Source organism: Euprymna scolopes, chromosome 2 (assembly GCF_053919585.1).
Source record: "Euprymna scolopes isolate OS-2025 chromosome 2, ASM5391958v1, whole genome shotgun sequence".
Taxonomy (NCBI): Eukaryota; Metazoa; Mollusca; class Cephalopoda; order Sepiida; family Sepiolidae; genus Euprymna; species Euprymna scolopes.
This window is the reverse complement of record NC_136483.1, coordinates 127526251-127670429: the sequence shown is the minus strand read 5'-3', so window position 1 is coordinate 127670429 and position 144179 is coordinate 127526251. Positions and strand designations below refer to the sequence as shown.

At 36.3% G+C, this 144179-nt stretch overlaps 3 protein-coding genes across 8 annotated transcripts in view; 1 reads left to right on the top strand and 2 right to left on the bottom strand.

The window, feature by feature from the left end:
* LOC145295994 (hydrocephalus-inducing protein-like) overlaps positions 1–12694 on the bottom strand; it is an 865028-nt gene extending 852334 nt beyond the window's left edge. For all 4 annotated transcript variants that reach the window (XM_080141978.1, XM_080141990.1, XM_080142009.1 and 1 more), the window contains exon 1: positions 12582–12694. The gene's annotated coding sequence lies outside the window, so the exon portion shown is untranslated. The remainder of the gene's footprint in view (positions 1–12581) is intronic.
* A 40014-nt stretch (positions 12695–52708) lies between these two features.
* On the top strand, positions 52709–114773 carry LOC145295991 (peroxisome assembly protein 26-like). Its single transcript, XM_080141963.1, has 5 exons — positions 52709–52948; positions 66753–66893; positions 70036–70340; positions 72862–73005; positions 114103–114773. The coding sequence occupies exons 1-5, from the start codon at positions 52740–52742 to the stop codon at positions 114174–114176; spliced, it is 873 nt and encodes a 290-aa protein (XP_079998089.1). The 5' UTR covers positions 52709–52739; the 3' UTR covers positions 114177–114773.
* A 6956-nt stretch (positions 114774–121729) lies between these two features.
* Positions 121730–144179, bottom strand: part of LOC145295982 (E3 ubiquitin-protein ligase RNF123-like) — a 911347-nt gene continuing 888897 nt past the window's right edge. For all 3 annotated transcript variants that reach the window (XM_080141948.1, XM_080141929.1, XM_080141938.1), the window contains one exon: positions 121730–130300. In XM_080141948.1, coding sequence (XP_079998074.1) covers positions 130156–130300 — 145 coding nt within the window. In that variant the 3' untranslated portion in view covers positions 121730–130155. The remainder of the gene's footprint in view (positions 130301–144179) is intronic.

The following is a 144179-nucleotide window of genomic DNA, read 5'->3' as shown; positions in this document are numbered from 1 at the left end:
TCTTAAGTACATTAAAAAATGATATAAACTGTACTAGAAATAATTAAAAGATTGAAATTATAAATAGAGAATCGAGCCCTCGATAAATCCAAAGCCTTTGATAAGGTCTAGTATGAAGGACTTCTCACAAAAATTAAATCTTATGGTATTTCTAGATGGCAAGATCATAAAAAGACACATTAATTGCCTAAAGAATCCGTACCCCCCTCCCCCGCCAAATGTGCAGGATTTATCTTTCATAACAAATTTTTATTTGGTTAATTGCCCTAAAACCCTAAAATACCCAGGAAATATGGGAGCATTTTACATTGAATTTAGATGGGTTAGATGCATTTTCTTTTCTGCAGTCATTTGTATCATGAGGCATTTTTTGTATTTAATTCTTTTGCACCTTTTTGTATCATGTGTTTCAATTTTGCAATTTTGACACCATTTTTTCTTTTGTTGATATGTGTGTATTTTTACATTCAAAGTTTTAATTGTCCAGCTTTAATGTAATTATACAATCATACCTTCTTTCCATTTCTAGACTGTACAATTACTTTGGTGGTGGTGGTGTTAGCACAGATGCTTTGCAGGTTTAATAGTTAAATATCTTTCATTTACAAGTTCAAAGCTGATTGGCACAGGTACGCAGCTTACCTCCCAACTTGCCCAATCATACGTCATGTCTTATGCGAGTTGAACACTAAAAAGATGACTAAAATCTATCAGGATTTAACGAACACACGCAATACAACATTTAAATATTCTGTCAATTTCTTTCTTATAATATAAAAAGCAATGAACACTCTCTTTAATTATTTTTAATTAAGACAATATAATTCATATAATTGAGTGGAGAAATTTTGATATTGCAGACCCATGCGATGCATGGTACTAAAATATCAGAACTCTTCTATCTCGATTAAAGACTCCTTTGCTCTACAAGAACTCTTAATATTCATGAACATTCTATTCCTTCTATTGTTGTAATCCTCTATTCCTAAACACATAAATATTTCTTGTGTGAATGTATGCCTCTTTTGGGTTATTTTTTGCTCTTTTTGTGTAACATGTATTTTTTTAAATTGTTGTGAACGCTAGAATATTTCGATTAAAAGTCAAATATGAACAGGTAAAATTATAGAGGAATAAAAGGAGAATCAAATGAGGTATAGGTTGTTTAAACAGTTACATTAAATTTAGCTTAAATTTGCAGTTTTTGATAAAATTACAGGTGCGGACTTTCTTTTTGCCTGCACTGTATTTGTTTAACTAATTTGCATAATTATTTTTTAAACATTGAAAACATTGTATACGTGCTATAAACACGCTCGTTTTATTTTTAATTCAATTATAATTTAAGTAATTTGGAAACAAAAAATGAATTACCAAAACACACATACACACACAATGACAGATTCATCTCATGTTATCATGAATAACATTAATTCTGTATTAAGTGCGATAATTCTAGGTTTATTGTTTTCAATATAATGATTTTTCCATATTTCCTCCCCCGCAAATTTCCTGTTATACTTTGCACTCTTGTACTAGTATTGCAAAAATCTTGGCATTTCTTTCATAGTATTGTTTATTTAAGATTAAAGATAGCTATTTTATAGCGGTTTGGATTATAGCTGTCTGGATTTTGACTTGGTTTGCTAGTGGTGAAGAAGAAAAAACAGGTCAGCAAGTTCCATATAAAAATTGTAAAAATGAAAAAGACAAGAGTCTCATTCTAACATTTAATAATTTTATTGATTATCTTTGTTAGTATGAATTGTAAGAAAAAGGGTTAGTATTGGGAAGAGTTCTTGCATAGAGACGTAGATGAAAGATTAGATAGACCTGTTGAAAGAGAGTTCATAGATTTGTGTCAAAGTTAGTAGAAGTTTGTGTCCATGTATGGATGGAGACAAGAGATTAGACAGTCCTTTGTAAGAAGGAGAGTTCATGTATGCATGGTTGAAGTTATCCTTTGGCAGTAGCCACGATGGATTCTTTGTTTTCTTATCTTAGTCAAACCCTGGGCCCGAAGGCCTGGTTGGGTTATGTGGCATCCCAAGAGAGTAGTTGGGAATTGGTCCATATCACATGGAGATTTCTTCAGTCTGAAAGCCAAAGAGAGAGTTTCTGTGGTTTAACCTTTATGCACTTCATCGCCAAAGAGATAACATCTGATTGGGCAAGCCAGAAAGGAAATTGACTGCCTCAACCAATCAGCAATCATATTATAAAGCAAACATATTAACAATTTTAAGCCACAAGTATATCTGCTCTTGCTGCTACAAAATGCAAACATCTTATCCTCCTGTATATAATATTTTGATTGCAGAAATTCCCCTCTGGACCAAATTACTGTAGGTTTGCAATAACAGAAGCCACATACAAATTTACTATAAATTAATTTACTATTACCCATCATCTTATGTAACTTTTGAATGCCATTGCATACACATTCAATCGTGTTATTAAAATGCTACATTCCATCCATGGAGAACAACCATCACAATCGCAACATTATAAGAGGAAGGGAGTCCCTACTTTTCTCTCTATATATTAAGTCCTACCACTGCTACCATTCTATGATTCTGCATTTTTTTACCACAATGAGATTACACCCTGCATAACTGGAAGATCACTATCATAGATATAACATATTTCTTCCTATTTCCGCATTAAAATTAATAAATTCTCCCAGACAATTTTTTCACCTTTATGATTGGCTAACACCAGACATTCTCATATTCCAGAATGAAACGAATTCTTACATTAACAAACACTTCCATAAGTTGACAAACATGGCATCACCCTCCACAGGAACTAACATTAAAATGACCAGCATTTACCAATTATTAATCACACAGAATCAGACATTTACATATTGCTAACCTCATATAATGCCACAGACATTCACAGGTAAAACCTCGCATAAATACAGTCAGATTTTTCTACATAGATTACCTACACTTCTCTTGCTATCCACAGGACACATTAATGAGCACTAAAAAAAAAGAAAGAAAAACAAAGGTTTGTCTTTCTTCTTTTTATTCTTCAATAGGTTAGGAGATTAAGTATATTTGCATAGTGCCGGGTGAACCATCTGATAAAATGTTGTAGCTGACCAAGAGAAATTTCTGGACGTAAATTAAGCAGAACTTTAACCTTTTCAAGAATGGGTAAAATATCCTTTGAGCTTATGACACAAAAATACAATACTTGTGATGAAGGAGTGCTAGTTAAAATCAGGTTTATTTCACAGAACAGAAACATAGGAATACAAGAATGTAAAGCAAATTAATTTGGCAGAGTAAAACGTAATTGAGTGCTGGTCCATTTTGAGTCTATTCCTTCTTCTTGTCACTATTGATGAAAGGCAAGAGGAAGTGCCACATCTATCTACATTGACATCACTACTGGAACTATCTTCATGCTAATGAGGTGGGTGGAAATTTAAAGAGGTGAAAGTCGTACATTTGCAGTAATTGTTAGATATATGTAAAAATGTAGTAGGCAAAACAAACAAAAAAAATACAACTAAAAACAGACGGAACAAAAACTCGCTTCTCGCAGACACGTGGGTCGTAACAAGCACAATCTACTCGCCAGAATCACCTACACACAATCTGCAGAACGCTCCCTCTCCTTTCCAGTGTCCTGCCTACATTGATTTTGCGGTCTTTTGACCCACATGCGATCTCCAACCTGGTAAGAGCTGTCCTTGGGATCTGCGGACATAGTTGCGAGATTGATCTCCTTTACTCGAACTTCGTATCGCTAAATCCTGTTGGCAGACGCAGTGAAGGGAGATGTGTCGTCTCTTGGAGTGATGTTATACCAGTAGACAACTTCCTGTATGCAACAGCGCATTCTAGCCGCTATTCGTTTCACTGTACGGTGACATCGCTCCGCTATGCCATTCCCGGCTGGAGCGTACGCACAACGGAATCGCAAGTGAACTCCCCATTTATGTGCAAATGCTTGGAATGCGTTGCTCCAGAAAGCCGTGTCATTGTCTAAAAGGATTTCATGTGGCGAGCCACGCTCGAGGAACACTGTTTCCAACTGATGGATCACGCTTGCCGAGTCCTGCCTTGCCAATTTCCTCCAAATGGAGAAACACGATGGACCATAGTCTGTTAGAGTTAAAAAATGGAAGGTGCCATAATGCGTGATATCCATTCCAATTCTTTGCCAATTCTCGTTAACTTCCAGCTTTCCCTTTTCCCACCTGACTGGCGCTGGGTCAATGGACTGACATTCCTCACATTTCCATATGACCGTTTTAACAGTTGCTTTTGTCGTGGTTGGGCAACTTCTCCTGACAAAATAGGTAGTGCGTCGCACCCCCCGGATGTCCACTACCTTTGTGAATAGCCATGATTTGACTCTCATCCAGCTCGTCTGTGTGAACCGTGCCTATCACCGGGTCAAGCCTGTTTTTCTTTTTCATTGCCTCAAACCATGTCTGTGGTACTCGTGTCAATCGGTCAGCAATGTTTCGTGCTGATAGAACCAGCGTCACGTCCACTGTCAGCCCGTACTCTTTCACAAGCTCCTTTAGAGTGCTTAGTCGCCTCCTAATAAGCATCTCGCTCGCTGCTTTGGTGCGTACTCGCGCCTTTCCAGTTAGCGTGTCCGAGACCCAATGGTATACGCAGATAGAATCCGTCTTTATGTGTAGCACTTTGCTCTGCCACTGTAGAGCCAAATTGATACCTTTCAATACGGCATCCAGCTCGGCTAAGTTGATATGTTGCGAGTCACCTTCAGGTCGCAGCCAACATGCATCCTCCAACACAGTTTCGCGCATCTCCAAGGCTACACCAATTGCTAGGGAGCTAGCATCGACCCATACATTCAGCTCTTTGCCATCCACACACCAATTTCCCCGGACCGGATCGTTCCGCTGCACAGATTCCAAGGTTTTGAACATCATACGATGCAGTACGGCGTCCCTTGCTTCATCATCCCAGCCCTTCGTTATTGAACTTACTCTCCTTCTAAGTATTCCACAAGCCACACGAAGCCAACTGCACACCGGAAAATGCCCGACAAGTCGATCATACAGGGAAGACATTGTGCGTCGCGTAACAATGCTGGGAGCCCCTGGAATTGCATTTCCTCGCTTCCACCGTAGTTCACTGTGTTCCATCCAGACCGCCAATCCAAGCACCCGTACACCATCCTTCAACCACTCCGGGTTTTTGCACTCCAACCCGAACTGCGCTAGGTGTTCTCTTACATGGGTCGCGGGCACCACGTTGACAAAAATGTCATCGATGTAAGCAGATGCTGCGCGGCTTACAACTTCCTCCTGAGACAATACTTCGCTGACAATTGCTCTCATGATCAGGGGAGCCACATTCAAACCGAACCCCAGACGGGTCAGGCAATATTTTTTCCCATCGATTTCCACAGTCTGGTATGGCCACAGTGTCTCATGGACCCGGACTTGTAGGTATGCTCTCCTGAGGTCCAGTAGAGACATGTTAGCACCTTTTTGTCTCCATTCACGCAGCTTAGCCGCACAAACATCTGCGTTGGCCGTAAACGCGTCTACGTAATGATTTAGCTCCTGGTAGTCCATTACCGGGCGCACTTTGGCTTTGTTCTGCTGCATCACAGCCATCAGGGGAATTAGGCCTTTGGGAGGTCCCAATTTATCCTCTGGGTACGGCACGAGCCAACCATTATTTATCCAGATGCGGAGCTCCTGCGTGTATTCTTCACGGATTTCTGCCGGCACTGGGTATTCTGACACTCGATTGTTTAGTCTTTCAGGGGGGGGGGTCCTCAGACCACTTCCACGATGCAGTCCATGTTCGGTTTTGATGATCAAAGGTGGCGGTGAAATCTGGTTCATTAATAGAAATGGCTGCGCGTTTAATATTTTTCCTGTCGCCCAGCCGCACTGATCCTGTAGGGTTAACAACGACACCGCCCAGAGATTTTATGGCGTCGATCCCTAGAAGTAAGTCAAACCCCAACGGTTTGCCACGCACCACCAACACATCGATTCTGGCAGACACACCTTCGTCAGTGGACACAGAGACCGCTCCAACACCACAGCACGCATGGGACATTCCACCAATCGTTTTGACATCTATGTTTGTTTTTCTCCAAGACCGACACCGGTCTGCATGTAAAATAATCCTAGAGCATCCTGTACCAATAAGCGCCAAAAATCGCGTCTTGTCAACATGGATGCTTATCACCGGGAGCGTCGTGCTTGCATCTTGGTGGGGAAGGAGACTGGCGCTTTTGCGTCCTCCCCGTGCTCATTTCCCGAGCAATTCCGAGCCCAATGTCCACTCTCACCGCAACGGTAACACCTTGTTCCACGTTTTCAACAGTCCTTTGCAAAGTGGCCTTTTGTATTGCACTTGAAACAGGTCAAACTAACAGGAATATTCTGGGCCCTGTGGTTGTTGGGTGAGCGTGTGGCTGCAACCACGTCCTGATTGTGTTCCCCAGTTGTCGTCAAAATTCTTGCTCTCGACATTAGTTCCACCATGGTCAGGACTTTGATGTTCGGCACCTGTTGAAGAGCAATTGAGATAGCGTCAGGGAACCCAGTGACGAAAATCAATTTTGTGAGTCTCTCTAAGCCATCTCCTGTAAATCCGGCCAATCCAACCAACTGCCTGATTTTGTTGGCGTAAACATCCACACGTTTGCCAGCCCATCTAACCATAGTTATTTTTCTGTATGCTGCAAACGCGTTGTCGGTAAATGCCTCCTTTAATCGGGCCTCAATCTGGTCTATTTCTCTTTAATCGTCCTCCTCCATTTCCATATAGAGGGCCAGTTCATCACCTTCCAGATATAAAGGTAGCAGACTCGCTACATCATCCACCTGCTGAAGTTGTGCGACAAGTCTCACTTTTTTCAGCCACGCTACAACGTTTCCCTCACCAGAGAACGGCTTGATAATATCGCTGCTTATCCGCACCTTTGCCATAGTCGGGCCGAAATAGCTTGAAACAAAAATGTAGTAGGCAAAACAAACAAAAAAAATACAACTAAAAACAGACGGAACAAAAACTCGCTTCTCACAGACACGTGGGTCGTAACAAGCACAATCTACTCGCCAGAATCACCTACACACAATCTGCAGAACGCTCCCTCTCCTTTCCAGTGTTCTGCCTTTATAGCGGCCGGGAACGACATATTTGCATAATCACGCAAGAGCAGACGTGATTCAACGATAATTACATTGGGTAAACGCTAATAAAAGCCCATGGACGCCATCTTGGAACTCTCTCTTTTGCTCAGCCCAAAACAGACGTATCCGAGGTAAGCTCTCTATTTCTCATTTTGGTTACTGCTAATTCTGCTACACTACGCAAATTTTAACATACCTGTTTTAGCCAACCAACCTACAATTAACCATTAACAATTAACAGAGATTGCATGTAAATATAAAAGAAATAGATCTCAGTCATGTGACTTATATAGGTCCATGTTCTGCCCTTCACTTCTATATTTGAATCAATTGATATATGACAATTTTTGAAAACGAAAATATGATAAAACGTTTATCTCCTATAATTTGAAGTATTTATTTTTCTCCACTGAAATAAAATTAATTACATCTGATCCACTATAGTTTGTTAAAATCATTCATTGTTGGATGTTTGGAATTGATATGAAAAGCAAAATTAGGTCAAATAATTGAAAATATCTAAGCATATATGAAATAGTCAAAATTTATTCTGGATTAAGAAACGTGAATTAGGCAGATTGATACACAAAACATATTGGAAGCAGCAGCAACAATAGTAGTCCCCTATATACACATGCACAGTAGAATTCTTGAGAACAAGAATAGATTTTGATTTACACAAAGAAATATCAACACATGTAGCTTTTTTAGTAAATCATCCTTTATTACATCACATTGTTTTTGGCAGCTACCACTCACTCTTATGATGTCATCTAGTTCTTTAAATGAGCATGCAAATAATAAGCATGGATGGTTAAGAAAACTTTATATGGCCTTTTATTTATTGAGATTGTCAGACTGACTTCCTCACCTTGGTTGTTATAGTCATAACGTTTTGCCCGTTTTGCCTGTTTTGCCCTCTGGCCTTCATCAGGTGTTTTGTATCGAACTGGGGAACCGTTTGTTAGGAGTCTTGAACCCAACCCTTTATTATTATTACAGGGGTACTGTGTTCGGACTCCAACTAGGCTCTGGGACATACTTGCTGATTCTCTGTTTTGAATGTTACTTTCAGGATTGAACTCAGCACCTTTGGGTAACTGTAAACTTTGATACAATGTCTAGGACCACTCGGCCATATGTCACTAGGACAATTCTTAGTTGGTTTTTGTTAATGTTAAACCTATGTTGTTATTCTCTCTATTAGAGGTGTTCAAATTGCATTCAGCTCTACGCTTGGTTTGCTCAGTAGGTTGTTATGTCCGAGCATGTGAGCTGTTTCTTGAAGTTTTCTCACTTTCCAGTGGGTCTCTCTGTTTATTATTTTTACTTCATCCCATAGGGGGCGATGGTCCCCCCTCTCCATCCAGACATGGTTGGCTATAACCTAACAAACGGTTTCCCAGTTTGAAACAAAACACCTTATGAAGGCCGGAGGGCAAAACGTCCAAAACGTTGTGACTATAACAACCAAGATGAGGAAGTCAGTCCGACAATCTCAATAAATGAAAACACCTCATCTCAGAAATACAGACAATTACTTTATATGGCCTGTCCATCATCATTCCTGGTTTTTTAATCTGAGGCCACACTTAGAAGTTTTAGGCAAATAATAATAAACAACTCAATGCTTCTAATATATTTTAGTGTTGCTCAAGAACTCCATTCACATTAGAGATCGACTTGCTTGTTTCTATCTTTTCACTAGAAAACTTGTATTAATAAATTTAAGAAAGCAAAGCTTACAAACCTTATCGTTTTTAAATGTTTTAAACCTTTAGAGATTTTTTCAAATCATCTCTGTCCACATCTATTAATGAAATTAGAAATAAATGAATAAATGTTTCTAAAATGCTGCGAAGACATTGTAAGAATAGCAGCTTATAGAGTGAATGTGGTATTGTAGTGATTGTAAATATGAATGTTCTGAATTTAATATAGTATTGTCAGTATGCATGGATCAAGAATGTCAGAACCTCCCCATTTAATAGTCCTATATATTTACAATAATATAAGCAAGCTGCCTCACATTCGAACTTTTTTTTTTTCATTACATTTTCACCCCAAACAAGGCACAGTGCCACTTGGATGTAGGGGGCTACTACCAACGACATGAGTTGCAGGGATACTATGTAGGGAGTTGAGCAAAAAGATATCTGTTCACATTGCACTTGAACTTATGCATGTCAATACAGTTGGGAAAGCAGGAAACCGGAAGGGAATTCCAAAGTCTACCAGTTCTGGGGTAGAAGCTATTAGAGTAGAGGGTTTTCTTACATATAGGGATCTCTACTGAGTAGGAATGGGACTTTGTTGCTTGTCAGGTTTGTTGGGGGTATTTACGTTGAGTGGGTACAAAGACTAGTAGTTCATCGGAGCATCCACCATTAAAATACTTGTAAAACAGCCAGAGGGATATAATATTTCGTTGATGAGACAGAGGTTCAAGCTTAGATGACAGTTCAAGACCTATCAGGTTGGCGACTTTTGAATCCTATCCAGGAGATTAGTAGCAGGTGCACCAGCCCAAATGTGACAACAATACTCCATACATAGGCGAATGGTGGTCTTGTAGAGGTACAGGATACTTTCAGGCGTAAGTAACTTTCTAGCATGGTAGAGAGAGCTCACTTTCTTTGCAGCAGCCTTGGCAATGCTCTTGATGTATCTGTTCCAACTCATGTTCCCTGTGAACATTAAGCTGAGGAGTTCGAAAGAAGTACTTTCAAGTAATGTATCTTTAGCCATAGCTAATTTCTTGTAATTATTAAAAGAAACAAGCTTATTCTTGGCAGTATTAAATGTGACCATCCATTTTTGTCCCCATTCCACTACAGATTGGAGATCTTCCTCTAGGGTTTCTGCCATTGCCTTAGATATGTGTTCATTTGTTTTCCCCTCGTGTCTGTTATAGTGTGTGGTGTCATCAGTAAATATACCAATTTAAGAGCCAATTTTATCATAGAATTATTAATTATAGGAATAATAAAGTTACAAGGACCGATCCCTGAGGTACACTCGCATTTATATTATATTTTTTAGCTGTACGACTATCGAGGACAACTTGGATTCTTCTCTTATTCAAGAAGGATTTAATTATGTAAAGTATTCATCCAGTGATACTGTATGATCTGATTTTCCTGAGAAGACCATCATGCCGTACCCTGTCAAAAGCCTTAGACATATCTAGGACTACTGTTCTACCCTCCCTGCTTTGTCCAGTGTATGGTATATATGTTAATAGATTACAGTAAGGATATCTGCTGTAGTACGGGCTTGCCTAAATCCATATTGTTGGTCAGTCAGAAGTTTAGCAACTGTAAGGTGATGGACTAGAGCTTGATTAATTATGGACTCAAATATTTTGGTGAAAAGAGGGAGGAGGCTAATGGGGCGATAATTTAATGGGTCAGTTCTTTTGCCAGAATTCTTGTAAACTGGTACCACAGAAGCAGTTTTCCAGCAGACAGGAAAGCAAGATTCATTTATTGTAAAGTTTGGAGAGGACTGGAACAACCTCAGTGGAGCATTTTTTTAATAGTACAGCCGGGATGAGATTGGGTCCACATGCTTTTGAGGTGTCTAGGTTTTTATGATATTATGCACCTGAGAAGGAGTGATTTTCAAATCATCTAGTGTAGTGTCAGTCTGCAAAGGAAAATCAGGGAGGGAGTGGTTTGTTGGGTTTAATGTAGAGTTTGAGGCAAACTGATGGGCAAGCATGTTAGCTTTCTTAGTTGCCATACAACAACCTCATGATCATTGAATAGTGGGGGAATTGTTGATTGCCCATTATTTACTGTATCGTAGATTTTCCAGAAATCACGAGTTCCTAATTTCTGTGCTTTGATGCGTTTTCTGGTGGTTTCAGTGTGTTCTCTCTTAGCTGTCGCTATTTCTTTCTTACAATTACTTTTAGCTTCAATAAACTTTTATCTCTTTGTACTAGACTTATTATGTCGGATAAATCTGTGGTATGTATGCTGCCTTTGAGCAATGGCAGCTGCATAAGTAGAAGTAACCCATTGGGGGAGAGTGGGGTTTGCTACAGAACTTCCACGTGGGAACATGAGCTTCAATTGCAACTTTGAACCATTCAGTGATCTCATTTGTGGACTGTTCTGTAGGAAGAGAAAAGATATTTCCCCATAGGGCATCTCTGGTAAGATCCCTGATGGCTTCCTAGTCAGCTTTCTTAAAATACCTTGTTGTAAAGTGTAAATTGTTTTGTTAGAGAAAAAGAAATCTTTCTCAACTGTGACAAATTTTATTTTGTCATATTCAGAATGCCCCTTTTGAGATAAACCAACCCTGTGTTACATCCAGCCCTCGTGGGAGGCAGTAAAAAAGGAATATACAAAGCAAACGAATTTTCTTTAATTTCAAATGGTTGCAATTTTTGGAGACACATGAGATGAATCCTTCATTGTGATTGGTGGTGGACAATAGCGGGCATATAAACTGCTGTCACCATAATTTGAACATTAAACTACTGACTTCATGCCTCCATTTATGGGGGACTATTTTAACATTTCACAATTTAATATTTGGTGCTTGCTGTGATAGAAGTGACAGATCGATTTTTAGAAATATTTCATTTTAAGCAAAAAAGTATTTTTCAAATCGAAAATAGTACTATATCAAAAAATTATGAAAATTCATCTAGTAGAAAGTTATTTGTAGTTAAAAATAATTTTTTACGGAAAATTGGGAAAATTTCCATTTTTTGTATATATAAAGTAGACAGTGAAGAGTTAATATGCAAGGGACATAACTCGGGACGCATATTTTAGATTATATGTTAATGGCATGCAATATTTTGTTGCCAATAGCGATAGACTTTTTTTTTTTTTTACTAAAAACACAATAGCAGTTCTGCTCGATGAATTTTCGTGATTTTTGGATATATTACTGTTTTCGACATAACAACCGAGTATTAATATTGCTTTTGTTTAAAATGACATATCTAATAAATCCATCTGTCGCCGCTATCTCAACAATCACCAATATTTTTAATTATGTATATTTGTTTTAAATCAGTAAAATAATTTCGGGCAAGTTATGCTGAAACTCTTAAATAATTTATCGACGGAAATAGGAGTTAATCAAATTATATAATTATAAAATTATATAATTATAAAAGAAAAGCAAAACACTGGCAGCAGACTTTTTAAAATAACTTAAAATTTAAAGACTTGAAAGAAAATATGATGATTTTTCAACGGTTACTATTCAATAATTTGAAGCACTAAACGGCAAGAAACTTTGTCGTTGTAAAAAGTAAAAAAAAAAAAACTGAATAAACGATATAATAAAAACAATTACTTAGAAAATGGAACATATGATAATTCTTTTACATGTTTTCTTTAATGCAAAGATAAATAAGATGAAACAAGAAAAAATACAAGTTTAAAAAAAGAGAATTTACCTTATATTTGAATCACGGCCATGTTGTCATCTCGACAACGATTCAGTTGCTATGGGCAACCGATTCAGGGGAAATAAGCACGAATAATAAAAATTAAAAGTAAAAATAATTTCTTAATTCATATATTTTCTTCTTAAGTCATTTCTGGACCTTCGGCTAGGATTGAGGTGTAGTTTTAGTTATGTCTAGAAAAGTAGGAAAATTTATCATAATAAAGATTATACAGGAACCGTGTTCTTAAAATTACATTATCGACGCTTTAAAAAAAACAACGTTACTAGTGACGTTTTTTATTGACACACCAATGTTTTAAAAATCTAGCAAAAATCAAATTATTATTTTCCTGATATTTTCGATATTTATTTATTGTTAAATAAACTTACATAATAAAAGTAGGTTTCGTTAAAAAATATTAGATGAAATATATATTTTTTATTTGGGTGTTTTACCCCCCCCCCCCATTTCATGTTACGAAAACTAAACAAAAATAAATGTAGGTTGATACAATTTTCAACATCTTTTAAAGCTGAAAAGATCGAATAATTAATATATATATATATATATATATATATATATATATATATATATATATATATATATATATATATATATATATATAATAAAAATTACAATAAGTTTACCAAGGTAATCAAAATGGTAAACTTAAAATATATTATAAATATTAAAGAGTTAATATTTACAAGTAAAATAAACTCAGCCAGATGTAAAAGCTCAATAAAACCGAAAAGGAAATAGAGCTTATAATATGAACAAATGATTAATAAAACATGTTAAAAGACATCTTGAAAAAGAGTTAAAAACATATTTAATTTTAAAAAAGGAAGCACAAGATAAGTGGATAGTCCTTAATCCGCGGAGTTTCGAAGAAATACTCTCCTTCTCATCTGTGCCAGTTGGCACAGTTTAATATTCAAATTTAAAATCGTTAAATACAATCTAGGCGCACAGTGCAATTGATTGTTTCGGCGCGTTAAAAAAATGAAAAATGACACCCACGCAAATTCCAGCGTGACCTTTATATACCAAAGGTGCGGACCTAGTTGAAAGCACCCCATGTGATATCTTCCGTCCAATGGAATTCCTCCTAGGACACATTTTAAAACTGATTTTCTAGAGCTCGTTTGGAGCCGATCAAATCGAATATAAACATGCACAAACACAAAATCTATCTCTTTAGTCTCTCAGCCTTTCGAGCATTCTTTCGTCTCTTTAAACTCTTCCGACTCATTCAACGCTTTCTCATATGGACTTACCACGCGTGCAAACATCAATTATTTCATTTCCACTGCTCCACGCATTAATACTCTCTTTTAACAGACAAACATTAATATTGTCAATGTTACATATTTGAACATTCAGAGAACACAAAAAAAGAGACTCTCCATCTTTCATATGAACTCAAAAAAAAGAACTCTGAAATAATGAGAACTATGTTTTAACTTGTTATTGTTTGTTATTTCTATTCCGAAAATAAACCTCCGTTTGTGTTGCACATAAGATTTCTTATTTTATTTTTATTTTTATTATTTGTGGAGGAAGTCAGTTCCCAAAAAAAGGCCAGGCGACCCCCACAAGTTGGTGACCCGACGCAGAAATCATATGCACAACGGAATCTTATAAACTATTAAACAACCATGACTCAGCGGAAAAAGCAACAATTTTTTTTCGACCACAATTTCAAGCTCTGCGTCATCGGAAAAAGTCAGTTGACAGTTTAAAGGCTTTGAAATCACTATCGAGCAAAGAAAACAAACATGGAACCTTCCTGTGTTGAAAAACCTCTGGCAACGTTAACGGTAAATATACCAGCATTTAATCCTACCAACATAAAGACCTGGTTTATCCAAATCCAGGCCCTTTTCGACGCAAAGCGGATAACGTCTCAATGAACCAAATACTGTTACTTGGTGGAAAAACTCCCGGCAGACGTCGTCGAAGAGGTGGCGGATTTATTGGAGAATGTGCCTGAAGACAACCCATATGACGAACTTAAGAAGGCCATCTTACGACGGACAGGCTTTTCAAACGAAACAAGGTTACGCAATCTTTTCACCCAAGTAGAATTGGGAGATCGCACTCCGTCACAACTTTTGCGATACATGCGTACATTGCTAGGGGACAACAAAATGTCCGAAAATATAATGAGAAGTCTGTGGCTGGATAAACTTCCAGACACAACAGTACAAATCCTAGCACCCACAACGGAAGAGACAAATATTGAAAAACTCGCCAATATGGCAGATCGAATCCATGAAAATCTGAGGCACCGCAAAGTAAACTCAGCACAAGCACAGCAGAAACAGACGTGCGATGACGATATATCGGGACTAAAAATGACGGTCGAAAATCTCACTCGACAAGTGCAGGAATTAATACAAATAAACCATCGTTACTCATTTAATAAACGACCGGACTACCGAAAATGAAATCTTAGTAGAGGTCGAAGCAACACACGGGAACCAGCAAACGAAATCTGTTTTTACCACAAAAAATTCGGCACACAAGCTCGGCGTTGCACTTATCCTTGTTCTTTTAAAAACAAGAATCAGGGAAACGAATATTCCGGCCAGTAGAGACGATGACTGTCGCTGGATTTTCCACTAAAGGTTGTCTATTTTTTATTCGTGATAATAATCATGGATATAATTTCTTAATAGACACTGGAGCTGAAATCAGCGTGATACCACCTCTATGTAAACAAAAAGCTATTCCATGGCCTTACCACCTCCAAGCAGCTAATGGCACACAAATACCGACATACGGTGAAAAATATTTAGACGTCAATCTCGGCCTGCGCTGCACATTTCCGTGGATTTTTACCATAGCCAACGTGACGACACCAATATTAGGAGCAGATTTCCTAGCACGGTTTAATCTATCGGTAGACATGACTAGTCGCACACTGACTGATAACCAAACAAAAATCGTAATTAAAGGTATCACCACAAGATACCAGTCTACTGGGATTAGTTCTGCCTTACCTGAAGAGACGTACATTCGTCGGCTGTTTCAAAAATACCCACAACTTACTCAGCCATTCAAAGTCACGGATAATATTAAACATAATGCAAAGCATTATATTAAAACGAATAGACAACCCGTCTACGCCACCCCCAGACGTCTGAAGCCGGATAAGTACAAGATCGCAAAAGACGAATTTCAACGCATGTTGCAACAAGGAATTATCCAACCTTCCAAAAGTGCGTGGTCATCTCCTCTACACATGGTACAGAAAGCAGACGCGACAACATGGCGTCCATGCGGCGATTTCAGGAGATTAAATGCACAAACTGTACCGGATAGATACCCTATCCCACACATTCACGATTTTGCAATCGGACTGCAAAATGCCACGGTATTTTCCAAACTGGATTTAGTAAAAGCGTATTACCAAATACCGGTGGCGGATGAAGATATCCACAAAACAGCACTGACCACACCATTTGGACTTTACGAATTCGTCAGAATGCCATTCGGACTTAGGAACGCTTGTCAAACCTTCCAAAGGTTAATAGACGAAGTTTTTAGGGACCTTCCATTCGTATTCGCTTACGTGGACGATGTCCTAATTGCTAGTAGAAACCTCGACGAACATAAACAACACTTGGAACAAGTTTTTCAAAAACTGTCCCATTACGGTTTAAAAATAAACTTGGACAAATGTATTTTCAGTCAGCAAGAAGTAAACTTCCTTGGACATTCAATTGATAAGGATGGTATATCACCATTACCCGAGAAAGTAAGCGCCATTACGGATTTTCCACAACCTACGTCTGTTAGACAAGTTCGTCGCTTCATAGGTATAATTAATTACTACAGACGATTTTTACCCAACTGTTCCACAATCCTTGCACCGTTAACGCCATTATTGAAGAACAAAACGAAAAACCAACAATTAAAACTGGACGGATCAGCTTTAAAAGCTTTCCATCAAGCTAAAACTGCCTTAGTCAATTTCACAAAATTGAATTATATTAAGGACAGCAAAGAATCGAAGCTTACACTTACAACAGACGCGTCAGACATAGCTGTAGGAGCAGTTATACATCAACTGACAGGGGATACAATGACCCCTATATCGTTTTTCTCAGCCAAACTGAGCAAGACACAGACAAAGTACAGTACCTTTTCAAGGGAACTATTAGCAATTTATTTGTCAATTAAACATTTTAGACATCTGTTAGAAGGAAGAAACTTCTGTATTTACACTGACCATAAACCGTTAACATATGCACTGCATACGCATGTAGATAAATATGGTCCAAGAGAAATCAGACACCTTGATTATATTGCCCAATATTCCACAGACATCAGATACGTCAAGGGGCAAGAAAACATCGTGGCAGACGCATTCTCACGAGCTGCAATAACTTCACTAAATTCCAGTTCGTTAACTATGGAATTAATTGCACAAGAACAAAAGACGGACAAGACACTCACTGACGTACAATAGAAAACGTCTTTGCAACTGAAGGAAATGCCCGTACCTTTTAGTGTAACAACACTTTATTGTGATACAGCAAAAGAACAACCGCGTCCATACATACCGCCAAGCATCAGACGACATGTTTTTCTACATTTTCACAATATGTCGCATCCAGGCAAACGAGCCACCGTAAAAATAATAACAGACCGCTTTGTTTGGCCGAATATGAATGCAGATATTCGAAATTGGACCAAGACGTGTGTATCCTGTCAGAAAAATAAAATACACAGGCACACAAAGTCACCGCTGGGCACCTTCAGTGCGCCTGATGCCAGGTTCACCAATATCCATGTTGACTTGGTGGGGCCATTACCGCCCTCAAAAGGACACACCCACATTCTCACCATAGTCGATAGGTTCAGCAGATGGCCAACAGCCATACCCGTGAAAGACACATCGGCAGCGACAGTAGCTGGAACAATACTAAAAGACTGGATAGCAATTTTTGGAGTACCGTCAATACTCACAACGGACCGAGGTTCGCAATTTCAATCAAAACTCTTCGCAGAGTTCAACCAATTGTTGGGAACAACCCACATAAAGACTACTGCTTATCACCCTTGCTCAAACGGCCTCGTCGAACGCTTTCACAGACAGCTAAAAACTTCTTTGGCCACGAGTCTTAACAACGCGGACTGGTCAGATAATTTACCATTAATCCTATTAATGATCCGAAACACAATAAAAGAAGACTTACAAAGCACACCAGCAGAGCTAGTTTTTGGATCCGTAGTCACACTACCTGGACAGTATTTTAATGCATACACAGATATTTCACCCACGGCTACATTTGTGACGGAATTAAAGAACAAAATGTCTTCTCTCAAATTTACCCCCACCAGGAGGGCTGACAAACAAACATATATACCGAACGACCTTAACACATGCAAATTTGTGTTTATCAGGAATGATACGGTCAAAAAGCCATTTTGTCCAAATTACACTGGACCATACCAAGTTTGGGACAGAAGTGAAAAATATTTTACTGTCCAACGGAAAGACAGGAAAGACAACATCGCGATCGACCGAATTAAACCAGCATACATTGAGGAATACCCTCAGACAATTTCCCCACCAGAACAAATTCCCTTAGAACATGGGAGACCAGCAGAAAATGACGAGGACACCAAACCCACGACAAAAACGGGTAGGAAAGTTCACTGGCCGAAACATTTCAAGGAATACATTACATATTGAAAAAAACTTTTTTTTTTTCCAATCTGGGGGGAGTATTTGTGCCAGTTGGCACAGTTTAATATTCAAATTTAAAATCGTTAAATACAATCTAGGCGCACAGTGCAATTGATTGTTTCGGCGCGTTAAAAAAATGAAAAATGACACCCACGCAAATTCCAGCGTGACCTTTATATACCAAAGGTGCGGACCTAGTTGAAAGCACCCCATGTGATATCTTCCGTCCAATGGAATTCCTCCTAGGACACATTTTAAAACTGATTTTCTAGAGCTCGTTTGGAGCCGATCAAATCGAATATAAACATGCACAAACACAAAATCTATCTCTTTAGTCTCTCAGCCTTTCGAGCATTCTTTCGTCTCTTTAAACTCTTCCGACTCATTCAACGCTTTCTCATATGGACTTACCACGCGTGCAAACATCAATTATTTCATTTCCACTGCTCCGCGCATTAATACTCTCTTTTAACAGACAAACATTAATATTGTCAATGTTACATATTTGAACATTCAGAGAACACAAAAAAAGAGACTCTCCATCTTTCATATGAACTCAAAAAAAAGAACTCTGAAATAATGAGAACTATGTTTTAACTTGTTATTGTTTGTTATTTCTATTCCGAAAATAAACCTCCGTTTGTGTTGCACATAAGATTTCTTATTTTATTTTTATTTTTATTATTTGTGGAGGAAGTCAGTTCCCAAAAAAAGGCCAGGCGACCCCCACACATCAGAGGGCAGAAATTAGCAAAATGCAGGATCGGATTTTGCATATAAAAGTATTTAATGAAACTACAAGTAAGTCACAGATCTTACTTGGTTAAAAAAAAAAGGGTGAGGTAAGGAGGCAAAAGAAAAATGATAAAAAGATTTCACAGGAATGGATAGTCCGGTGAAGGGTAAAAATCCAAAAATGGTAAATCCAAAACGGTCGAATTTAAAATTTCAATCCAATGGGTAAATTCCAAATGGTCCAAAATAATCCAAAAGGCAGAGTTCCTTGGAAAAAAGCGCAAAGGGAATGAATTCCAAATCATTAAAAGAAAAGCACTGGAGATAAAATTTAAAACACGTCTGTCAAGGCTTGATGAATCAAAAAAATTAAGGTTTAAAAAAAAGAAAGAAAAAAAAGAAAAGCGGTGAAAGTTTAAATTTGAAAAGCAAGGTCAAACTGACCCAGACAAAAAGTGCGAAAGTTAGCGTTAATAATTAGGTCAGCTTAGATATGTACGTGAAAGTCCCAGAATTAAAATAAGAAAACTGATCAGAAGAACAAATAAAGGGCCAAGTTTAAGAAATGGGGCGTCTGTTATATATATATATATAAAAAAAATGTCTGCTTGTTTCATTGTCTGGGGTGAGACTTTTTATCTTAGAGTGGTTGTATATAGTGCGTCTTGGTTATTGTATTGGGAAAGAGTGTTTTGACTGTAATGTTTGGCTTATAAAACGACGGTTGCGGTAGTATCGCTGTTCGCTTGCATTTTCCACTTCGTATAACCGACCAGTCAACCTTTTCCTTACCATGACTTCCTCCCATTCTCTTGTGTGAGGTCTTCCAGTTCAGACCCAGACATTGCTTCCCAAGTTGGCTCAGTTCTCTGCCTTTGCCCTGTTGCCTCAGCTTTTTATCTTCTTTCTTTTGTGCCTGATGATGCGAGTAAGCATAATTGGGCTTCAGCAAGGCCTCCGTGGTTGGTACTGTTGCCTTTGTCCGTCGTCCTAGTAGCCTTTGTGCTGGGCTAGTATTGAGACCCTCAGTTGGTATATTTCGCATCTTTAGTAGCCCAAGTAGTAGATCCTCTCTCAAGGCCTTGCACTTCCGCATTAGATGCTTCATTAATTTCACAGCCGCCTCAGCAGCACCGTTTGTTTGACTGTTGCGGGGGGGGGGGGATATTGTTTCATGAGTAAACGCCAATCTTTTGCAAACTTTCGAAATATGTTAGATGAGAATTGGGGTCCATTGTCAGAAATGAGAATGCCTGGTATACTATACCTAGCAAAATGGCCTTTAAAACGACTGATCACTGTAGGTCATCTCGTCAGCATCAGACAAGGCCAGACTATTGTCCAAGAACTTTGCAGCTAATTCTATCCTATGCAATGAAGGCCATCAACTCCCCATATTTTCTCCTATAACAGACAACATGCTATGCATACAAATATCTGTGCGCGAGGTCACCAAGCTATTCAAGAACCTTGATTCCAGTAAAGCAACTGGCCCTGACAGCATTCTAATTATAATGTTGAAAATGCTTCAACCAGAACTTGCTCCCATACTTACAAAACTGTTTAAGCGTTACCTTAAAGAGAAGTGCTTCCCAACACCCTGGAAAACCTCATCAGTATGCCCTGTATGTAAGAATTCAGGTGATAAGTCATCTTCTTCTCGGTACATAAGTCTCCTGTGTGTCATGAGTAAGTTGCTGGAATTAATATTAAACAGAGAAGTAGTCAACCACCTCAGCAGAAATAACTTTCTTAGTGACATGCAATATGGTTTCTGTTCTGCCAGATCTACAGCAGACATGCTAACGATTATATCTCATAGGATTAGTGAATCTCTCAACAAAGGCTTCCTTTCTAGGGCAATTGCTCTTGACATATCAAAGGCCTTCAATAAGGTATGGCATAAGGGCCTACTTCACAAGATTTCCAGCTACAGTATAACTGGAATCATTAAATGTTTTTCTCTCTGATAGGCTTATAAGAGTAGTGGTTGATGGGCAGAAATCAGAGGCCCTCAGTATTAATGCTGGAGTCCCTCAGGGGTTCATCCTGGGCCCAACTCTCTTCCTGATCTACATCAATGATCTCCCAAAACACATACTTAAATCATTCGTTGACATCTATGCTGATGACACGACCATCTATGGCAACACATCAAAGGCCAAAAATGACAAAGTTTTCTCTGATTCTCTCTCCTCTGATCTCGAGCGTGTGGTACAGTGGGGGAAGAGATGGCTGGTTACTTTTAATGCATCTAAAACCAAGCTCCTATCTTTTACATCATCAACGCTCTTATTCCCATCTGGCATCAATTGAAATGGATGGTTCTCGTCTAGGGAAAACTCCATGTTTTGATAAGCTTCTGGGCTTGAGATTTAGTCCTGATCTGAAATGGAACACGTACATCAAGTCAGTTGCCAAGGTCACTGGAAAAATAGTAGGATTCTTCTACCGTACAGAAGATATTTCACTGCTGATACAATTCTCTATCTATATAAGAGCAAAATACGTCCAAGGATAGAGTACTGCTGCCACATCTGAGCAGGAGCTGTTAAAAACAGCCTATCCTGCCTTGACAGAGTACAAAATAGACTTCGTGGCTTAGTGGGGGATGCCCTTTTCTCTTCCTTGCAACCTCTCTCCCACAGGAGAGACATTGTGAGCCTGTCTTTATTTTATCGCTACTTCCATGGCAAGTGCTCGTCTGAGCTTCAATCTCTGGTTCCCCCTCGCCAATCTTTCACGATAAACACCCGTCTAGCTGAAACCACTGTCAAAAATTTTCCCCACTCTTTATCTGTGACTAAATCAAAATTCCATGAACAAAGCTTCTTTCTTAGAAGTGCACACCTGTGGAACTCTGTTCCGGTTGCCTGTTTCACACCTGACTACAACCTGGATGTCTTCAAGTCCAACATAAACAAATTCCTGATAAACCGCCCCCCCCCCCGCCTCCTTAAGTAAGACACTTTATCAAATCTCCAATACTAACATACTGTACATGCAATAACCCTTATTCCCGAGTGGCTTTCGGGCCTTGATAAATGATGACTACCTTGTAAAAAAAAAAAAATCTGAAGTTGAAGTGTTCAGTTTGTTCACTTAAAAAAAAAATGCTATGCTGATCCATCGTGACTTCCACCCCATGAGAGAATGTCAACAGCAACTCGTTGCCCGGGTCTCTTTGGTACTTCTGTGATCATGAGTGGCTCCGCTGGTTGATGATCTGTATATGTTGCGCAGATGGCACAGGCTTGGATGCATTGGAGTATTTCAACAGACATATCTGACCAGAATAACAGCTCCCTTGCTCTTCTGAAACAAGAGTTTATGCCTAGATGGCCACTGTGATATTGTTTCCATTTCCGATATCATAGAACAAAGTATGACGATTCTTTGTCCTCTTAATATTAGACCATCTTGTGCTGTTAATTCATCCCTGTAGTCAAAGAAGGGTTTTACTTACTCAGGCAACAGTCAGATTATTCACCGCCATGAGTTCTCTGCTTTTGGTTTGTCTGTAGGCGCATGTGAGAGGGTGTCTGCTTATGGGATTTCTTTTCCTTGCTTGTATCTAATAGAGAAATCATAATGTCAAGCCTGTAGCAGCAAGTTTTGGGGCAAGTGCTTTTGCTAGTGGTTTCTGGCAGATCGACACAAGTATTTTGTGGTCAATGAGGACATTCACTTTCCTTCCATGCGTATAATGGTGAAATTTTTCCAGACCATACACCACTGCAAGCATCTCTTTTGCAATTTGGACATATTTTCTTTTGGCATTCTATAGGGAATGGCTTGCATAGGCGACTGGTTGCCCTTCTTGGATCAGAGCTGCTCCCAACCCATACTCACATGCATCATTTTCAAGTGTGAATTCCTTAAGTAGGTTGCAGCAGAAAAGCACTGGCATGTTGCTTATCATGTATTGAAGGCCGATTGCTGTGCCTTTGACTACATTCATGTGACATTTTTTTTTTTGTTAAGTCCTGGAGGGGCTTTAAGATTGTCGTGAGGTTGAGGATAAATTTCCCTAATTTCCTGATAAAAAGTTTATCATCGCAAAAAAAACTTTTTTTTTAATCCTTAAAAGTTTTGTAAATATTTAATATTAAAAAAAATGTTTTGTATATTTGTATATTTTTTCTTTTAAATCTTAAAAAGTTTTGTAAATATTTAATATTAAAAAAATGTTTTGTATATCTATATTTTTTCTTTTAAATCTTAAAAAGTTTTGTAAATATTTAATATTAAAAAAAATGTTTTGTATATCTATATTTTTTCTTTTAAATCTTAAAAAGTTTTGTAAATATTTAATATTAAAAAAAATGTTTTGTATATCTATATTTTTTCTTTTAAATCTTAAAAAGTTTTGTAAATATTTAATATTAAAAAAAATGTTTTGTATATCTATATTTTTTCTTTTAAATCTTGCTCATGAACATTCGACCATGTCTGCTATTTGACGTGTTTACAAACAACCAACGGCAATGTCAAGGTCGAACAACCGGTGTCACTTGAAATGTGCGCCAGTTTTCGTCTTCTGCTATGGGATATCTATTCTTTACTTGGTCCCTTTTTTTTTGAGGATTATTTGGCTGACCCATGGAGTAGGTTTTTTCATTGGCTCAATGACTTCCAGTTTTGTCAGTCTGTTAAGCTCTTTCTTAAGTTCTGGTCCTCTTGTTGAACATTTTAGCTGGAATAGCATCTGGCTTGGGCTGCAACTCTTGATAGCTTTCCCAATTTTCCATCAAACACTTCTTGAAAGTTCTTATCTATGTTAACCGTTGTGGCACAGTGGAAATTCTGCTGTTTTATCTCCACTAGACCCATATGTCTGCTTATAGGTAGGCCCAGAAGGGGTTGACAGTTGTCTTCATCTTTGAATATGACAAAATCCACTGAATATGTTTTGCGCATCTTAATATTTTTAACATTTTTGTGATACAATCCTAGTGGTTTCATAAGGGACTTGTTCCACATTGTCAGAACCCCATTGTATGGTTTTATTTTATTTGCAAACTTTGCAAGGAGTGTGTTGATGGTTGCTCCTGTGTCGATCTAGAAGACAATTTCCTGATTATTGAGGAGCATGCGACATTGGCATCTCTTCTTTGGTTCTTCTTTGACTTCACTACATTCACCCAGTGAGTGTATTTACCCTCATCATCCTCTGATGAAGTGTCGACATGGCGCACATGTGGTCATGGTGCTGTGTCTTTTTCTTTGATGTGTTGCTCCACTGTTCAATAGCTTTTCTGAACTTGCTGAGGTACTTCGACTCAAAATGGCTCATCTCCATACATGCGTTACATCGTTTACCAAAAGCTGGACATCTGCTGCACTTTGCTGCATGCAAGTAGCCACAGACAGAGCATTCTTTTTTTGGAGCTGGTTCCTTAGCTCTACTGGTTTCGTAGACCTTCATTATCTTTCTGCTTCCATGTCTTGACTTTGAATCGAGACCTTTTCAGCTGCCCTGCAAATATCTAAACTCTCCTGCAGGGTAAGGTTTTGGAGTTTTAGTAGGTCCTGCTTTGTGTTTTGACTCCAGATGCCTTCCACAAGTTGATCCCTTAGCATCGACTCATATTATTTCGAGCAAAAATTACAGCTCCCTGATAGGAGTCTTAAGTCATAGAAGAAGGCGTCAAAGGCTTCGCCCTCCTCCTGCTTCCTCTGACGAAACACAGACCTCTTGTAGGTTTCGTTGGTTATTCCAACAGTGTATTCAAGGCCTGCAGTAAATTCTGAACAGTGTCGTTTGCATCCAGGGTGTCAAACTTTATACTCTGGTATATCCTCATGGCTTAGTCACCTAAACAGTTTTTCAGTAAGACAACTTGCATCTCTCTAGGTTTTCAGTCAAGTCGGGTTAGCAGCGCATAGAAAACATCTTTTGAAAACCAAGTTCCATGAATCTGCCTTGTTCCCACCGAATACCAGTCTTTCAGGGGCCCCCACGTGTAGGCCAGCCATGTTACTGGACAGGTTAGTGACATTAGTAGTGTCTGTTGTGTCCTTGATAGACATCTTAACAGTGTGGGCAAAATAGGCAAACAGTCACAGCAATAAATTAATTCTAGTAAGCACGAGAAGTAAATGAACAGTCAGCAAAGTAAACCAAACAATGCTAATAAACATGGATTTTGCTGTTCTCACAGACGTAGAAATAGACAGAGAAAAACTAAGTTAAAAAAACAGCTTACCTCAGTTTTATGACGACCTGTAATTCTGTTTTTGTAGTTGAGAAGGCATGTTTTCATTTACCAAAGCTGCCACCATATTACGTGTGTAGACATTGTTATAAAATGGACAACCAACACAGAGCTAGGTAGAAATCAAATTTACTTTATTGTCGCACTCCCATCTCCAAGGTGAGTTACCCCAACCATGGGAAGTATACCTCTACAAGGAGAGTTACACAGACAAGAGACAGGTGTATTGTTTATATACGTAACAGTATGGACTGGAGATTGTGATCAGTTCAAGTAGACAGGATCAGGGCAGCTGATAAAAAAATATAAATGATAAGTTTTAAATAATAATAATAATAATAATAATAATAATAATAATAATAACTAGCAGAACCCGTGGAAATTCCACGGTAGTTAAAATCTTTTAAAACACATCAGTAAGAAATTCCTTATTGTTATATTACAAAAATGAACGTATGGAAGCAAGTAGAACAAAGAACTTTAGTTTAAACTTTTATTGAAGGTCAATGCGATCGTAACTGATGCTGTTGATATTGTCAGGAAGTGCTGGTGATGATTGAGGCGGTGACAGGGACGTCGATCAGCTGCTTGAAGTGAGAATAGTAGTCAGTCAGCAGGTTCTTGGGAGTCAGACTGTGAATTAAAAAAAAACTGTGTGACATTGTTGACATCGATTTTGTGCAAGTTCTGATGACCCCAAGTTGTTTAATATTTCAGGACATTTTGGATTACACGTGTGAGTAATGAATAGGTCACAGAAAACTGCCATTGCATCTTGATGAAGCTGTTATAGATTCCTAGGACTTCCTGTAAATGTAGATGGTAGAATAACTGGTACACCAGAATAACCATCTTCATTCCTTGATAAATGATCCATTAAGCCAGACTATCGAGCAGCTCTTGGTTGACTTTGATAGCTTTTAATGAAGTTAAATAAGCAACCGTCAACTTTTACATATGCAATAGACTTTTCTATTTATTTTTAATTTTATTCAATGAAGATTTGGAAATTCACAAATATTTTTAAGTCGAATTATTGATATAGATTTCAATTAATGCATCACAACTTCCTGATAATATAAATAGAACACTTTGAATTTTCTGTACAAAAGTTTTTTCCATAAAAACATTGTAATGTTATAATATTCAGATTCTTGTGTGCATAGAAAATGAAGTGTTTCTGTAAAACTTATGAAGTACAGTTAAATTTTGATTTTTTGATAATCAAAATTATGTGAGGTAGGTTGTACCTATCAAATTTATGTCAATGTTATATAATTAAGTAAAGTTAAACAAACTGTACACTACTTTTTCATCAAATTCTGAATTTTAAATATATGGAAAGCAATTAAAAAATTTTTTTTTTCCAAAATCATATTTACATCCAAGTTAATTTTTAGATTCCATAGCTGTTCCTGATTGTTTTCATAACACTTCACGGTAAACAATATTCTTAGTATATGTTACACCACACTTTCTGCCCTGATTATCATCTCTATGCAGTTGCATTACCTTAAATTTCACACTGTACTTAGATCGAACTCTTGAACATGCCACATACAGCTGACCATGAGAAAATACAGGTTGTTGAAGATATATACCAACCTTATCCAAAGTTTGGCCTTGTGCTTTATTGATGGTCAGTGAATATGCTAATCATATTGGAAACTGTATTCGATGAAATGCAAATGGAACATTTGTATCACTTGGCTTTAACTAAATTCTTGGAATGATAACTGTGGAACCTCTATTAGATCCATTAATTAAAATAGCAATGATGCTGTTTTGATGATATTCTTTCATTTTCATCCTAATTCCATTACAAAGTCCTTGATTTATGGATAAATTTCGCAGTCGCATTACTATTGCCCCTATTTTCACATTGTCAGTGAGGTGACATTCCAGATGGAGTTAATGGATTTATGAACTCGATAGGATAATTTTGAAGTTCAGCATCATCATCGGAGATGTAATCTGTACTTAAATATGTATTTATGCCTCCGGGAAGATTATTTAGAATTTCTACATTTACTGTTAAACATTCTGTATTTTTTGGAGTCATGATGATTCTATTTTCCATTTCTTGAGGGTTGCAATCAAATATTTCTGAGATTAGAGAACCATTACATACTGAATCATCACGAACATCTATGGCATCTACAGGAACGACATTAAGACTGATCGTTAGTGTACCATTACCAAGATGAAGGAGCCATCTAGAAAACTCCTGTTCATTTATGTTAGTTCTGACGTTTTGTGTTAGTTGTAATTGACTGAAATGATGCCACAATGGGCATCTTTTATATAATAGATGTAGGTGATCCATGTGGCACTACTGCCAAAATTTGCCTGAAGTCACCTCCAAGTATGAGAAATTTTCCACCAAATATTTTATCGTTACCCATTATATCTTGTAAATATAGCAAGCAGTGCATGATTAAGTATCATAGAGGCTTCGTCTATGATGAATACCTTTACCTTTCTCAAAAAAGAAGCATGCTCTGATACAGGAGAAACGTTACAGACACTGGTTTCTGTCAGAGATACAGGTAGTTTGAATATACTGTGGCGGTTACAGTACTACTGGAGGTGAAGTAATCATATAACATGTTGAATAAAAAGGTTCTTCCTGATCCGGCTGGGGCATCTAAATAGAAGCAATTGCTGTGTGGGGCTACTTTTTCAGTTGCCATGACAGCCTTGATTATAGTATTAAAGACCTCTAATTGTTCATTGTTTAACAATTCAACATTAGGCCCGTTTGTATTTCAAGTCATATTATCTATTGGAGGATCCCCTGTTGGTTTGGTCAAGATCAAAGTGTAGTACCTGTTCTGATACCTACATCGTGCGAGGCAGTGCTGTTCTGGCGACACATTCTCGTGCCCGGAACACCTGACAAGCTTATTGGGTCGCGTTCTGTCCGCACCCCCACTTTGTCTGTCTTTCTCTGCTCTCCCCCCTCCCCCACGGGGGGGGGGGGGGTCCGAGCTGATAATTTACGACCTTCCCGCGAGGGAGGGTCGGAAACACCTTCTCTCTTCCCTCCACTAACTTCCCACTCCCTCTCTCAGTCCTATCTCCCCTCTTGCCGCCTTTTGGCACCACCTCTTCTTGGCGCCAAAGTCGGCTCCCCACTTTGGACGCTGATTCCACGTCACTTTTTTCGGTGAATTTTTTTAAAAGAGGGACCCAAAACGGACACCCCCAGCCCGGGGGCCACCAATATGGATACCCTCAGCCAGGGGCCCACCAATATGGATACCCCCAGCCAGGGGGCTACTGCTCCCCAAGAGGACGAATCCCCAACAGGAGAAAAAACAACTGCTGATGGGGCGTACCGCCCGGGTATGACACCATTGGACGCTCCCCAGGAGGGGGAAAATTTAACAACAGCTCCCCCCGAGGGCGACTCCCCCCAAAGGGGAGCAAAACCAAAATCGGTCGTAGCATCTCACTCAAACCACAAAAAGGAGGAGGTGCCAGACCAAAAGGACAATAAAGGGGACAGCGCTCCCCAGGAGGGCTGCTCTCCCAAAAGGGGAGCAGTTCAAGAAAATGAGGGGGCATACCGCCTGGACCTCACAAACGAGGAAGGGGCAGATGGCCTCAAAGTACACAAAAAAGATCATGCTCCCCAAGAGGCCGACTCCCCAAAACGGGAAGCTACTCCCGAAAAAGACACTAAAAAGGGAGCCGCCGCCCAAAAATGTGACACTCCCACAAAAGGACTGACCAAGACATCTGGGGAGGCAGGAAGCGTCGCCAATAAACAGGCAGGGGCGACCTCGATAAAAGACCAAAAACGGTCTAACCCCACTAAAGACCCCATACCAACATCAACAAGAGGGTCTGCGTGGAGGAAGACCGTAGAAAAACAACTGTCCCCTCAAGAGTATAGAGACCTGTACCTGACAAAGTACAGACAATACATAGAGGGGGCAGATATAAAACCCATACCAGGTGCCTGGGAGGCGATTGAGGGCAGAGTCCTGTCCTTTGCCATTTCCGATATACCGGAAAACCGCCTCCTAGGGATGAAGAAGGAAGACATGGCGGGGCTCCTCTACAAACTTAACATCCCAGTACTATACCTGTACCAGAGGAACTTCGCTGTGTGGGACATCCTCCTACCCACCAAGGATGATGCGGAGAGACTCTCCCTCCAAGAAATAAAGCATGGGAGAGTCAAACTAATTCCTGAATACCAGGGCAAGAGAAGGACTCGGGTGCAGGTATTTAATGTGCCAACCCAAATACCTGCGGAAGTATTAGGATGCCTCTTCAGCCAGTACGGTGAGGTAGAACAGGTGACCCCAATACGGTCAAAAACTAGGACTCACCTGGGCTGCTACACAATAGCAATGAGGCTGAAGAGGGAGGGCGTTCGAGCAATACCACCACTGCTGACATACAAAGACGCCAGCATAACGGTAGTGGTGGAGGGCCGTCGTCCACACTGTTGGTTCTGCCAAAAGCAGGGCCACATGGCTAGGAGTTGCCCCCAAAGGGTAACCCCTAATCAAACAACCCAAAAGGCGGTCACAACCCCTGAGACAACGCCCACACTAAAACAGGCGGCAACAACCCCTGCAACTGCAGCACCAACCCCAGCTCCAAGGAAAACCCAAACCACCCAGGAGGCCAAGGGGGAAGAATGGAGCACGGTAGTGAGACAAAAGCGGAAACACATAATCCCTTCTGCCACCGTCCCACCACCAGCCCAAAAATCGAGGCAGGAGCCTCTGCAAATGCAGCAACAACAACAGCCACCGCAGCCAATGCCGCGGAAACAACTGCAGCAACAACTACTGCAGCAGCAAAATCAGCAAGTGCAGCAGAAGCAGCAGCAGCAACGACACCAGCGAGAGCAGCAACAACAAAAACAGCTGCAGCAGCAAATAGAGGAGCAGACACAACCAACGGTCCCCACACCAATCGAGACGGGGATCAAGCAGAGAAAAGACTGCTCCTCTGAGGATGAATCCGCAAGTGAGAGGGAGAGAAACTCAACCTCACCTCTCCCCGGTTCATTCGAAAGAATGAAAAAGAAAAACAAAAGAAGAAAAGAGGAAGAAAAGGTGGCCCCCACTCCCTGTGAACATACACTACCCCTAACAACAAAATCCACTTCCACCCCCAAACCACACACTGCACCAACACCAGACACCGCACCAACACGAGACACCACACCAACACCAGACACCGCACCAACACTGCACCAACACCAGACACCACACCAACACCAGACACCGCACCAACACCAACACCAACACCAGACACCGCACCAACACCAAACACCGCACCAACACCAGACACCACACCAACACCAACACCAACACCAGGCACCACACAAACACCCATCCCCACACCAAGGCAAACTGAGCCACTACCCCAAAAAGAAAATGAAAAGAATGAACCGATGGAGAGGAGAGACTCCTCTGCCTCTTGCAGACCAAAGGTCCTTGCCCCTGAGGAACTATGTAATGTAGACCCTCTATCTGTGGCCACAGACATTTCCCATCGGCAGAGGAAAAACTTAAAACCTCTGCTTGATTACAAACAGATAGAGGGGAAAGATGTAAATATCCCCTCAAATTTCCCGGACGCCCCACTCCTAATAACTTTTGTCAGAACTCCAGAGGCCTGCAAGACCAACTTGTGGACAAGGCTGCAGGCCGCTGAAGGGGCGTTTCCGGGAATTGAACTGGTGAAAAAAAATGACCCTTCTCTTGATGAACTGTCAAAACAATGCAAGGGAAGGGTCCCCGTGTTGGTCCATCCGTCACTCTACAGGGCCATAAAATTAATTTATCCTTTGGACGTCGGCGGCATTGCGAGAGAAGGTCAGGATATGAAAAACCTGACCACCTTGAGCATGGCACATAACGTCGGCGTCCTCTCCCCAGCTGACTTCGGAGTTGAGTGTGACACACCCTAAGGTAGGTACCATGGCTTTGAATTTGGCTAGTTTGAATGCGAGGGGCTTGAGATCACTGGGCCGGGCGGCTCGCCTCCGGCACGACCTCTTGTCCCTGGGAGTGGATGTGGCTGCGATTCAGGAGACGCATTTCGTTTCCTCTGTAGACTGTCAGGTGCTGGCCAGAGATTTTGAGGTTTTCTCAGCATATGGCAGCCCACGGGGGAAGGGAGTTTCCGTGCTGGTTAAACGTACCCTGTCGGCGACGGTCGACGTTGTCCATAGAGATGCGGTGGGCAGGCTGGTTGTGGCCGATGTTGCCGTAAAAGATTCTGTGTTTCGGGTGACTGCGGTTCATGCGCCCAGCACCGCTCGTGAGAGGGTTTCATTCTTCAGTCAGCTTGACGCGTTTGTAGATTGTCGGAAGCGGGTAGTGCTAATAGGAGATTGGAACGCCATCTTAGACCCCGATATAGATAAGGTAGGAGGCGATGCTAGAGGATCGGAGAGGTGCGAGTCCAGCCTGGCTGATCTGATGGCTAGATGCGGTCTGGTCGACAGGTTTCGGTTCGAGCATCCAGGGCGGGAGATGTGGACGTGGACCAATAGCGTTTCCTCCTATCCAAATACCTATTTGGACAGGATGTTAGTTAGGAGAGGCGAAGTAGACTTCTTATCTTGTCCCACGTTCACTTGGCTAGGCCAGACGGACCATAAATTAGTTATGGCCCGGCTGAAGCTAGGAAATAGGCCTAAGTTAGCGGGGTACTGGAAGTTAAACACCTCCCTTCTGGAGATACAAGACTTCCAAGATCAGTTAAGAGAATTGATTAAAAAGGTACTAGTGGGGGCGGTTACCGGGAGTAAGTGGTGGTTAGGTCTCAAAGCCAAGATCAGAAGCTTCTCCGTCAAGTATGCCCAGCGCCTCACACTAGATAAGGCCAAGACGAAGAAGCAGCTAGAGCAGAAACTAGCCCAGGCCACGGGAGAGGGTGATAGGGTTAGTCAGGAACTAGCTAAGCAGGACCTTCTACGCGAGACTAGCGAGCGTTACGAAGGCCAAGTAGTTAGAGCTAGGCTTAGAAAGATAGGCAACGAAGCAGTCAATTCTGATGCAGACGTGTGCCGTGAGGTTTCTAGGCGTGGCTCGGACAAATATTTTGCGAAAGTCAAACATCCGGATGGACGCACCCTGGAATCGACTCAGGAGATCTGCGAGGGGTTTCGAGAACATTTCGAGAAGCGTTTTATGCAGCAGCCCGATCTTCCGGTCCTTGAGTTTAGCGACTATTTGGCCGACTCTCCCCGCCTCGAGGCGGCTAGAGCAGCTGGTTGCGAGGGCCGGGTGACGGAGCGGGAGGTCTTTACTGCGCTGAAGCAGGTCAGCTGTGACAGATCGCCAGGACTTGATGGTCTGCCATACGAACTCTACTTGAGGCTGTCGCCCATGTTTCTGCCTCTTCTGACGGATATGTTCAACCATTGGTTTGCTCAGGGATCCATCCCAGGGCAGGTGACCAAGGTAGTGATCACATTGCTGAAGAAAGGTGACGGGCATGGAGGGGAAGAGTTAGACGACTACAGGCCCATAACTCTGCTAAACACAGAGTTGAAGATTTTGGCCAAGGTCCTGTCGAATCGGCTGCAGGTTGTTATCGACGAGTTGGGTGAACCGGAACAGAACTACGCTGTGAAGGGGAGATCGATTCAGAACAACTTGCACCTGATCCGCACGATCCTAGAGGGGGGAATAGATGACAACACGGAAGCCGCGCTGATCAACTTACATCAGTCCAAAGCTTTCGATAGGGTCGACCATCGTTTCCTGGCATCTGTCTTAGAGGCCGCCGGTTTTAAACCAGACTTTTGCAAGTGGATCTCCATAATGTATCGACAGCCCATGGCTGTCGTGCAAGTGAACGGAAAGCGCTCGAAACCCTTTGTTATCTCTCGGTCGGTTCGTCAGGGTTGTCCATTGTCGCCCCTGCTTTATGTCCTGGCTTTGGAGCCTCTTCTCCGCAAGCTGAGACATGGGGAGGCAAATTCGGCCCTGCGCAGAATGGCTCTGCCTGGCGGCTCAGCTGCCAAGGTATCCACGTTCGCCGATGATGTCACGGTCTTCGTGTCGGGCTTCAGAGACATTGAGGTCGTGTCAGAGGCACTCACACAGTACGAAAGAATCACGGGGGCCAAGATAAATCGCAACAAGTCGGTAGGACTGCGGTTGGGCGCATGGAGTGGCAACGCAAACCTCCCTGCGCCCTTCAGCTGGACAGATGGCCCGGTCCGGATCCTCGGTGTGTGGTTCGGACCGGGTCTCCAGCTTGACAAGAATTGGTTGGAGGTACGGTCAAAGTGGGAGGCTGCAGTCAATTCGTGGCTTCCTAGGAAACTTTCCTTAAAGGGTAGAGCTGAGGCGTGCGCCACTTACGTCTTTCCTCTCATCCTTTACCGACTGGCCGTACTTCCCCTGCCTGCACAACACCTAAAAGCTCTTGTCGAACTCTTGTCCTCGCTCCTTTGGGACAGAGGAAGACATTGGGTGAGCAGACAGGTCTGTATTCAACGTCCGTGTGAGGGAGGCTTGGGAATGCCGGACTTGAAGTGTCATCGAGATGCTGAGAGGCTGGCCTTTCTGAGCCACTATATGCAGGATGACCAACCGTGGCACCCCGTGGTTACTGCCGCCTTCCCCGACCTCGTTCTCGACCCTTCCATCGAGAGCCGTCGCAGGCCGCGGGGAGAATCTGCCTACATGAAAGAGTGCCGAGCCGCGCTGAAACGACTACCAAGGTCCAGTGACCTTGTGACTGCTACCCATAGGGACCTCCACAGGGATCTAGTGAAGGGGGCCGCTGACGACCCGCTATGCGCGCGTTTGGAGTGGCAGCAGAGTGAGATCCGCTCCGCGTGGAGCTGGGCACCAGGTTCAAGTCATCTGAACAATTCGGAGTTCTCTCTGACCCGGCGATTGGCCCGAAATGCACTTCCACTCAACAACATACAATGCAGTTCCGGGTTTTTGGAGTCGCCTGATTGTCCCCGTTGTGGGACAATGGCCGTAGAAACTACGGATCACGCTTTCTTCGATTGCCGCGAACTCCGCCAGTACTGGTCGTATGTCAGCGGAGTGACGGCTCGCATCGATCCTGAGCATCCTCGCCCAATTACTGTATCCAATGTTGTGGACAACATGAGGCCGCCGTGGGACCGGGAAAGACAAATGGTCTACGTTACGATCCTGGCCGTGGCGAGAATGGTGATTTGGACGTCGCGTCTGCAAGGTTGCCGGGGGGTGTTGTCTTTTTCTGATCAAGATCTGATCGTGTTTTTTAAACACCAACTACGGGTGAAGATCAGATGTGATAGAAGAAGGCTGCATCGCGCGGCATTTGACAGAAGATGGATACATGTGGCAAGTCTGTGTGTACGAAGAGGAGCCAAATTTGAATACGTGTTCCCCGCCTAGGTGTGGAACGTGCAGTTCTGTAAAGTAAAATTAAACAAGTAGTCTCTCAGCTAGCTGAGTGTGTGTTCCATCCCTCCCCGATTAGGAAGCCTCCAAGATCCCCATCCCCTCTTACCTGCAATTTTTGTTTTCACCCCTTCCTCTAAATTTTACCCATCTTGGAGAAAAAGAAATACAAACTAACCTCCATCCCTTACCCACAAAAATTTTCTTTTCTCCATTCACCCCCATCTAGAGGGCATCCCCACCTAGAGACTGACTCGCAGAAGCGAGGTTCCTTTTACAAACCTAGTGGAACGGGCAGTCTATCAATTAGACGGGGTTGGGAGGGTCCTACTAATCACCTTTTGTTTTTTCTTCCCCCGCCCTCGACACAAATGAATTATTGTTACCATTTTATTGTTATCTTTTTTGTTTTTACACGTCAATAAAAAAATGTTTTAAAAATTGGGAGTTAGTAGGACGTCTCCCAATATGAAAGGGTGAATGCGGTATTATGGTGAAAGAAGATACTAGCTGGGAGAAACTTTTGACTTTGTTTAGTTCTGGAGTGACAAGGATGACCAACGACCCCCCAAATCCCCCCTTTTGAGTTGGCCATGTGCCTAAGTTTTTTGTTCATCGTTGATTTTTTTTCTGTATTTTTTTAACATGAATAAAAGATTTAATATCTCAAAGTGTAGTATCTGTTCCGGCAGATGCTGCAAGCTATGACTAGCAAAGACCAGATGTGGGGGCAACCCCACATGCCTGACCTTTAACCAGCTCCCATTTCCCACCTCTCGGGAGCTGGTCCCCTTTTTCCCTTCCCCCTCCCTTCACTCCTCACATTAAAAATCGGCCTTGTGCCTAATTTGCTCGGTGGGGGAGCAAATAAATACCATATGTAAAAAATAAATGGCCGACTGGGGGGGGGGTCCAGAGAAAAACATGCAGTGTTTACCGATGTATTGGAAAATTCTAAATGGCGCCCGACTCTCTCTCGGAGAGGTAAGCTTGGGAGAAGGTATTATAAATAATAAACTCACATGCTGCCAGCTGACGGAGAAAATGGACGGGGGGGGGGAAGAGAGAGAGAAAACGCGAAAAATAAATGGCCGACGGGGGGGGGGAGCAGCACCCGCGCCAAATACAAGTTTCCAGAATATTTCAACACGGAACTGCTTGAAAAATTTATTATAGCATTTCTCCGTAAAATGACGTCACATGCTGCCAGCTGACGGAGAAAATGGACGGGGAAGGGGGGGGGGTCCAGAGAAAAACATGCAGTGTTTACCGATGTATTGGAAAATTCAAAAATTATTAATGGAAGGAGGGTTTCTGCATTTCGGTTTGGTACACTCACCAAAAAGCCCTCCTTTTCAGTGGGGTCGTAGCCACCAAAGACCCAGACCGGTTCTAAAATTCTTCCGACGTTATATTTGCGTCGGTTAAACAGAGTTTCGTCTATTTCAACTGTACGGCCTGGGCCCCCTATCTGCCGGGGGTTTCTAACAAAATGATCCTGGCAAATGTCTCTGAGAAAATTTTTCCAATCCGTGATAGTGTGTGCGGATTTTACACCACATTCGCGCTGGAGGTCTTTTTTGCCTGCTCGCTCAAAGGCCCACAAATAAATAATTTTTATTATGCAGGCTATTGCCAACTTGGACTTGGCAAAAAATGTCCCTGTCCGTATGGATAACCTCCGTTGGCATATACTTGCTGTACATCTCCAGGTAAATCTATCCATTTCTTATTCTTTTAATGGCTAATTTCGTGAATTTGGCCTTTTTTGAAAGAGAGAGTCGGGCGCCATTTTGGATTTTCCAATACATCGGTAAACACTGCATGTTTTTCGAGCTGAATAAACATGTAATACAAACCCTTATAGTACCTATTTACTATGCCTCCCCACGGGGCAGAGTTAGACACCAGGGTCGTTTTTTAACGTGGAGAAAAGGTACAAAAATAAAAATTGTCTCAGTCGTGAAGGATTTCTCCTCCACCGAAAGAGAACAAGAAATAGAAGTGCAGCATCTGAAGAACAGATACTACACCTTGATCTTGCCCCGAAGGCCAAGTAATATTGGTCTTAAGAAAATGCTATAATAAATTTTTGAAGCAGTTCCGTGTTGAAATAATCTGGAAACTTGTATTTGGCGCGGGTGCTGCTCGCCCCCCCCCCCAGTCGGCCATTTATTTTTTCCATTTTCTCCGTCAGCTGGCAGCATGGCTTATGTGGAGGCAAACATTTGGTGGTAACCCGTTTGTCTCCATATTAACTCATATAGCTGAAAGCTATCCCGTGAACTAGCTTCTTTTTATGTCCGTTATCTTTTCTGCCCCATACTTTGTAGTTTCATGTCGTCCAATAGTCTGAGGAAATAAATTCCTAAGAAAATGATCCTGGCATCTATGGCTTTGAAAATTATTCCATAAATTATATTTTTTGAAAAAAAAGTGAAAAGGTCATTCCTTTTCTCATTTCCTATGAAAAGGAAATTCATTTTACAAAAAAAAACAACTTTATTTGAAAAAAATTAAATTATATTTTTGTGAAAAAAAGAGTGAAAAGGTCATTCCTTTTCTCATATTATTCCATAAATTATATTTTTTGAAAAAAAAGTGAAAAGGTCATTCCTTTTCTTATTTCTTATGAAAAGTTCGGGTTTGTATTACTGTACACATATATTCGAAAAAGTTGTCAAAAAACAAATATAGAACAAATAAATGTTATCAAAGGCAAGATAAGTTACTTTTCTACCTAACTGGATATATTTTTTGTGTTTTTATTCAGTGTAACATGTTTATTCAGCTCGAAAAACATGCAGTGTTTACCGATGTATTGGAAAATTCAAAATGGCAGCCGACTCTCTCTCGGAGAGGGTATGTTTGGGAAAAGGTATTATAAATAATAAACTAGACAAAATACTGTTAGAAATTCGCTCAATATATGTTACCGTGACATAAGTTGACATGTATTCGTTTGTTTTGTTATAACCGTGACAGATTAAGTAAATAAAATGAAACGAGATTACGAAGGGAGTTTTTAAAAATTAGAGATAATTGAATTGGGATAAAATAGTGTAGTGTTACTTGATAAGGGCTGTCCCCTTTTCATGTAAGTATAAAAATAGAGAGATTTAGTTAAAATGAAAATGAAATAGCAATAGACAAAATTCGAACCTCGTAATTTAGGTTTAGAAATAGATTACGTGTGAGAATTAGAAAAAGGAATGTAAAGCAAACGATTGTTTAGAATAGAGATAAAATATTTCAAGAAAAGAATGTGCACTGTCAATTTTGTTATGAAAATTTAATTGAAAGAATGCAGCTATAAGATAATGTTTTTAACATATTGGAAAAATAGGTTACTGAGTATAGGTTAAAATTCCTTTTGTAAAAAAAGGAAGTTTTGGACACGCATGTCCAGAACACGTGAAAGAAGGCACATGTTTTAACATGTGTATGACGTCATGGGAAATAGAAAGTTCTAGAGATAGTTAGAAAAACTTTAGAGTTAAGCAGACAGAAGCAGAGTGAGAAACTCAGAGAGGGTCTGGGAATTTGAACGTCTAGAAGCGAGACGGTCACTTTGAAACTTAATATGTGAAGCTTTGAATTCTTGATGATGAAAACCACGGCCGGTCGTGAGAAGAAATAAACCATCATGAGTTTTTGTAAACGTCGTCTTTGTGTTGTGATTCCAGCAAAAGGTAAAGTGAATTGTTATTATATGTCTATATGTCTGTGTTATAAAATGTCTTGACATACACATCTCATCTACAATGTGAATCTACATCTCATATCTACACTAAGACTGTCTGAACAATGTCTCCTCACTCAAAGAGCTTCTCATATCAACACTATTAAGTAATGAACATTTAATAAATATGAATCGTCATAACACGAACACGGAACGCAACGAACAATCTCTCTCTTACAACAACAATCTCTCTCTCAACATCCCTCTTAATAAATATCTCTCTTACAACAAACTCTCAATAAGACTCTAAGACTGTGCTTTTAATAAAACTCTCTCTAAGACTCTCTAAGCATCACTTAATAAAACTCTCTCAATGAACCCCCTATATAATAGTAGTAACTTTAAAAAATGGCGTCTTATTTTTATAAGAATAGGAGGTGATAAAATGGAGTCTAAAAATAGACATTGATAAAATAAAATACTGTAAATAAATGAAAAAAATAAAATAAAATGAAGTGAAATTACGAATGGATTTTTCCAAAACTAACTGTTGGTTTTTGGTTCAGTTTTTTAACATGTCCGTTAAAGGTGTGAGTAACGTGAAACAGTTAGGCAAAAAGCGTCGGCAATAGTTAATTATACCTACAAAACGGCGTATTTGTCTGACAGATGTCAGTAGAGGGAAATTTGAAATGGCACTTACTTTTTCAGGTAAAGAGGAGTTTCCATCCTTGTCAATTAAATGTCTGAGAAATTGACACTTCCTGGTGGCCAAAAACACATTTATAACGATGTACGATCCCGATACCTTTTATAACGTTGTACCGATCTGACACATTTATAATGTTACCGATATGTGGCAGGTGTCCTTTGATCGTACCTTGTCTCGTTACAAGTTGGCCTGTTGATCGTCCTTACCCACTGTGTTTTCATGGAGGGGCGCTTTTCCTCTCGATCGAATCGTCTTTCTTCCATGTGTAGGGAGTCTCCAAGTACCTCAATCACTCCGCTGGTCCTTGCGGTTTGCTGAAAAAATCAAGAGTCCTCACCACAACAAACAGAACTCCGGATTATAACAGTAACAAACTATTTATTGTTTTCATTAATTCATAACAACTACTGTCTAATTTGAGGTTACTGACTATAGCAGTGAACGATGTAAGACCAGACCAGTAAAGTCACAGAGTTCCCATTAACACAGGCTAGTTCCCATCATAACTTCAGGCCCTGAAGGGCTCCCCAAATCGGGAGCGCCTGACAAGCCCAGCCGCTCGGTTTGCTGGCTATGACTCCTCTGCTTAGAAATCCTTTTTCTAAATCTAACCCCTTTTTCCCCACCTCTCCTTCAGAGAGTGGTTACAAACACCTTTCTTTCTTTCTCTTAGAGTTTATCTCTACCAAAACTCAACACCCACCTGCACTGAGGTATTTACTTATTACCAATTAGGCGTGATTAGTCACCCCAAGTCGAACAATGCTTGGCGGCAACCCCTGCCCTTGACCCCCATTCTTCATACCTATCAACAGAGGTTTTTAAAAACAACCTTTTCGTTGTTAACAGATATATAACAGCCATGAGATAAAATAATTATCATTTGTTTTTTTTCTTTCTGACAAAATCCCATAGACATTTCTGTTTAAACAACATCAAACATCATCATCATCATCATCATTAGAATTCAGCTGTGCAAATTCCTCTGAATTTGTGTCGACTAGTAAGGTCACTTAACCCTGGTCACCAAACCCTGGACCCTCCACACGACCTTTTACTATACATGGCCCGCCGGGAAATGCTCTCCTCGAGTCTAACAAGATTCTCCGACCAACCTAAGGACTATAGAGTCTGGAAATCGTCTTTCCTGAACACTATCTCGGGATTGAGACTTTCTCCTCGGGAGGAGATGGATATGCTGGTCAAGTGGCTCGGCATACACTCTTCAGACCAAGCCAACAGACTAAGGACTGCTCACTTCAACCAGCCTGAAAAGGGACTGTATGAGATATGGAGGAGGCTCGACAAAAGCCGTCGAAGTCATTGAGGACTCTATTTTCAAGAGACTCGAAGTGTTTCCTAAAATTACAAGGGACTACACAAAGCTCAGAGACCTAAGCGATCTTCTTGCAGAGGTTCAAGCTCTGAAGGACGATGGGGATATACCCGGCCTCGCCATCCTGGACACTGCCCGCGGCATCCGGCAAGTAGTGGAAAATCTCCCACCTTCTATAGGAGACAAGTGGGCATCGTATGGTGCCAAATACAAACGACAACACCAAGTGTCCTTCCCCACTTTCTCTGTTTTTGTCGGTTTCATAGAACAGCAGGCAGATGACCGAAATGACCCCAGCTTCTATCGGACAATGGATAGTCAATCCCCTAAAGGGCACGAAAAGACGAGCTGTGGTGAGGTCTCCGTCGATAAGATCGAGGTGGAAACAAAAGACTGCAACCGAATCTGTCCCATCCATAAGGCGCCTCATCCTCTCCAAAAATGCTGGGCCTTTAAGAAAAAAACCCTTGTCCGAAAGGAAAGACATCCTCAGACAAAATGGGATGTGTCTCCGATGCTGCTCCACCACAGACCACATAGCGAAGGAATGCAACGCCATTCTAAAATGCACAGAATGTGGCAGCGACAGTCACGAAAGCTCGATGCATCCACACCCGATACCCCAACCAACCAATGCTAAACCCATGCCGTTGCATGGCGGGGAGAAGGAAGAAGTCTCGGCCAATTGTTTACAAATCTGTGGAGACAACCTAAATGGACGATCATGCTCCAAGATTTGCCTGGTTAGCATATATGCAAGTGGATAAGAAAAGTCGCTTAAGGCATATGCTGTGATTGACGAGCACAGCAACAAATCCCTGGCTCACTCGGAGTTCTTTGACTTCTTCAACGACCGGGGCCCTACCTCAACATACACCCTGAAAACCTGTGCCGGAGTCAAGGAGGCTTCAGGAAGAAGAGCACTAGGATACAAGGTGGGGTCTCTCGACGGGAAAACCACATACACCCTGCCAACCTTGATTGAGTGTAATGAGATTCCAGACGACCGGTCTGAGATACCGACACCCGACGTGGTGCGGAAACTTCCCCACTTAGCAGTCATCGCAGACGAGGTGCCTGCCCTGGATCCGGATGCACCCATCTTCTACTTCTGGGACGTGACGTCATTGAAGCCCGCAAGGTCCGGAGAACGATCAACGGTCCGCGCAGTACCCCCCATGCCCAGAAACTGGATCTAGGATGGAGCGTGGTGGGCGAAATTTGTCCTGAAAGAACGAAAAACAAAAAAGGGGTTGGTCAGAGATCGGGTATCATGAAGAAGCAGAACAATGTTGGACAATCACGGTCTGTCACTTCTGCAGCCGATACTGCGGGTCCAATGCGATCAAAATCTGAAAATTCTGGCCTCAGCACCAGTTCAACTTCGACAGCAGACCAGAAGCCAACAGGGACTCCACCTGGGGAGCAATATCTCAGTAAAAGTCATGAAAATCTTGCCGTGCATCAGAAGAAACTCTCTCTACTGACAGATCAATCCAAATCGAATACTAATACGGCTGCGACTACCAATACTACTACTACTGCAACTACTACCACCACCACTAGTACAAAGACGGATTCCATAAAAACTAGTAACGAAGAAGAGGTTCTGAAGGAAAAAGACAAAAATGTCGTCTTTACAAAACCGTCAAAGGTTTTAAAAGGTTCTACAAACAGCACCATCCAGAAAGCGTCTAGCTCCAAGAATTTAAACAAAAGCAGTGCATCCAATAAAAATGTGTCGCGTGGAACGAAGATTCAACCCATGAAAAAAGCTCACAACCCACAGAGTGTAACCAAAGACAAATCATTACCAAAGAGGACGTCGGCACCAGCTGGTGCCATGGCCTATGATGCTGAATTACTCGCTAATTTCGAGCGAGAGGAAAAGGTCGAAGATGGTCGGGTCTCTGAACTGATCCGTATCACAGAAGGACAAAGAGCCGAAATTGAAAAGTTAAAATATGAAATTAAAACCCTAAAGGCAAAGATTCCCCCCTGTGATCTAGAAGAGGAATTTGACCTTCTACAACGTCAAAAAAAATCCTTCCAAGACCGATTAAAAGACTGGGGGATTCCAATGGAGCCCTTGCCTGCACACTGATGGTGTATTATTAGTGCGATTTCATAAATGACAATTGGACGGGGAGTGTTCTGTCTTCAGACCGGGCTCTTTTTTAACAAGGGACACACACTTTAAGAGCACCGGTGCCTTGTGCCTCTTTTTCATTCATCTCGGTGCGAGTTTGTTTTTTATACAGTTTTCTTTCTTGACTCTTCCCTTCCCGATCTTTCTTTATTGAAAAAAACTTAGCCGTTTAGGCTTTCCAAACAAAAAAAAAGAAAAGGCAAAATTCCATGTCGCCATCTTTCGAAAACTCCGAGTTCCCACACGATCTCGTCTTAGTCTCGTTTTGCGATTCTGTCCTTCCTCCTTTTCACCGCGGAATTTGAAACGATACTCACGGACTTACTCGACTCCATGAACTGGGCTTTCCCCGTTCTAAACCATGAGGTATGTTCAGAACATCCCATTATTCCTTTACCTGCCTATTCCTTCTATGACGAACTTGAAACCCTATTTATGTTTAATTAATCTAGTGTGTGACTTCTATATTCAATTGGAGAAATTCTAATTTATTCTTTCCTTCTTCGCTCGCACAGATCTTATATCTTTTCTCAGACTTCTATTCCTATTTTTATTTCGTGGGCGCTGGTGTAGTTTATGCGCCGTACTAGAATAGCAACCTTCGTAAAAAAAAAAAAGAAAAGACATTTTCTAACCGCTCCATACTTTCACCTAACGATTTAATAAAAAAAAGGAAAAGACATTTTCTAACTGTTCCACACTTTCACCTAACGATTTAATAAAAAGAAAAAGACATTTTCTAACCGCTCCATACTTTCACCTAACGATTTAATGGAGAAAAGACACTTTTCTAACTGTTACGGACTTTCACCTAACAGTTGAGTGAAAAAGATAATATATCCCAGAATTTGTTAATTTGGAAGCCTGTCCAAAACATAATTATTTTCATGTATTATTTCCTTTTGTTTAATTATGTTTTCTCCTTTTAACTATTTGTCTTGTTTTTGTTTCAGATTTTTTTACCTAATTAATAAAGTGTTTTCAACATAATAGTTGTTTTCGTTATGTTAATTTGAGTTTATTTGTCTGCCCAACGCACGCTTTCTAAAGTTTGACTGCTGAACGGTATTGTAGGTACCTGAAAGCAAGATTCTGAGGAATAACTGCCGCGAGTTCCTCTTCTGCGACTAGAATTTTAAAATATGCCTTTACGAGGTCCAGTTTGGAGAAAATTGTGGCGCCTTGGAGTCCATTGGCGAAGTCATGGATATGGGAGATAGGATCTCTATCCAGAACTGTTTTTGCGCCATGTAGTGTTGTCAGCTTTCTGTACTATGTGGAGTGGTGATGACCAAGCATTTTTCGAGGGCCGTATTATTCCCATGTGGAGTATGTTTTGAAACTCAGATTTTGCTAATTTGTATTTATCCGGTTTCAAACGTCTGGGGGTTGAATAAACGGGTGGTCCTGTGGTCTTAATATAGTGCTTAGCGCTATGCTTGATGGGATCTGTGTTTTATAACGGCTGGGAAAGTTGAGGAAATTTTGGAGTAACCGGCGGACATGTAAATCTTTGGGTAGGGCAGTGCTCATTCCGGTGGTTAAAAATTTCGAGGTAGTTCCTCTCACCGAAATCTTCGTTTCGTTGTCTGTCAATGTGTGATGAGTCATGTCTACAGACAGGTGGAAATGGGCTAAAAAGACCGCCCCCAAAATTGGAGTGGTCACGCTGGCTATGGCGAAATTCCATAAAAAATTCCTTCGCATTCCAAGGTTTAAATTTAAAGTTTTCTCGCCAAAAGTGGGTATTTGTTGATGCGTTTGAAGTGCGTCGGCTAGCTGCTTTGAAAGCTTTTCAACCGCAGACTTTAATTCTGCTAATTCCTCGTCTCGGGTTTGGTCAGGTTGCCGAATGTTTAATGCCATGGTTTTGTTGTAGGAGTCCGTCTGTTGAGGTTCCATTTTTTTTTTGTTGAAATTTTTATATTTCAATTTCTTGTGCGCGGTTTGAAAATGTTCCTCCTCGTGGTCGACAAGTTTGTTTGCTTTTTTGTTTTTTTTTTAGAGAAAAATTATTTTTCTTGCATGCCGTGGATTTGTGTGGAAGAGTTTAGTTTACACCGTTCAAAAACATTCATTTCATTTTAAAATAACGGGGTCACCATCGTTTGTTGAAGGCCAGGATATAAATACCATAACTCGCTACAAAAGAAAATAATGAAATGAATGGAAAGAAGGAAACAAAAGTCAATTGTTGGATACAATAAACATGTTGTTTATTTTCTGTCGAAAATAAAAGGTTTAAGGTGGAACAAGTGTTCATTCAGTCGTTGAAAACTACACACGTGGAAAAGAAAGGAATGTAGTAGAGGATGAGAAATGGTAGTCCCGCATGTAGAAAGGGAAAGAGAAGGAGAGAGTGTTGGCCTCAGCAAAGCCGTGCGTTCATGATAGCAGTCGTCCACGTGGAAAAGTCTTCAAGCCAAGAGCTGTGGACGCGAACTTGCCTGGTTGACGAACCAAGGCAAAAAGGGAATAAAAAAGGAAGTTGAATGGTGTTGTTGACTTTTATATCGGGGTGAGCGTTCTGACTGCGCATGTCTGGAATTCCTTTCAGGGGAAGTGACGTTTCCCATGTGTGCATACATGTGCATACATGTGTGTATGTTAGCGTGTGTGTGTATGCACATGAATGTGAGTGTATATACGTGAACGTGAATATATGTACGTGTCTGTGCGTATGTGCATGCGTACATGTGGGTGTGTATATGAGGATGTGTATATACGTGCGTGTGTGTGCGTATGTGCGTGCGTACATGTGGGTGTGTATATGTGAGGAAAAACATGTTCGAACATATTTAAGCTAAAACATACTTATCCAAGTATTCTTATGTACATCTATATCATAAACACTTGTAAACGTTATTTTTTAATTTTTTATTTCCATACTTTGTGGACCAGGCACGAACGCAGACACCACAATTTTAATGAACCACTGTTCTGCCAGATCAAACATACCCATTCCTGTGTCTCGATACATCTTCTATCATTATATGTAATCAGTTTTTTAAAATAGTCGACCATATAGGAACCTATTCGTGACCAGACACACACATACACACACAGGCATTCAGCTTTATATTATAAAAGGTATATATCTCTATATAAATAAAATGAACTCATTTTTTCCCGTCGGATTTTGACCTTAATAGGATTAAAAATCAAGATATTTCATGCAAATATAATATGCACAAACGGCAGAACAATATCTGAGGTGTGTTATAGGCTTATTATTTCTCAAATTCCTCGATAATCTTAGATTTCTATACTTTTTCTGCTGAGAAGTCACGGCCAAAATCGGTTAAGATCAATGGAAGTGGTAAAATATTTTCTCTCTAATAAATTCCTCCTCCCCCTGCCACCACTTAACACCGTTTGGGGATCGTTCACAAGGAACAGTTGAGAAGAGAACACCGGTTTGGCTTCGTAGTTCTTTCATGTGAAGTTATTTAAAATCACTAAACTAAGCTGCAGTGCTCTGTGGCGTAGTGGTTAGCGTGCTGGACAATTCACATTATATTTTCACGTTCGCGCCGACCTACCGTAGTCGTTTTTTTTTTTTTTTCCTAAACAACTGGAATGGACTTTTCTTGGTGGCCGAACTGTTAACGTTGCAGATGTTTTTTTTTTGTTTTTTTTCACACTTTATTTTCCTACTTTTACTCATGACTCCGGGTTTGATTCTTCCTACTTACCTACCATAACATTTTTTTAAACTACCCCCCCCCGTCCCGGAAACAAACACTCGGGCAACGCCGGGTACCCCCGCTAGTATATATATATATTAAAAAAAAAATCCATTCGTAATTTCACTTCATTTTATTATTTTTTATTTCACTTATTTACTGTATTTTATTTTATCACTCTATTTTTAGAATCCATTTTATCACCTCCTATTCTTATTTTTAGATGCCATTTTTTAAGTTACTACGCTATTTTATCCCAATTCAGTTATCTCTAATTTTTAAAAACTCCCTTCGTAATCTCGTTTCATTTTATTTACTTAATCTATCACGGTTATATTTCCAGGCGCAATCTTTTAAATCTCTACGATATTTTAACTTTTAGACGTAATCCACTATGCTAGTTTACTCTAATTTATTTTCTCTCATAAAATGTATATATGTACATAGACATCTAATTTATACAAAAAAAAACAAGCTGCTCCCCCCCCCATCATTATATATAGCCCTAAATCTTCCGACTCTCTCGTCAATGACCATCCCTCTTGAAAAAGCCCGCATAAATTGGGCGAAACGTTGAGTATTCAGAGTCCTTTCACCTCCATTTTATTTCATATATATATATATATATATATATATATATATATATATATATATATATATTGTAATGAAAAATAAAGACCTTTTAAGATATTAGAAAGGTTTTATTCAACATAAAATTCAGCAGGTACAACAACATGGTAGGTAACGAACGACTAAGCTGGGAAAAGGCGCCAATTTCGTTCTATTTGTAAACATCTGGTGCGCATGCGCACTAGCGCTCTAAACTCACAACACTCTCCACCACATTTTATTTATATTTCGGGTTGCAGGTGATCTTCCTTCCCCTTTTTGTAGCTTCTGGAGGAAATTTGAAAACGCCCTTCTTTGAGTCAGACTGTTGCTGCTGCTCTTCTATTTCTAAACACTTTGTTTTGTCAACTGAAGAGAAAGACTCTCCATTTGGTGAGGTATTATTCTTTGGGGTTTCCTGTTGATCAATCAACTCTGATTTGCGGATGTTTGATGGAGTAGTAGAATCTGGTGATGTACCATGATCAGGGGAGACAGGAGATTCCAAGTTTGTAGAGGAGGGGTCAGTGACAGGAGTGGGGGCTAGATCTTCTGTTGAGACTGTTGACTGACGGCCGTCAGGGAAACGAATTCTGGCAAAGTTGGGAGTTGCAGATATTATATCTACTGGTTCCACTAGGGGATCTGACTTGTGTTGGCGGACAAACTTCCTAAGAAGGGCTGGTCCTCCTTGCAGCCACTCGGGTAAGGTATATCCGGTGCCCGACCTTCTGGAAAAGTTGAACATTCTCTCGTGTGGGGTTGAGTTAGTTGTTGTACAAAGTAGCGATCGAATAGAGTGCAAAGCTATGTCGAGTACTTCATGCCAGTGACGTTCGTCCAATTGCCTGGTTTTGAGTGCAAGTTTGATCGTTTTCCAGATTGTGCCATTTACTCTCTCGCATTGTCCATTGCCGATTGGATGGTATGGAGTTGAGTGGGTAATCACAACTCCATGTTGCCAGAGAAACTCTTTTAGTTCACATGAAATAAACTGACTTCCTCGATCACTATGGATGGAATCCGGGCAGCCAAAAAAGGTAAATAAATTCTGGAGACAATTCATAACAGTTTTTGTTGATATGTCCTGACATGGATAGACAAAAGGATAGCGTGAATATTCATCTACAATCACGAGTAGGTATTTGAGATTATTCGTAGATGGTTTCGGTCCCATGAAATCTATTGAAAGACGTTCAAAGGGGGATCGGGAATGGATTAATCGACCTGATGGAGGTTTGAAGAACCTTGGTTTTAATTCAGCACATATTTGACATTCAGCGTAGGTGCACTTAGCATCTTCCATAGAGAATGGTAGATTCTTCTGCCTCACAAAGTGATAGAGTCTCGCTACTCCAGGATGACAAAGTGCTGCGTGTAGGTCCTTTAGTGATAATGAGCGCGAAGCAGAGCATGATCGAGAAAGGGTATCTGCAGAGTTATTAAGAGAACCTGGTCTATATACTATCTCATAAGAATAGTTTGAAAGTTCAAGTTTCCACCGAAGCAGCTTATCATTTTTAATACGATTTGGTGTCTGCGTGTTGAACATAAATGATGCAGCCTGTTGGTCAGTAATAATGGTAAAGTGTCGACCGAGTAAGAGGTCACACCATTTACGCACAGATTCTACAATGGCTGCCGATTCACGTTCCACTGCTGAATGTCGACGCTCTGACTGCATTAGGGTTCTGGAAAAAATGCTACTGGACGTCCATTCTGGGAAAGGCAGGCTGCTAATGCTGTCGCAGATGCATCAGTTTCTATTGTAAAAGGAACTTCATCCTCAATGGCTGCAACCGAAGCCTTGCAAATTTCATCTTTCATGGCTTGAAATTGATTTTTGAGTTTCTCAGTGATAGGAAAGGACGTAATGTTTAATAAAGGTGAAATCCGATCTGAGAAATTCTCTATCCATGGTGAATAGTATGAGAAGAGACCTAGAGCCCGCCTGAGTGACTTACTGCAGTTCGGAATCGGTAATTCTTTTAGTGGTGTAAGTCTGTCTGGATCAGGACTGATTGTTCCATTTTCCAATAAGTGCCCTAGAAACTTTAGTTTGGTTATACCATATTCACATTTTACAGGGTTTAGTTGCAAGTTAAGACGGTTGATAACCTTTCTAAAAGCTTCCATATTTTCGTTTAATTCTTTATTAGTTTTTCCTCTGATGACAATGTCATCAATGTAGGCAAATGTACCTTGGAGTTCATGTTCTTGAATCAGATTATGCATAATACGTTGAAACACATCTACTGAGTTCGTTAGCCCAAAAGGTAACCTAGAAAACTCGTATAGTCCTCCGTCAGCTTCAAATGCTGTGTAAATTCTCTCGTCTCTACGTATAGGGCATTGATAATATGCAGACTTCAGGTCCAACTTATTGAAAATTTTGTACTGTGATAGTTGGCGTATGATATTCGAAATTTTGGGAAGCGGAAAAGCATCCAAAAGTATAAACCGATTTATAGTTGCAGAATAGTCAACGACCATGCGACGCTTATGTCTTTCATTTCTAGTTACTAGTACTTGGGCTCTCCATGGGGAATTCAATTTGATTATGATACCTTCTTTTAATAATTTTTGTATCTCATTCCGGATAAATTCGCAGTCCGATGCTGAGTAGTTTCTGCTTTTTGTTGCGATGGGTTTACAATTCTTTGTTAAATTAGCAAAAAGAGACGGTGGCTCAATTTTCATCTGAGTGACGTTACAAATCTGTAAAGATGGTATCTTTCCGTTATAATGGAATTCCACCCGGTTATGCAATTGCATGAACTCTTGTCCTAGTATAATTGGAGCATACAAGTTGGGAAGGATAGATAGACGCATATTAGTGTAAATTTGTCTATTAACAGCGATGGATGCAACACAGTGTCCTAAGGTTTTGCTCGTGAGATTCGAGGAAGCCATGCTTACCGTATCATTAGAAGGTAATATACTAAGGCCGAGTGATCTCACAATGTTCATTCGTATAAAGTTATGAGTGCTTCCACTGTCTACCATAGCTTTCAAACAAGTACTATTAATTGTTGCATTTACTACAGAATATTGTGTGCATGGAGTGCATTGGGATGACGCAGTGAGGGCAATATATGCAGAACTAGTCCTGGTATTATAAGTTGTTTGTTTTATTTTACATCGGCAGACTTTAGAGAAGTGGCCCCTCTTTCCGCATTTAAGGCAGTCAGCATTCCGAGCTGGGCAAATATTTCGAGAATGATTTTCTCGTCCACAGAATTGGCATCTGGCGAAGTGAGTCGCCTGATTATTTCTGGAAACAGCAGCACATTCATTAGTTAGTTCCAAACTAGAGTTATTTTCAGATTCATCTGCATGAATAGATGCCTTTGCTACAATTGATGTGTCATAAGCTGCTGCATTATGTTGGGCCATTTCTAGACTTCGTGCAGTTGCTACGGCATGATCTAGGTTAATTTCAAAACTTTCAAGTAATCTCTGCCTAATAGTTGAGGAAGTGAGACCTGTGATAAATGCGTCACGTATCGCTAGCTCCGCATGTTGAGAGGCAGTAACATCTTCAAATTTACAATCCTTAGAAAGATTCTTTAGTTTTAGGAGAAACTGATCAATAGATTCACCTTGATTTTGTTTCCTAGTGGCGAGAAGGTGACGAGCAAACACAGAATTTACCGGTTTTACATAGGTTGTTTGAAGGATGCTAATAGCCCTCTCGAATGTTGAACAGTGAGATATAAGAGAATAGACCTTCGGTGAGATGAAATTAATCAGAATACTTAACTTATTCGGAGGATTTTGAGGATGAGCGACTGTGAGAGAGTCGATGCAGTTGATGAGGGTACGATACCAATGATTCCATTCGTCAGCGGTTGTATCTGACGATCCTTCGAATTTACCAGGTCTCAGTATAGCATCCATTGTTGCTGTTAATTTTTAATTTTATGTTGAATAAATTGTAATGAAAAATAAAGACCTTTTAAGATATTAGAAAGGTTTTATTCAACATAAAATTCAGCAGGTACAACAACATGGTCGGTAACGAACGACTAAGCTGGGAAAAGGCGCCAAATTTCGTTCTATTTGTAAACATCTGGTGCGCATGCGCACTAGCGCTCTAAACTCACAACATATATATATATATATATATATATATATATATATATATATATATCATAATTTAGGAATTTAAAATTTGTGATTTGAAAAGGTTAAATTTCAAATCTAGAAATTTTATTGTATGCAAGACAAAGAATACAGTATAGTAAAATATATTTCCTTAACCCATGAATTTTAAATGTTTATACATCTCCTCGGAGGAAAAATATTAGCAAATATTATAAAAGGTTTGCTAAAGGTAATAAATAGAGAAAATTGAATTAAATGTTTTTAATGTTTTTAAATCATTTTAACTACATAGAATAATGGATGCAGCAAAAAAGGATATTTAACTTCAAATCGAAAGTGTTCGCTAAATCCTGTAATGGAAGCTCTTGGTGTTCGGCAGATTAAAAGATCCAAGGTGTATTGTAATAAATCCAAGGAAGCTGGTAACAATCCAATATGTACATATTTCCACAGCTTTTTTTCGTTTGATTGGATATCCGGCAAATCTTTGATTATATCAATCCGGTAAAAAATTTTTCCGTACATCAGTTTCAAAATTCAGTTCAAGTTTTCAATCAATTTGCAAATAAAAACAAAAAGATATCCATAGACAGGCAAATAAAATTAAATTCAATCAAATGGAGTATACTGAAAAAAGCTAAATGATACACTGTAATTGTAATCTTTGTATCTCCGAAGGAGTTAATGTTATGACTTTCCCTAAACCTATAATAAATGCCAAAAATGAGTTAGTTTCTAGATGTAAACACTTGAGCCCCAGGCTAAACGTGAGTACTACAAGCTACCATGGCGACCCCTCAAACATTTATTTCCATGTGCAGTACGCTAACGAACTTTCTTTATCATGCTAAAGAACTGCTCTCGTCAATACACCGACACACACACACACACACACACACACACACACACACATCCTTTGCTCCGTCTTTACTATCAAACGCACACTCCCATGACAACATGTCAACACGCTGAATGCTTTTGCCCTTTCTTTCTCCTTTAACCGTCTTCCTCCGTCTCAACAACTACTAGCTATAAACATGTGTAAATAAAACTGACCTATTCTCTCCTTCAACCAGCCGGCATGATATTAAATCTATCTTTACACAAAAACACTTCAACCTACTAACCCGTTTCTCTCTTCTACTACTACCACTAATGAAAATGACAAATAAAGTTGCTTATTAAATGTTAAAATGAGACTTCCTTTCGTTGTCTTCATAATTAACTAATATATATATATATATATATATATATATATATATATATACAATTATATAAATGCAAATTTGTCTATGTGTGTGAGTGTGAGTTCACCACTCATAAATTAATTTTTTTTTTTCATTAACTGCAAAAAATTTTATAAGGCTTGAAAATTTGTTTTTTTTTTGTTTTTTTGCAAAACATTAAGAAATTTACGTGTGAAGTTTGAATCTATATTCAAACTTCACACGTAAATTTCTTAATGTTTTTTTTTTTTTCATTAACTGGAAAGGAGTTTATATAAAATAATTTTATAAACGAAACAGCAGGTTTTCTAGAGTGCAATGTAGAATAACATATATTTTGGACTAAGTTACTGCATGGAGGCATGTGAAGCTTCCTCCCGGGCGATTTCACGGATTTCGATGACAATAAATATATATAGGAGTGTGAAATATTCATTGATAATCATTCAATCCCGGGCAATATCGGGTCTCCCTGCTAGTATATGATAAGCTGGCTTTCAAACCCCTATCAATTTCCACTTTTAAATTGCACATACCTAAGAGGCGGAGATTTACAAATAAGGGACATTTTTCCTCCATTCACCGTTTCGTTTACAACGTGAAAAATGATGAGCGATTTTCGACCGCTTTCTAATCTAAACTTCGCAGATGACATCGAACGTGATATGTTAGAATGGGACGAAGACAGTTTATATGAACAATGCAGCGAACTTTTACATCAATCCCGGACACATTTGATGTTAAGAGAGTTTTCAGAATGTATAAACGTTTGTAACCAAGGAATCCGAGATTGTAGCAAGCATTCGCCCGACAAGTAAGAAGAGAAAACTTATTTACTTTAAAACTTAAGAGCCATTTCCGGTTTGTTTGTTTTGTTTTGAAGTTTCTGTATTTGGTAAATTATAAAAGAAAAAAAAAAAAAAAAAAAAATGCACAGCCATTGATCAAATTGAGTGTTTAAAATATATTTTTAAACTTGAAATAACATTCTAATTTACTTTTTAAGAACTTAAAAATTTAACATTTGTGGTCATTATTAAATTATCAACGAGGTATGGTCCTAGGCATATCTTGCTTTGAAATTCATTAAATTGCAATTTTGGTGCTAGTGCACTTACTGATCCGCGGTATTTTTTAAATCGTATTTCCAAGTTTAATTAAAGTTCTATGATTTTTTTATTCAATTAGGTATGTGAAAATGCCAAGGCTTTTGCGAGGGTTAAGTGGCATTGGTAACTTGAGTAAGCCGTAATTCTGTGCACTGAGGTATGTGTCATAAATTGGCCCCTACCACCTATATCCGGGGGGTTAACTACACCGCAGGGATACTGATGAGGTAGCACACATGTTTCGCTACATGCTGGTATTTGAATTATTTCCATACGTTCAGTAGAAGTGTAAAAAATTTTGAAGTGAAGTTTTGTGTCATTTAAATCATCATTATTAGACCTGAAGGTAAGTTGTAATAGTTTTGAAACTATATATATTCGTTAATATAGATATTAAACCTTATTTGTGCGAAATATGAAGCCTATATGACTTTACCTTCATTGGTTTTGAGTTTACCTAAAATGTGAAGCCGTTACGAAAATTTTCAAAATTTCACTAACGCCATATCGTTAACCTACGCACTTTGTTTACAAATATTTTCCAACAACGGCAATGACGCCAAACTACGGCTGGCTAAAAAAATTCTTTTAAATTATTAAAATTTATTTCAGCATAATGAACTTTTAGGATTTAAATTTTACTTTCTTTAAACCAAAACATTTCTTCCCGGCAAAATGTATTTTTTTCTATTTTATCATTTTATCGAGCTGCTTTTTTTTTTCTTCCATTTTGTTACTTTGCTTTTTTATTCTATGATAAACTAATAAACAAATTTACAATTAAAAAAAATACAAGAGTTATTTTTAAAATTAAAAAAATAAAACTTTCATGAATATATTTTTTATTATGCACATTTTGCAAACTTTAAATTCTAAAAGTTTTAATAATTTAAAAGAAATTTTGGGTTTGTATTACTGTACACATTCGAAAAAGTTGTCAAAAAACAAATATATAACAAATAAATATTATCAAAGGCAAGATAAGTTACTTTTCTACCAAACTGGATACAGTTTTTGTTTTTATTCAATGTAACATGTTTATTCAGCTCGAAAAACATGCAGTGCTTACCGTTGTATTGGAAAATTCAAAATGGCGGGCACTCTCTCTTAAACACGGTAAGTTTGGGAAAAGGTGTTATAAATAATAAACAAGACAAAATACTATTAAAAAACACGGAATATATGCCAACTTATGTCACGGTAACATATAATGAGCTAATTTCTAACAGTATTTTGTCTAGTTTATTATTTATAACATCTTTTCTTGAACTTACCGTGTTAAAGAGAGTGTCGGGCGCCATTTTGAATTTTCCAATACATCGATTAACACTGTATTCGAGCTGAATAAATACACGAAAAATATATCCAGTTAGGTAGAAAAGTAACTTATCTTGCCTTTGGTAACATTTATTTGTTATATATTTGTTTTTTGACAACTTTTTCGAAATTTTAATTTATATGCTAAAAGAAATTTTAATAATTTATATGCTAAAAGTTCATGAAAAATGTAAAAAAATATTATATTTATTGGTGTTTGTATGATGAGAAATAAAAAAAACGGTACTTCTGCAGTTTATTTTGACATAAAAAATCAGCATTAGCAGTAGACTTCATATGCGGGGATGTAATATTGCCATAGTAATTGACTGCATCTTCCGCCCCAGCATCCCCTTTCACCTCTTAATCTTGTAAATTATTCATTAATAAACTTTCAAAATATATTTTTCTTGTTCTCCATTCAATAAGCTCTCCAGTGATATTTGTCTTTTTGAAATCGGACAAGAAATAAGAAAGCTATGACAAAATAACTGTGAAAAATCTTGATATCGGTCACAACTTTGTTAAGGAAATCCATTGATTCTATTGTCAAAAATTAGCCTCAAATTTCAGCTTTAGAATTGTTGTAACTTTCTTATTATTTGTCCTACAGAGGTGGTTCAAGTATCATTAGAATGGTCTCTGCATACTCTTTCTGCTGAGCTCTTCCATTTTGAGATATGTTAACTTTGAAATTTTCTTTCACGTACCTAATTCAATTGTACAGAATAGGTACAAAACACCTTCCCCTCCCGACGCTAAGAATGGCTTTTTAAATAATAACATTAGTATTTCTGCATGGATCAATAAGTGCACTGACTGCACTAGTACCGAAATTTTAAAATGTTGAAGAAAAAAATCAACCTTCTTCTGCCAATGAACCATAAAAAAATTGGTAAATATTCAGATACGTTACAACAGAACACCGACCACTCTAATTTGTTTTAAAGGGGTAATCGAGGTCGCTGACAACGAATCTGATACTCAAACCGGGGGCAAATTTACAGTTTGCATTGTATTAACCCCTGAATCCACGAACTACTTTCCGCCATTTTACAGCTTTTGCGGCAGCATAAACGACGTCTTGCTTCAATTACCTAGCAAACTGCCTTCTCACATGGCGTACCAATCTTTCGCGGAAAATTTAAAATTAGCTGAAAAAGAAATAAAGCAAGAAAAGAAAAGCACACCAAGTTGTGCGTGTGTGTGTAGGGGGGGGGAATATAATTTAATTTTTTTTTTTTCCAGAACATAGAATTTTCTAATTTTCAAAAATACATTATACCACTTTTTGGGTGGAAAATTTAAAAGTAGCTGAAAAAGAAATAAAACAAGAAAAGGAAAGCACTCCAAGTTGGGGAGAGAGGAGGGGGGGGGGAATTGTTTTTTTTTTTTTTTTTTTTTATCCTGGACCATAGAATTTTCAAATTTTCAAAAAGTAACGCAGAACGCACCGACATTTACCGATTAGAACACCTTTAACATTTTTCGAAGATTTTACTACATTTTACTACCCCCCCCCCCGCTCGAGCCCCCAATGTAAACAGTAAAATCTTCGAAAAATGTTAAAGGTGTTCTTATCTAGGTGTATCAGAATTTTTGTAGGAATTTTTGACACCCCTAACACGAAACTGCGAATAAAATATAAAAAACTCGTAATTTCTCTTTTAAAAGTGGGTTGTTTATTTTCTTTATGGATTATACTTCCAAAATAAACTATTAAAGTTGTTTTAAAAGTAATAGAAATATTATTTTTTATTTAAAAAAACAAAAAAAAAAACAGTAATGAAATTAATTGAATTTTACGAGTTCAGTATTTTTCAATGTTTAAACTTTAAAAATCTATCAAAATTTTTCTATTGATTCTATTTTTACGATATTTTCAGAGTCAATGTGAAATTTTATGCTCTTTCTAATAAACCGAATATAATATTTTAGACAAGCTTTTTCTTTTTTAATTCACGCCACCCTATTTTGAAATGTCTATTAAAAAGTAAATAATTAATTTATGTACCAAAGTTTTATATATCACAAATTGAAGATAATATATTCTAATTTAAAACAAAACAAAAAAAGTTTTTTTGAAATTTACCTGTAAAGTCCGAAGTTTAAAACTTTTTTGGGGTTTGTATTACTGTACACATAGATTCGAAAAGGTTGTCAAAAAACAAATATATAACAAATAAATGTTATCAAAGGCAAGATAAGTTACTTTTCTGCCAAACTGGATATATTTTTTGTGTTTTTATTCAATGTAACATATTTATTCAGCTCGAAAAACATACAGTGTTTACCGGTGTATTCGAAAACACCCTCTTTAACACCGTAAGTATGGAAAAAGGTGTTATGAATAAAAAACTATACAAAATACTATTAAAAACCCGCCGAATATATGTCAACCTATGTCACGGTAACATATATTGAGCGAGTTTTTAACAGTATTTGAAACAAAAATGTAGTAGGCAAAAAAAAAAAAAATGTTCTGTCAGCAACAGTACAACTTCAAAATAGTCAATATCGCCCACCTCCAGAAGAGAGGGAATTCCTGTCCGTGATAACCGTGGTAAAAGAAGACACACTCCAATCGCCAGAAACACCCACACACAATTTGCAGGACACTGCCGACTCGTCTCTAGCCTCCTGCTTTTATAGTGGCCGGGAATTATCCATTTGCATAATCACATGAGAAAGAAACGTGATTTTCCGAGAGTTGCATGGGGTAAACGCTAATAAAAACCCCCGGACGCCATCTTGGAATTCTCTTTTCCCCCCAACCGGTGACACAACAGACGTACCCGAGGTAAGCTCTTTTTCCCCTCATTTTAGTTATTGCTACTTCTGCTACACTCCCCCCTGATCTCATGATCACAAACGGGGCAGGGGGGCAGTCGTCTCTGTCTGGTACATCCTCCTCATCGCCATTATTGCCACCAGTCTGCTCCATAGGCGGTGTTTCACAATCAGGGCAGGGGGGCAGTATTCGTCTCTGTCGGGTACTCCTTCGTAAAGGCAAGACGGGTGGTCCTTCCTCCGCTTCTTCAGTATGTACATTATATGGCTCAAAATCCTCTCCGTCATCCTGCATCATACTCTCTGTCTTTTCAGAAGACATCATACTGTCTGAATCTCCCTCTTCCTCCGATGTAACAACATAATGGCGAGGGCGCAAATCCTTCACGTGACGAGGCACACCGTCCACCAAAATCGACTGAGGGCTGATCACCTTGGTCACCTCACCCGTGCCGAACCTCGTGGTACATCGATTTTGCGGTCTTTTGACCCATACGCGATCTCCAACCTGGTAAAAGCTGTTCTTGGGACCTGGGGACGCAGTTGCGAGATTGGTCTCCTTTACTCGAACTTCGTATTGATAAATCCTGTTGGCAGGCGCAGTGGAGGGAGATGTGTCGTCTCTTGGTGTGATGTTATACCAGTAGACAGCCTCCTGTATGGGACAACACATTCTAGCCGCTATTCGTTTCACTGTACGGTGACATCGCTCCGCTATGCCATTCCCGGCTGGAGCGTATGCACAACGGAATCGCAAGTGAACTCCCCATTTACGTGCAAATGCTTGGAACATATTGCTGCAGAAAGCTGTGTCATTGTCTAAAAGGAGTTCATGCGGCGCGCCACGCTCGAGGAACACTGCCTCCAACTGATGAATCATGTTTGCCGAGTCCTGCCTTGCCAATTTCCTCCAAATGAAGAAACGCGATGGACCACAGTCTGTTAAAGTTAAAAAATGGAAGGTGCCGTAATGCGTGATATCCATTCCAATTCTCTGCCAATTCTCGTTAACCTCCAGCTTTCCCTTTTCCCACCTGACTGGCGCTGGGTCAATGGACTTACATTCCTTGCATTTCTGTATGACCGTTCTGACAGTTGCTTTTGTCGTGGTTGGACATCTTCTCCTGACAAAGTAGGTAGTGCGTCGCACCCCCGGATGTCCACTATCTTTGTGAATAGCCATGATTTGACTCTCATCCAGCTCGTCTGTGTGGACCGCGCCTATCACTGGGTCAAGACCGTTTTTCTTTTTCATTGCCTCAAACCACCGCTGTGGCACTCGTGTCAGTCGGTCAGCAATGTTTCGTGCTGATGGAACCAGCGTCACATCCACTGTCAGCTCGTACTCTTTCACGAGCTCCTTAAAAGTGCTTAATCGCCTCCTAATAAGCATCTCGCTTGCTGCTTTGGTGCGTACTCGCGCCTTTCCAGTTAGCGTGTCCGAGACCCAATGGTATACGCAAACAGAATCTGTCTTTATGTGTAGCACCTTGCTCTGCCACTGGAAAGCCAAATTGATGCCTTTCAATACGGCATCCAGTTCAGCCAAGTTGATATGTTGAGAGTCATCTTCAGGTCGCAGCCAACATGCATCTTCCAACACAGTTTCACACATCTCCAAGGCTGCCCCAATTGCTAGGGAGCTAGCATCGACCCATACATTCAGCTCTTTGCCGTCCACACACCAATTTTCCTGTGCCGGATCGTTCTGCTGCGCAGATTTTAAGGTTTCGAACATCATACGATGTAGTACGGCGTCCCTTGCTTCATCATCCCAGCCCTTCGTTACCGAACTTACTCTCCTTCTGAGTATTCCGCAAGCCACACGAAGCCAACCGCACACCGGAAAGTGCCCGACAAGTCGACCACACAGGGAAAAGATTGTTCGTCGCGTAACAATACTGGGAGCCTCCGGAATTGCATTTCCTCGCTTCCACCGCAGTTCATTGCGTTCCATCCTGACTGCCAATCCCAGCACCCGTGCACCGTCCTTCAACTACTCCGGGTTCTTGCACTCCAACCCGAACTGCGCAAGGTGTTCTCTCACACGGGTCGTGGGCACCACGTCTTCATTGAGAAAAATGTCATCAATGTAAGCAGATGTTGCGCGGCTTATAACTTCTTCCTGAGATAGTACTTCGCTGACAATTGCTCTCATTATCAAGGGAGCCACATTCAAACCAAACCCTAGACGGGTCAGACAGTATTTTTTCCCATCGATTTCCAGTCTGGTATGGCCACAGTGTCTCATGGACCCGGACTTGTAGGTATGCTCTTCTGAGGTCCAGTAGAGACACGTTAGCACCTTTTTGTCTCCACTCACGCAGCTTAGCCGCACAAACATCTGCGTTGGCTGTAAAGGCGTCTACGCAATGATTTAGCTTCCGGTAGTCCATCACCGGGCGCACTTTGGCTTTGTTCTGCTGTATCACAGCCATCAGGGGAATTAGACCTTTGTGGGGTCCCAATTTATCCTCTGGGTATGGCACGAGCCAACAATTATCTATCCAGGTGTGGAGCTCCTGCGTGTATTCTTCACGAATTTCTGCTGGCACTGGGTACTCTGACACTCGATTATGCAGCCTTTCAGGGGGGGTGGTCCACAGACCATTTCCACGATGCGGTCCACGTTCGGTTTTGATGGTCAAAGGTAGCAGTGAAATCTGGTCCATCGATAGAAATGGCTGCGCATTTAATACTTTTCCAGGCGCCCAGCCGCACTGATCCTGTAGGCTTGACAACGACACCTCCTAGAGCTTTTATGGCGTCGATCCCTAGAAGCAAGTCAAATCCCAGTGGCTTGCCATGCACCACCAACACATCGACTCTGGCAGACACACCTTCATCAGTGGATAGAGACCGTTCCAACACCGCAGCACGCATGGGACATTCCACCAATTGTGTTGACATTTACGTTTGTTTTTCTCCAAGACCGGCATCAGTCTGCATGTAAAATTGTCCTGGAGCATCCTGTATCAATAAGCGCCAAACATTGCGTCCCGTCAACATGGATGCTTATCACCGGGAGCGTCGTGTTCACATCTTGGTTGGGAAGGAGACTGGCGCTTATGCGTCTTCCCCTTGCTCGTTTCCCGAGCAGTTCCGAGCCCAGTGTCCACTCTCACCGCAACGGTAACACCGTGTTCCACGTTTTCGACAGTCCCTTGCAAGGTGGCCTTTAACATTGCATTTGAAACAGGTCACATTAACAGGATTATTCTGGGCCCTGTTGTTGGGTGAGCGTGTGGCCGCAACCACATCCTGATTTTGTTCGCCAGTCGTCGTCAAAATTCTCGCTCTCGACATTAGCTCCCCCATGGTCAGGGCTTTGATGTTCGGCACCTGTTGAAGAGCAATTGAGATGGTGTCAGGGAATCCAGTGACAAAAATTAATTTTGTGAGTCTCTCTAAGCTTTCTCCTGTGAATCCGGCCAATCCAACCAACTGCCTGATTTTGTTGGCGTACACATCCACACGTTCACCAGCCCATCTAACCATAGTTATTTTTCTATATGCTGCAAACGCGTCATCAGTAAATGCCTCCTTTAATCGAGCCTCAATCTGGTCTATTTTCTTTTGATCGTCCTCCTCCATTTCCATGTAGAGGGCCAGCGCATCGCCTTCCAGGTATAAAGGTAGCAGACTCGCTACGTCATCCACCTGCTGAAGTTGTGCGACAAGTCTCACTTTTTTCAGCCACGCTACAACGTCTCCCTCGCCAGAGAACGGCTTGATAATATCACTGCTTATCCGCACCTTCGCCATATTCGGGCCGAAATAGCTTGAAACAAAAATGTAGTAGGCAAAAAAAAAAATAAATGTTCTGTCAGCAACAGTACAACTTCAAAATAGTCAATATCGCCCACCTCCAGAAGAGAGGGAATTCCTGTCCGTGATAACCGTGGTAAAAGAAGACACACTCCAATTGCCAGAAACACCCACACACACAATTTGCAGGACACTGCCGACTCGTCTCTAGACTCCTGCTTTTATAGTGGCCGGGAATTATCCATTTGCATAATCACATGAGAAAGAAACGTGATTTTCCGAGAGTTGCATGGGGTAAACGCTAATAAAAACCCCCGGACGCCATCTTGGAATTCTCTTTTCCCCCCAATCGGTGACACAACAGACGTACCCGAGGTAAGCTCTTTTTCCCCTCATTTTAGTTATTGCTACTTCTGCTACAGTATTTTATCCGTTTTTTTTTTATTTATAACGTCTTTTCCCGCACTTACCGTGTTAAAGAGAGAATAAGACGCCATCTTGAATGTTCCAATACATCGGTGAACACTGTGTGCTTTTCGAGCTGAATAAACATGTTACATTGAATAAAAACACGAAAAATATATCCAGTTTGGTAGAAAAGTAACTTATCTTGCCTTTGATGACATTTATTTGTTATATATTTGTTTTTTGACAACTTTTTCGAATCTATGTGTACAGTAATACAAACCCCTTTTTTTTTTTTTAAACCGCGTTGTTTGAATTTTTTTTTGTTTTAAAATGAAACCTTGGTCCTTGCTCCTTTAATTGAAAAAAAAAAAAAAATTAGGGTTTGAATAACATTTTTCGATTAGTTACAAGCTTGAAAAGACAGGGGGTCGAATTAATTCACGCCCCCCATTTTGAAATGTCTATTAAAAAGTAAATAATTAATTTACTCACCAAAGTTTTATATATCATAAATTGAAGATAAAAGATCAATAAATAATATATTCAAATTTAAAACAAAAAAAAAGAATAGTTTTTTTAGAAATTTACCTGTAAAGTTCGAAGTTTAAAACCTTTTTTTTTTTGTTTTTGTTTTAAATAAAACCTTGGTCCTTGTTACTTTAATTGGAAAAAAAAATTAGGGTTTGAATTACATTTTTCGAGTAGTTATAAGCTTGGAAAGACGGGGTAAAATTGTTCAATATTTTTCACAAAGTTTCTGAATCACCTAGTTCTAATCGGTAAATGTTGGTGCGTTACTTACGGAAAAATGGTTAACTAAACTGCAGAAGCACCTATTAAGCCACATAAGTTCTATAAATCCCCCTTCCACAACCCCCCCCCCCCAAAAAAAACCGAAAAACATAAAAATCTTTGGTGCTTATGTTTTTGTAAACCGCATTAAAAACTACGTGAGACAAAAGAAAAAAAAAAGGTCCCCCAATTTGTTGTACTTTTCTTTAATTGTAAGTCATTAAAAAATGTCAGTCCGTAATTTTTTCCACCCAAAAAGTGCTATAATGTACTTTTTGAAAATTCTATGTTCCAGGAAAAAAAACAATTAAATTACCTCCCCTCCTCCCCAACTTGGAATGCTTTCATTTTCTTGTTTTATTTCTTTTTCAGCTAATTTTAAATTTTCCGCAAAAGATTGGTACGTCATGTGAGAAGGCAGTTTGCTTTAATAATGAATTTATGTACCAAAGTGTTATGTATCACAAATTGAAGAGAAAAGATCAATAAATAATATATTCAAATTTAAAACAAGAAAAAAAGTATTTTTTAGAAATTTACCTGTAAAGTCCAAAGTTTAAAACCTTTTTTTTTATAAACCATGTTTTTTTTTGTTTTTTTTTTAAATGAAACCTTATAATCTTCTTATATTGTACAGAAAGTTTTGTTTTATTACGAAAATTATTTCTATTTCATTCAATGTTTTTTTTTGTTTTTTTTTTTGTTAGATATTAAAAAAAAATTCACTCCATAAAGTGGAAATTAAATATATATAATCAAAAACTTGTGTATTTTTTGAGAAAAGTAAAAAAAAAAATTTCTTGAACTGTTTTTTAAGGCAAAAAAAATTATAGTTTTCAGGTATGGAGTATATGTTATGACTCGGCTATCTCCACTGGGAACTGTAGAGATAGGATCGCAACAATAATAAAAACAAAAAAATTTTTCCCGGGATTAAAAAAAAATAAATACGGGAAGGGATTATCCAAATTCCTCAGAGATAACAGTAAAACACAAAACAGAAAAACACAACCGAAACAACAAACAAAAGGCTGATGGGAATTATGAATGAAAGTTTTATTCATAACAACACAAAAAAAAAATATGTAAAAGAAAAAAATGCAATTCTTTTGATAGTTTAAAATGTTATGCGAAAGAAAATAAATTGTCTTTATCGAGAGAGAATGTTCAAGTTAAATATATGGCAGACCTAAATACGACATTTTCGTACTGGTTATTGTCGTCTGCTCAGTTCAAAACAAAAAGAGTAAGGGAGAGAGAGAAATTTTGTTTCACTCACTGTCTTAGTGTCTTTACTTCTTTCTTCTTCTTATCCGATTTCCTTCCAAAAAACTGGCTCCAAAATATCTTAAGTAGATGCCTTTTCAATATTCATCAAATTCTTTTCCGTCTCATCCGGCTTCCTTTTGCAAAAACTTATTCCAAATACATCAGATTTCCAATGTTTATTAAGCACGCCGTCCTCGGCTTTATCAACCGCAGTACTCTATTACTGCTAATATTACACCTGTTCGCAGTGTCGCCGTTGACGACTGCTTCGCTCGGTAGCGAGGGGCAGACTCTTTTTTTGTCTTTTGTAAGCGCACAGGTTAAAACGTCCGCCCTCTCTCCATATATATATTTTCACCTCCCCCTCTCTATACAGCTTGCCAGCGTTCGCTAGCTGTTTTCTTTCTTTTTTTTCTTTCTCCTCTACTGTCAGCGCTCTTTCTTTTCTTCTTTTGTCCACTCTCTATATATCTCTTCACATCCTCTCTCGTGATTATTTTTGACTGAGCACAGACGACAACAAAATTGATGAAAATAAAAAAAACAAGCAAACTCCTATTCTCTCTCGATTTCGAACAACATATAAAAAAATAATTAATTACATTTTTTTTACTAAAAATGTAACAGGAGGCACAAATTTCTTTACACGCAAAGGTAGATGGCTAACGCGAACGTGTGGTTTTACTTCCTTCTGTCCACTCGTAATTCAAAACAGTAAACAAAAAACTACTTCCGGTTTTAAATAAAAACGTAAAATGTTTGCATCATGCCAGGTTTTTCAAATAGGCGTTTAAAAAATTCTTTTATTTAAAAAATAAATTGATTTGAAAATATAAATATGGATAAATTCTTAACAATGAAGAATGCAACTACATATTGATTAGTAATTTTTATAGGTAAGTGTTTTTTTTTGTTTTTTTTTTATAATCGACCTAAGTTAAATTTCGTTTATTTTCTTCAAATCTTTTAAAGAAAACCGATTTAAAAAAACAAATATTGCATAATTTGCTATTAAACCTGTTATTTTTTTAAAATTTGGTCTTTGCTCCTTTAATTGAAAAAAAAAAAAAATAGGGTTTGAATTACATTTTTCAAGTAGCTATAAGCTTGGAAAGACAGGGGGTTCGAATTATTCAATATTTTTTCACGCATTCGTCAGGTCAGTTTCTGACACACCTACACTAGCACCGAAATTTTTGGCGCTTCTACAGAATTGAGATGAGATTTTGTAGTCGATAAATGCAGTTTTCAGATAAAAAACAATAGTTGCAACTGATTATTTTTTTTTCAATTCTAATAAGTTACAATGGTAGCTTCCAAATTATGCAACCGAAATTACCTGAATATTACTAATTTATTAAACAAAACAGCTTTAATCGTGTTAGTAGTTGAAATAGTGCTGCAACCTTATTTAAATCAAAATGGAAATTTACCTCCCTTTTGAACTCTCCTATGTCTTCCGATCGCCTTCATCGAATTCTATTTTTTCATTTTCTTTAATAAATAATTTTCTACCTTATCGATTTTCGTAATTTTTTCATATAATCATCTTAAAAATACGAGGAATACGTATATACGATTGTTTTCATGTGTAACTCAGTATTACGATTTCCGAAATTTCGTCCCAATAGTAGAGGAGCGCCAGATTTTCTTATTGGTTCTCCTGTAGCAAATGTCACCCCAATTCTACTTTCGCTTTGTCTCGCTCAGATGCCCCTATTTCAAATTTGTAACAGCGGGGCAAGATCAGTGGACCTTTTTCTACCAAAACGGTCATTAGCAATGTTTTTTTTTTTGTTTTTTTTTGTTTTTTTTTGTTTTTTTTTGTTTAACACATTTCAAACTGATATAAATTATTGTACATTAAATATAATTAAATCAAAAATCATTTTCTTATTTAAAATCAAGTAAAAATTCCATATTTTTACTTGATTACTAAAAATATCGTAAAAACTGAATTTAACATGAAAATACTATGAAAAAAATTAACCTTTTAAATTTAGTAATCAACTGATATAAAATATTGCAGAATAAAATTAATTTAAAACAAAAATCATTTTTCTTATTTGGAATTATTTAATCAAGTAAAAATGCCAAAACTCACCAGTTTGTATACCATATTTGAAGGGCTTGGTGGAAAAACTTCAAAGTATGTGTAATCCCTATGATATCATGATAGTATTCAGAAGCGATTTGACTCTCAGGACACAGCTTGTGCAAGTCAAGCCCATACAGAAAAAAAATCATGACTAAGAAGTGTCAAGTTTTATTAATAAAAACAATTTAAATTTGCAATTATTCAAGAAAAATACAAAGTAATCAAAAGATGCAACTTAGAAAAGTTGTCCGTGTGTGTTTTCCTCTGCTAAAATCAACTGAAAAATTGCAATAAAAATAATTAAAAATGGAAATTATAAAATGTTTTAGAATGATCATAAAAATGTGATTATCATTTTTACATGAGGATTAAAACATTTGAGTTGGTCTATTATACTTAAGTTGTTTTTGCATCCAATCAGATGCATGCAAACATAGTTAAAGTTTGTCCACTTAATCTAAAATCTTGTCATACACTAGGAGATGACAACGACAAAAGATGAGGTGTTCTACTTGATAATAAAGTGAATGATGTTCAAAGATTTACATTCAATGATGATCAAAGTAGTTTGACATATTTTGCTTAAGAATGACTGACTTTAGTTTTATGCTTGTTTGTTTCTGCAAAAATTCCAACTCTTGAATCTGAATCCCTTGTGTAATTATCAGGAAAAAATTCCTGTGATTTTTATCTGTAGAGTTATAATGAGATAATGTCTATTAAAACAATTTCAATTTCTGAATTGAAAAGTTCCAAGAGTATGTCAAAGTGATTGACAATTTTGCATGTTGTATTTAATGTTGCACATTTGGAGTTGGACATTCAGAACTAAAACTTGGTAAACGACTCGGTGAACTAAAATTTATTTGTACCGAATATGGTTGAATTGTAGAAAACTGAATTTTATTAATATGGGTGGCATTTTCTTTGACATTTAATTGTGTAAAGCATTTAGGTCTAATTTTATTCTAAAAATATCTTGGGTGACATTACTTTAGAATCAGCAGAAAATCTACTGCAAAAAATACCAAAAAAAAATTCTCATTTTCAAAATATTTGTCTTTCAGGCTGAATTGTTGCTTTGAAGGTTTTGTGATTCTTGCCATTCAGGCATATGGTGAACAGAATCTTTGGAGAGAAGTGCTTCCATTTATTGATGCTGCTTATGGGGGCATCCAAAAGTGTCCTCCAACCATCATAAAACTTTGGTAAGTGCATGAATACATAACAAGGTTAAAGGATGTTCCAGATAAATGTGACACTTTTTTGTAAGAAAAGTAAAAAAACATTATTTCTTGACCAATCATGTTGTATTCTCCAAGTTCAAAGTTCATCGCAAGTGATTTTTTGTTGAATAAAATCCCTTAAAAGGGCTACTCTGAACCTCCACTACAGTTTTCAGACAAGAACTGAGCAACTGTTTTTCAAGAGATAATTGAACACCAGTTTGATCTTGCCAATCAGCTTGCTTTGGTTGTTGCAGGTGGTGTTTTTCTCAACGACTCACCCCACACCATGGAAATAAGGTGAATTAGAGGTGGGCAGATGTGGTGGATTAGTGAAGTTGTAGGGATTAGTGAAGTTGTAGAAGTTCTCAGACAAGCAATTGTGGGTTTACCTGGACGTGGGACATGGAGCTGAGTCTTGTTGTCACACATATATCCTCCTTGATCACCTTCTCCATTCAGCACTTGACAGCAATGGACAGTAATATAGTCATCGAAATTGAGCCTGAGTTTCAAACGTGTGCTGGCATGATGTGGCTTTTGCTGTAACCATAAATAGAATTGTCTGTGATAGTCTGTGCCAATAAAAACGGTTCACTTCCTTCACTTCAAAAACATTTTTAGGATGATTTGATTGGTTGATTACAATACTATTCAAGTATTCCTTGATTATAATTGCCAAATTGTATTTCATTAAGTAAATCGCCTTCAATTACTGAAAGCATTGAATCTTAAACTACAATGATACTTCATATTTGAGTGTTATTTGCACAACCTTTCGATCGATGTAACCACCAACCTTCTTCATTTATATCTTGTCAAATTTAAGAATCTGCACAAAATTTTTAATAGAATCCTTCATTCAGCCGAATTCAAAATACACACTGGGAAACCATCATATTTGAAAAATATTATGTCCGTATTTCCAAGATTTCGCATTTAGATTCAAATTAAAAATAAAAAGTTAAACAAAAAAACTCTAGAAGATGCTATTACTAAAATATTTATAATAAAAATAGACTTAAAATTTCATTCATTAGTGAATCATAAGTTCTTAAAACATAATTTTCAAAACTAAACTACCTAAAACAAATTGTTATCAAAACATGTTTTCATTCTTGTAAATAAATATTCTTACTTTCCATTAATGAGATTTTAATTTCCAGTCAAAATTTTTTATGTATTTATTATCTTAGTTACTAGCCAAAAAATAAAAAATAAATTATTATTAAAATCTAATGACAAAAAGAAAAAACAATTATCATTAAAATCTAATTTTCAAGATTTACCCATGCCAAATTAAAACCCATCAAGTTCGATAACTCAAAATAAGAGTTATCCTCCCTTGAATGTTTAAATTTCAGTTACTTAAAAATCTTAAGAGATGCACAAATATATTTAAAATGCGATTTAGAATTAGCCACTTCTAATATATGAAATTTTTTTTTTTTTTACCTAATATATATATATTTTAACAAAAACCAAAACATCAAAGAATCACTGAAGCCAACAAATAGTGTACTTCAACGTTAGTTACAACTGTTTCAAGACTCTTTGGACAAATTCAAACATTATGTCGTTTGAAAATTTTCACAAGAACAGCCTTTCATCAGACTATAACAATGAAACATTATGGAAACCATTTCCCTTATAAGGAAAAGAAAGCAAGCAAAAATATTTTACCTATATCTCATCCTTGCAAAGTTTTTTTTAAAGATATATATATATATATATATATATATATATATATATATATATATATATATATATTAGCTAATGAATCTAATAAAATTTTAGGCTGATTTTTATTATAAATATTCTAGAAATAGTATCTCCTAGAGTTTTTTTTTTGCTTCAGTTTTTATTTTTATTTCTAATAAGAACCTAAATACAAAATCTTGGAAATATGGGTGTAACCTTTTCTCAAACATTGCAGTTTAAGATGGCTTCCCACTTTTCAGTGATAGGTACCTATAAACACTATAAAAATAAGTGTCTATTTTGTTTTCGCTAAATCATTTTTCATTCCAAAGATGTAATTAATCGTTATATTTATGTTTAGAAAAAATATCATGGCTGACGGAGCAAAAGCGTGCTTTCCCCACTTGAGTGAAATTAAGGTTTCCGTATGAAATTCTGTACAGATTCCAGAGTTTGACAAGATGAAACATTGTGCAGAAAATAACAAGATGAAACATTGTGCAGAAAATAACACTCAAGATGAGAACGATAATGCGAAGAATTCAAATAATACAAAGAATTTTAAAAATTCCAAACTGTAATAAAATGATTCTAGTCTTACAAAAATATTAATTTTTATTCTTCACATATAAACAATGCTCGTTTCCAGACATATAACACAAATGCTCAATTGCAGAAAAGGTCATTCTACTGTTTCAGAAAGTATCAGACTTCTGATGCAATTCTTTAGCCGAATAAGAGCTAGATTTGTCCTATGATAGAGTACTGTTGGAGAGATGCCACTGTGTGCACTTTTTCTTGTTTATCAACAAAATACAGAGTACAGAATCAACTTCCTAATCTGGTAATCTTGTTTCACACAGAAGAGATATTTTTAGTCTCTCTATTATATCATTTGTGGTAGTTACAAAAAAATGTTCACAGCAAGAACTCTTCCAGCTACAACCACAGCAAAGAATTTTTTTTTCTTTCTCTCTCTCTGTACCAAAAACCAAATGAGACTTCTATGAACAGAGTTTTTTTCTTTGTACATCACAAGTGTGGAACAGCATATCGCAAGTCTGTTTCCCAACCGACTACAACATGGTTACACATATACTTATTGAGTCATACTCTTGGAAAATCAAGTCCTTTTAATATTCTGACAATTCTACACAGTTTCTAATACTCTTGCAATGGCGATCATTGTCCAACCAATAATTCTTTTCACCCTTATCCTTGAGTTGCTCTCAGGCCTTAATAAGTGGTTACTCATCAGTAGAGAAAGAAAGGAAATTAAAGAGAGAAACATTGCTTACCTTCAAGTGTGAAGAGGGTTAAAAAAAATGAATACATGAAAACAATTGTTTTGCTCATATCAATTTTAATGGTTTTTGTTTTTCTTGTATGCATTTTTATTTATTTATTTTTTTTTTCTTTTTAGTATTGGTCTTTTGTCATGGGTTGGTGAACATTCCCTTGCTCAAAAGCAAGCGTGCCTTTGGTTAGAGGAGAGTTCTAACAAGTGGAACATGGAGCAACACACAGATGTGGGCCGTGTCGTTTTGGAGAAAGTTCTGATCCCACAAAAACGATACAACGAAATCCACTCTATGCTTGAAAAACTGGATGGGATGATGGATTTGGAGAAAGACTCTATTCGGAAATGGATTGATCGGATGCATATAGCGATGGATCAGAGACGCATGGCTGATAAGAATGATGAAGCAGCTACAAAATTCCGAAAAGGTAAGTTTGATTTCAATAATCAATGTACCAATAATTTGGATGTGACTTCATTTCTCTTTATGTATAGTTTATACCAGAGGTCAGGAATCGGCTTATAGTGGGTTACTATTTACTTGTCTCTATAAGAATAAAGTTAGACTAAACAGATACTACACTTTGATCCTGTCCTGATCACTTCCAATGACATATAAAAACGTTACAAATACATTTTTTTTTTTTTTTTTTTTTTTACAAAGGCATCACCACATTATCAAGGCCCAGAGGCCACTCAAGGATAAGGGTTAAAGAGTGTACAGTAGAAATTGGTCAATATAGTAATCGTTAGTAATGAAAATTTGGTAAATTTAATAACTTATATGGAACGGCTCATCAAGAACTTATTTACTTTAGACTTGAACACAACCATATTGTAGTCAGCCGGAAAGCAGGAAAACGGAAGACAATTCCACAGGCGTGCAGTTCTAAGAAAGAAGCTTTGTTCATGGAATCTACGTTTAGGTTTAGGCACAGATAAAGAGTGGGGGAAATTATTGATAGTGTTTACAGCTAGACGAGTGTTTCTTGTGAAAGTTTGGCGAGGGGGGACCATAGATTGAAGCTCAGTTGACAAAGAAAAGCAACAAAAATAAAATGAGAAAAGACTTGGTGGATAGAAACAAACAAACAATTTTATCAAGAAAAGAAAAAAAAAAAACTTAGTTAAAAAAAAAAAAGTTTTTTGTTTTTTTTTTAACTAAACTTTGTTTTACTGCTAAGATTTTGCTCTCTCAGCTACAAAGAAAATTTTTTGTGTGGTAATAATTATGAAATATAGAAAGAAAAACTGGCTGAGAAAGCCTTTTTTTTTTTCTTTACTTACTGTGATGTGAGATTTCAATCAATGTAGGTTTTTTTTTTACATGGGGGGGGTCACCACTTATCAAGGCCTGGAGGCCACTCAGGGATAAGGGTTATTGCGTGTACAGTAGTCAATGAGATAGTATTGTAGCAATCATTAGTATTGGTAATTTGATAGAGTGTCTTACTTAAGGGGGGCGGTTTGTCAGGAATTTGTTTGTTGAACTTGAAGACATCCAAGTTGTAGTCAGGTGGAAAACAGGCAAACAGAAGAGAGTTCCACAGTCGTGCACTTCTGAGAAAGAAGCTCTGCTTATGGAATCTACGTTTTGATTTAGGCACAGATAAAGAGTGGGGAAAATTATTGACAGTAGTTTCAGCCAGACGGGTGTTTTTCATGAAAGATTGGCGAGGGGGGGACGAGAGATTGGAGCTCAGACGAGCACTTGCCATGGAAATAACGATAAAACAAAGACAGGCTCGCAACGTCTCTTCTGTGGGAGAGAGGCTGCAGGAAAGAGAAAAGGGCATCCCCCACTAAACCATGAAGTTTATTTTATACTCTGTCAAGGCAGCATAGGCTGTTTTTAGCAGCTCCTGCCCAGATGTGGCAGCAGTACTCCATCCTTGGACGTACTTGGCTTTTATACAGATAGAGAATTGCATCAGTAGTGAGATATCTTCTGGAGCAGTAGAAGGATCCCACCATTTTCCCAGCTTCCTTGTCAAGATTCACTAATCCTATGAGATATAACCGTTAGCACATCTGCTGTAGATCTTGCAGAGCAGAAACCATATTGCATGTCACTAAGAAGGTTGTTTCTGTTGAGGTGGTTGACTACTTCTTTATTTAATATGGATTCCAACAACTTACTCATGACACACAGGAGACTTATTGGTCTGTACTGAAAGGGAGATGACTTTTCACCTGAATTCTTAAATACAGGACATACTGATGAGGTTTTCCAGGGTGTTGGAAAGCAATGCTTAAACAGTTTTGTAAGTATGGAGGCAAGTTCTGGTTGGAGCTTTTTCAGCACTATAACTGGAATGCCGTCAGGGCCAGTTGCTTTACTGGAATCAAGGTTCTTGATTAGCTTGGCGACCTCACGCACAGATATTTGTATGTTGCATCACGTTGTTGTAGATGATTTTTTGAGTCAGAATTTTTTACCACATCTATTTCATATCTTTCCTATTTTTATTGGAACTTTAAAATTAATTATCTGAATAAAGTTGCTGCAATAATTTCCAAATTCTTACAATATTGATACAGTTATAGGAGGAAAATATTTTTCATTACTGATTTCAACTCTTTTTTTATTAAGTGTGCCAAGTATTTAATTGTAGCTAAAAAAAATCACATTTATGGATACTTAGCTTCAAGTCATATTTAAAAATTTTATTAAATACCATTGTCACATGTTCAGTGTTTTTTTTTTCCATTTTCACATGAACACAGTATTTTCTTTAATATAGCCATTTAAGTCATGATCCAGTATTTATACTGGAAATTTATCAACAATTTATAAACCGTCTTAATTTGGAATGTGTTTGCATTAAAATTAAATTAAAGAAATAGGAAACAAACTTTTTTTTTTCATATTTATATAAAAAAAATTATTTAAATATATTTAAATAAAAAATTTTTTTTTATATTTAGATAATTTTTTTTTTTCTTCAGAAATCTCCCAGAGTCTGCTGCTGACTATTTTTCTCCGAATGCGGAACTTTCTCGCTTTAATTCCATCTTTGATGAAACATAGCGTAGGAAAAGCTGTTTTCTTTGGATTGTCATTTTACTTTGTCTTCTTGCATTTAAAAATGAGTAAGTATCCATCATTTGTTTCTCGTGAAATATTTCACTGGACCAATAGATGCAATTACATTATGTTCATTGTGTCTGTTTCTAAAATTTCTAGGCATTTTATTTTTGCCTATGACATTGAAAATATTCCATTATAAAATAGAAAAAATGTTAAATGTTGCATGGTCCCTTAAAGGAGCTCTGGAGCTGTTTTCTATTAACTTAGCATTGACGTTGTATTCTTGAACATTGAAACAAATATATTGGAAGAAAAGCTAAAGTGATAATCTCCTGGATTTAAGAAAAACAATGTGTCTGGATGCAGAATCCTTCAACTGAAATCAAATTTTCTTGGTCGGAGGAGGAAAGTTGTTCTTTTCACTTCACTCTTTAAAGGGCTACCAGCCTAAAATTTGATGTATCCTCCTCCAAGCCAGCAAATGAAGTTCTTCTTTTTAAAAACACAAGACTTTTTTCTATTGAACTCTAATTCCTAATAATACCATCTATTGGAAATATGTATTTCCTCATTGTTTCTCGATCGTTTCCGCTTTTCCTCTGAATCTTCCTTTCTTTCTCATTCTTAACTATATCCCTCTTCAATTCTCTTTTCCCCTTTTTCTCTCTCTCTTGCTCTCAAACTTATTTTGCTCTTATATAAACATTATTATCAACTATGCTCTCCCATCTTTCATTATTATCAGCTATGCTCTCCGATCTTTTATTATTATCAGCTATGCTCTCCGACCTTTCATTATTATCAGCTATGCTCTCCCATCTTTCATTATTATCAGCTATGCTCTCCCATCTTTCATTATTATCAGCTATTCTCTCCCATCTTTAATTATTATAATCTATGCTCTCCGATCTTTCATTGTTATCATCTATGCTCTCCCATCTTTCATTATTATCATCTATGCTCTCCCAGCTTTCATTATCATCATCTATGCTCTCCCAGCTTTCATTATTATCATCTATGCTCTCCCATCTTTCATTATTATCAGCTATGCTCTCCCATCTTTCATTATTATCAGCTATGCTCTCCCATCTTTCATTATCATCATCTATGCTCTCCCATCTTTCATTATCATCATCTATGCTCTCCCATCTTTCATTATTATCATCTATGCTCTCCCAGCTTTCATTATCATAATCTATGCTCTCCCAGCTTTCATTATTATCATCTATGCTCTCCCATCTTTCATTATTATCATCTATGCTCTCCCATCTTTCATTATCATAATCTATGCTCTCCCATCTTTCATTATCATAATCTATGCTCTCCCAGCTTTCATTATTATCATCTATTCTCTCCCAGCTTTCATTATCATAATCTATGCTCTCCCATCTTTCATTATTATCATCAATGCTCTCCCATCTTTCATTATTATCACCAATGCCCTCCCAGCTTTCATTATTATCATCTATTCTCTCCCAGCTTTCATTATTATCATCTATTCTCTCCCAGCTTTCATTATCATAATCTATGCTCTCCCATCTTTCATTATTGTCATCTATGCTCTCCCATCTTTCATTATCATAATCTATGCTCTCCCAGCTTTCATTATCATAATCTATGCTCTCCCATCTTTCATTATTATCACCAATGCTCTCCCATCTTTCATTATCATCATCTATGCTCTCCCATCTTTCATTATCATAATCTATGCTCTCCCAGCTTTCATTATTATCATCTATTCTCTCCCAGCTTTCATTATCATAATCTATGCTCTCCCATCTTTCATTATCATCATCTATGCTCTCCCATCTTTCATTATTATCATCTATGCTCTCCCAGCTTTCATTATCATAATCTATGCTCTCCCAGCTTTCATTATTATCATCTATGCTCTCCCATCTTTCATTATTATCATCTATGCTCTCCCATCTTTCATTATCATAATCTATGCTCTCCCATCTTTCATTATCATAATCTATGCTCTCCCAGCTTTCATTATTATCATCTATTCTCTCCCAGCTTTCATTATCATAATCTATGCTCTCCCATCTTTCATTATTATCACCAATGCTCTCCCATCTTTCATTATCATAATCTATGCTCTCCCATCTTTCATTATTATCACCAATGCTCTCCCATCTTTCATTATCATCATCTATGCTCTCCCATCTTTCATTATCATAATCTATGCTCTCCCATCTTTCATTATCATAATCTATGCTCTCCTAGCTTTCATTATTATCATCTATGCTCTCCCATCTTTCATTATCATCATCTATGCTCTCCCAGCTTTCATTATTATCATCTATGCTCTCCCATCTTTCATTATCATCATCCATGCTCTCCCATCTTTCATTATCATCATCTATGCTCTCCCATCTTTCATTATCATCATCTATGCTCTCCCATCTTTCATTATCATCATCTATGCTCTCCCATCTTTCATTATCATCATCTATGCTCTCCAATCTTTTATTATTATCATCTATGCTCTCCCAGCTTTCATTATCATAATCTATGCTCTCCCAGCTTTCATTATCATAATCTATGCTCTCCCAGCTTTCATTATCATAATCTATGCTCTCCCAGCTTTCATTATCATAATCTATGCTCTCCCAGCTTTCATTATCATAATCTATGCTCTCCCAGCTTTCATTATCATAATCTATGCTCTCCCATCTTTCATTATTATCATCTATACTCTCCCATTTTTCATTATCATCTATGCTCTCCCATCTTTCATTATTATCATCTATGCTCTCCCAGCTTTCATTATTATCATCTATGCTCTCCCAGCTTTCATTATTATCATCTATGCTCTCCCATCTTTCATTATCATATTCTATGCTCTCCCATCTTTCATTATCATCATCTATGCTCTCCCAGCTTTCATTATTATCATCTATGCTCTCCCATCTTTCATTATTATCATCTATGCTCTCCCAGCTTTCATTATTATCATCGATGCTCTCCCATCTTTCATTATCATCATCTATGCTCTCCCATCTTTCATTATCATCATCTATGCTCTACCAGCTTTCATTATCATAATCTATGCTCTCCCATCTTTCATTATCATAATCTATGCTCTCCCATCTTTCATTATTATCATCTATGCTCTCCCATCTTTCATTATTATCATCTATGCTCTCCCATCTTTCATTATCATAATCTATGCTCTCCCAGCTTTCATTATCATAATCTATGCTCTCCCAGCTTTCATTATCATAATCTATGCTCTCCCATCTTTCATTATTATCATCTATGCTCTCCCATCTTTCATTATTATCATCTATGCTCTCCCATCTTTCATTATCATCTATGCTCTCCCATCTTTCATTCTTATCAGCCATGCTCTCCCATCTTTCATTATCATCATCTATGCTCTCCCATCTTTCATTATCATCATCTATGCTCTCCCATCTTTCATTATCATAATCTATGCTCTCCCATCTTTCATTATCATAATCTATGCTCTCCTAGCTTTCATTATTATCATCTATGCTCTCCCATCTTTCATTATCATCATCTATGCTCTCCCAGCTTTCATTATTATCATCTATGCTCTCCCATCTTTCATTATCATCATCCATGCTCTCCCATCTTTCATTATCATCATCTATGCTCTCCCATCTTTCATTATCATCATCTATGCTCTCCCATCTTTCATTATCATCATCTATGCTCTCCCATCTTTCATTATCATCATCTATGCTCTCCAATCTTTTATTATTATCATCTATGCTCTCCCAGCTTTCATTATCATAATCTATGCTCTCCCAGCTTTCATTATCATAATCTATGCTCTCCCAGCTTTCATTATCATAATCTATGCTCTCCCAGCTTTCATTATCATAATCTATGCTCTCCCAGCTTTCATTATCATAATCTATGCTCTCCCAGCTTTCATTATCATAATCTATGCTCTCCCATCTTTCATTATTATCATCTATACTCTCCCATTTTTCATTATCATCTATGCTCTCCCATCTTTCATTATTATCATCTATGCTCTCCCAGCTTTCATTATTATCATCTATGCTCTCCCAGCTTTCATTATTATCATCTATGCTCTCCCATCTTTCATTATCATATTCTATGCTCTCCCAGCTTTCATTATCATCATCTATGCTCTCCCAGCTTTCATTATTATCATCTATGCTCTCCCATCTTTCATTATTATCATCTATGCTCTCCCAGCTTTCATTATTATCATCTATGCTCTCCCATCTTTCATTATCATCATCTATGCTCTCCCATCTTTCATTATCATCATCTATGCTCTACCAGCTTTCATTATCATAATCTATGCTCTCCCATCTTTCATTATCATAATCTATGCTCTCCCATCTTTCATTATTATCATCTATGCTCTCCCATCTTTCATTATTATCATCTATGCTCTCCCATCTTTCATTATCATAATCTATGCTCTCCCAGCTTTCATTATCATAATCTATGCTCTCCCAGCTTTCATTATCATAATCTATGCTCTCCCATCTTTCATTATTATCATCTATGCTCTCCCATCTTTCATTATTATCATCTATGCTCTCCCATCTTTCATTATCATCTATGCTCTCCCATCTTTCATTCTTATCAGCCATGCTCTCCCATCTTTCATTATCATCATCTATGCTCTCCCATCTTTCATTATCATCATCTATGCTCTCCCATCTTTCATTATCATCATCTATGCTCTCCCATCTTTCATTATCATAATCTATGCTCTCCCATCTTTCATTATCATAATCTATGCTCTCCCATCTTTCATTATCATAATCTATGCTCTCCCATCTTTCATTATCATAATCGATGCTCTCCCATCTTTCATTATTATCATCTATGCTCTCCCATCTTTCATTATCATCTATGCTCTCCCATCTTTCATTATCATCTATGCTCTCCCATCTTTCATTATCATCTATGCTCTCCCATCTTTCATTATCATCATCTATGCTCTCCCATCTTTCATTATCATCATCTATGCTCTCCCATCTTTCATTATTATCATCTATGCTCTCCCATCTTTCATTATTATCATCTATGCTCTCCCCGCTTTCATTATCATAATCTATGCTCTCCCAGCTTTCATTATCATAATCTATGCTCTACCATCTTTCATTATTATCATCTATGCTCTCCCAGCTTTCATTATCATAATCTATGCTCTCCCAGCTTTCATTATTATCATCTATGCTCTCCCATCTTTCATTATTATCATCTATGCTCTCCCATCTTTCATTATCATAATCTATGCTCTCCCATCTTTCATTATCATAATCTATGCTCTCCCATCTTTCATTATCATAATCTATGCTCTCCCAGCTTTCATTATTATCATCTATTCTCTCCCAGCTTTCATTATCATAATCTATGCTCTCCCATCTTTCATTATTATCACCAATGCTCTCCCATCTTTCATTATCATAATCTATGCTCTCCCATCTTTCATTATTATCACCAATGCTCTCCCATCTTTCATTATCATCATCTATGCTCTCCCATCTTTCATTATCATAATCTATGCTCTCCCATCTTTCATTATCATAATCTATGCTCTCCTTGCTTTCATTATTATCATCTATGCTCTCCCATCTTTCATTATCATCATCTATGCTCTCCCAGCTTTCATTATTATCATCTATGCTCTCCCATCTTTCATTATCATCATCCATGCTCTCCCATCTTTCATTATCATCATCTATGCTCTCCCATCTTTCATTATCATCATCTATGCTCTCCCATCTTTCATTATCATCATCTATGCTCTCCCATCTTTCATTATCATCATCTATGCTCTCCAATCTTTTATTATTATCATCTATGCTCTCCCAGCTTTCATTATCATAATCTATGCTCTCCCAGCTTTCATTATCATAATCTATGCTCTCCCAGCTTTCATTATCATAATCTATGCTCTCCCAGCTTTCATTATCATAATCTATGCTCTCCCAGCTTTCATTATCATAATCTATGCTCTCCCAGCTTTCATTATCATAATCTATGCTCTCCCATCTTTCATTATTATCATCTATACTCTCCCATTTTTCATTATCATCTATGCTCTCCCATCTTTCATTATTATCATCTATGCTCTCCCAGCTTTCATTATTATCATCTATGCTCTCCCAGCTTTCATTATTATCATCTATGCTCTCCCATCTTTCATTATCATATTCTATGCTCTCCCATCTTTCATTATCATCATCTATGCTCTCCCAGCTTTCATTATTATCATCTATGCTCTCCCATCTTTCATTATTATCATCTATGCTCTCCCAGCTTTCATTATTATCATCGATGCTCTCCCATCTTTCATTATCATCATCTATGCTCTCCCATCTTTCATTATCATCATCTATGCTCTACCAGCTTTCATTATCATAATCTATGCTCTCCCATCTTTCATTATCATAATCTATGCTCTCCCATCTTTCATTATTATCATCTATGCTCTCCCATCTTTCATTATTATCATCTATGCTCTCCCATCTTTCATTATCATAATCTATGCTCTCCCAGCTTTCATTATCATAATCTATGCTCTCCCAGCTTTCATTATCATAATCTATGCTCTCCCATCTTTCATTATTATCATCTATGCTCTCCCATCTTTCATTATTATCATCTATGCTCTCCCATCTTTCATTATCATCTATGCTCTCCCATCTTTCATTCTTATCAGCCATGCTCTCCCATCTTTCATTATCATCATCTATGCTCTCCCATCTTTCATTATCATCATCTATGCTCTCCCATCTTTCATTATCATAATCTATGCTCTCCCATCTTTCATTATCATAATCTATGCTCTCCTAGCTTTCATTATTATCATCTATGCTCTCCCATCTTTCATTATCATCATCTATGCTCTCCCAGCTTTCATTATTATCATCTATGCTCTCCCATCTTTCATTATCATCATCCATGCTCTCCCATCTTTCATTATCATCATCTATGCTCTCCCATCTTTCATTATCATCATCTATGCTCTCCCATCTTTCATTATCATCATCTATGCTCTCCCATCTTTCATTATCATCATCTATGCTCTCCAATCTTTTATTATTATCATCTATGCTCTCCCAGCTTTCATTATCATAATCTATGCTCTCCCAGCTTTCATTATCATAATCTATGCTCTCCCAGCTTTCATTATCATAATCTATGCTCTCCCAGCTTTCATTATCATAATCTATGCTCTCCCAGCTTTCATTATCATAATCTATGCTCTCCCAGCTTTCATTATCATAATCTATGCTCTCCCATCTTTCATTATTATCATCTATACTCTCCCATTTTTCATTATCATCTATGCTCTCCCATCTTTCATTATTATCATCTATGCTCTCCCAGCTTTCATTATTATCATCTATGCTCTCCCAGCTTTCATTATTATCATCTATGCTCTCCCATCTTTCATTATCATATTCTATGCTCTCCCAGCTTTCATTATCATCATCTATGCTCTCCCAGCTTTCATTATTATCATCTATGCTCTCCCATCTTTCATTATTATCATCTATGCTCTCCCAGCTTTCATTATTATCATCTATGCTCTCCCATCTTTCATTATCATCATCTATGCTCTCCCATCTTTCATTATCATCATCTATGCTCTCCCATCTTTCATTATCATCATCTATGCTCTACCAGCTTTCATTATCATAATCTATGCTCTCCCATCTTTCATTATCATAATCTATGCTCTCCCATCTTTCATTATTATCATCTATGCTCTCCCATCTTTCATTATTATCATCTATGCTCTCCCATCTTTCATTATCATAATCTATGCTCTCCCAGCTTTCATTATCATAATCTATGCTCTCCCAGCTTTCATTATCATAATCTATGCTCTCCCATCTTTCATTATTATCATCTATGCTCTCCCATCTTTCATTATTATCATCTATGCTCTCCCATCTTTCATTATCATCTATGCTCTCCCATCTTTCATTATCATCTATGCTCTCCCATCTTTCATTCTTATCAGCCATGCTCTCCCATCTTTCATTATCATCATCTATGCTCTCCCATCTTTCATTATCATCATCTATGCTCTCCCATCTTTCATTATCATCATCTATGCTCTCCCATCTTTCATTATCATAATCTATGCTCTCCCATCTTTCATTATCATAATCTATGCTCTCCCATCTTTCATTATCATAATCTATGCTCTCCCATCTTTCATTATCATAATCGATGCTCTCCCATCTTTCATTATTATCATCTATGCTCTCCCATCTTTCATTATCATCTATGCTCTCCCATCTTTCATTATCATCTATGCTCTCCCATCTTTCATTATCATCTATGCTCTCCCATCTTTCATTATCATCATCTATGCTCTCCCATCTTTCATTATCATCATCTATGCTCTCCCATCTTTCATTATTATCATCTATGCTCTCCCATCTTTCATTCTTATCATCTATGCTCTCCCCGCTTTCATTATCATAATCTATGCTCTCCCAGCTTTCATTATCATAATCTATGCTCTACCATCTTTCATTATTATCATCTATGCTCTCCCAGCTTTCATTATCATAATCTATGCTCTCCCAGCTTTCATTATCATAATCTATGCTCTCCCAGCTTTCATTATCATAATCTATGCTCTCCCAGCTTTCATTATCATAATCTATGCTCTCCCAGCTTTCATTATCATAATCTATGCTCTCCCATCTTTCATTATTATCATCTATGCTCTCCCATCTTTCATTATCATCTATGCTCTCCCATCTTTCATTATCATCTATGCTCTCCCATCTTTCATTATCATCATCTATGCTCTCCCATCTTTTATTATTATCATCTATGCTCTCCCAGCTTTCATTATCATAATCTATGCTCTCCCAGCTTTCATTATCATAATCTATGCTCTCCCATCTTTCATTATTATCATCTATGCTCTCCCATCTTTCATTATTATCATCTATGCTCTCCCATCTTTCATTATTATCATCTATGCTCTCCCATCTTTCATTATAATCATCTATGCTCTCCCAGCTTTCATTATTATCATCTATGCTCTCCCATCTTTCATTATTATCATCTATGCTCTCCCATCTTTCATTATCATCATCTATGCTCTCCCATCTTTCATTATCATAATCTATGCTCTCCCATCTGTCATTATTATCATCTATGCTCTCCCATCTTTCATTATCATCTATGCTCTCCCATCTTTCATTATCATCATCTATGTTCTCCCATCTTTCATTATTATCATCTATGCTCTCCCATCTTTCATTATCATCTATGCTCTCCCATCTTTCATTATCATAATCTATGCTCTCCCATCTTTCATTATCATAATCTATGCTCTCCCAGCTTTCATTATTATCATCTATGCTCTCCCATCTTTCATTATCATAATCTATGCTCTCCCATCTTTCATTATCATAATCTATGCTCTCCCAGCTTTCATTATCATCATCTATGCTCTTCCATCTTTCATTATTATCATCAATGCTCTCCCAGCTTTCATTATCATAATCTATGCTCTCCCAGCTGTCATTATTATCATCTATGCTCTCCCATCTTTCATTATCATCTATGCTCTCCCATCTTTCATTATCATCATCTATGCTCTCCCATCTTTCATTATCATCATCTATGCTCTCCCATCTTTCATTATCATAATCGATGCTCTCCCATCTTTCATTATTATCATCTATTCTCTCCCATCTTTCATTATCATCTATGCTCTCCCATCTTTCATTATCATCATCTATGCTCTCCCATCTTTCATTATCATCATCTATGCTCTCCCATCTTTCATTATCATCATCTATGCTCTCCCAGCTTTCATTATCATAATCTATGCTCTCCCAGCTTTCATTATTATCATCTATGCTCTCCCATCTTTCATTATCATAATCTATGCTCTCCCATCTTTCATTATCATCATCTATGCTCTCCCAGCTTTCATTATCATAATCTATGCTCTCCCATCTTTCATTATTATTATCTATGCTCTCCCATCTTTCATTATTATCATCTATGCTCTCCCAGCTTTCATTATTATCATCTATGCTCTCCCATCTTTCATTATCATCTATGCTCTCCCATCTTTCATTATCATAATCTATGCTCTCCCATCTTTCATTATTATCATCTATGCTCTCCCAGCTTTCATTATCATAATCTATGCTCTCCCAGCTTTCATTATCATAATCTATGCTCTCCCAGCTTTCATTATCATAATCTATGCTCTCCCATCTTTCATTATTATCATCTATGCTCTCCCATCTTTCATTATTATCATCTATGCTCTCCCATCTTTCATTATCATCTATGCTCTACCAGCTTTCATTATCATAATCTATGCTCTCCCATCTTTCATTATCATAATCTATGCTCTCCCATCTTTCATTATTATCATCTATGCTCTCCCATCTTTCATTATTATCATCTATGCTCATCCATCTTTCATTATCATCATCTATGCTCTCCCAGCTTTCATTATCATAATCTATGCTCTCCCAGCTTTCATTATCATAATCTATGCTCTCCCATCTTTCATTATTATCATCTATGCTCTCCCATCTTTCATTATCATCTATGCTCTCCCAGCTTTCATTATCATCTATGCTCTCCCATCTTTCATTATCATCATCTATGCTCTCCCATCTTTCATTATCATCATCTATGCTCTCCCATCTTTCATTATCATCATCTATGCTCTCCCATCTTTCATTATCATCATCTATGCTCTCCCATCTTTCATTATCATAATCTATGCTCTCCCAGCTTTCATTATCATAATCTATGCTCTCCCAATCTTTCATTATCATAATCTATGCTCTCCCATCTTTCATTATCATCATCTATGCTCTCCCATCTTTCATTATCATCATCTATGCTCTCCCATCTTTCATTATTATAATCTATGCTCTCCCATCTTTCATTATTATCATCTATGCTCTCCCAGCTTTCATTATCATAATCTATGCTCTCCCAGCTTTCATTATCATAATCTATGCTCTCCCAGCTTTCATTATCATAATCTATGCTCTCCCAGCTTTCATTATCATAATCTATGCTCTCCCAGCTTTCATTATCATAATCTATGCTCTCCCATCTTTCATTATTATCATCTATGCTCTCCCATCTGTCATTCTTATCAGCCATGCTCTCCCATCTTTCATTATTATCATCTATGCTCTCCCATCTTTCATTATAATCATCTATGCTCTCCCAGCTTTCATTATTATCATCTATGCTCTCCCATCTTTCATTATCATCATCTATGCTCTCCCATCTTTCATTATCATCATCTATGCTCTCCCATCTTTCATTATCATAATCTATGCTCTCCCATCTGTCATTATTATCATCTATGCTCTCCCATCTTTCATTATCATCTATGCTCTCCCATCTTTCATTATCATCATCTATGTTCTCCCATCTTTCATTATTATCATCTATGCTCTCCCATCTTTCATTATCATCTATGCTCTCCCATCTTTCATTATCATAATCTATGCTCTCCCATCTTTCATTATCATAATCTATGCTCTCCCAGCTTTCATTATTATCATCTATGCTCTCCCATCTTTCATTATCATAATCTATGCTCTCCCATCTTTCATTATCATAATCTATGCTCTCCCAGCTTTCATTATCATCATCTATGCTCTTCCATCTTTCATTATTATCATCAATGCTCTCCCAGCTTTCATTATCATAATCTATGCTCTCCCAGCTGTCATTATTATCATCTATGCTCTCCCATCTTTCATTATCATCTATGCTCTCCCATCTTTCATTATCATCATCTATGCTCTCCCATCTTTCATTATCATCATCTATGCTCTCCCATCTTTCATTATCATAATCGATGCTCTCCCATCTTTCATTATTATCATCTATTCTCTCCCATCTTTCATTATCATCTATGCTCTCCCATCTTTCATTATCATCATCTATGCTCTCCCATCTTTCATTATCATCATCTATGCTCTCCCATCTTTCATTATCATCATCTATGCTCTCCCATCTTTCATTATCATAATCTATGCTCTCCCAGCTTTCATTATTATCATCTATGCTCTCCCATCTTTCATTATCATAATCTATGCTCTCCCATCTTTCATTATCATCATCTATGCTCTCCCAGCTTTCATTATCATAATCTATGCTCTCCCATCTTTCATTATTATTATCTATGCTCTCCCATCTTTCATTATTATCATCTATGCTCTCCCAGCTTTCATTATTATCATCTATGCTCTCCCATCTTTCATTATCATCTATGCTCTCCCATCTTTCATTATCATAATCTATGCTCTCCCATCTTTCATTATTATCATCTATGCTCTCCCAGCTTTCATTATCATAATCTATGCTCTCCCAGCTTTCATTATCATAATCTATGCTCTCCCAGCTTTCATTATCATAATCTATGCTCTCCCATCTTTCATTATTATCATCTATGCTCTCCCATCTTTCATTATTATCATCTATGCTCTCCCATCTTTCATTATCATCTATGCTCTACCAGCTTTCATTATCATAATCTATGCTCTCCCATCTTTCATTATCATAATCTATGCTCTCCCATCTTTCATTATTATCATCTATGCTCTCCCATCTTTCATTATTATCATCTATGCTCATCCATCTTTCATTATCATCATCTATGCTCTCCCAGCTTTCATTATCATAATCTATGCTCTCCCAGCTTTCATTATCATAATCTATGCTCTCCCATCTTTCATTATTATCATCTATGCTCTCCCATCTTTCATTATCATCTATGCTCTCCCAGCTTTCATTATCATCTATGCTCTCCCATCTTTCATTATCATCATCTATGCTCTCCCATCTTTCATTATCATCATCTATGCTCTCCCATCTTTCATTATCATCATCTATGCTCTCCCATCTTTCATTATCATCATCTATGCTCTCCCATCTTTCATTATCATCATCTATGCTCTCCCATCTTTCATTATCATAATCTATGCTCTCCCAGCTTTCATTATCATAATCTATGCTCTCCCAATCTTTCATTATCATCATCTATGCTCTCCCATCTTTCATTATCATCATCTATGCTCTCCCATCTTTCATTATCATCATCTATGCTCTCCCATCTTTCATTATTATAATCTATGCTCTCCCATCTTTCATTATTATCATCTATGCTCTCCCAGCTTTCATTATCATAATCTATGCTCTCCCAGCTTTCATTATCATAATCTATGCTCTCCCAGCTTTCATTATCATAATCTATGCTCTCCCAGCTTTCATTATCATAATCTATGCTCTCCCAGCTTTCATTATCATAATCTATGCTCTCCCATCTTTCATTATTATCATCTATGCTCTCCCATCTGTCATTCTTATCAGCCATGCTCTCCCATCTTTCATTATTATCATCTATGCTCTCCCATCTTTCATTATTATCATCTATGCTCTCCCATCTTTCATTATCATCATCTATGCTCTCCCATCTTTCATTATTATCATCTATGCTCTCCCAGCTTTCATTATCATAATCTGTGCTCTCCCATCTTACATTATTATCATCTATGCTCTCCCATCTTTCATTATTATCATCTATGCTCTCCCAGCTTTCATTATTATAATCTATGCTCTCCCAGCTTTCATTATTATAATCTATGCTCTCCCATCTTTCATTATTATCATCTATGCTCACCCATCTTTCATTATCATCATCTATGCTCTCCCATCTTTCATTATCATCTATGCTCTCCCATCTTTCATTATCATCTTCCATGCTCTCCCAGCTTTCATTATCATAATCTATGCTCTCCCAGCTTTCATTATCATAATCTATGCTCTCCCAGCTTTCATTATTATCATCTATGCTCTCCCAGCTGTCATTATTATCATCTATGCTCTCCTATCTTTCATTATCATCATCTATGTCCTCCCATCTTTCATTATTATCATCTATGCTCTCCCATCTGTCATTATCATCATCTATGCTCTCCCATCTTTCATTATCATCATCTATGCTCTCCCATCTTTCATTATTATCATATATGCTCTCCCATCTTTCATTATCATCATCTATGCTCTCCCATCTTTCATTATTATCATCGATGCTCTCCATCTTTCATTATCATAATCTCTGCTCTCCCATCTTTCATTATCATCATCTATGCTCTCCCAGCTTTCATTATTATCATCTATGCTCTCCCATCTTTCATTATTATAATCTATGCTCTCCAATCTTTCATTATTATCATCTATGCTCTCCAATCTTTCATTATTATCATCTATGCTCTCCAATCTTTCATTATTATCATCTATGCTCTCCCATCTTTCATTATTATTATCTATGCTCTCCCATCTTTCATTATTATAATCTATGCTCTCCCAGCTTTCATTATCATCATCTCTGCTCTCCCAGCTTTCATTATTATCATCTATGCTCTCCCATCTTTCATTATTATCATCTATGCTCTCCCATCTTTCATTATTATCATCTATGCTCTCCCAACTTTCATTATTATCATCTATGCTCTCCCAGCTTTCATTATTATCATCTATGCTCTCCCAGCTTTTATTATTATCATCTATGCTCTCCCATCTTTCATTATTATCATCTATGCTCTCCCATCTTTCATTATTATCATCTATGCTCTCCCAGCTTTCATTATTATCATCTATGCTCTCCCAGCTTTCATTATTATCATCTATGCTCTCCCAGCTTTCATTATTATCATCTATGCTCTCCCATCTTTCATTATCATCATCTATGCTCTCCCATCTTTCAATATCATCATCTATGCTCTCCCATCTTTCAATATCATCATCTATGCTCTCCCATCTTTCATTATTATCATTTATGCTCTCCCAGCTTTCATTATTATCATCTATGCTCTCCCATCTTTCATTATCATAATCTATGCTCTCCCATCTTTCATTATCATCATCCATGCTCTCGCAGCTTTCATTATCATCATCTATGCTCTCCCAGCTTTCATTATTATCATCTATACTCTCCCATCTTTCATTATCATAATCTATGGTCTCCCATCTTTCATTATCATAATCTATGGTCTCCCAGCTTTCATTATTATCATCAATGCTCTCCCAGCTTTCATTATTATCATCAATGCTCTCCCATCTTTCATTATTATCATCAATGCTCTCCCATCTTTCATTATTATCATCAATGCTCTCTCATCTTTTATTATCATAATCTATGCTCTCCCAGCTTTATATATTATCATCTATGCTCTCCCATCTTTCATTATCATCATCTATGCTCTCCCAGCTTTCATTATTATCATCTATGCTCTCACATCTTTCATTATCATCATCTATGCTCTCCCATCTTTCATTATCATCATCTATGCTCTCCAAACTGTCATTATCATACTCGATGCTCTCCCAGCTGTCATTATCATCATCTATGCTCTCCCATCTTTCATTATTATCATCTATGCTCTCCCAGCTGTCATTATCATAATCTATGCTCTCCCATCTTTCATTATTATCATCTATGCTCTCCCATCTTTCATTATCATCATCTATGCTCTCCCATCTTTCATTATTATAATCTATGCTCTCCCATCTGTCATTATCATCATCTATGCTCTCCCATCTTTCATTATTATCATCTATGCTCTCCCATCTTTCATTATTATCATATATGCTCTCCCATCTTTCATTATCATCATCTATGCTCTCCCATCTTTCATTATTATTATCGATGCTCTCCCATCTTTCATTATCATAATCTCTGCTCTCCCATCTTTCATTATCATCATCTATGCTCTCCCAGCTTTCATTATTATAATCTATGCTCTCCCAACTTTCATTATCATCATCTCTGCTCTCCCAGCTTTCATTATTATCATCTATGCTCTCCCATCTTTAATTATTATTATCTATGCTCTCCCATCTTTCATTATTATCATCTATGCTCTCCCAACTTTCATTATTATCATCTATGCTCTCCCAGCTTTCATTATTATCATCTATGCTCTCCCAGCTTTTATTATTATCATCTATGCTCTCCCATCTTTCATTATTATCATCTATGCTCTCCCATCTTTCATTATTATCATCTATGCTCTCCCATCTTTCATTATTATCATCTATGCTCTCCCAACTTTCATTATTATCATCTATGCTCTCCCATCTTTAATTATTATTATCTATGCTCTCCCATCTTTCATTATTATCATCTATGCTCTCCCATCTTTCATTATTATTATCTATGCTCTCCCATCTTTCATTATTATAATCTATGCTCTCCCAGCTTTCATTATCATCATCTCTGCTCTCCCAGCTTTCATTATTATCATCTATGCTCTCCCATCTTTCATTATTATCATCTATGCTCTCCCATCTTTCATTATTATCATCTATGCTCTCCCAACTTTCATTATTATCATCTATGCTCTCCCAGCTTTCATTATTATCATCTATGCTCTCCCAGCTTTTATTATTATCATCTATGCTCTCCCATCTTTCATTATTATCATCTATGCTCTCCCATCTTTCATTATTATCATCTATGCTCTCCCAGCTTTCATTATTATCATCTATGCTCTCCCAGCTTTCATTATTATCATCTATGCTCTCCCAGCTTTCATTATTATCATCTATGCTCTCCCATCTTTCATTATCATCATCTATGCTCTCCCATCTTTCAATATCATCATCTATGCTCTCCCATCTTTCAATATCATCATCTATGCTCTCCCATCTTTCATTATTATCATTTATGCTCTCCCAGCTTTCATTATTATCATCTATGCTCTCCCATCTTTCATTATCATCATCTATGCTCTCCCATCTTTCATTATCATCATCCATGCTCTCCCAGCTTTCATTATCATCATCTATGCTCTCCCAGCTTTCATTATTATCATCTATACTCTCCCACCTTTCATTATCATAATCTATGGTCTCCCATCTTTCATTATCATAATCTATGGTCTCCCAGCTTTCATTATTATCATCAATGCTCTCCCAGCTTTCATTATTATCATCAATGCTCTCCCATCTTTCATTATTATCATCAATGCTCTCCCATCTTTCATTATTATCATCAATGCTCTCTCATCTTTTATTATCATAATCTATGCTCTCCCAGCTTTATATATTATCATCTATGCTCTCCCATCTTTCATTATCATCATCTATGCTCTCCCAGCTTTCATTATTATCATCTATGCTCTCACATCTTTCATTATCATCATCTATGCTCTCCCATCTTTCATTATCATCATCTATGCTCTCCAAACTGTCATTATCATACTCGATGCTCTCCCAGCTGTCATTATCATCATCTATGCTCTCCCATCTTTCATTATTATCATCTATGCTCTCCCAGCTGTCATTATCATAATCTATGCTCTCCCATCTTTCATTATTATCATCTATGCTCTCCCATCTTTCATTATCATCATCTATGCTCTCCCATCTTTCATTATCATCATCTATGCTCTCCCATCTGTCATTATCATCATCTATGCTCTCCCATCTTTCATTATTATCATCTATGCTCTCCCATCTTTCATTATTATCATATATGCTCTCCCATCTTTCATTATCATCATCTATGCTCTCCCATCTTTCATTATTATTATCGATGCTCTCCCATCTTTCATTATCATAATCTCTGCTCTCCCATCTTTCATTATCATCATCTATGCTCTCCCAGCTTTCATTATTATAATCTATGCTCTCCCAACTTTCATTATCATCATCTCTGCTCTCCCAGCTTTCATTATTATCATCTATGCTCTCCCATCTTTAATTATTATTATCTATGCTCTCCCATCTTTCATTATTATCATCTATGCTCTCCCAACTTTCATTATTATCATCTATGCTCTCCCAGCTTTCATTATTATCATCTATGCTCTCCCAGCTTTTATTATTATCATCTATGCTCTCCCATCTTTCATTATTATCATCTATGCTCTCCCATCTTTCATTATTATCATCTATGCTCTCCCAGCTTTCATTATTATCATCTATGCTCTCCCAGCTTTCATTATTATCATCTATGCTCTCCCAGCTTTCATTATTATCATCTATGCTCTCCCAGCTTTCATTATTATCATCTATGCTCTCCCAGCTTTCATTATTATCATCTATGCTCTCCCATCTTTCATTATCATCATCTATGCTCTCCCATCTTTCAATATCATCATCTATGCTCTCCCATCTTTCATTATTATCATTTATGCTCTCCCAGCTTTCATTATTATCATCTATGCTCTCCCATCTTTCATTATCATCATCTATGCTCTCCCATCTTTCATTATCATCATTTATGCTCTCCCATCTTTCATTATCATCATCTATGCTCTCCCATCTTTCATTATCATCATCTATGCTCTCCCATCTTTCATTATTATCATCTATGCTCTCCCAGCTTTCATTATTATCATCTATGCTCTCCCAGCTTTCATTATCATAATCTATGCTCTCCCAGCTTTCATTATCATACTCGATGCTCTCCCAGCTTTCATTATCATAATCTATGCTCTCCCAGCTTTCATTATCATAATCTATGCTCTCCCATCTTTCATTATTATCATCTATGCTCTCCCATCTTTCATTATTATCATCTATGCTCTCCCATCTTTCATTATTATCATCTATGCTCTCCCATCTTTCATTATCATCATCTATGCTCTCCCATCTTTCATTATCATCATCCATGCTCTCCCAGCTGTCATTATCATACTTGATGCTCTCCCAGCTGTCATTATCATCATCTATGCTCTCCCATCTTTCATTATTATAATCTATGCTCTCCCAACTTTCATTATCATCATCTATGCTCTCCCAACTTTCATTATCATCATCTATGCTCTCCCAACTTTCATTATCATCATCTATGCTCTCCCAACTTTCATTATCATCATCTATGCTCTCCCATCTTTCATTATCATCTATGCTCTCCCAGCTTTCATTATTATCATCTATGCTCTCCCATCTTTCATTATCATCATCTATGCTCTCCCATCTTTCATTATCATCATCTATGCTCTCCCATCTTTCATTATCATCATCTATGCTCTCCAAACTGTCATTATCATACTCGATGCTCTCCCAGCTGTCATTATCATCATCTATGCTCTCCCATCTTTCATTATTATAATCTATGCTCTCCCAACTTTCATTATCATCATCTATGCTCTCCCAACTTTCATTATCATCATCTATGCTCTCCCATCTTTCATTATCATCATCTATGCTCTCCCAGCTTTCATTATCATAATGTATGCTCTCCCAGCTTTCATTATTATCATCTATGCTCTCCCATCTTTCATTATTATCATCTATGCTCTTCCATCTTTCATTATCATCATCTATGCTCTCCCATCTTTCATTATTATCATCTATGCTCTCCCAGCTTTCATTATCATAATCTATGCTCTCCCATCTTTCATTATTATCATCTATGCTCTCCCATCTTTCATTATTATCATCTATGCTCTCCCAGCTTTCATTATTATCATCTATGCTCTCCCATCTTTCATTATTATCATCTATGCTCCCCCATCTTTCATTATCATCATCTATGCTCTCCCATCTTTCATTATCATCATCCATGCTCTCCCAGCTTTCATTATCATAATCTATGCTCTCCCATCTTTCATTATTATCATCTATGCTCTCCCAGCTGTCATTATTATCATCTATGCTCTCCCATCTTTCATTATCATCATCTATGCTCTCCCATCTTTCATTATCATCATCTATGCTCTCCCATCTTTCATTATTATAATCTATGCTCTCCCATCTGTCCTTATCATCATCTATGCTCTCCCATCTTTCATTATTATCATCTATGCTCTCCCATCTTTCATTATTATCATCTATGTTCTCCCATCTTTCATTATCATCTATGCTCTCCCATCTTTCATTATCATCTCTGCTCTCCCAGCTTTCATTATTATCTATGCTCTCCCATCTTTCATTCTTATCAGCCATGCTCTCCCATCTTTCATTATTATAATCTATGCTCTCCCATCTGTCATTATCATAATCTATGCTCTCCCATCTTTCATTATTATCATCTATGCTCTCCCATCTTTCATTATCATCATCTATGCTCTCCCATCTTTCATTATTATCATCTATGCTCTCCCATCTTTCATTATTATCATCTATGCTCTCCCATCTTTCATTATTATCATCCATGCTCTCCCAGCTTTCATTATCATCATCTATCCTCTCCCATCTTTCATTAATGTAATCTATGCTCTCCCAGCTTTCATTATTATCATCTATGCTCTCCCAGCTTTCATTATTATAATCTATGCTCTCCCATCTTTCATTATTATCATCTATGCTCTCCCATCTTTCATTATCATCATCTATGCTTTCCCATCTTTCATTATCATCATCCATGCTCTCCCAGCTTTCATTATCATAATCTATTCTCTCCCAGCTTTCATTATTATCATCTATGCTCTCCCAGCTGTCATTATTATCATCTATGCTCTCCTATCTTTCATTATCATCATCTATGCTCTCCCATCTTTAATTATTATAATCTATGCTCTACCATCTGTCATTATCATCATCTATGCTCTCCCATCTTTCATTATTATCATCTATGCTCTCCCATCTTTCATTATTATCATATATGCTCTCCCAGCTTTCATTATCATCATCTATGCTCTCCCATCTTTCATTATTATAATCGATGCTCTCCCATCTTTCATTATCATAATCTCTGCTCTCCCATCTTTCATTATCATCATCTCTGCTCTCCCATCTTTCATTATTATCATCTATGCTCTCCCATCTTTCATTATTATAATCTATGCTCTCCAATCTTTCATTATTATCATCTATGCTCTCCCATCTTTCATTATTATTATTTATGCTCTCCCATCTTTCATTATTATAATCTATGCTCTCCCATCTTTCATTATCATCATCTCTGCTCTCCCAGCTTTCATTATTATCATCTATGCTCTCCCATCTTTCATTATCATAATCTATGCTCTCCCATCTTTCATTATTATCATCTATGCTCTCCCATCTTTCATTATTATCATCTATGCTCTCCCATCTTTCAATATCATCATCTATGCTCTCCCATCTTTCATTATTATCATCTATGCTCTCCCAGCTTTCATTATTATCATTTATGCTCTCCCATCTTTCATTATCATCATCTATGCTCTCCCATCTTTCATTATCATCATTTATGCTCTCCCATCTTTCATTATCATCATCTATGCTCTCCCATCTTTCATTATCATCATCTATGCTCTCCCAGCTTTCATTATCATAATCTATGCTCTCCCAGGTGTCATTATCATAATCTATGCTCTCCCAGGTGTCATTATCATAATCTATGCTCTCCCAGCTTTCATTATCATAATCTATGCTCTCCCAGCTTTCATTATCATCATCTATGCTCTCCCAGCTTTCATTATCATAATCTATGCTCTCCCATCTTTCATTATTATCATCTATGCTCTCGCATCTTTCATTATCATCTATGCTCTCCCATCTTTCATTCTTATCAGCCATGCTCTCCCATCTTTCATTATCATCATCTATGCTCTCCCATCTTTCATTATCATAATCTATGCTCTCCCATCTTTCATTATCATCATCTATGCTCTCCCATCTTTCATTATCATCATCTATGCTCTCCCATCTTTCATTATCATCATCTATGCTCTCCCATCTTTCATTATCATCATCTATGCTCTCCCATCTTTCATTATTATCATCTATGCTCTCCCATCTTTCATTATTATCATCTATGCTCTCCCAGCTTTCATTATTATCATCTATGCTCTCCCATCTTTCATTATTATTATCTGTGCTCTCCCATCTTTCATTATTATCATCTATGCTCTCCCATATTTCATTATCATCATCTATGCTCTCCCATCTTTCATTATCATCATCTATGCTCTCCCATCTTTCATTATCATCATCTATGCTCTCCCATCTTTCATTATAATCATCTATGCTCTCCCATCTTTCATTATAATCATCTATGCTCTCCCATCTTTCATTATAATCATCTATGCTCTCCCATCTTTCATTATCCTCTATGCTCTCCCATCTTTCAGGATTATCATCTATGCTCTCCCATCTTTCATTATTATCATCTATGCTCTCCCAGCTTTCATTATTATCATCTATGCTCTCCCAGCTTTCATTATTATCATCGATGCTCTCCCAGCTTTCATTATTATCATCTATGCTCTCCCATCTTTCATTATCATCATCTATGCTCTCCCATCTTTCATTATCATCATCTATGCTCTCCCATCTTTCATTATCATCATCTATGCCCTCCCATCTTTCATTATCATCATCTATGCCCTCCCATCTTTCATTATTATCATGTATGCTCTCCCATCTTTCATTATTATAATCTATGCTCTCCCATCTGTCATTATCATCATCTATGCTCTCACAGCTTTCATTATCATCATCTATGCTCTCCCATCTTTCATTATTATCATCTATGCTCTCCCATCTTTCATTATTATCATCTATGCTCTCCCATCTTTCATTATCATCATCTATGCTCTCCCATCTTTCATTATAATCATCTATGCTCTCCCATCTTTCATTATAATCATCTATGCTCTCCCATCTTTCATTATCATCATCTATGCTCTCCCATCTTTCATTATCCTCTATGCTCTCCCATCTTTCAGGATTATCATCTATGCTCTCCCATCTTTCATTATTATCATCTATGCTCTCCCAGCTTTCATTATTATCATCTATGCTCTCCCAGCTTTCATTATTATCATCGATGCTCTCCCAGCTTTCATTATTATCATCTATGCTCTCCCATCTTTCATTATTATCATCTATGCTCTCCCATCTTTCATTATCATCATCTATGCTCTCCCATCTTTCATTATCATAATCTATGCTCTCCCATCTGTCATTATTATCATCTATGCTCTCCCATCTTTCATTATCATCTATGCTCTCCCATCTTTCATTATCATCATCTATGTTCTCCCATCTTTCATTATTATCATCTATGCTCTCCCATCTTTCATTATCATCTATGCTCTCCCATCTTTCATTATCATAATCTATGCTCTCCCATCTTTCATTATCATAATCTATGCTCTCCCAGCTTTCATTATTATCATCTATGCTCTCCCATCTTTCATTATCATAATCTATGCTCTCCCATCTTTCATTATCATAATCTATGCTCTCCCAGCTTTCATTATCATCATCTATGCTCTTCCATCTTTCATTATTATCATCAATGCTCTCCCAGCTTTCATTATCATAATCTATGCTCTCCCAGCTGTCATTATTATCATCTATGCTCTCCCATCTTTCATTATCATCTATGCTCTCCCATCTTTCATTATCATCATCTATGCTCTCCCATCTTTCATTATCATCATCTATGCTCTCCCATCTTTCATTATCATAATCGATGCTCTCCCATCTTTCATTATTATCATCTATTCTCTCCCATCTTTCATTATCATCTATGCTCTCCCATCTTTCATTATCATCATCTATGCTCTCCCATCTTTCATTATCATCATCTATGCTCTCCCATCTTTCATTATCATCATCTATGCTCTCCCATCTTTCATTATCATCATCTATGCTCTCCCAGCTTTCATTATCATAATCTATGCTCTCCCAGCTTTCATTATTATCATCTATGCTCTCCCATCTTTCATTATCATAATCTATGCTCTCCCATCTTTCATTATCATCATCTATGCTCTCCCAGCTTTCATTATCATAATCTATGCTCTCCCATCTTTCATTATTATTATCTATGCTCTCCCATCTTTCATTATTATCATCTATGCTCTCCCAGCTTTCATTATTATCATCTATGCTCTCCCATCTTTCATTATCATCTATGCTCTCCCATCTTTCATTATCATAATCTATGCTCTCCCATCTTTCATTATTATCATCTATGCTCTCCCAGCTTTCATTATCATAATCTATGCTCTCCCAGCTTTCATTATCATAATCTATGCTCTCCCAGCTTTCATTATCATAATCTATGCTCTCCCATCTTTCATTATTATCATCTATGCTCTCCCATCTTTCATTATTATCATCTATGCTCTCCCATCTTTCATTATCATCTATGCTCTACCAGCTTTCATTATCATAATCTATGCTCTCCCATCTTTCATTATCATAATCTATGCTCTCCCATCTTTCATTATTATCATCTATGCTCTCCCATCTTTCATTATTATCATCTATGCTCATCCATCTTTCATTATCATCATCTATGCTCTCCCAGCTTTCATTATCATAATCTATGCTCTCCCAGCTTTCATTATCATAATCTATGCTCTCCCATCTTTCATTATTATCATCTATGCTCTCCCATCTTTCATTATCATCTATGCTCTCCCAGCTTTCATTATCATCTATGCTCTCCCATCTTTCATTATCATCATCTATGCTCTCCCATCTTTCATTATCATCATCTATGCTCTCCCATCTTTCATTATCATCATCTATGCTCTCCCATCTTTCATTATCATCATCTATGCTCTCCCATCTTTCATTATCATAATCTATGCTCTCCCAGCTTTCATTATCATAATCTATGCTCTCCCAATCTTTCATTATCATAATCTATGCTCTCCCATCTTTCATTATCATCATCTATGCTCTCCCATCTTTCATTATCATCATCTATGCTCTCCCATCTTTCATTATTATAATCTATGCTCTCCCATCTTTCATTATTATCATCTATGCTCTCCCAGCTTTCATTATCATAATCTATGCTCTCCCAGCTTTCATTATCATAATCTATGCTCTCCCAGCTTTCATTATCATAATCTATGCTCTCCCAGCTTTCATTATCATAATCTATGCTCTCCCAGCTTTCATTATCATAATCTATGCTCTCCCATCTTTCATTATTATCATCTATGCTCTCCCATCTGTCATTCTTATCAGCCATGCTCTCCCATCTTTCATTATTATCATCTATGCTCTCCCATCTTTCATTATAATCATCTATGCTCTCCCAGCTTTCATTATTATCATCTATGCTCTCCCATCTTTCATTATCATCATCTATGCTCTCCCATCTTTCATTATCATCATCTATGCTCTCCCATCTTTCATTATCATAATCTATGCTCTCCCATCTGTCATTATTATCATCTATGCTCTCCCATCTTTCATTATCATCTATGCTCTCCCATCTTTCATTATCATCATCTATGTTCTCCCATCTTTCATTATTATCATCTATGCTCTCCCATCTTTCATTATCATCTATGCTCTCCCATCTTTCATTATCATAATCTATGCTCTCCCATCTTTCATTATCATAATCTATGCTCTCCCAGCTTTCATTATTATCATCTATGCTCTCCCATCTTTCATTATCATAATCTATGCTCTCCCATCTTTCATTATCATAATCTATGCTCTCCCAGCTTTCATTATCATCATCTATGCTCTTCCATCTTTCATTATTATCATCAATGCTCTCCCAGCTTTCATTATCATAATCTATGCTCTCCCAGCTGTCATTATTATCATCTATGCTCTCCCATCTTTCATTATCATCTATGCTCTCCCATCTTTCATTATCATCATCTATGCTCTCCCATCTTTCATTATCATCATCTATGCTCTCCCATCTTTCATTATCATAATCGATGCTCTCCCATCTTTCATTATTATCATCTATTCTCTCCCATCTTTCATTATCATCTATGCTCTCCCATCTTTCATTATCATCATCTATGCTCTCCCATCTTTCATTATCATCATCTATGCTCTCCCATCTTTCATTATCATCATCTATGCTCTCCCATCTTTCATTATCATAATCTATGCTCTCCCAGCTTTCATTATTATCATCTATGCTCTCCCATCTTTCATTATCATAATCTATGCTCTCCCATCTTTCATTATCATCATCTATGCTCTCCCAGCTTTCATTATCATAATCTATGCTCTCCCATCTTTCATTATTATTATCTATGCTCTCCCATCTTTCATTATTATCATCTATGCTCTCCCAGCTTTCATTATTATCATCTATGCTCTCCCATCTTTCATTATCATCTATGCTCTCCCATCTTTCATTATCATAATCTATGCTCTCCCATCTTTCATTATTATCATCTATGCTCTCCCAGCTTTCATTATCATAATCTATGCTCTCCCAGCTTTCATTATCATAATCTATGCTCTCCCAGCTTTCATTATCATAATCTATGCTCTCCCATCTTTCATTATTATCATCTATGCTCTCCCATCTTTCATTATTATCATCTATGCTCTCCCATCTTTCATTATCATCTATGCTCTACCAGCTTTCATTATCATAATCTATGCTCTCCCATCTTTCATTATCATAATCTATGCTCTCCCATCTTTCATTATTATCATCTATGCTCTCCCATCTTTCATTATTATCATCTATGCTCATCCATCTTTCATTATCATCATCTATGCTCTCCCAGCTTTCATTATCATAATCTATGCTCTCCCAGCTTTCATTATCATAATCTATGCTCTCCCATCTTTCATTATTATCATCTATGCTCTCCCATCTTTCATTATCATCTATGCTCTCCCAGCTTTCATTATCATCTATGCTCTCCCATCTTTCATTATCATCATCTATGCTCTCCCATCTTTCATTATCATCATCTATGCTCTCCCATCTTTCATTATCATCATCTATGCTCTCCCATCTTTCATTATCATCATCTATGCTCTCCCATCTTTCATTATCATCATCTATGCTCTCCCATCTTTCATTATCATAATCTATGCTCTCCCAGCTTTCATTATCATAATCTATGCTCTCCCAATCTTTCATTATCATCATCTATGCTCTCCCATCTTTCATTATCATCATCTATGCTCTCCCATCTTTCATTATCATCATCTATGCTCTCCCATCTTTCATTATTATAATCTATGCTCTCCCATCTTTCATTATTATCATCTATGCTCTCCCAGCTTTCATTATCATAATCTATGCTCTCCCAGCTTTCATTATCATAATCTATGCTCTCCCAGCTTTCATTATCATAATCTATGCTCTCCCAGCTTTCATTATCATAATCTATGCTCTCCCAGCTTTCATTATCATAATCTATGCTCTCCCATCTTTCATTATTATCATCTATGCTCTCCCATCTGTCATTCTTATCAGCCATGCTCTCCCATCTTTCATTATTATCATCTATGCTCTCCCATCTTTCATTATTATCATCTATGCTCTCCCATCTTTCATTATCATCATCTATGCTCTCCCATCTTTCATTATTATCATCTATGCTCTCCCAGCTTTCATTATCATAATCTGTGCTCTCCCATCTTACATTATTATCATCTATGCTCTCCCATCTTTCATTATTATCATCTATGCTCTCCCAGCTTTCATTATTATAATCTATGCTCTCCCAGCTTTCATTATTATAATCTATGCTCTCCCATCTTTCATTATTATCATCTATGCTCACCCATCTTTCATTATCATCATCTATGCTCTCCCATCTTTCATTATCATCTTCCATGCTCTCCCAGCTTTCATTATCATAATCTATGCTCTCCCAGCTTTCATTATCATAATCTATGCTCTCCCAGCTTTCATTATTATCATCTATGCTCTCCCAGCTGTCATTATTATCATCTATGCTCTCCTATCTTTCATTATCATCATCTATGTCCTCCCATCTTTCATTATTATCATCTATGCTCTCCCATCTGTCATTATCATCATCTATGCTCTCCCATCTTTCATTATCATCATCTATGCTCTCCCATCTTTCATTATCATCATATATGCTCTCCCATCTTTCATTATTATCATATATGCTCTCCCATCTTTCATTATCATCATCTATGCTCTCCCATCTTTCATTATTATCATCGATGCTCTCCATCTTTCATTATCATAATCTCTGCTCTCCCATCTTTCATTATCATCATCTATGCTCTCCCAGCTTTCATTATTATCATCTATGCTCTCCCATCTTTCATTATTATAATCTATGCTCTCCAATCTTTCATTATTATCATCTATGCTCTCCAATCTTTCATTATTATCATCTATGCTCTCCAATCTTTCATTATTATCATCTATGCTCTCCCATCTTTCATTATTATTATCTATGCTCTCCCATCTTTCATTATTATAATCTATGCTCTCCCAGCTTTCATTATCATCATCTCTGCTCTCCCAGCTTTCATTATTATCATCTATGCTCTCCCATCTTTCATTATTATCATCTATGCTCTCCCATCTTTCATTATTATCATCTATGCTCTCCCAACTTTCATTATTATCATCTATGCTCTCCCAGCTTTCATTATTATCATCTATGCTCTCCCAGCTTTTATTATTATCATCTATGCTCTCCCATCTTTCATTATTATCATCTATGCTCTCCCATCTTTCATTATTATCATCTATGCTCTCCCAGCTTTCATTATTATCATCTATGCTTTCCCAGCTTTCATTATTATCATCTATGCTCTCCCAGCTTTCATTATTATCATCTATGCTCTCCCATCTTTCATTATCATCATCTATGCTCTCCCATCTTTCAATATCATCATCTATGCTCTCCCATCTTTCAATATCATCATCTATGCTCTCCCATCTTTCATTATTATCATTTATGCTCTCCCAGCTTTCATTATTATCATCTATGCTCTCCCATCTTTCATTATCATAATCTATGCTCTCCCATCTTTCATTATCATCATCCATGCTCTCCCAGCTTTCATTATCATCATCTATGCTCTCCCAGCTTTCATTATTATCATCTATACTCTCCCATCTTTCATTATCATAATCTATGGTCTCCCATCTTTCATTATCATAATCTATGGTCTCCCAGCTTTCATTATTATCATCAATGCTCTCCCAGCTTTCATTATTATCATCAATGCTCTCCCATCTTTCATTATTATCATCAATGCTCTCCCATCTTTCATTATTATCATCAATGCTCTCTCATCTTTTATTATCATAATCTATGCTCTCCCAGCTTTATATATTATCATCTATGCTCTCCCATCTTTCATTATCATCATCTATGCTCTCCCAGCTTTCATTATTATCATCTATGCTCTCACATCTTTCATTATCATCATCTATGCTCTCCCATCTTTCATTATCATCATCTATGCTCTCCAAACTGTCATTATCATACTCGATGCTCTCCCAGCTGTCATTATCATCATCTATGCTCTCCCATCTTTCATTATTATCATCTATGCTCTCCCAGCTGTCATTATCATAATCTATGCTCTCCCATCTTTCATTATTATCATCTATGCTCTCCCATCTTTCATTATCATCATCTATGCTCTCCCATCTTTCATTATTATAATCTATGCTCTCCCATCTGTCATTATCATCATCTATGCTCTCCCATCTTTCATTATTATCATCTATGCTCTCCCATCTTTCATTATTATCATATATGCTCTCCCATCTTTCATTATCATCATCTATGCTCTCCCATCTTTCATTATTATTATCGATGCTCTCCCATCTTTCATTATCATAATCTCTGCTCTCCCATCTTTCATTATCATCATCTATGCTCTCCCAGCTTTCATTATTATAATCTATGCTCTCCCAACTTTCATTATCATCATCTCTGCTCTCCCAGCTTTCATTATTATCATCTATGCTCTCCCATCTTTAATTATTATTATCTATGCTCTCCCATCTTTCATTATTATCATCTATGCTCTCCCAACTTTCATTATTATCATCTATGCTCTCCCAGCTTTCATTATTATCATCTATGCTCTCCCAGCTTTTATTATTATCATCTATGCTCTCCCATCTTTCATTATTATCATCTATGCTCTCCCATCTTTCATTATTATCATCTATGCTCTCCCATCTTTCATTATTATCATCTATGCTCTCCCAACTTTCATTATTATCATCTATGCTCTCCCATCTTTAATTATTATTATCTATGCTCTCCCATCTTTCATTATTATCATCTATGCTCTCCCATCTTTCATTATTATTATCTATGCTCTCCCATCTTTCATTATTATAATCTATGCTCTCCCAGCTTTCATTATCATCATCTCTGCTCTCCCAGCTTTCATTATTATCATCTATGCTCTCCCATCTTTCATTATTATCATCTATGCTCTCCCATCTTTCATTATTATCATCTATGCTCTCCCAACTTTCATTATTATCATCTATGCTCTCCCAGCTTTCATTATTATCATCTATGCTCTCCCAGCTTTTATTATTATCATCTATGCTCTCCCATCTTTCATTATTATCATCTATGCTCTCCCATCTTTCATTATTATCATCTATGCTCTCCCAGCTTTCATTATTATCATCTATGCTCTCCCAGCTTTCATTATTATCATCTATGCTCTCCCAGCTTTCATTATTATCATCTATGCTCTCCCATCTTTCATTATCATCATCTATGCTCTCCCATCTTTCAATATCATCATCTATGCTCTCCCATCTTTCAATATCATCATCTATGCTCTCCCATCTTTCATTATTATCATTTATGCTCTCCCAGCTTTCATTATTATCATCTATGCTCTCCCATCTTTCATTATCATCATCTATGCTCTCCCATCTTTCATTATCATCATCCATGCTCTCCCAGCTTTCATTATCATCATCTATGCTCTCCCAGCTTTCATTATTATCATCTATACTCTCCCATCTTTCATTATCATAATCTATGGTCTCCCATCTTTCATTATCATAATCTATGGTCTCCCAGCTTTCATTATTATCATCAATGCTCTCCCAGCTTTCATTATTATCATCAATGCTCTCCCATCTTTCATTATTATCATCAATGCTCTCCCATCTTTCATTATTATCATCAATGCTCTCTCATCTTTTATTATCATAATCTATGCTCTCCCAGCTTTATATATTATCATCTATGCTCTCCCATCTTTCATTATCATCATCTATGCTCTCCCAGCTTTCATTATTATCATCTATGCTCTCACATCTTTCATTATCATCATCTATGCTCTCCCATCTTTCATTATCATCATCTATGCTCTCCAAACTGTCATTATCATACTCGATGCTCTCCCAGCTGTCATTATCATCATCTATGCTCTCCCATCTTTCATTATTATCATCTATGCTCTCCCAGCTGTCATTATCATAATCTATGCTCTCCCATCTTTCATTATTATCATCTATGCTCTCCCATCTTTCATTATCATCATCTATGCTCTCCCATCTTTCATTATCATCATCTATGCTCTCCCATCTGTCATTATCATCATCTATGCTCTCCCATCTTTCATTATTATCATCTATGCTCTCCCATCTTTCATTATTATCATATATGCTCTCCCATCTTTCATTATCATCATCTATGCTCTCCCATCTTTCATTATTATTATCGATGCTCTCCCATCTTTCATTATCATAATCTCTGCTCTCCCATCTTTCATTATCATCATCTATGCTCTCCCAGCTTTCATTATTATAATCTATGCTCTCCCAACTTTCATTATCATCATCTCTGCTCTCCCAGCTTTCATTATTATCATCTATGCTCTCCCATCTTTAATTACTATTATCTATGCTCTCCCATCTTTCATTATTATCATCTATGCTCTCCCAACTTTCATTTTTATCATCTATGCTCTCCCAGCTTTCATTATTATCATCTATGCTCTCCCAGCTTTTATTATTATCATCTATGCTCTCCCATCTTTCATTATTATCATCTATGCTCTCCCATCTTTCATTATTATCATCTATGCTCTCCCAGCTTTCATTATTATCATCTATGCTCTCCCAGCTTTCATTATTATCATCTATGCTCTCCCAGCTTTCATTATTATCATCTATGCTCTCCCAGCTTTCATTATTATCATCTATGCTCTCCCATCTTTCATTATCATCATCTATGCTCTCCCATCTTTCAATATCATCATCTATGCTCTCCCATCTTTCATTATTATCATTTATGCTCTCCCAGCTTTCATTATTATCATCTATGCTCTCCCATCTTTCATTATCATCATCTATGCTCTCCCATCTTTCATTATCATCATTTATGCTCTCCCATCTTTCATTATCATCATCTATGCTCTCCCATCTTTCATTATTATCATCTATGCTCTCCCAGCTTTCATTATTATCATCTATGCTCTCCCAGCTTTCATTATCATAATCTATGCTCTCCCAGCTTTCATTATCATACTCGATGCTCTCCCAGCTTTCATTATCATAATCTATGCTCTCCCAGCTTTCATTATCATAATCTATGCTCTCCCATCTTTCATTATTATCATCTATGCTCTCCCATCTTTCATTATTATCATCTATGCTCTCCCATCTTTCATTATTATCATCTATGCTCTCCCATCTTTCATTATCATCATCTATGCTCTCCCATCTTTCATTATCATCATCCATGCTCTCCCAGCTGTCATTATCATACTTGATGCTCTCCCAGCTGTCATTATCATCATCTATGCTCTCCCATCTTTCATTATTATAATCTATGCTCTCCCAACTTTCATTATCATCATCTATGCTCTCCCAACTTTCATTATCATCATCTATGCTCTCCCAACTTTCATTATCATCATCTATGCTCTCCCAACTTTCATTATCATCATCTATGCTCTCCCATCTTTCATTATCATCTATGCTCTCCCAGCTTTCATTATTATCATCTATGCTCTCCCATCTTTCATTATCATCATCTATGCTCTCCCATCTTTCATTATCATCATCTATGCTCTCCCATCTTTCATTATCATCATCTATGCTCTCCAAACTGTCATTATCATACTCGATGCTCTCCCAGCTGTCATTATCATCATCTATGCTCTCCCATCTTTCATTATTATAATCTATGCTCTCCCAACTTTCATTATCATCATCTATGCTCTCCCAACTTTCATTATCATCATCTATGCTCTCCCATCTTTCATTATCATCATCTATGCTCTCCCAGCTTTCATTATCATAATGTATGCTCTCCCAGCTTTCATTATTATCATCTATGCTCTCCCATCTTTCATTATTATCATCTATGCTCTTCCATCTTTCATTATCATCATCTATGCTCTCCCATCTTTCATTATTATCATCTATGCTCTCCCAGCTTTCATTATCATAATCTATGCTCTCCCATCTTTCATTATTATCATCTATGCTCTCCCATCTTTCATTATTATCATCTATGCTTTCCCAGCTTTCATTATTATCATCTATGCTCTCCCATCTTTCATTATTATCATCTATGCTCCCCCATCTTTCATTATCATCATCTATGCTCTCCCATCTTTCATTATCATCATCCATGCTCTCCCAGCTTTCATTATCATAATCTATGCTCTCCCATCTTTCATTATTATCATCTATGCTCTCCCAGCTGTCATTATTATCATCTATGCTCTCCCATCTTTCATTATCATCATCTATGCTCTCCCATCTTTCATTATCATCATCTATGCTCTCCCATCTTTCATTATTATAATCTATGCTCTCCCATCTGTCCTTATCATCATCTATGCTCTCCCATCTTTCATTATTATCATCTATGCTCTCCCATCTTTCATTATTATCATCTATGTTCTCCCATCTTTCATTATCATCTATGCTCTCCCATCTTTCATTATCATCTCTGCTCTCCCAGCTTTCATTATTATCTATGCTCTCCCATCTTTCATTCTTATCAGCCATGCTCTCCCATCTTTCATTATTATAATCTATGCTCTCCCATCTGTCATTATCATAATCTATGCTCTCCCATCTTTCATTATTATCATCTATGCTCTCCCATCTTTCATTATCATCATCTATGCTCTCCCATCTTTCATTATTATCATCTATGCTCTCCCATCTTTCATTATTATCATCTATGCTCTCCCATCTTTCATTATTATCATCCATGCTCTCCCAGCTTTCATTATCATCATCTATCCTCTCCCATCTTTCATTAATGTAATCTATGCTCTCCCAGCTTTCATTATTATCATCTATGCTCTCCCAGCTTTCATTATTATAATCTATGCTCTCCCATCTTTCATTATTATCATCTATGCTCTCCCATCTTTCATTATCATCATCTATGCTTTCCCATCTTTCATTATCATCATCCATGCTCTCCCAGCTTTCATTATCATAATCTATTCTCTCCCAGCTTTCATTATTATCATCTATGCTCTCCCAGCTGTCATTATTATCATCTATGCTCTCCTATCTTTCATTATCATCATCTATGCTCTCCCATCTTTAATTATTATAATCTATGCTCTACCATCTGTCATTATCATCATCTATGCTCTCCCATCTTTCATTATTATCATCTATGCTCTCCCATCTTTCATTATTATCATATATGCTCTCCCAGCTTTCATTATCATCATCTATGCTCTCCCATCTTTCATTATTATAATCGATGCTCTCCCATCTTTCATTATCATAATCTCTGCTCTCCCATCTTTCATTATCATCATCTCTGCTCTCCCATCTTTCATTATTATCATCTATGCTCTCCCATCTTTCATTATTATAATCTATGCTCTCCAATCTTTCATTATTATCATCTATGCTCTCCCATCTTTCATTATTATTATTTATGCTCTCCCATCTTTCATTATTATAATCTATGCTCTCCCATCTTTCATTATCATCATCTCTGCTCTCCCAGCTTTCATTATTATCATCTATGCTCTCCCATCTTTCATTATCATCATCTATGCTCTCCCATCTTTCATTATTATCATCTATGCTCTCCCATCTTTCATTATTATCATCTATGCTCTCCCATCTTTCAATATCATCATCTATGCTCTCCCATCTTTCATTATTATCATCTATGCTCTCCCAGCTTTCATTATTATCATTTATGCTCTCCCATCTTTCATTATCATCATCTATGCTCTCCCATCTTTCATTATCATCATTTATGCTCTCCCATCTTTCATTATCATCATCTATGCTCTCCCATCTTTCATTATCATCATCTATGCTCTCCCAGCTTTCATTATCATAATCTATGCTCTCCCAGGTGTCATTATCATAATCTATGCTCTCCCAGGTGTCATTATCATAATCTATGCTCTCCCAGCTTTCATTATCATAATCTATGCTCTCCCAGCTTTCATTATCATCATCTATGCTCTCCCAGCTTTCATTATCATAATCTATGCTCTCCCATCTTTCATTATTATCATCTATGCTCTCGCATCTTTCATTATCATCTATGCTCTCCCATCTTTCATTCTTATCAGCCATGCTCTCCCATCTTTCATTATCATCATCTATGCTCTCCCATCTTTCATTATCATAATCTATGCTCTCCCATCTTTCATTATCATCATCTATGCTCTCCCATCTTTCATTATCATCATCTATGCTCTCCCATCTTTCATTATCATCATCTATGCTCTCCCATCTTTCATTATCATCATCTATGCTCTCCCATCTTTCATTATTATCATCTATGCTCTCCCATCTTTCATTATTATCATCTATGCTCTCCCAGCTTTCATTATTATCATCTATGCTCTCCCATCTTTAATTATTATTATCTGTGCTCTCCCATCTTTCATTATTATCATCTATGCTCTCCCATATTTCATTATCATCATCTATGCTCTCCCATCTTTCATTATCATCATCTATGCTCTCCCATCTTTCATTATCATCATCTATGCTCTCCCATCTTTCATTATAATCATCTATGCTCTCCCATCTTTCATTATAATCATCTATGCTCTCCCATCTTTCATTATAATCATCTATGCTCTCCCATCTTTCATTATCCTCTATGCTCTCCCATCTTTCAGGATTATCATCTATGCTCTCCCATCTTTCATTATTATCATCTATGCTCTCCCAGCTTTCATTATTATCATCTATGCTCTCCCAGCTTTCATTATTATCATCGATGCTCTCCCAGCTTTCATTATTATCATCTATGCTCTCCCATCTTTCATTATCATCATCTATGCTCTCCCATCTTTCATTATCATCATCTATGCTCTCCCATCTTTCATTATCATCATCTATGCCCTCCCATCTTTCATTATCATCATCTATGCCCTCCCATCTTTCATTATTATCATGTATGCTCTCCCATCTTTCATTATTATAATCTATGCTCTCCCATCTGTCATTATCATCATCTATGCTCTCACAGCTTTCATTATCATCATCTATGCTCTCCCATCTTTCATTATTATCATCTATGCTCTCCCATCTTTCATTATTATCATCTATGCTCTCCCATCTTTCATTATCATCATCTATGCTCTCCCATCTTTCATTATAATCATCTATGCTCTCCCATCTTTCATTATAATCATCTATGCTCTCCCATCTTTCATTATAATCATCTATGCTCTCCCATCTTTCATTATCCTCTATGCTCTCCCATCTTTCAGGATTATCATCTATGCTCTCCCATCTTTCATTATTATCATCTATGCTCTCCCAGCTTTCATTATTATCATCTATGCTCTCCCAGCTTTCATTATTATCATCGATGCTCTCCCAGCTTTCATTATTATCATCTATGCTCTCCCAGCTTTCATTATCATCATCTATGCTCTCCCATCTTTCATTATCATCATCTATGCTCTCCCATCTTTCATTATCATCATCTATGCCCTCCCATCTTTCATTATCATCATCTATGCCCTCCCATCTTTCATTATTATCATGTATGCTCTCCCATCTTTCATTATTATAATCTATGCTCTCCCATCTGTCATTATCATCATCTATGCTCTCACAGCTTTCATTATTATCATCTATGCTCTCCCATCTTTCATTATTATCATCTATGCTCTCCCATCTTTCATTATTATCATCTATGCTCTCCCATCTTTCATTATCATCATCTATGCTCTCCCATCTTTCATTATCATCATCTATGCTTTCCCAGCGTTCATTATCATAATCTATGCTCTCCCAGCTTTCATTATTATCATCTATGCTCTCCCATCTTTCATTATTATCATCTATGCTCTCCCAGCTTTCATTATCATCATCTATGCTCTCCCATCTTTCATTATCATCATCTATGCTCTCCCATCTTTCATTATCATCATCTCTGCTCTCCCACCTTTCATTATCATAATCTATGCTGTCCCATCTTTCATTATCATAATCTATGCTGTCCCATCTTTCATTATCATAATCTATGCTCTCCCATCTTTCATTATCATCATCTATGCTCTCCCAGCTTTCATTATTATCATCTATGCTCTTCCATCTTTCATTATTATCATCTATGCTCTCCCAGCTTTCATTATTATCATCTATGCTCTCCCAGCTTTCATTATTATCATCTATGCTCTCCCAGCTTTCATTATTATCATCGATGCTCTCCCAGCTTTCATTATCATCATCTATGCTCTCCCAGCTTTCATTATTATCATCTATGCTCTCCCATCTTTCATTATCATCATCTATGCTCTCCCATCTTTCATTATCATCATCTATGCCCTCCCATCTTTCATTATCATCATCTATGCTCTCCCATCTTTCATTATTATCATGTATGCTCTCCCATCTTTCATTATTATCATCTATGCTCTCCCATCTTTCATTATCATCATCTATGCTCTCCCATCTTTCATTATCATCATCTATGCTCTCCCATCTTTCATTATCATCATCTATTCTCTCCCATCTTTCATTATCATCATCTATGCTCTCCCAGCTTTCATTATCATAATCTATGCTCTCCCAGCTTTCATTATCATAATCTATGCTCTCCCAGCTTTCATTATCATAATCTATGCTCTCCCAGCTTTCATTATCATAATCTATGCTCTCCCATCTTTCATTATTATCATCTATGCTCTCCCATCTTTCATTATTATCATCTATGCTCTCCCATCTTTCATTATTATCATCTATGCTCTCCCATCTTTCATTATCATCTATGCTCTCCCATCTTTCATTATCATCTATGCTCTCCCATCTTTCATTATCATCTATGCTCTCCCATCTTTCATTATCATCTATGCTCTCCCATCTTTCATTAGCATCACCTATGCTCTCCCATCTTTCATTATCATCATCTATGCTCTCCCATCTTTCATTATCATCATCTATGCTCTCCCAGCTTTCATTATCATCATCTATGCTCTCCCAGCTTTCATTATCATCATCTATGCTCTCCCAGCTTTCATTATCATCATCTATGCTCTCCCATCTTTCATTATTATCATCTATGCTCTCCCAGCTCTCATTATCATCATCTATGCTCTCCCATCTTTCATTATCATCATCTATGCTCTCCCATCTTTCATTATCATCATCTATGCTCTCCCATCTTTCATTATCATCATCTCTGCTCTCCCAGCTTTCATTATCATAATCTATGATCTCCCAGCTTTCATTATTATTATCTATGCTCTCCCATCTTTCATTATTATCATCTATGCTCTCCCATCTTTCATTATCATCATCTATGCTCTCCCATCTTTCATTATCATCATCTATGCTCTCCCATCTTTCATTATCATCATCTATGCTCTCCCATCTTTCATTATCATCATCTATGCTCTCCCATCTTTCATTATCATCATCTCTGCTCTCCCAGCTTTCATTATCATCATCTATGCTCTCCCAGCTTTCATTATCATCATCTATGCTCTTCCATCTTTCATTATTATCATCTATGCTCTCCCATCTTTCATTATTATCATCTATGCTCTCCCATCTTTCATTATTATCATCTATGCTCTCCCATCTTTCATTATTATCATCTGTGCTCTCCCATCTTTCATTATCATCATCTATGCTCTTCCAGCTTTCATTATCATCATCTATGCTCTCCCATCTTTCATTATCATCATCTATGCTCTCCCATCTTTCATTATTATCATCTATGCTCTCCCAGCTTTCATTATTATCATCTATGCTGTCCCAGCTTTCATTATTATCATCTATGCTGTCCCAGCTTTCATTATTATCATCTATGCTGTCCCAGCTTTCATTATTATCATCTATGCTCTCCCAGCTTTCATTATTATCATCTATGCTCTCCCATCTTTAATTATTATCATCTATGCTCTCCCATCTTTCATTATTATCATCTATGCTCTCCCATCTCTCATTATTATCCTCTATGCTCTCCCATCTTTCATTATTATCGTCTATGCTCTCCCATCTTTCATTATTATCGTCTATGGTCTCCCATCTTTCATTATTATCGTCTATGCTCTCCCATCTTTCATTATTATCATCTATGCTCTCCCATCTTTCATTATTATCATCTATGCTCTCCCATCTTTCATTATTATCATCTATGCTCTCCCATCTTTCATTATTATCATCTATGCTCTCCCATCTTTCATTATTATCAACTATGCTCTCCCATCTTTCATTATTATCAGCTATGCTCTCCCATCTTTCATTATTATCAGCTATGCTCTCCCATCTTTCATTATTATCAGCTATGCTCTCCCATCTTTCATTGTTATCAGCTATGCTCTCCCATCTTTCATTGTTATCAGCTATGCTCTCCCATCTTTCATTGTTATCAGCTATGCTCTCCCATCTTTCATTGTTATCAGCTATGCTCTCCCATCTTTCATTATTATCAGCTATGCTCTCCCATCTTTCATTATTATCAGCTATGCTCTCCCATCTTTCATTATTATCAGCTATGCTCTCCCATCTTTCATTATTATCAGCTATGCTCTCCCATCTTTCATTATTATCAGCTATGCTCTCCCATCTTTATTTTAAATCCTCATCACTTGCATTGTGGTCTGTTGTCTAAAATATAAGATTTGGCCGATGACAATATCTTCTTAAATATCAAAGCCGACTTCTGTCTGTATCAACTTTACTGTTCTTTTCTGTATATCATATCAGCAATAAAAATAAGTTCCGGACTTAGGAGAAAATAATAAATTCCTTCAACCTTTTGTCAAACAGGTTAGGGTTAATGTTACTCAGGCATGCAGCATTGTTATACTAATAATAATAAACTACTACTAATAATAAATTACTACTACTACTAATAATAAACTACTACTAATAATAATAAAATACTTATAATACTGTACGTGTAAACTTTGGTAGTTTCTGTACCTTGGTAATAAACCAAAAATAACGATTAAATTATTTTTTTGAACTCTTCTAATTATATTATAATTTATGTATCCAGTGTTGCTCAATTTTTTAAATAAGTTTGTATAAAAACTTTTCCCATTTTTGAACATGATTGACAGAAAGAAAAAGTAATCATGAGCCATTTGACCTAGTTTCAATGTTGGTTTTTAAAAATTTATACAAGAATGTAAATTTTTATTTGATTTGCACTAAATTGGTCCCTAAACTTGCATTCTCATCACGATTCTTATTTAATATATATAACTCAAGTCAAATAAAGTAAACTATTATCTTTCTTCATGTGTATATATTAGTGTTTATTTCCAAACCGCTGAAAAGAGTGTGATGAAAAATGTTCAGTACCCGAAAGAACAATCTCTCTCATTCCTGCAACAAAAATGTATTTTTTACATGCGTCCACAAATTTGCCAAGCTTTGTTTCAGATTGAACTTACATTTTTATCGTTGAACAAAAGGAGATATATTAGTGTTGGTGTGATATATTAGACAAGGTTTGTTCTGATCAAAGCTGCACATCAATGTGTCTCTGGATATTTATCTCTTGTCTATTCTTTTTGTGCTAAGTATTGCACTTTCTATCTCATCTTTATCTGGAGCTTCTCATTAAAGGAACTTCTTTTTCTTCCATTTCACTTTTACCTCTATGAAAAGATTTCATTTGACGATCGCTTGGAGCAAAAGTTCTGAGGTTCAATAAAGCGATCAAAAACTCAATGTTTCCGAAATGTGAAGATTACAAGTAGAAATGTGCATTAATAGCTTAGAATTTTGCGTGAACTTTTGTCCTTTGTCAACTCGAATATTGGATCAAAGTAAAACTACATATAAATGTTTTAGCAAGAATATTTTTCCTTTAATTTTTTATTATTATTGTTATGGCTAAAGATTATATAATAAATACCGAAATAAATCAAAATGAGTATTTTTAATATGCGTTTAATTTTTAAGATGCATGTTTAGCAAATATAATGGTTATTACTAGAAGAATCAAGTTTTCTTCCTAAAAAAACACAAATATTTTAATTTCTATTTTTTTTTTTTTTTTTCACAGGTGATGGTATTTTTGCTTCCACTGATATCACTCGGACATTATTCCAGATTTATTCACAGCATTTCAAAAAATGAATTTTTTTTTCACTTCATGATACCTACTTTTATACATTCGTCATGATTAAATGACAAACTTTTATACATTCGTCATGATTAAATGACAAACTTCATGTTTAAATCTGCTTCATGCCTTTTGAATTGATGCCTAATAGGAATTTTTTTTTTCCAACAACATTTGTTAAAAAGGTTAATTGATATTGTTGCAGATTGCCGAGTTCAAGTTTGGTCACCATTGTTGCCAGTTGTGGGGGATGGCAACTTGTGTTAAAAAATTTATAAAATAGTTGGATTGTACTTTGGCCTTAAATAACCGAAAAACAGTTGATACGCCTTAAAACTGACAACACAAAATAAAATCATAAAAAATGTTTAACTTATATATGGTCATGAACTGAATCGATGTTGCATAGCAGGTTTGTGGTGGAGAATAGTTATGCATCTCCTACTTTTGGTCGATGCAAGAGATCTTGCTGTTTTTTTAAGTTCAGTTGTTGGTTCTCTCATCAGATCTTGGACTATTTATGTCTGGAAATTTCTTTATTAAATGTAACTTTCTTCTCCGATATGGATTAAAATAAAACATTTTTAACTTTAAAGTTGAAATAAAACCTACATGGTTTTATGTGCAGATACATTCTGTGTGTCAGTGGGAAACTAGAATGAACACCTCTTCTATCTGCATGCTCTCTGAAAAGTTCCAATTTGTGTCGTATGAATTCACTCTTTAATTACCATTATCCCCAGATCCACTGCAACCCCCAACTACTAGTAGTACTAGTCACGTTTCCATTTACAAGTTAGCAAGAGTATACACATACAATACAAATATTTGAAAATAATTGCATGAAACGAATTACGGAGAAATTGATATCCTGAATATTTAAAAAAGTTAAACATAAAAAGCTTTTATCAAAATGATTCGATTCAGAATTCAGTAATTTTGCAAACAGAAATGAAATCAAACTTCTACTAAGTCCCACATCGTATGCCAAACCTGCAGCCTCTTTCGCATTGCTGTGCTTATTTTTTAATATTCATAGAATGTGCTCCGCTAAGCTTACTTGTATACCCGCAATGTAAAAACCTAACTCTGACTCGCAGCAAAATCACACATTCTTCTCTGGAGGTCCCTAGATGCTAAAAGGTTTTTTATTCTAATAAACTATTTGCCTTTGGAATCTCTGTTGCTTGACTGAACGAAATTTAAATGTAATGTTAACAAGTATGTTAGAAAACAAAACTTCAAAAAATTAAAGAAAAAATGGCAAATCTTCCCAGGTAATTATTGAATTTTTCCTAAATGCACAAATACTATTCTTCTGCGGAATCCTTAATGTTTCCCATGCCACACTTATATTTCTGATGCACATTTTAATTCAAAAATTAAATAAAAACAATATCATTCAGTTATTAAAACAATTCATTACAATTTATAAAGAATATAAATTAAAACTTATTTTTCAACTATTCACTGCACTTAATAACTGGAGTGTTACGCATAATTTGGCTGACATTTTTATTATGCATTTATTTGTTTGAACCAAACTTTCTCAAGTTTAAAGGGGATTTGTTTTTGACATGTACATTAATTTTTGAAAATTTCTTTTGCCCATTTTTCATCATACATCTACAATCCTCATCGCATCCTTAATTTCAGCTCAAGCTCAAATCGTTTGTAAATTGTAGATTGAAGATGCAAATTTGTAAACTTTGAATAACAAATGTTGAGAAAAAAGTAGCTGATTTGTGCATGATAGCTGAATGCATCAAAATTAATACAATATTAACAATTTCTTATTTTACTCTATTTCAGAAATTAAGATATAGTTTTTTCAATATTGAATTTTTATTAAAAGATAACTGCAAACATTTTTTTAAACATAAAATAAACAACTGAGCCAATACCAAAACTTTGAGTGACAGTGCCTACTTTAGTAAAACTTTTATTAATTATAATTATCATAATGGATATTTTCTGTCTATTTTAACCAAAAATCTTGTATTATTTAAAAGGATGCCTAAAGCATCATAAAAAAAACTGATCGTTAGCATCACCTTTTACATGATATTCTGCATTTTGGTTGCAGTGAAATCTTTATGAGTGTGACTCCTCAAAATGTAAAGGGCCATTGTCATAGAAAAATAATACATATACATTAAATAACATGGAATTGTAACAATTTTGCTTATTACAAGATTTTTATGTTGACAGCTTTACTATCAAAGCAAATACATTCATTTGAAAAATGTGTTGTTGCAATTTTATGCACACTTCCCTTGATGTGTGAACTAGATATGTGAGCAGAAAATGTATTTCAGTGTTTACATAGCAATTCTTGCTAAAAATTTTAACTGATATTCCAATTTTATATTTTTAATAGCAGGCTGCCCAGCATTGCCTGGTTGTAAAATATTCTTAAATATGATATTTTGATTAATGCAGATTTCATATTTATTATATTATATTGGACCCAATATAATGATTTTAAAAAGTTAAAAAAAAAAAAATGATTCGTGCGCCACCACCAAGAATCAAAACCAAAATGTTTAGCTTATGATTTACTTTGATGTTAATGACTTTACTATGAAGACATGTTTACTGCAAAGCTAAAAATACAACTTTGTTATAGATGAGTCGTTGAATTGCATTTATCTGCAAAAGGCCTAGTTAATTTGCATATTCTTTTAAACATTCATTTTAATTAATTCCATATTAGTTTTTTTTCGTTTTTCTCATGAGATGATCATCATTACATGTATTATCATACAGATATTCTATATGATTTATACTTGCGTAATATTTGCATAAAAAGCTTATATTAAACACAAACCTCTTTCTATATATTTATGTATGCATATATATTTTTGTTTAAAAAATTGTGCCTACTAAACTCTTCAGTCAGATTTTTGTCTACAGACATGAAACTTCATATATAGAGTATCAAACCCATGTAAAACTTTATATTTAGGTTTTAGCCGGGGAAATCGGTGTGAAAATTAAAAAATGAAATTGCCAAGTGAAGATCAAACATGAACCAATAGCTATTATGTCACACATGCATAGTCGTAATGCTTTTGCAGATAAATGCAATTCAACGACTCGTATATAACAAAGTTGTATTTTCTTTTTAACTAAATAGAAAAAGGGGGTTTTAATATGAACATCAATACACAAAAACATATTTATAGGAGTATAGATTGTGCAGGAAAATAACATTTCAAATTTTAGTGAAAACAAAGTAATACTTGTTTTCACTAAAATTATTTTATTTTGTTAAAATTATCAAAATTTCTTTACTTTCCAAACAAAGTAGCATTGGTTCTTCTTTATTATTATAGTGAAATTAAAAAATTGAAATATTCTATTTCAAGTGAAACCAATGGTAACTAATGAATTTTCATGTCATAATGAAAATATCCAAAAATTACAAAAAATGAAAAGTTTTCAAGAACAATTTGTAAAAATGAAGTTTTGCTAACTTGGTCAACGATTTTCAGTTTTCAGAAAATATTTATTTTCCTTGTGAATTTTTTTTTTTTTTGTTTTTTTTTTTGCATAACTGAATTTTCACTAATTGTTTTCAAAAACTATTTTCATTAATAATTTTCTACCTTATCTTTTTTCATAATATTTGAATATGTTCATTACTGTGACATCAAATTCAATATTTTAATTTTTGAATTTCGCTACAATAACAAAGAACTGTAGCATGTTATTAGCAAGAGATGATAACTTTTGATGAAATTTAATGATTCTTCAACGAAAAGTCTGAATGACTAACGTTAAAATGTAACAATTCTACCAACCTTTTCAACACGCATACATGCAGATTAAGCACACTTTTGTCTTTGCCTTTCATACGGACATCAGCACAAACATTTTGTGTATTGTTACAACTGAAGTAAATTTAGATTTAGGCTCTTGCACTGAAAAAATTGTCATCTGAAATCCTAGTGAGCAAGATTCGTCGAACTGTCAACCGGTTGATGATAAACGATTTTTACAAAAATTTTACAGATTTTTAGCTACTACTAACATGATTATATTTATGGCTGTCTTTCTAATTTTTCTTTTATAAAAGTCGATCTTTCCTCAAATTTTCTAAATTACTTTTATAAAATTCAATAAAATGCGTTTCATTTTTTTTATTATTTCCTTCAATCTGACATTTGTCTATAAAAAAATAAAAAATTTAATAAAGCATTTTCACACTTTTTACTAATAAAATAGACGTTACATTTTTTTCACATGAAAATATAATTTTCATTTTAAGAACAAATAGTATTCTGCAAATATACAAGTATTTCTGTGTGTGTGTGTATGTATGTATGTATATATATATATATATACATACACACACACACATGTAATAGTGTCAAACTACACACTTATAGCAAGTGAGCTACACAAACATTTGTTTCTTTGTACTAAAAGAATTTACTGGGCTTGTCGGAATTCCTTCAATGGAATTAAACACTTCTGATAAGTGTATATTTTTTTTTTACTACTGCAGTACTGAGTAGTTATACATACATGAGGGTGTTTAAAACGTGGAAGAGCTGAGATATAAGCTCAGTTTTTTTTTTGGTGGGGGGTTCAATGAAGCTTATTTACACCAAATAAATAAATGAAATTCCTATTTCAGTCACGTAAATTATTTAGTGAAATGAGTTTTGACATTGCACGTAAACTTTTAATTATTAAAACCATATTTTTAAAAGAAATGGTACTTATGAAGAGAAGGTATTGTGCTATATTTTTAATAGTATTTACAAGTTTTATGGCATCTTTTGTTTGTTAAATTGTTAAGCAAAAGTACAGAATGGTTACAAAACACTATTCCCATATTAAGACTAGGTTTCTAAATAATAACGTTATTATTTAAGCATGGTGCCTTCTCTGCATAAAAGTGAAATAATAAAACAAGTCATATTGTTATGACTTGTTTTATTATTCATCATGAAAGAAATAAAATTGACATTGTTGAAAAAATTTAATCATCTTTTTTGAACTTAGTGCAAGAGCCATCTATAATGTCAGTTACAGATCCCTGATAGATGATATTTTGTATATCACTGGTGTAAAAATTAATTTTCTTTACCTATCCGAATATTTTATTTCCTTTTTTTCTCAATTGTAAAATAAGTTTTTGTGTATATTATTTATAAAAAAAAATACTTGACAACATGAAAACAAATAAAAAAAGAAGTCTTCCTCACGTGTATATTTCAATTTTTAGTAGGCGTATATGATATTCACCTTCCACCCTTCTTTATTTGATGCTTCTCAGCAAGTACAGCAGTTAAAATTCTAATTTTATCTTATTCAACTTTGTCTAGAAAAGTAATATTTAAAGTTTAAGTGTTTATTTAAAAACTTGCAAATTCTCATTTATTGAAATAAAACCAGAATCATATTTACTGTAATTGAAATGTCTTTTTTGGAGCAAAATAAATTTCCAAAGGTTTTATTAAAAAAAAAATTCCATGAACAAATAAAATTGAACAATATTTTGAAAATTTGAAAGAAAAATCAAAAATTGTGAAGGCTGTGTCATATGTCATTTTTCATCTTTTATTTCAATTGAGTATTTTCACTTAAAACTAAACAAAATTGTTGACTTTTGAAGATTTCAAAGTTAGTTTATCAAGATTATTCGAAAGTATTGTAATTACCCTTTGTTTTTCCCTTTAAAAAACTTTTTCAAATTGTCTTTCTTTTTTTAAATGGGACTTTTTTTTTTTTTTTTTTTTTTTTTTTTTCACCAGAAATCAAAAAACAAAAGAAAATAAAATTTTATTTGACTGATTTGAGCAGCATGGTCATTTATGTTTCAATTTTTTGGATGTCTCACTTATTTGATATGAATGACTTGTTTTTATATTAATATTCTTAATCATATGAATTCTTTTTATGAACCATTTATGCTGCATCACAACCACACGGTTCGATCTATTCTCATGCTTTTCATCATAAATTGTTCCTCGTGCAATTATACAAAAATTTTTTTTCTAATTTAAGGAGTAGAAATATCAAATCACAACTTCTCAAATTAGGAATACCCATGATTTGATATTTCTACTAGTGTTGGGACAATTCCTGAATTTCTTCCGATTCCAGGAAAATGTTGATTAATGATTCCGATACCAAGTACGATTCTGATTCCCGTGAAATTGTTGTTTTGAACCCTACCATTATATAATCAAAAGTTTTCGTGTAGCAAAAAAATTTGGTACAGCGCAAAAGTGGAAATACACTTAAGGGAATTTCGAAAACGATTTGATTTTTTTCATAAAATTTCTTTCATTGAAGATAAAAGTCAAAACAAATATTTTAACCATGAATTAAACATGCACCATGAAATTAATAACAATCAATTTCAGTTTTTTTATATGTTAAAAAATATAAAGAAAAAGGGCGGATATACACGAATGCTACCCCTGTAGCGAAATACGCATCGGCTCCAATGTTGTACGTTGTTCAACTGAGGGAGAAGTTATTTTTACAAGGAGAGAATTTTTACATGTGTGACCTAGTTTTTTTTTTTAAATTTATTTTGGCTTGAAATTTGCGCATGATTTTTTTTTATGATTTTTTTTTTTTTTTTTTTTTTTTTCCGGAGTTTATGTAATTATTAACAGGAAAATTGGTGAAAGTCAAAATGGAATCCGTGCTATTTTTAAACATTATGTTCATGGGACTATAAACCATTCACAAAATATTGTGCATCCGCTTACTGGTGTTTGCACCAACAATATTGGTGTCATATTAAAAGGAGACTGAAATACATATCTGGATCAGTAGGAGAAATGAAATGATCTTATGTCGATGAGGCCATGTATAGCGAGGCTTATAACATGAAAAGTGAAAAAATATTAGATAATTTTGAAACATTTTTAAAGCATGCTCATGAAAAATATGGTAATTAAAAAAAATCCAATAAGCTTTGGGGAAAAAAACGTGTTTTGAACAATTTAAATTTTTATTTTTTATTTAAAAATAAAAACTAATTATTAAAACAAAAACAGTAGTGTTCTTGTCAAGTAGTTTTTATTTTATTCAAGAAAATAAAAAGGTACTCATGCACTTATTGAGCCGTGCTGAAATGACATTTAGAAAGCCATTCTTAACATGGGGATGGGAGGGTGTTGTGTACCTATTCTGTACTTTCACCTAACAATTTAATAGAATCAGATATCGTAAAACTTTAAACTTGAAAGTACTATTTAAAAAGTACTATTGGATCAATAAGTGTCAATAGTACTAAATAACAATTCACTGTTTCGATCGACAACATTCCATGAGAGGTACGTACTCGCTAAAGCTTTTTGTTTATAGCCACAAGTGCTAATTTTGACTTTCACCAATTTTCGTTTAAAAAACAATTAGAAACTCTTCTAACGTTAGGCGAGGCACTTAAACCATAAAAAAAAAAAAAAAATAACAGTAACATAAGTGCATAAGCACCAAATTTTCTTTTTGTTTCACTTTCATTTTGTTTGTTTGTTAAATCCGCCCCCCCCCCCAAAAAAAATAAAAATAACAAAAGAATACAAAAACAATAAGAAAAGGGTGTCGTAAAACTTTAATTAAACTTGAAAATAATATTTAAAAATAGCACGGATTCCATTTTGACTTTCACCAATTTTCCTGTTAATAATTACTTAAACGGCGGCAAAAAAAAAAAAAATGTCCATCATAAAAACAAAAAAACAAAACAGATAAAATCATAATTAAAATCGGTAAAGCTTAGATAAGTAAGTCCGGCAGACGAGCCTCGTTCTGACATTCTGAAAATTTAGGTTAACAACCGGTGAAGCTACCGAAAACTAACCCTTTTGAATGAAGATGGATATACCAATATTTTTAAAATTAATTTCTTAATTTTACTTATAAACAAAATATTTTAGAAAATAATTTTTTAATTTTAAATACAAGTTGATTATAAAGAATTTTTTTTTTTTTTTTTTTTTTTTTTTTTTTTTTTAAATAATTATTGAAAAATATTGCAAAGTGTTTACATAGCTGGTTCTTTGGGATAATAGGGGCGCCTGAAACCTTCCTTCTAAAACAAAAAAAGGTTTAGTGTTTTTACTATTTTAAAGCGTTTTTTTTTTTTTTAATTTGAAAATTAAGTAGTGGCCAGTTAACTTAGAACAACAAGTGCGCATGGCGGAAATTCTTCAGGGTTTAAATGTATTGTAATGCTTTTATGGTGGTCGAAAAATGTTTTTCAGCCACCATATTACTTTCTATTTACTAACCTCCCCACGAGGGCAGTTAGACACAAGGTCGGTTTTTAATGTAGAGAAGCATTTATTATTAAAAAATGAAATGTAAAAGCAAGTTAAGCTGAAAGTAAAAAAAAAAAGAAATTTTGAAACTCATTAAGATAAATAAAGACTACCTTTAAAGTAGTTAATAAAATTCTTGTATATCATATTAAATATGTTATGAAAAGTTCTATGACATTTTTATCATAAATTTTTGACTGAAAACAAACAGTTCAACTTAAAAATATGAAAGAATCGTAAATCTAAGGTATTTTTTAACGATGCGATTCCGATTCCTCCTAAAAGACATGATTTTTACAATTAACAATTCCGATTCCTATTAATCGTCCCACCACTAATTTCTACTTCTCTTTATGTACTAAATTTTTTCCTTAGGCCCTACCACTGCTGCCAGCTTCATGGTGAGAACAAGAGATGAAGAAAAGGTTTTGGGTGCATTGTTTTTTCACTCTCATCACATCTCCATAAGCAACTAACAAGTCTGCAGACTTATTTTCAAATGCAGTGTTATCTATTGTCTGCTATTACAATTGCATTTGCTGTGATACTCTGTTCATAGGGTTTTTAGTTGTCCAATTCGCAAACTGAATACCTCTTCAACTGCTTTTAGCATATTGATATAATTCTCAGTCTTTTCCAAAAATCTGGTGTGTTATCTCTATATAATTCAAGTTGCTGACTTTTTGCACCATCTCAGTCTATGAAAAGCCTTGAGAAGGTGGATGTTCATAAATAAAACTTCTCTCCCACTTTTCCAATCTCAAACTCTCTTTTGGGATGATGAGCTCGAGATGCTGTTTAACTAATTTGCTTTGGTTATTTTTTATGAAGTATGTTATATACTTTAACAGGCTTATTTGATCTGCACTGTCCTCTAAACATTTATCCTGTATCTACCTCTCACTGAGTGTCCATACATCGATTCAAATAAGCTGAAGTCTATTGATCCCCTCCCCTCCCACCATGTAACTTTGCTCATTGCAAAAACAGCAAATGTATGCACCAACTGTCGGCTTGATTTTTTATCGCTGTTGGGCAAAACTAAATCGTCACTTTGGGGTAAGATAGGTGTAGTTCATTAATGGACTTGGTTTGTAATCGAAAGGTCCTGGGTTCGCTTTTCACCGCAGGTAGGCCCGACTCATATGCTTGTGCACTTCCACGCATGGTCAGCACACCCTCCCTGATCTCAAGATCACACAAATGATAATGTTGGGTAGATAGTTTCCTCCTGGTACTTTACCTTAACCTCTCCCTGCTCTGGATCATTGGCTGCATCATCTTCTGAGGAGCTTTCATCACCTCGTTCATACAGGAGTAGGGCTTTGTCATCTGATGAGGTGAGTTCGTCACTGATTAAGCAATTACGTAGGCACACTGGGTGCACATTCTTTATGTGGTGTGGTGTTCAATCAACTGAAATCGAGTGTTGGCTATTTAATTTTGTCACTGTTCCTGTGCTGAACTGTGTTGTGCATCTTCCCTGTGGATTCTTCACCCAAACTGCATCTCTCTCCTTGTATGGATTAGCAACTGTAATGTAGGGCACCATCACTTTATCAATACCCTTGACACAGATCTTATAATTGCATAGCACATTTGCAGGTGCCGTCTTGTCGTCCTTAGGCGTGACATTGTGCCAGTACACTGCTTCTAAGATTGTGTACTTTGTTCTTGCCACAATGAGCTTTATTATGCGATGGGACCTCTTAATTATTCCATTTCCGGAGGGTATGTGGGCGCACCGAAATCAAATGTTCACGCCCCACGTCTGTGTAAAGTCAGCAAACGTCTTTGCACAAATCGCCGTAGCATTATCTGTGAACAATTCAGTTGGCGGCCTCTTTTCATAGAATATACTTAGCAACTGCTTAATGACACTAGCAGAATCCTGTCGGTGCAAGTGCCTCCAAATGGCAAAATGCCTAGGGCCACAGTCTATCAATGTCAAGTACAACTGCGTGCTAAAATGGGTTATATCCTTAGCAACCCTACTCCAGGTGTCCAGGACACTGTTTTTGACTAATTTAAACTAGTGACGATGTGGAGTCACTATTTTCTCTAAGAATTATCAATTTCTTAATCATTCTTACAATCAAATGAAAAGGAATTATAAACATTACTTATAAAAATATAATCAGATTTATTTGTGCTTAAAAGTAATATGAACGCATGTTAAAGCATGGATATAATAAGACAGAAAAGAGGAACAATCTTATGTACATGTTAAGTCTGAAAAAAACAAAAAAAAAACTATAGCACACAATTTGCTATTCTATCATTTGGTTCATTTTGATCTGTTTCAAATTTGTCACAATCAAAATTATTAAAGGTCAAATGGCAAATTATCACTATGGATGGCCATTGTAAAAATGGAAAAAAAATAGTGTCTGTATATTTATTTTATTAATGCAATGCTTCACTAAAATATATGAATTATAATGTTTATAAAATGTGTAAAAATAGGACAAGAATAATTGGCTTTAAAGAATTTCTAGGAAATTGTATAGAAGATGATAGAGATGGTCAGTGTTTCTTTCATCTGATTAGATGACAAATTTGGCTAATATGAGAATAGATATTGGGGATTTGGAAAATCTATTAGACACAATAATTCTGTTCCCCATTTAAAATTAGAACAATTACTTGAACTCATTGTTGAGTACACAGACAATCATGAGATAAGAGAAATGTTTACATGTTGATTTAAATACGATTGTTTTATAAAGATATTTTTTTTAAAAGAAAAGTCTAAAAATATATAAATGATAGGCATAAAAATTGCTGACAAAAATCTATACAGAAATAATAAAACTAAAAAAAAAACTAATAAACTTTTAATGTTTTATTTCTATAAAAAAGATTTTACAATGTCACATTTTTTTAATAAGAATAAATCTTTTTTATAATCATATCAAAATTTTTGGACAGCGTAATTAAATAAGAAAATTCTCAATATTTAAAAATTCAATTACTTTTTCAAATGGTGAAATAAAAATATTTGGAAGAGTCGGCTGGAAGTCTAACAAAAACTTTTTTTTTTATACGACAAAAGTTCACAAAACGAAATTGATGTTTTCCTTTTACAAAAGCATAACACTGGACTTTTGCTTTTAAACACAGGATTTCCTGTAATTTATCAGTTTGGAAGTGTCCATTATTTAAAGGGAAATGAGTTTTTGATATTACATCTGAACAAGCTAGTTATAGCTAGCTGACAGTACATGCAGATTCGGGAATAAAAACTGGCATTTATCAAAAATTTCAATATGAATTCCTGGATTTTTTCAACAAGATTTTAATCACTGTTTCAAATCTATCAATCAACTTATTTTAACTTCATGTTTTCTTGTCTTGTACTACAACTTGATTTTAAGTTTTAAAATAACACTGAAACACATTTCATTTTAAATAAGTGACGCCTTCCAACTCATAAATTAGTAGAACAACTTTTGAATTAACACCTTAAAGATTTAACAATTACTTTCGAATTATCACTATGGATATATTTTAGTCATTTATTTTATCTATGAATAATGGAGTAAACAAAATGGCTAACTTGTTGGCCTTGAGCATTCAAGAGTGTCTTTGAAGCCTTTTAACTTTTAATTAGAAAGTAATTTGTAGTTTTAATTAAAGTTTAAAAGGAAAAGTCAAATATTACGGTTAATTTGTGTGACTAAGCAGCAGAAAAACATAAATGTGTGTGCACCTGTCATATCAAAGAATTCAAAAAGTGATATGTTATTAAAAAATAAAAAAATTTGTTTTCTTCTATAGAATAGGCTTTAAAATGTGTAATTTAAGTTAATAAAAAAACAAATTAATTTGTTTTAAACTTACAAAATCAAGACGGAGTTCTAAATTGTTTAGTTAATAAATACTCAAGTAATTTGAGGTTTGGGTTGAAAAGTTAAAAGAAAACAAGTATTCATAAAATGTTGTCATGATTAAAAAAAGAAAAGAGGAAATAGCAAAATAAAGTCTGGAAAGTTAAAAGAATAAATACTTTGAAAAGGAATTGCTTTTTTTTGTTGGGGGGGGTTACTTATTTTAAACAAGTAGAAAAATAAAAATGGCTGGGAAAAAAATGAGCAAAAATGGCGGAAAAGCAGTAGGAAATAGAAGGAAAAGTGTAGTCATAAGAGGCGGAGAAGGAAGAGTAGTAATGTGTAGAAATATAAGGGTAGGAGATGTGGTAAAAAGTAGAACACAAAGAGAGAAGATAAAAAGAGAAATGCAGTCGTTGTCAGTCAATTTTTGCCACCATCAAATGAAGAGAAAGACATAAATAAAAGAACAAGAACACAATAGTAAAATCGAAAAAAGGACATGAGAAAAATTTTAAAACACACTTATACTGTAAACAAACTACAGGTTCAAAGTCTATATTTTTCTTAACAAAAAGTATTTCATTTGGAATATATATATATATATATATATATATATATATATTATATATATATATATATATAATAGCAATTTTAAATTCAATATTTTTCTCCTTGCATTTGCCTATCTGAAAAAGCTATAAATTGTAGCGGAATCTCATGAATATATGAAACTGATTTCACAAAGATTTTCCAGTTATACTATTTACTTGAGTTGGCCTGATGAATTATTAAGGACCGTTTTAACTTATATATTTTCATGCTATCACTACTATATACAAGAACAAATAGTTGATAAAACATGTTAAAAAACACTTTGAAAAAGAGTTAAAAACATATTTAATTTTAAAAAGAAAACACTAAATAAGTGGATAGTCTTAATCCGCAGTTTCGAAGAAATACTTATTATAAGCTCTATCACCTATTTGGTTTTATCGAGAGTTTTACATCTGGTTGAGATTACTTTATAAATATTAATTCTTTAATATTTATAATATACTTTAGTTTTTCCATCTTGGATCATTTTGGTAAACTTAACTGTAATTCTTATATATATATATATATATATATATATATATGAATCATCTCAAAATGTTAGATCACTTACATATTTACATTTGTATTTACAAGTCATTTTAAATAATCTTCTATCCGTTCCATCCATTGTTTCAAATCTTCTTGCAGTAACAACCATCATCTAACTGACAATCTTTTTAACCCTTATTCTCAAGTGGACCCAGATCTTAATAAATGCTAACGCATAAAAAAAAATAGCTTATATACGGCACAATCATGTTGACACCGGTTCTCGCCAGTTCACCAAATTTAAGCAATGTTAAGCCTGGCCAGTACCAGATGGGTGACCATTTGGGAAGGCTAGACACTGTTATGTACCGTGCCAATTTCCAGGTTGGTATCTTGGGGCGCATCAATTCACTGGGAGAGATGCACCCCCAGTCTTTGTTAGAAGAAGGAAACTTTGATGTAAAAACTTGCGGTCTACTGTATACTTTGTCCTGTGGCAGTCATCTGCATTGACAATGGTTAGCAGTAATACCAAACAGTGTGGATTGTTCTACACAAAGCCTTCACCACTATAAAACAAATAATCTGAGCGGAAGCTCATATGTTGAAATCAACGGGAAATTCCATCATGTATATATAGAGAGAGATAAAGATCATTATCAAATTTGTTTGTGAGGGTCAAATTTAATAAATAGTATGAATAAAAAAGTGTTCAATAGTACAAAAAATAGAATATTTCTATTATACAAGGGTCTGAAGAGATCACAAATTTAGCACTTTGACAGTGTTTATGTAAACAACATATACATACATGTAAAAATAGGATATACAAATGAATATATAATCATTTGTACATCCTATTTTTACATGTATGTATATATTGCTTTATTTATTAACTTGGAATATTGTGCACTATTAAACACACATATAGACTTTATATACAAATATAATTATACAATAGTGAAAAGATCATTTTTACATATGAACTAGAGTGCTTCTTCCTTTCAACTGAGGCTCATAAATATCACTTGAACATTTGCAAATATATTTCACATATTTTGCTGAAAAAGTTGCTCAATTAAAATATCCATTTAAGAATATATTTTCAAATATTATCCACAAATTCTTATGAATCATATTCAAATGTTAGATCACTTACAGATTTCTATTTATAACATGTCATCTCATCAAAAACGAAATATGACCGACACGCAGTACTATTACTTTGAGCATGTTTTTGTAACCTCCCTACAGTAGCAGAATAGTTATTTTACTAATGTAAAGAATGGATCGTCATGCAACTGCATAAAGTGTCGAGAAATGACTAATACGTCGTTATAAAAATATATTGAGACATTTAAAGTTATTAGATCTTCATTCAATTCTTTCGTGTTTTTAACAAATGATTTTTTAATCTTATTCCACATGAAGTCATTTTATATATAAACAAAATAACCAAGTATAGATACTAATAAACACTAAGAATTATAAACTGCATAAAACTGAATTTTACTAACTTTTAATTAGAAATCAATTCATAGCGAAATGGACATACACTAAATATCCTAACTTAAAGTATATAACCAAATTTGGTTGGTTGTAATAAAAATTTGTGGTTACTAAATTCAAAAGTGACAATACGAAAGCAGAGTTAGGGTTATCATATAATAGATGGTTTTTGCATTTGAGATATCAGATAGGCTTTATATAAAATTATAACTATTGCATTTGACTTATACCGACCTGCTGTCATTCGTCCTAATGATCTCTTCATGAACAAAATGTTGATTAGGTTGAAAGTTTAGAATATATGTGTAAGTTAAATTATACACACATATACACAAATGTAAAGACCTTATTTACTTGCAGTTGTGTTGGCTAACTAAGCTTTGCATATCCAATCCAAATATACTTTGGGAAGTTTTAGAAATATAAACACAAAAAAATGTGTGTGTGTGTGTGTGTGTATATATATATATATATATATATATTTCATTGAATAAAAAAGACATTTCATGTCTACTAATTTTGGTTTGGATCCTTTCCATCTTTCTAATTAATTTTCTTGCTTCTGGTAAGAACTGGCTGATGTAGTTACCATATTTAATTAACATTCCTGTCCCTAGCTCCAATTAAAAAAACTTTTAGTAGACAAAATGTCTATTCTCTAACATACCATAACCATAAACTTGAAATATTAGAAACATTAAAACTAAAAAAAAAAAAAATTAAATTAAAACATTAAAGCTAAAAAAACCCTGAATATTAATAAAATAAATTTTCATGATAGTAATAACATCCTAAAATACTTGTAAATCAATTGCCAATAAACCATATACACAACACTACTATAAATTGTGCAGAACCAGTTCAATTAATTATCCCTGATGATGAATCCAAATAGATTTGAAAGTACCTGAGCCTACAGTAAAGATTGGAACTACATCAGCAAGTTCTTTCCAGAAGTAAGAAAATTAATTTGAAAGATGGAAAGAATCCAAACCAAACTAATAGACATGGAATGTCTACCTTATTCAATGAAATATGCTGCCTGAATACAGACACAGACATATATATATATATATATATATATATATATATATATATATATATATATATATATATATATATATATCAGAATGCGAAAAAGAGAGAATTAGGATGTCAGAAAGAAAAGAAAGAATGGGGTGAGGGGAATAGCAGAAAAAATAGCTTCAGATGGCAGTATTATGTTTTAACGAGTGAAAATAGGAGTGGGGAGCATGAATTGTGTGTGAATTTATTCATTTGTCTGCATTGCCATTTGATTTCTGTTTCATTGGGCTTTGTATCACAATTTCATTTGTTTGTATATCACGTACAGATGACACGTCTGTCATACAGTAAAAACATTCCCGTTTGTTCATCATCTGATAAGTTATACAGTTTCTGAAAGAAGAAAAAAAAGAGAAATCAATTTTTTTAAAAGACAGGGTGAAGAGTTGGTTTTTAACATTTTAACAAAAATCTTGATATAGAAATTGATTGGGGATATACATTAGCCGGTGTTTAAGGTTTTGTTCGAATGTGAAAGTCTATGCGTTCACATCAACATTGTGTGCTTGTTATGTTTGGTTGAAGTCAATTCTGACACTGGTTGCAAAGTTCATCATGTAACAAAAGGTTCAAAAGAAAACCATAACTGGATTTAAAACCGCAAAACCAGGTTTCAGTTTGATGGATATTACAATGACTTGTTTTAGTTTACTGAACCATAGGCAATGATTCTCTTTCTTTTGATTTTGAGCATGTTGTGCAATGGGGACAAAAGGTGGCTGGTTAATTTTAATGCAGATAAAACACAGCTTATCTTTTCACCACCAATACTCAGATTCCCATCTGTTCCAATTGAAATGAATTCCCCTCATCTTAAGAAAGCATCCTGCTTTGACAACCTGACCTTCACTCCCGATTTGAAATGGAAGATTCACATCAAGTCTGTTGGCAAGGTCATCAGAAAAATGGATGCATCACTCTATTGCTCAAAAGATATTTCATTCCCTTACTCAATCACTATTTTCATGGCAGATGCTTGACTGAGCTTTTAATCTATGGTCCATTCTCTTTGTAAAACATTCACGACAAACATTTGCTATAACTTCTATCAGCAATTTCCCTTTATTTCTTATGTGTCCAAAACTAAACGAAAATTCCATAAGCAATGTTTCTACCTATATGTGGAACACAATACCATGGGCAGCTATCCAGCATGGTTGTTTTCAAGTCCAACGTAAACAAGTTCTTGTTGAGCCGTCCTCTTAATTAATTTTTTATTATCATCATAGTGTTGTCTTACTTGACATCATTAACCCTTACCCTTGAGTGGCTTTTGCATCTTTATAAGTGGTATCTTCCTAATCAAAAAGGCAAAAAACAAATATTCCAACCGAATACAACCCACCTGCCTTTGAGAGGCATACAAATCTAACTTGCTTCCTTTAAAATAAACAAACATTAAACCATTTTTTTGTTGTTATGAGTTATTACCACAAAACAATGTTATTAAATGGCTTTCCTACTCTCTGGTACAAATATGGCAGCCCTAAATGATGTCATCATTCTGGTGTTGTAGATTTTCAATTTTAATATAATCTTTTGCACAACATCTGCATTTAAAAACACCAACTCAAATCCAAGTCAAAAACTTCTGTGCATTTTTGTGCATTTCCTTTTATGTGTCACAAGCTTCCACATAGATAAAATTAATTTGTGTTCAGATTAATGATGCTGTTGTGTTCATAAGATTTGTTGCTGGTCATGAGAATTATTAAGAATACTTCGTATGAGCTGGAAACTTTATTTACAATAGAAAAATTTTACAAAAACGATATCGTAAATAATGTGAGTCTGCCATCTTTGTCCATTCTGTCTTCAAGAGGAGACAACCCTAACTCTTTTTAAGTTATTTCTCTTTATTTCCGCTTGTAACACCTGCTCTTTGAAATATGATGCTTGTAGGATGTTTGATGTGGGTTTACTTGCAGAGTTGAAATTGGTTTGCACCTTCGTTGTGTCCTTGTCGGACCTTTCTTATGGGACTTGCTTTGTTACTGCATGTTGCTTGAACACTTTAAGATAATTCACATGTATACAATAAAATATTTAAGAGAATGATTGTGTCATTTGAGCGTCTCTTTTGAAGATATGAGTAACGAAGTTGATTTGCATGTCTGACTTAAACAGACAATTATACATCAACATCATAGATTATATTACTAGAACAACGTACTATGTGACCGTGTGTACATTTTTCTTTATTGTTACGGTAGTCTTTTGCCAATAAAGGTTGTCCAGGTAGGAATTTTTTTTTTTTTACAAAAGAGTCACCACTTACCAAGACCGGAGGCCACGGAAGGCTAAGGGTTAATGAGTGATGGGGAAATGTCGTAGTAATCGTTAGTAGTGGAAATTTGGTAAATTGGATTACTTAATCAGATGGCTCATCGAGAACTTATTCACGTTGGACTTGAAGACGACCATATTGTAGTCAGTTGGAAACCAGGAAAACGTAACAGAGTTCCACAGGCATGCAGTTCTAAGAAAGAAGCGTTATTCATGGAATTTACATTTAGGCTTAGGCACATAAAGAGTGGGGGAAATTATTGAGAGTGGTTTCAACTAGACGAGTGTTTTTTGTGAAAGTCAGGCCAGGGCGGATCATAGATTGGAGCTCAAATGAACACTTGCCATGAAAATAACGATAAAGCAGAGACAGACTTGCAACATCTCTTCCGTGCGAAAAAGGTTGAAGAGAAGAGAAAAGGGCATCCCCACTACTAAAGCTACTTCTAGCAGCTCCTGCCTAGATGTCACAACAGTACTCCATCCTTGGACATACTTGGCTCTTAACAGGTAGAGAATTGCATCAGCAGTGATATCTACTGGAGTGGTAGAACGATCCTACCATTTTCCAGCAGCCTTGGCAATGAATTTGATGTGTTTTATTTCAGATCATGAGTAAAGGTCAGACCCAAAAGCTTGTCAAAACATGAACCTCCTCAAGACTAGAGCCTTTCATCTCAATTGATGCCAGACGAGGGTCAGAGCATTGATGATTGAAAGATAGAAGCTTGGTTTTAGATGCATTAAAATTAACCAGCCACCTCTTTCCCTATTGCACCAGGTGATCAAGATCAGATGAAAGAGAATCAGAGAGAACTTGTCATTTATGGCTTTTGAAGTGTTGCCATAGATGGTAGTGTTTTCAGCATAAAATGTCTATGAATGATCTTAGGATGTCATTTGGGAGATCCTTGATGTAGATAAGGAAGAGAGTTGGGCCCAGGATGGACCCCTGAAGGACTCCAACATTAATACTGTGAGCTTCTGATTTCTGCCCATCAACCACTATTCTTATGAACCTATCAGAGTGAATTGATGTGATCTTGTTCCATGATGGTGATTGAAATGGTTTTCTATTGTTGTTTTTTTTTGTGAAGATTAGTGATGAACAAAACATCTGTTCAGTAGTACTTCAGCAGGAGACTTCCCATTTCAGCAATTTGGATTTGAGGTAGCCTTTGTAGCTATTTAGAAGTAGCTCTATGAACTCTTGTGTAATTCCTTCCCCTTTTAACTCCGTGTTCTCTTAAATGTGTCGAAAAACCAGCTTGTCCATTTAATTGTGGATGGAAAGGTGAAGATTTGAAGTGCTGAATACTGTTTTGTTTACAGAAGTTGGAAAATTCTGCTGGGGTAAATGTGGTACATTTATCTGAAAATAAGCTTTCCAGGACGCTTAACCTGCTGAAAAGTTTCTTCACAGTTTCATTCTGAAAAACTTCTGGCCATTTAAACGTTAATATTAGGTAGTGTTGATCATTTACTGGTCCTGCAAAATCAACATGTAGTCGTGACCAAAGAATTTCAAGAGTAGGACATGAATGCAATCTTGTTTTAAGAGGAGACTTTGCAACCAATTGACATTTGGTACAACATTTTACAAGTTCCTCTAACTGCTTGTCCATGCTTGGCCAATACAATAACTGTGTGCCATTAATTCCATGATTTCTATAATGAGATTGATTGATTGTTCTGGAGTGTGAACAAGACATCCACATGTTAAAAAAAAAGGAGAGTTCCAGATAAAGAAGATCGTTGAAAAAATGATTGAAGTTGCTGGTCAGTGCATGTTTTTGGCCAGCTTGTGAAATGAAAATGTAGAACTTTCTATAATAATGGATCTGTGGCTATAGCCTCCTGGATCATCACTGAAATGACAGGTAATGATTTAATTGTGGAAACAAGTGCAGAGACAACTTAAGGTTCTACAGATATAACAGCAATAATAGTGCCTTCCACTGCTTTTTGATGAGAAGAGATGAGTCTGAATAATGCATCTGCTTGGCTAATTTTGCTGACTAGTTAGTATTTTATGGAAAAATTGTAATCTAAAAGCATAGGGTTGTTGTATAGATTGAATCTAATAGAACCAAAAATACTTGTTAAGGGCTTGTGATCTGTGATCAAAATAAAATAACAGCCATATAGCATTTTGTGAAATTTCTTCACCGTGTAAATAATTGTCTTTTTCTCAATTTGGCTATATTTTCGTTCAGTAGACGTCAATGATTTTTGATAACTGTTCAATGGCTTTTTCGCTTCGATCAGGAAAAATATGTGAGATTATTACTCTAATTCCATAGTCTGAAGAATCAATCACCACAATAATGTCTAATGATGGATCATAGTGTGCCAGCAGTTAGAACGAAGAAGTGATTTGATTTTCTCAAATGATTCTTTGCATTTGGTATCTTTTTGTAAAAGATTGTTGAGATGTATCACTGAAAGTACAACAGAGAAGGATGAGAGTAGCCGGTCACTGCATGAGACACAGCAAAGAAGAAGTAAGCAAGCTAGTTCTCTGGATACCAACAGATGGACACCCAAACTGTGGTAGAAGATGAATGACCTACATTGACAACCTGCTACAGGACACAGGATTGGAAAGTGCTTGGGACCAGCAAACTGTCATGTGAGATCGAGAGAACTGGAGAAGTCGTGTAGATTTGGTGGTGAAGTGCTCTGAAAGACGACGGAGATGAGAAAATGTTAAGATGTCCCTTTGACTTGTGCAGTTCTGGTAAGAGAGGACCATAATGACTTACAATGCATGCAGAAAGGATCATAGTGTTCAAACATACCTTGAGGTTGCCATATGCTTTATTGCTTAAATATTATCCAGATCTGGTTTTCGATCATTTTTATAAAATAAAAATTCAAGGTATTTTACAGAAGTTTGAAAGAATTTGCATTTATCTGGCCTTAAATGATTGACAGACAGAAATTAGGCAAAAGTTCCTCTTGGTATAGGTAGAAACTCTCGGCAATCCTGTGAATATTGCATCTATAGTTTGTTGGAATATTGCTGGAGTTGGAGCTTCCAATACAGGTAGTGGATACTGATGTGTCTCCTATATGTCATTTAATCCTGTGGATAAATCCAACCATAGGATTACCTTGTCATTAGTCTTCTTCACAATGACACTAGATACTGCTTGGGATGAGTAATTTGTAGGTTGGATTATTTCTACTTATTGATGATGGTCCAATTCTTTTTCCACTGTAGCTAAAGCTGCATATGGTACAAAACATTTTGGTGTGAAAACTGGATATGCATCTGACTTCACTTTTAAAGTAGTTTTAACTTTAAAACAACATCTTGAAAAACATTGCTGAACTTTGCCTTAAGTGTTTGGTAAAATATGTGATGTCCCTTGAACTGCGTGAAAACAAAATAACATCCGGATCTTTCCACACATGCAGAGAAAGACGCTATCTTTATAGTAGTAATCCACGCATTCATGTTTTGTTTATTACATTCGAACCAAGAACAAATTATGACTACCTTCGGTCAGTTGGAAGAGTTTGATAGTTCAACTGAACAATGGCATCAGTACATTCAATGTTTAGGACATTTTTTTTTAAGGAAACGACAATCCAGTCGTTACAGCAGGCATTAAAAAAAGACATGCTATTTTTTTGTTGGTTTGAGGCAGTAAAGTTTATAAACAAATGTCCAGTTTATTAGCTCTAGAAAAAGCAAAAAATAAAGAATTTAACAAATTTGTTAGACTGATGAAAAACTACTTCAGTCCAAAGCCGTCTGTGATCATTCAGAGAACAAAATTTTATACAAGAAACCGTCAACTAGGCGAGTCGATCGCAGATTACGTGGCCAAAAGTATGTGTGAAGATTTTTTGAAATGTTTTTAGATGAAATGCTTTGAGATAAACTCGTAATTGGAGTAAATAGTGACAATATTCAAAAGAAACTACTTGCAGAAAAGGAACAATCACCTTTTAATGTCAACATGGAGTCTGCTTCCAAACATTTACAAAACATTAAAAAAAAATAGAAGTTAATAAGAATTCCGCTCTGTCACATAGCCAAACCAAAAAAAAAAAAAACCAGGAGCCCAGACTGGAGGAAGGGTCGGAAGAAAAGTATACATGTTATGAGGGAACACATGAAGCAACCAAGTGCTCTTTTAGATATGCCATGTGTTACTACTATAAGAGATGAGGACACATAGTAGATATATGTTTCAAATTAAACATGAAAAAGAAACCCGCCAATATTGTTAAAAAGAAAAATAATTCCGTAAGGCAAAAGTAAGAGGTGCAAACTCAGTTTTAAGGAAGTTTATATTGTATAATTAGAATAATAATTATATTGTAAATACAATTAGAATAATAATTATATTGTAAATATAATTAGAATAATAATTATATTGTAAATACAATTAGAATAATAATTATATTGTAAATACAATTAGAATAATAATTATATTGTAAATACAATTAGAATAATAATTATATTGTAAATACAATTAGAATAATAATTATATTGTAAATACAATTAGAATAATAATTATATTGTAAATACAATTAGAATAATAATTATATTGTATATACAATTAGAATAATAATTATATTGTAAATACAATTAGAATAATAATTATATTGTAAATATAATTAGAATAATAATTATATTGTAAATACAATTAGAATAATAATTATATTGTAAATACAATTAGAATAATTATTATATTGTAAATATAATTAGAATAATAATTATATTGTAAATACAATTAGAATAATAATTATATTGTAAATACAATTAGAATAATAATTATATTGTAAATATAATTAGAATAATAATTATATTGTAAATACAATTAGAATAATAATTATATTGTAAATACAATTAGAATAATAATTATATTGTAAATATAATTAGAATAATAATTATATTGTAAATACAATTAGAATAATAATTATATTGTAAATATAATTAGAATAATAATTATATTGTAAATACAATTAGAATAATAATTATATTGTAAATACAATTAGAATAATTATATTGTAAATACAATTAGAATAATAATTATATTGTAAATACAATTAGAATAATAATTATATTGTAAATATAATTAGAATAATAATTATATTGTAAATACAATTAGAATAATAATTATATTGTAAATATAATTAGAATAATAATTATATTGTAAATATTATTAGAGCGCCACTGGAAAAGTGAAAAACTATTATGTAGATATCAATATTTGTGATAAAAGTGTGTCTATGGAAATAGATACAGGAGCATCAGTAACGATAATAGAACTGAAAACGTGGGGATAAATAAGCAATAAAATGTTGGTGGAGCCCACAAAAGTATGTTGCAAGTCTTATACGAAAAATTGCATCCATGTAATTGGACAGACGAAAGTTCTAGTGCATAGGGGAATTCACCCACACTCCAGGGCAAAAACTGGCTGCAACACATGAAATTGCCAAGGAAGATTTTCAAAATTCAGACAGTGAAGGAGGCAGACCAAGATAAACTGAAAGAAATATTAGCAAAGTTTGAGGTTGTATTTGATGGGAAATTAGGTCTAGTGAAAGGAACCCATGCCACTTTGTATGTAGACCAAGGAGGCAAAATAAAATATAGGTCGGTATCCTATATTTTAAAAAATAAAATAGAAGATGAATTGGGGGATTACAAAAAGAAGGAACAGTTTTACCAGTTAAATTTTCTGAATGGACTACATCAGCAGTACTTATTTTAAAATCTGATCAGTCCATGTATATTTGTGGTGATGATAAAGTGACAATCAACTCAATCACTAAATTGGATAAGTATCCGATAGCAAAAATGAAAGATCTGTACGTGACATTGGGAGGAGGTGAATCTTACACCAAGCCTACCACCAATTATTGCTGGATGAAAAATCAAGGAAATTTACGACCATCAATGCTCTTAAAGGCCTTTTCATGTATGACAGGTTATGCTATGAGTTGAAATCAGCCCTAAGAATAGTTCAATGGAAAACATTTTGCAGGGAATTGAAAATGTAATTATTAAAATTGATGACATTCTACTGACAGACAAAACCAGGAAGAAACACTTAGGGAAGTTTTGAAGCGACTGGAAAAATTTGGAATTTGACTAAACTTGAAAAATGCAAATTTTTTATTCCCAAGATAGTATATATAGGTCACATATTAAACAGAGAAAATATAAAACCTGCAAAAGAAAAAGTGAAATCTATCAACAAGACGCCACACTCAACATCGGTAAAGGAGCTTCAAGCCTTTTTGGGTATGATAAATTACTATGCCCAGTACATTCTGAACATTTCAAACATTCTGGCTCCTTTACATCAGTTATTGAAGAAGGAATCAAAATGGGAGTGAACGTCAAGACAAGAACAAGCATGGGAAGAAACAAAGAACAATTCTCCAAAAGTGTTGCTGTACTTCGATCTAAATAAAGCAGTGACAGCGGCATGTGATGTTTCTCCATATATGGTAGGTGGAAGCTGTAATGTCTCACATCATGGAGGATTTGAAAGACCAGTAGCTTTTGTATGAAGAACACTGGCACGAGCAGAAAAAATTATGCTAAAATTGACAGGGAGGCATTGGCAGTAGATTTTGGGTGAAAAAAGTTCACCAATGTCTGTATGGAAGGTTCTTCACATTATATACTGACCATAAACTACTTTTAGGATATTTTAAAAGAAAATAAGAAAATCTCAAAGATCAGTTTGGCGAGAATCCCATCTGCATCTGCATACCAGCTAGAATATTGGGAAGGAAGAAAAAATGGAAATCCAGATGGGTTGAATAAGTCGGCCAGGCCAACAAAACTGGAAGAAGTGCCCATACCAGAGGCAAAGGAACACATCATGCTAATAGAAGACTTGGATCTAACTCCTGTTACATACCAAGAAATCGTCAGGTGGACAAAAAAGGATAAACCCCTAAAACAGGTGCTGAACTATATAAAAAAATGGATGGCCAGTCAAGTGAACTACAACAGAAGATTGGTAACCTTACTTCAAAGAAGACATGAATTGGGAATTGTGGGAGAATGCTTATTGTGAGGAAAGTGAGTAATAGTACCCATACAAGGGCAGAAAGAACTCATTTATGAGGAACATCCAGGAATTGTAAAAATGAAAGGACTGAGCAGAATTTATTTTTAGTTATCAAAATTAGACCAGGAAATAGAATTTAAGGTAAGGGATTGCTATGAGTGTCAACAAACCAATCAAATGCTAGCAAATGCTCCTTTGCATCATTGGGAAATTTCTGAAGAGGAGTGGTTGTGATACTATGAAGTGGACCTGAGTCACTAAGTGCTGAGAGTGAGGGTGGCAATAGACAAAGGAATAGGAAGTGTCTAACAATAAACAAAGAGATGGGAAGTACCAAACAATGAATCTTTAGGTATTTTTAGATAGAGCCTTTTAGATTTGACAATGACAATAGAAGCCTACAGATTTGACAATGACAATACAAGCTTACAGACTACAAGGGGAGGACAGCTTTCGGGTGACTGGGGGTGGGGGCGACTTCAGAGACCGATGAAGAGAAGACAACCAGTTGGTAACTAGATGCCCTTCGTGGCAGATGGGAATTGGTAGCGACAACGGTTGGACAGTTTTTAGAGTTGACTGCGAAACAGAAATAGAGAAGAATTGCGACTGAGAGACGAACGTAACATCGATAGAATGGGGAGAAGACACACGCTCACAAGTCCAACCATCAAATATAAGTGAAACATTGGCGTTGTGTTTTTCATGTTTTTTTAATGTTTCTACTTTGTGAACTCACGTGACAGTCGCCAGCGAGAAAATGACGATCCGGCCATAAGAAACACAGTAAACGAAAAATACCACGACACATGACGTTGGGAGTCGGTGATCTGTTGAGGCCACACACGATTGGTCATATGGTGCAGACTCCACATAGATTATGCAGGCCCATTTAAAGGTCACATGTTTCTGGTGATAGCGGACACTTTCAGCAAATGACTAGATGTTTATATATTAAATGCAGCAACCATAAACACCATTCAGAAAACCTACAAAGATGTTTTGCAACTTACAGGTTGCCAAAAAAAAAATCGTAACAGATAATGCGGCTGTTTTTTTAGGTGAAGAATCTCAAGCGTTTACATTGAGACAAGGAATCCAACATATCACAATATTACCAAAACATCCCTCCTCAAATGGATTGGCTGAAATATATGTGCAAATTTTTAAGGAAGGGATGAGGAAAATAAGTTAAAAACTAAGCTGTTTCTTCTTGTCTTATAACTCCACACCACAAACAGTCACCGGCATATCACCAGCAGAATTATTAATGAACTGGAAAATAAAGGCAGTTTTGGATTGGATTGTTCCACAGAAAACTACAGTGGTGGAGCGCCTGAAAAAAAAAAAAAAAAAAAAAAAAATATCATGACAACTCTAACTATACGAGAATTTAGAGAAGGTGAATTAACAAAATATTTCTATGCAGGACCAAGATAGAAAAAAGGAGTGGTCAAAAGATGGACAAGTACAGTGTCATATGAAATTAAAGTTGAGGACAGAAGAGTGGACCATGTAAAAAAATGGACTGAGCCAGACTCGGAAAGTTTTGTAAAGTGAAAGAACAAGTCAACTTAAAAGAAATCAAAATCTGAACAGACTGGGTGGTCTCACTGACCCCGGATGCCAGTATTCCAAGGAGTTTGATTTAATGACAAGGAAATGACAAATGGAGTAGGGGATACTGAGTATGTGACTCCAGTAAGAGAAACCATTAGATGTAGTGGGAGAACCCAGATCAAACCAAAGCTTTTAAAAGACTATGTCACATGATCAAGGTAGTAATCTGAACTACAGGTGAAAGGGTGTAATTTAAAACATGCTTGGACAGAGTGATATCCCTTGAACTGCATGAAAACAAAATAACATCCGGGTCTTTCACACATGCAGGGAAAGACCATCTTTATAGTAGTATGTGTATGTGTACATACTATAATAAATCAGTTTTATATATCACCTTGTGCTTTGTTCATTACAGTGTTCTTTAGCATCTGCTACAGCATTAATATGGAAAGCATTAAAAATTGAGTTCAAAGGTCAAGTTCTTCAATAAAATCCAAACCAAGAAGATTTATGAAACCTAGCACACACCTGGAAAATTATTTTTCTTTAAATGAGACACTACATCTTAACACAACAGTTGTCTCTTGTTTCCCAATGCACTACACAAGCAACATTATTTTCTTAACTCTCATATTAGATGTGAAATCAGATATCTGAAGCGGTATCAAACTGAAAATTTACTGCCTTGTTGTTCAATATTTCCTACAAGCTTCAAAATTTACATTAAAAGTGGCAAAAATTGAATTCAATGTGGATTTCTGGAAACATCCTGGCATTTTTATATGAGTTTTGTCTCTTTCTCCTTCAAGTCAGGGATTTTCTCACTGTAATTTACGGCGTTTTTCCTAGCCTCTTATTGAACGATCTATTTCTGATAAATGCTGCTGCCATTAAAGCGTATGTCCATAAACTATGCGCTAATTTTGATTCGATAAGTAGGCATCTTGTCATCTCAAAAAGGGTTCGCCATGCCCTTTCAGCTGTGCCATTTTGGAAGGAGGAGTATGGCGCCGATTTCTCATGTTTAATACGGTGGTTAATTAATAGAAGTTCAAAGTCTTTACTAGTAAATTCAGTCCCATTGTCTGAGCGAATACATTTTACTGAACCGTATGGGACAACATCAGCTAAATATTTCTTAGTGGCGAGGATAGTGTCGGATTTGTTTTTTAGAAAATAAACCATAATTAAACCGGAAAAATCATCAATAAATTTCAAAACGTACCTTAGATTATTTCTCCCCATCGGGCTGATCGGACCTGCTAAGTCACAATGCACAAGTGAGAGAATTTTCGTAGCTTTTTTGTCTGGAGTTTGGCTTATATTTTTTTTCATTTTCCCCTGTGCACACACATCACAATTTGGGAGATCGTCTGAAGGTATTATTTTCATGCCTTCGACTACATTTGGTAATTTTTTAATATCAGCTGTATTGCAGTGTCCTAGAATTTTATGCCAGGTTTCCAAGTCGTGACAGACAGTTTTTGAGGGAAACATACTTTTTAAATAATATAGTCGGCCATTTTCTTTAATGTCAAATACAGTTCCATTGGGGTATGTCAATTTTGATGTATTTTGGACATTGGAAACTTTTGTGGTCGGGTCGCCCACAATTATAGCAGATAATTTTATTCTTTTTCTTGAGAAAATTACTTTTGGAGAATACATTGCGGTGAGGTGAGGGTGTGTGTAATTTGGTGGTGTCTGTTTTCGAGAAGCATTTTTGAACTTGCGCGAGTCTTTTCCAGTCTCACACAAAAACAGACATTCTCATTTCAAACTATATTACTTGTCACATACATACGCGCACACAAACATACGCACCCACGCCCACACACGTACATATATTCACGTTCGTGTACATACACTCACATTCACGTGTATATACACACATTCTAACGTGCGCACACGTACACACACAGATGGACGATGTCACTTCCTTTCAATGGAAATCCACACAGGCGTAAAAGACCACCGGAAACAAGTATAAAAGAAAGAGCATAAGCGGCTTCTTTCTTTTAGGACCAGCTTTCGAGCTGGTCGGTCTACGGACCGACCGTGTACCTCACGCCATTTACTACTATGTGGGACAAAAGGCCAACAGACAGAACGTACACTCTTTCTCACTGATTTTACTGTTGGAAACAGATGGGTTAATAGAATGTTATTGTTGTACCATTGTAGCGTCTCATTTAGGGTTTAATAAATATTGATATTCTCTGGTCAGAACTTGTACTGTTATTTTGTTGTCTCTTCGAGATAGCTTTGTTACAGTGTAACATATGTCAGGCCTTGTTGCGGTCATCAAGTAGATGAGTTTCCCTACAATTTCCATGTATATTTGATTATCTATGGATTTTGTTTCGGTCCCTATATTTTTATTTATGTCCATTTCGATGGGAGTTGAACACGGCTTACAATCTTGCATTCCGAACTTGAGTAGAATTTTTTCAATGTATCGTGATTGGTTCATAGTTATAGTTTCATTTTCACAGGTAAATTTTGTACCAAGGAACCATGACAGTCGTCCAAGATCGGCCATTTTCTTTAATGTACAAATACAGTTCCATTGGGGTATATCAATTTTGATTTATTTTGGCCAAATTGTATATTCCCGCCTCGTTTAATTGCAGCCTGCACGGAAAATATGTCTTGCTTAAATGTAGGTATGAACAGAGCATTTTTTAGAATACAGTTACAGATTTCACATTTATTATTTTTTAGTGATATTTTAGCATCGCCTCTTTTCAAGACTATATCGTTTATTTGACTACCGTCGACAAGTTCGACAAAATGACTTTGAGGATTAAAGTTTGAATCAAAATTAATAAAATCAGATTCCTTGGTGATAACGTGCACTGTAGCACCACAGTCTACAAGGAGATTTTTACCGTTTGTGGTATTGTCAAAGTTACATGTGAATATAAAAGTATGTTCTTCCTCAAAGTTCTCAACGTTTTTTATGGAGTCCATTTTAGAGCGTTTATATCGACATTGGAAACTTTTGTGGTCGGGTCGCCCACAATTATAGCAGATAATTTTATTCTTTTTCTTGAGAAAATTACTTTTGGAGAATACATTGCGGTGAGGTGAGGGTGTGTGTAATTTGGTGGTGTCTGTTTTCGAGAAGCATTTTTGAACTTGCGCGAGCCTTTTCCAGTCTCACACAAAAACAGACATTCTCATTTCAAACTATATTACTTGTCACATACATACGCGCACACAAACATACGCACCCACGTCCACACACGTACATATATTCACGTTCGTGTACATACACTCACATTCACGTGTATATATACACACATTCT

What these genes read in the sequence shown, in the direction of transcription:
- LOC145295991 (XM_080141963.1), top strand. Translation starts at nt 52,740, where the DNA reads ATGATGAGCGATTTTCGACCGCTTTCTAATCTAAACTTCGCAGATGAC. An exon ending in AGCTACAAAATTCCGAAAAG is followed by an intron (nt 70,341 to 72,861) that starts GTAAGTTTGATT and finishes TTTTTTCTTCAG; the next exon opens with AAATCTCCCAGAGTCTGCTG. An exon ending in CTTCTTGCATTTAAAAATGA is followed by an intron (nt 73,006 to 114,102) that starts GTAAGTATCCAT and finishes TTTTTTTCACAG; the next exon opens with GTGATGGTATTTTTGCTTCC.